The 127,632-nt window shown below is 38.8% G+C and overlaps 5 protein-coding genes, 2 long non-coding RNA genes and 2 other non-coding genes across 9 annotated transcripts; 5 read left to right on the top strand and 4 right to left on the bottom strand.

Moving 5' to 3' along the window:
- Positions 1-2,737: 2,737 nt before the first annotated feature.
- On the bottom strand, positions 2,738-2,843 carry LOC131961196 (U6 spliceosomal RNA). Its single transcript, XR_009389857.1, has one exon. It is a non-coding gene; the product is annotated as a U6 spliceosomal RNA (small nuclear RNA).
- Positions 2,844-5,255: 2,412 nt separating this feature from the next.
- Positions 5,256-5,361, top strand: LOC131961195 (U6 spliceosomal RNA). Its single transcript, XR_009389856.1, has one exon. It is a non-coding gene; the product is annotated as a U6 spliceosomal RNA (small nuclear RNA).
- Positions 5,362-17,953: 12,592 nt separating this feature from the next.
- On the bottom strand, positions 17,954-21,108 carry LOC131960910 (uncharacterized). The gene is made up of 4 exons (XM_059326175.1): positions 20,733-21,108; positions 19,688-19,937; positions 18,971-19,274; positions 17,954-18,317 (listed from the first exon to the last, which is right to left on the bottom strand). Exons 1-4 carry the CDS (start codon positions 20,751-20,753, stop codon positions 18,146-18,148), a joined length of 747 nt encoding a protein of 248 aa, XP_059182158.1. The 5' UTR covers positions 20,754-21,108; the 3' UTR covers positions 17,954-18,145.
- Positions 21,109-21,265: 157 nt separating this feature from the next.
- LOC131960962 (uncharacterized) lies at positions 21,266-24,115 on the top strand. The gene is made up of 3 exons (XR_009389806.1): positions 21,266-21,447; positions 23,593-23,687; positions 24,062-24,115. It is a non-coding gene; the product is annotated as an uncharacterized LOC131960962 (long non-coding RNA).
- Positions 24,116-39,465: 15,350 nt separating this feature from the next.
- LOC131960832 (tetraspanin-8-like) lies at positions 39,466-48,396 on the top strand. Its single transcript, XM_059326099.1, has 9 exons — positions 39,466-39,680; positions 40,540-40,605; positions 41,942-42,058; positions 42,149-42,223; positions 43,701-43,799; positions 43,924-44,016; positions 44,209-44,280; positions 44,815-44,898; positions 46,365-48,396. The coding sequence occupies exons 1-9, from the start codon at positions 39,621-39,623 to the stop codon at positions 46,500-46,502; spliced, it is 804 nt and encodes a 267-aa protein (XP_059182082.1). The 5' UTR covers positions 39,466-39,620; the 3' UTR covers positions 46,503-48,396.
- A 4,838-nt stretch (positions 48,397-53,234) lies between these two features.
- Positions 53,235-54,351, top strand: LOC131961009 (uncharacterized). Its single transcript, XR_009389814.1, has 3 exons — positions 53,235-53,773; positions 53,966-54,085; positions 54,215-54,351. It is a non-coding gene; the product is annotated as an uncharacterized LOC131961009 (long non-coding RNA).
- An 897-nt stretch (positions 54,352-55,248) lies between these two features.
- LOC131960650 (tetraspanin-8-like) lies at positions 55,249-62,457 on the bottom strand. The gene is made up of 9 exons (XM_059325913.1): positions 62,263-62,457; positions 60,567-60,632; positions 60,052-60,165; positions 59,892-59,966; positions 59,671-59,769; positions 58,320-58,406; positions 57,767-57,826; positions 57,497-57,580; positions 55,249-56,653 (listed from the first exon to the last, which is right to left on the bottom strand). Exons 1-9 carry the CDS (start codon positions 62,341-62,343, stop codon positions 56,549-56,551), a joined length of 771 nt encoding a protein of 256 aa, XP_059181896.1. The 5' UTR covers positions 62,344-62,457; the 3' UTR covers positions 55,249-56,548.
- A 2,609-nt stretch (positions 62,458-65,066) lies between these two features.
- Positions 65,067-70,052, top strand: LOC131960265 (ras-related protein Rab-19-like). The gene is made up of 4 exons (XM_059325436.1): positions 65,067-65,352; positions 68,479-68,662; positions 69,192-69,295; positions 69,864-70,052. Exons 1-4 carry the CDS (start codon positions 65,158-65,160, stop codon positions 70,050-70,052), a joined length of 672 nt encoding a protein of 223 aa, XP_059181419.1. The 5' UTR covers positions 65,067-65,157.
- A 2,892-nt stretch (positions 70,053-72,944) lies between these two features.
- On the bottom strand, positions 72,945-103,755 carry lrrc17 (leucine rich repeat containing 17). Its single transcript, XM_059325435.1, has 5 exons — positions 103,635-103,755; positions 91,929-92,296; positions 90,132-90,630; positions 79,057-79,212; positions 72,945-73,649 (listed from the first exon to the last, which is right to left on the bottom strand). Exons 2-5 carry the CDS (start codon positions 92,199-92,201, stop codon positions 73,207-73,209), a joined length of 1,371 nt encoding a protein of 456 aa, XP_059181418.1. The 5' UTR covers positions 92,202-92,296; positions 103,635-103,755; the 3' UTR covers positions 72,945-73,206.
- Positions 103,756-127,632: the final 23,877 nt, after the last annotated feature.

Below are 127,632 nucleotides of genomic sequence, written 5' to 3'. Positions count from 1 at the left end.
TTTCTGGAAGAATGAAAAAAACGAGAGATATTTTTAACCTTTGGCTTCAGAGAGACTTAACATTATACGGCAGGGTCCTTTTGTCGAAAGCTGAAGGTGTCTCTCATTTTGTTTATCCATCTCTTTCTCTGTTTGTGAATGATGCCACTGCTAATGAAATTAACAAGCTATTTCTGGACTTCATCTGGAGAAATAAAAGACACAAACTTAAAAATGCAGTTCTATCTAACAGCAGAGCAGAAGGTGGTCTTGAAGTGCTTAATTTCATTGATATTATAAATACATTTAAATTCAATTGGTTAAAAAGATGTTTGACACATCAAAATGCATTGTGGTTCTTCATCCCCAATCCTATCTTTGAAAAAAATTGGTGGTGTTGAGGAGGTCACACACTCGCACCATGAGCTGTGCATGCGGTCCCTAGACCAATAGGATTTCACCAATTAAGTATGGTAATCGAAGACACAGAGGCAGGCTCTCCTCAGTTCAGTTGCTGTCGTTCCAGGGGATACAACTATCAGACCTACACTTTCATTGCAGTTTCATAGCTCATCATCTGGATTCCACACCATTTCATGCTTGGACTATATTTTCTTTATTTTCTTTCATATCTGTGTGCGTCCTTAAGAGGTGAGTGCAGTGTTTCGGCAGTTTGTTTCTGTGTGTTTTGTCACCCTGTTTAAATTCATATACTTATTCCTATATCATGTGTATATTGTTCAGTTTATTTTCATGTTTATGATCAACATATGCATAGTTTATGTCGGACTTTTCCTCCTCGTTAAGTTGTACCGTGAGCGCGTAGTCAGTTAGGGACCGTCGCATAATTACCTGTTCTGTGTGTGTGTAATAGGCCTATGCAGTGGCATTTTTTCATTCAAATATGGAAAATATTGACGGTCCCTTATTCATTTCATGCTTCTCCGTAGAATCATTCATTGTAGTTCAATTCGGTCATCATATATGTCATTTCAAACTTGTTTATATTATATCATATTGTTTATTCATTACTGTTTCAGATGTTTAAACTTTTATATTTGTTTACATATTTATTTTTCTCTTTTCAGTTACCACACACACACACACACACACACACACACACACACACACATCAATATCTGTAGATGCATATGATATCTCGTTCTAAAATAAATAAATGGATCAGAAAAGAGTGATCAGAAAGAGGGTGAGAGTGTCATTGGGCCGGCCAGATTACCAGCCTCATATCACTGTTCTAACAGGACAAACTGTGGAGGTGTACAGCCACTAGTAATCATTCATATCCATCATTTCATTTGACAAGGGTTTCAAGTTTGGTGCTTAGTAACCAACACCTCTTTTATAGGTGGGCTTGCTTTCATTTTAACCTGCAACTACTCACCCAACAAGCTTCCTGTCATGCTGTCTAAATTTCATCAGCAATCACTTCTTTCCGGGAAATTGTGCTTCATTCACAACTTTTCTCCTCACAAAACTTTTTTTAATGGAATAACGAGTGTATAACTAATAAAAATAAGTCTCTTCTTTATTCCAAATGGTATGAGAGAAATATAATTAATATCTTGTCTGTTTTGGATGAACATGGTCTTGTCCTCTCCTATGAGAGTTTCATATCTCGTCATAATTTTCCTATACCTTTCAAAGAATACAACTGTGTGATAAAAGCAATCCCCTCTGGCTTACTTGGTTTAATGAAAAGTCACTTATCCTTCTGTAAAGGAATTAGGCCAGAGGGCACATCCGTTTTGCTTTTGAATGGTTTCAACATACAAGACAAGAAATGTAACAATAAACATATAAGGAAAAATTTTCACGATAAAAAGAGGTTTTCTTTTTAATTTTATTGGCGCTCTCATTTTGAGGACATAGTCTGGGAAAAAGCATGGCTTTTACCTCACAAATACTGTATTCATAACAAAGTAAAAGAAACTCGTTTCAAAATTCTTCACAAAATATATCCTGTTAACTCTTTCATTTCAAAATTCATGGATGTGGACAGCTCTTGTGTGTTTTGTGGGCGTGCTGATGAAACTTTGAACCATCTGTTTTTTGAATGTAATGTCACAATGCAATTTTGGTCTGACTTGTGTTCTCATGTCTTCACCCATGTTAACATGTCATACTGTTTTTCCCTAAAAGATGTTATATGTTATTATGAAAATAAGAAGAACAAGTGTCTTCAGTATTTAGTGATTTTTTTCATTTTACTGGGAAAATATTTTATTCATAAGCAAAAATTTTCAGCCTCCAAGCAAACCTTTCCTCATTTTTTGGTTGAATTTAATTCACTTTATAAATCCTTAGCCCTGGTTAAAAATGAAAAGAATACACAATTTTTAGATTACTATGAAAAGATATTTGATGTACTCTCTGGCATTTTATGATGTAATGATTTTGTATTAGCTATTAGTATTTAACTATTTATTTATGTATTTATTTATTATTATTTAGGTTCTATCTTATCTGAGACTTTGGGAATATATTCTGTAAATTAATTAATTTTATTTATTGACTTTTCGTTTTTGTATCTGTGAAAGAGCTCTTATGTATTGTGTTATGTGTTAATGTTTGACATAATTTGTAAATTGAATACTTAAATAAAGTTTATTTAAAAAAAAGTCCAGCTCCTAGTGGCTAGGCTAGGCTAGGCTAATGTCTTCACCGTGTTCACCGGGGCTTCCTACCAGTTGGACGAGCCGTGCTCCTTTGCTCTCTCCCTCTTTACACTGTAAAAAATAAAAATGAGGAACGCTTCACGAATTTGCGTGTCATCCTTGCGCAGGGGCCATGCTAATCTTCTCTGTATCGTTCCAATTTTAGTATATGTGCTAGCGAACTAACACGAAAGTACACTGTTCCCAGGTGCTATTTAAACCCCCCTGGTGCAGACGGACACTTCGGTCACGGTGCGGCATCGCGGACACACTGAGAGGGGTACAAACTCATTTTAAATCGCTCCAGAAAGGTCGGAAACATCAGCATTCAGAGGTATATGTTCTGTGCTGTGAACACTGCATGTAAAGAGGACTAGGACTCGATCTGACCCACTCTGATCAACTTTATGTCCGAGTTTTATGTCCACTGAGGAACTCGAGTGGGCTCATGGGAAATGTAGGCAATGTATTGTCTGTACTGTCCCTGTTCTGTCCCCCCCTCCCCCCCTAAAACCTTCTGTTTTCACGTGTCTTACTAGAATTTAAACTGCAACGCCTTCTCTGTTTAATAAAGAACTTTGTTGATAATGTGAATGAAGAAAGTCGCTGTCTGTGTTGATATAATGTAGTTATCGCTTCACTCACTTCCGTATTTCCCCTCAGTCTCAACAGCAGCGGAGCCAATCACACGAGCCAACATTTCGGCAGCCAATAGGAGCGCCGGATTTGTTCCAACCTGAGAGCATCGAGTTTCTCCATTATATTTTACATTTTATAAATATAAAAGAATAACACAGTTTGGAGGTTTGTTTATTTACTGCTATAACTGTAAACACATTCGGAAGCAGTTTGTTCTCTTGCTTTTTGAAACTGTAACATAGATAACTGAGTTTTTGTGTAAAATAAAATGTTATTTTATTTAATTATTGTTTCAGTTTCGCTAACTCACCACCAGGTGTCGGTCTATGACCATTAAACTGAGTGAGGGTGACTGCTGCTGTCCTGACTGCAACACATGCAGTAGAAACACACAAAATAATATAATATATGAACCCCAACAACATATTTACATTGCCATTACTTGTTGTGCATTGTTGTGATCATCATCTGTCTTTCACTCAGTCTGAGAAATGTCTGAATTTCTCCCACTTGGAGCCTTCCGTTCTATCCTGAGGAAGAGACAGCGTGAGACCATTGACCAGTGCTTGTGTTTTTAAATTGTAAAACACTTTTGCACCGTGAAAACTGTATGTTTTAACTTCTACTGTCCCCTCCCTGTAATTGTTGTTGTGATGTGTGCTGCTGACCTCTTGGCCAGGTCACCCATGTGAAAGAGATCCTGATCTCAATGGGTTTTTATCTGGTTAAATAAAGTTTATATATATTTTACTGCTTTATTATTTATAATTTATTTTTACACATATACTCATCCACTGAGTCATAGACTGATGCCTGGTGGTCACTATAGATTGTTTTTTGAAAGATCCCTCACCACCAGCAACCTCTTCAAAGTTACGACCTCATGGGTGTGATGACTGTATTCCAAATATTGATTAAACTCTTTTTTAAAAAAAATCCGCCTCATTGTTTGTCATGTTGAGAAGTCTTTGTGACAAAGCAAAACAAAGGTAAAGTGTGACTTTTCAACTATCCGTCACATTTTTTGTGGATCAGTTATTGTTAATGATCACAACAATGCACAACAAGTAATGGCAATGTAAATATGTTGTTGGGGTTCATATATTATATTATTTTGTGTGTTTCTACTGCATGTGTTGCAGTCAGGACAGCAGCAGTCACCCTCACTCAGTTTAATGGTCATAGACCGACACCTGGTGGTGAGTTAGCGAAACTGAAACAATAATTAAATAAAATAACATTTTATTTTACACAAAAACTCAGTTATCTATGTTACAGTTTCAAAAAGCAAGAGAACAAACTGCTTCCGAATGTGTTTACAGTTATAGCAGTAAATAAACAAACCTCCAAACTGTGTTATTCTTTTATATTTATAAAATGTAAAATATAATGGAGAAACTCGATGCTCTCAGGTTGGAACAAATCCGGCGCTCCTATTGGCTGCCGAAATGTTGGCTCGTGTGATTGGCTCCGCTGCTGTTGAGAGTGAGGGGAAATACGGAAGTGAGTGAAGCGATAACTACATTATATCAACACAGACAGCGACTTTCTTCATTCACATTATCAACAAAGTTCTTTATTAAACAGAGAAGGCGTTGCAGTTTATATTCTAGTAAAAAGACACGTGAAAACAGAAGGTTTTAGGGGGGGAGGGGGGAACAGAACAGGGACAGTACAGACAATACATTGCCTACATTTCCCATGAGCCCACTCGAGTTCCTCAGTGGACATAAAAGTCTGACATAAAGTTGATCAGAATGGGTCAGATCGAGTCCTAGTCCTCTTTACATGCAGTGTTCACAGCACAGAACATATACCTCTGAATGCTGATGTTTCCGACCTTTCTGGAGCGATTTAAAATGAGTTTGTACCCCTCTCAGTGTGTCCGCGATGCCGCACCGTGACCGAAGTGTCCGTCTGCACCAGGGGGGTTTAAATAGCACCTGGGAACAGTGTACTTTCGTGTTAGTTCGCTAGCACATATACTAAAATTGGAACGATACAGAGAAGATTAGCATGGCCCCTGCGCAAGGATGACACGCAAATTCGTGAAGCGTTCCTCATTTTTATTTTTTACAGTGTAAAGAGGGAGAGAGCAAAGGAGCACGGCTCGTCCAACTGGTAGGAAGCCCCGGTGAACACGGTGAAGACATTAGCCTAGCCTAGCCACTAGGAGCTGGACTTTTTTTTAAAATAAACTTTATGTAAGTATTCAATTTACAAATGATGTCAAACATCAACACATAACACAATACATAAGAGCTCTTTCACAGATACAAAAACGAAAAGTCAATAAATAAAATAAATTAATTTACAGAATATATTCCCAAAGTCTCAGATAAGATAGAACCTAAATAATAATAAATAAATACATAAATAAATAGTTAAATACTAATAGCTAATACAAAAGCATTACATCATAAAATGCCAGAGTACATCAAATATCTTTTCATAGTAATCTAAAAATTGTGTATTCTTTTCATTTTTAACCAGGGCTAAGGATTTATAAAGTGAATTAAATTCAACCAAAAAATGAGGAAAGGTTGGCTTGGAGGCTGTACATTTTTGCTTATGAATAAAATATTTTCCCAGTAAAATGAAAAAATTCACTAAATACTGAAGACACTTGTTCTTCTTATTTTCATAATAACATATAACATCTTTTAGGGAAAAACAGTATGACATGTTAACATGGGTGAAGACATGAGAACACAAGTCAGACCAAAATTGCATTGTGACATTACATTCAAAAAACAGATGGTTCAAAGTTTCATCAGCATGCCCACAAAACACACAAGAGCTGTCCACATCCATGAATTTTGAAATGAAAGAGTTAACAGGATATATTTTGTGAAGAATTTTGAAACGAGTTTCTTTTACTTTGTTATGATTACAGTATTTGTGAGGTAAAAGCCATGCTTTTTCCCAGACTATGTCCTCAAAATGAGAGCGCCAATAACATTTTCCTCGTGGAGAAAACCTCTTTTTATCGTGAAAAATTTTCCTTATATGTTTATTGTTACATTTCTTGTCTTGTATGTTGATACCATTCAAAAGCAAAACGGATGTGCCCTCTGGCCTAATTCCTTTACAGAAGGATAAGTGACTTTTCATTAAACCAAGTAAGCCAGAGGGGATTGCTTTTATCACAGAGTTGTATTCTTTGAAAGGTATAGGAAAATTATGACGAGATATGAAACTCTCATAGGAGAGGACAAGACCATGTTCATCCAAAACAGACAAGATATTAATTATATTTCTCTCATACCATTTGGAATAAAGAAGAGACTTATTTTTATTAGTTATACACTCGTTACTCCATTAAAAAAAGTTTTGTGAGGAGAAAAGTTGTGAATGAAGCACAATTTCCCGGAAAGAAGTGATTGCTGATGAAATTTAGACAGCATGACAGGAAGCTTGTTGGGTGAGTAGTTGCAGGTTAAAATGAAAGCAAGCCCACCTATAAAAGAGGTGTTGGTTACTAAGCACCAAACTTGAAACCCTTGTCAAATGAAATGATGGATATGAATGATTACTAGTGGCTGTACACCTCCACAGTTTGTCCTGTTAGAACAGTGATATGAGGCTGGTAATCTGGCCGGTCCAATGACACTCTCACCCTCTTTCTGATCACTCTTTTCTGATCCATTTATTTTAGAACGAGATATTATATGCATCTACAGATATTGATGTGTGTGTGTGTGTGTGTGTGTGTGTGTGTGGTAACTGAAAAGAGAAAAATAAATATCTAAACAAATATAAAAGTTTAAACATCTGAAACAGTAATGAATAAACAATATGATATAATATAAACAAGTTTGAAATGACATATATGATGACCGAATTGAACTACAATGAATGATTCTAAGGAGAAGCATGAAATGAATAAGGGACCGTCAATATTTTCCATATTTGAATGAAAAAATGCCACTGCATAGGCCTATTACACACACACAGAACAGGTAATTATGCGACGGTCCCTAACTGACTACGCGCTCACGGTACAACTTAACGAGGAGGAAAAGTCCGACATAAACTATGCATATGTTGATCATAAACATGAAAATAAACTGAACAATATACACATGATATAGGAATAAGTATATGAATTATAACAGGGTGACAAAACACACAGAAACAAACTGCCGAAACACTGCACTCACCTCTTAAGGACGCACACAGATATGAAAGAAAATAAAGAAAATATAGTCCAAGCATGAAATGGTGTGGAATCCAGATGATGAGCTATGAAACTGCAATGAAAGTGTAGATCTGATAGTTGTATCCCCTGGAACGACAGCAACTGAACTGAGGAGAGCCTGCCTCTGTGTCCTCGATTACCATACTTAATTGGTGAAATCCTATTGGTCTAGGGACCGCATGCACAGCTCATGGTGCGAGTGTGTGACCTCCTCAACACCACCAATTTTTTTCAAAGATAGGATTGGGGATGAAGAACCACAATGAATTTTGATGTGTCAAACATCTTTTTAACCAATTGATTTTAAATGTATTTATAATATCAATGAAATTAAGCACTTCGAGACCACCTTCTGCTCTGCTGTTAGATAGAACTGCATTTTTAAGTTTGTGTCTTTTATTTCTCCAGATGAAGTCCAGAAATAGCTTGTTAATTTCATTAGCAGTGGCATCATTCACAAACAGAGAAAGAGATGGATAAACAAAATGAGAGACACCTTCAGCTTTCGACAAAAGGACCCTGCCGTATAATGTTAAGTCTCTCTGAAGCCAAAGGTTAAAAATATCTCTTGTTTTTTTTATTCTTAAAAGTTCAGTTGCTGTCTTGCAATTACATTTTTTGTGATATGAATGCCAAAATACTCGACCGTGGTTTTTACTGGGATATTATCTATGAAAGTATCGTCACAATTGTGTATGGGCAATAATTCACATCTAGATACATTGAGTTTCAAGCCTGATGATGATGAAAACTGTTTAACTAGATCAATAGCTTTGACCAACTGTTCTTTGTCTTTCAGGAAAAGGGTTTGTTTCGTCCGCCAGTTGAGAAATTCTTATTTCTCTATTAAATATAGAGATGCCTTTGGAATCTGTATCGTGTACTATATTTAATGACAATAATTCAACAACTAAATAAATAGAAAAGGTGAGATCGGGCATCCTTGCCTAACACCACGGTTTATATCAAATCTAAGAGAGGTGCTGTGCTTGATAATCACTGAGCTATTAATTCCTTTATAAAACATTTCAATAGTATCTATAAATTGATTTCCAAAACCAAACAGTTTAAGACATTCTCTAAGAAACTTGTGTTCAATGGTGTCGAAAGCTTTGTAAAAGTCTAAAAAAAGAGTGAATGCTTTTGAGTGTGCTGAATCTGCATAGTCTAATAAATCCAGAATAAGTCTGGTATTATTACTTATGTGTCTATCCTTAATGAAGCCTGATTGTGTTTCTGCAACAATATGGGGTAGACACATTTTTAATCTAGTTGCATAAACTAATGCCAGAATCTTGTAATCAATAGTAAGGAGAGTTATAGCTCGCCAGTTTTCTATCAATAAGTTCTTTTTATCTGGTTTGGGAATTAGTGATATAATGCCTTGTTTCATAGTTGTAATCATCTCTCCCTGATCTACACATTCACTTTCATTGAGAAAAGAGCAGTCTTTATTTCCACTCTGGTCAGGTAGAGTCACAAGTTTTTTTCAAGTCCTCATCAATTGTGACTATGTGGTTTTTTTTATCTTACCAATAAACATTTCACAGGAAGGATTGTTGAATTCTGATTTGTACAAGTTGCTATAAAAGGAAAAAACAGAATCAGATATTCATTTTTGATCCGTACATTTACTACCATTAATATTAAGCATATTTAGTGACTTTCTTTGCCCATTTCTTTTCTTCAAAGCAAAAAAAATAGCTGGAGTTTGTTTCCCCCTCTTCTAGCCACTTGGCTCTAGATCTCACAAATGCACCCTTGGCTAACTCAATGTAAATCTGATCTATTTTTAACTGTATCTCCTTTACTTCTAACTCCTCTTCAGAAGATAAGTTGGGTTTAGATAAGAGGAAACCAATTCTGCTCAGTAATTCAGCTTCTGTTTTATTTTTGAGGGCTTTTGACTCTTTACCTCTCTTTACAGCAATACTTCTTGTCATGAACTTGAAGTACTCCCATTTTCGTGTATATTCATTGTCCACAATTTCATTAAAAATTACACTGGCTAGATTTTTTATACTGTCATTAAAGCAACTGTCTTTAAGAAGGGCATTATTACATTTCCAGTATCCTCGTAATCTAGTTGTATTCTGTGAGCCCCCTAATTTCAGAGTGATTTTCTTATGATCTGACATTAGAGCAAACGAATGGGAGACATCTTTCACATATTGAAGTGCAGAGGAAGAAACTAAACAAAGATCAATCCTGGATCTAGATGAAAGGTTACTCTTAGACCATGTAAAATCCTGTATATCTGGGTTAAAAAAACGCCATGTATCGGTCAGGGAGAGATCTGAGCAAAGTTTAGAAACAATATTGTTGTTCAGAAAAGATTGATACAGATTTGGGGGGAACCTATCTTTTGCATCATCAGGACACTCGTTAAAGTTGCCACCTAAAATTACATAAGAGTTAGGATATTTGTGTGATAGCTCATTTATTTTTGAGGTTATCTGACTAAAAAGTACCTTATTGGATGAGTGAGAATTATGCCCATAAATATTACATACTATAAAATTTGAATTATCATGCTTGAAAATTATGAGAATCCATCTACCATCATGTGAAGACACCACATCTAATATTTCCCCTTTAAATTTATGCAAAAAAATTGAGACTCCGGCAGAACGGTTAGTACCATGACTACAGTAAATCTTATTTCCCCACTGCCCTTTCCAGAACTTTACATCTGACTCACTTGAATGTGTTTCTGAGTGGGCTCCATATTTTTCAGGGTCATATTCACTGCTTTCAGGTGGGTGTTCGTGCTCACATCAACTCCAGCGATGGTGCCGTGGACCTGGGTGCCATTCTTCGGTTCGATAGTAACCGTCTCATGGCTGAGGTTCATCAAAAACCTGACGAGTTTCATGATGGTGATGGACTGTAGATAGACAGAAACAGAAGCAGTGCAGACTGTCATTTTTCTTGGAGTACATTAACCAGCTTCTTGTGATTTTTTTCGCCATTGACTAAGAATCAATCAGAATTGTCAAAGTAATCGTGCCGACACCTTCTCCCATCTTTGTGTTTCGGAAATACGAAGGTGACAACAAATTCTGTCCTTACCGCGTTAGTTAAAACAGATGGCCAGTCTGCAGGGTCTATTGGTGGAGCCTTTACACCTGTGTGCTGTGCTGGAGTGGAGGGCACAGGTTCACTTGTTTCTTCACTGTCAGGTAGTGCTGAGGTAGAGGGGATAGGTGAACATGGATTCATTTCTCCACTGGCAGGTTGTGCTAGAGAGAGAATGAGACAGAGAGAGAGAGAAAGAGAGAGAGAAGGAGGGAGGGAGATGCGATGTTAGTTTGTTAATCCAAAGTAAATTCAGACAGTCTGATGCACACATTAGAGCGGATAGAAGAATGTGGCATTAGTTCATCACTGGCAGGCTGCACTGAATCAGAGGAGATACGGGAATGTGTAATCTTAGCTGTTTCTCCACTGGCATGCTGCTCTGAGGTAGAGGGGAAACGTGGATTTATTTCTCCACTGGCAGGTTGTGTGTGGGAGGGAGATGCACTTGGGCCTGCATCACTTGGTGCAAATGAGGTTGCAGCAGTCACATTGGTATTTGCAGAGGATACAGAAAAATACTTCAGAAGTGCATTTAAAAGAGGAGATACGTATATTTGACAAACTGGGCTTTTACATCATATTAATCAAATCGCTGTTGATTGGGAACCCATCATGGCATAAGCATAACAGCAGCTAGCATTACAACCTGCCTTGATCCATATACTGACTTGATCTATATATATGATTATAAGCACAACAGCCAACAAATATAAAATATAAATGCAACTGTAACATTACAAAATGCATAAATCTGAAAACTGGAAAACATATACAATATATTGATATATTTTCTGCCCTCACTAGGACATATACTGTAGCTGATTTCTAGCTAACAGATTCCTAAATAAACATCCAGGAGTCATCTGGTAAATTCACAATGTTTAGTGAATGTTTTGTAAGTACTGTAAAACTGCAAGACAGAAATAAAAATAAACAAATGTTACATACTTGAAGCACTGAGCACTGTGAAACAACAACACAGAAATAAAACGTTACATGTTTGTAGTGTATTTTGATTTTCTCTTTTACGTAAATAAACACTGAATGATTGACTATTTTACACAACAGAAACACACATTAACAGATGCCGAAATTATCATAGATTAACCGTTACAAAGAACTAACAATTAGCGCAATGCTAACATAACATGGAAAACGCCATTGACCGGCTAACGCGTTAGCATCGCTCCCGTTTTTTAAGTTTTCCAAACAATTATCTAGATTTTCAGCAGACCATCACAAGTAAGTATAACAAGAAAACGTGAGGATTACTAACAGACATATGCTTGTCAAAGTTCAACAGAGAAAAAATGACGTTTCCTTGGCAACTGACAACTGACAAACTGACAAACTATGCTATGCTAAGTGCTGTAAGTAACTGAAACTGACGTTGCGTTTTGACCATTTTAAATTAACTATTTACCAAGAAAGGTGATCACAAACTTTTTTAATAAAATCTGTGCAAATTGGCCTAATTACAAAATTGAGTTGTTGTCAATGGAAAACAGGTGTCATAGCTCGAACACAATACGTGCCTTATTGAGTTATTTTTTATTTTATTCTTTATTTTTTATTCTCCTTTAGTGGACTTTTTGGCTCTCTGCACAAAAGAGCAGCTGCTAAAAATAGCACAACATTATGGCCTTGACTTTGGTGACAAACGTATGAAAGACAGAGTGAAACTTGTCTTGAAGGCCAGTTTATTTGAGAAAAAAAGAGGGGGGATTTGTCAGAAGTCCCTTCAGCTGTTTTCATAGTGTGTGTTATGTGTTGTCTCTGCCTGTTGCGGCAAAATAGGTTTAATGTTTAAACAGCAGAGAAAGTTGCTTTAGATGCACAGAGCTTCAGATGCATAGAGAGTATGTTTGAATTTAGTCCATTCATTATATTGGCCTGGATGTCAGCAAAATGCAGCTGCTTCAAATGCAGTCTATTTAACCCCAGTTATTTTATAATAGATTCTTGAAAAGGCTAAAAGCACTTTTTCAAATGGATATTTGACTCACAATCTACCTGAATTTATTTACTTGCCCAACATTTCTTGCAATTTATTCTCCAAGAGTAATTCAGTTATTTTCAGTGTACTGAGATATTTTGTGCTTTATTCGGTTTCATTTATCACAGTTGGGCCATGTGTCCTTTTACAGTATTCTTATTGCACTGGAAGCCTTTCTGTCTACACAGGTTCAGGAGACATGGCCGCTCCAGACAGAGAAATGAACTTGGACGTCCTCCTGCTCATCATTTCCCCATCAACGATCTGCGCAGAAAAATGGTGAGGATTTTCTGTTGGTGTCAGATTATACAGGTAAGCTGACTATAAACACAGTCCGGGTAATAACCAGTAGTAGTTCTGTGAGTAGAGCCGTAGTGTGTATGTGTCTTTTAACAAGTCTTTCGCGGACCTCCAGGATAAAAATGGCGATTGCCGTCCGAGAGAAGCTTGCTAGCTAAACGAGGGGACAGACTGCCCAATACTTTTCCACGTGAGCTGAGATATTTATGTTTGGAGATAAACCTTGTGTGATACGGTTACATGGAGGTATTTTTACAGCACTGTAGTGTCATGGTGCACCCGTAAAAGCAGGCTAATGTTGACCTGAAGTCAAAAGTGAAGCTAATCGTTGCTAACATGCTAATGTCGCAGTGTGTTTCTCTGCCATACCTGTAGAGTTACTGATGAAGAAAAAGGTGTTTTAAGACATGGTGTTTTTGGCACAAAAAAAAAACCGTTTTTCACAATTCAGCTACTGGTGCACAGTATAAATAAATAAATAAATACATTACTGATGACATGATGTGATATATTTTCATATTCTTACTAGATCATTGTTAGTATGGTGACATGATTTGATTATTGTCATAATATTATTACATTACTGTTAGTATGGTGACATGATTTGATTATTGTCATAATATTATTACATTACTGTTAGCATGGTGACATGATTTGATTATTGTCATAATATTATTACATTACTGTTAGCATGGTGACATGATTTGATTATTGTCACATTATTATTAGGTTACTGTGACATGATTTAAGATGTATTCTTTGATGAGTTGTTTGCTTCAAGCACATTTGTTGTTGTCATTATTAATCTTGTTTGTGAATGTCTTAATAGATTACATGGATTACCGACTACCCTTTGAGCAGCACCCTGAGTCAAGTGAGCAGTCGCAGGAGGCCCGTGTTGTGGCAGCCAAAGCCAAGTGTTAAAATAATTGATTATTTTCTATATTGGTAAATTATTTTATGCTTGATTTCTGCTTCTCTGTCTCTGTGTGTGATGCAGGTCACTATCAAAGGTCAAACCTTGAGTGTAATATCTCTCTCTATGCATTTATATTAAATTAGGCAATATGATTTTGATACAATGATTATGTTTGTGTGTTAATGTTATAACATATATTTCATTGTCTGTTTCATATTTTTTAGACTTTTAGAATCTATGTGAGACAGTGAAAATCCTTTGGCTCTGTTAGACATACTATCTTTGTGAGACATAACAAGGCAGGGGGTTTTTGTTGAATTATTACAATTTCAAGGTTTCCTCATGCAATTTTTCTAACAATACTGTTAGAAAAATAGCTTGAGGAAACCTTGAAAATGTAATAATCTGACTCCAACACCAAAATCCTCACCTACTTTCTCTGCGCAGATCGTTGATGAGGAATGATGAGCAGGAGACATCTAAGTTCTCAATTTAACATAATTTTATTACAATACGTCAAGAAATGTGCAATACAGAGATCTCCGGTTTCACTCTCCATGTCCCTGATACACACAGACGGGTTTCAGTTCGTGAAGTCTGAACCCCGTCCTTTCCCTCGAACCCATTATTTATCCTAACAATTGTTTACTAAACATGATGGTAGATTTCTTCCAGGAAGTTCCGCCTTCTTGATCCGTTGATCCGTTAATCAATACAGGGAAACATCATGTCACCGGGCAATAATCATTTCTGCCCTTCACAGTGTTCTGACCTGCTATCAAAACTTGTTAGGACAAACATTCTGCCTTGTTATGTCTTACAGAGATATAACAGGAGCCAAAGGTTTTTCACTGACTTACATGGATTCTAAAGTCTAAAAAATATGAAATACAATATATTCTTTGTGATTATAGAACCTTAATCAGTTCAAGCAAATGGAATATATGTAATCAAAGTAATCACAGTTTCTAAACCAACATTAACACACAAACATAATCATTGTATCAAAATCATATTGCCTGATTAATATATAAATGCATAGAGAGAGAGAACCTCTCCAAGGTTTAGTGAATTACGCATACATAGTGACCTTTGATAGTGACCTGCGTCACGCACAGAGACAGACAACAGGGACAGACAACAGGGACAGACAACAGAGACAGACAACAGGGACAGACACAAAAAGAAGCAGCAATCAAATCATTTTAATAGGTAGAATAATCAAAATAACAATACCAAACAAAGTGTGACTCGTACACATTCCTGTCGAACTGTTGATGTTTTAAATAATGTTTTAAATGAGCAGATCACCAAGAAGTTGGCCGGGAAGGCAGCTGGCTCGGCAGGCTGGTGCACCAATGTGGGGAACAAGCGTGGTGTCAGTGCTGACGGTGGAGGAAGGCAGGTGGCTGGAGAGGATGGCTGCTGGGTTGATGCAGCGGTACAGGGCAGCTGGAGTGGTCCCTCCAAAGGTGCTCTATGTGGACCGTGACTGCTGCTCAGCCCAGGGGAGAGCTGCAGTGAAATGCCTGTTCAGCCAGTGGAAGTACCTGAGCGTCCACCTGGACATATGGCATTTCAGTCTCCTCATCCTGCTGCAGGGACCAGTGCCTGTGCTGCATACTACGACCTGTACCTCCTTGAGGGGATGACTCGGTGGAACGAGGACAGGGGACGTGAGGCAGTTAGGACGGCAGCCAAGAATGTGCGCTGCTACAGCCTGTGTCAGCAGCAACGCCTTGACCAGCTGACTCAAAAGTACTATGGGGTCACGCTGGTCGAGAGCTTCTCCCAGCCCATGGAATACACTGGTAAGCTTTTCTTTACCACAGCGTACGATCTGAAACGCACCCTCTGTCTTTGCCTATATTTTAAAATTCACCCCCCTCCCCCCCATTTCAGGTGAGCTAATAGGTTTTCAGTATCTATTAGCTCAATCCGATTACAAAGTGGATCAGGTTGATCAGGATTTTGGGGGAGATCCTGACCAACCTGATGGGATCGAGCTGGAGGATGAGGATGAGGAGGAAGACGAGGAGAGCCTCCTTGTTGATGAGGGCTTTGGGGAGGAGCTCCTCTTCGACACCACGGCTCTCCACGCGGACATGGAGGCCAACCCGGCCCAGCAGGAGCCGGACCCGGCCCGGCAGGAGCCGGCCCAGCAGGACCCGGTCCAGGAGCCTGACATCAATCAGGTAAGCAGTTTTCCGCATTTTCTCCTTCTCTTTGTACTATTGTGTATATTTCCATACCCAAGTTCCATTTCTTACGTTTCTGCTAGGCCGAGGAGGGCTACAATCGCCTGCTCAGGCTTGCAAAAAGCCTGGTGGAGCTGCACCATCAGGCTTTTGTTCAGCGCAGCAAGGCGCAGGAGCTTGTGGCCCTGTGGCAGGAGATTTTGCCATCTGACAGGGCACCCGTAAACTTCCCCGCTCTGCACCGGGACGAGCAACCCACGGGGAAGTTCAAGCGGTCCTACACGAAATCTTCTGCCACTGTGGGAGTGGACAGCCTGAGGCGGTGAGCCACAAACACTGTCGATCTTATGTGGATCACAATATTTACCTGGCTGTTTTGGCAGTGTTAATGATCAAATGATTTGTCTCCTTTCAGGTCTGCATACAGCCACAACAGTGGCCCCGCCCAGTGGCCGAGCACCAGCCGGCTGGTGGAGGCTATATGCCTCAGGCTGTGCCAGGCTCACCTGGAGGGGAACAGGGGGAGCAACCGGTGGCGGGGCATTCTAAGTGATTACTCAGTCATCAGGCAGAATGTCCTCAGTGACAACTTCCTGATGGAAGCCACCGGGCTCCAACTGTTTTCCATAAATCAGCGGACCCTGACTCAGTGGTGAGGACTGATTTCCTCCTGGGGATCACTCTGAAGCCTGCCTGTTACAGGTCTCACATCCATGTCTGTCATCCACAGGTACCATCAGAGGGGGAAGCAGCTGGAGCTGACAGTGCTGCAACAGGTGACAGCTGCCACAATTGTGCCCATGGAGGCCCCTGATCAGCTGCTCCCACCCGGGCAGCTGCTGGAGGCTGCACTGAAGCCTCCTGTCAGACCGCTGGTGTACAAAGACCCTGAGGACACAGCAGGTCAGGGCATCAGGCCAAAGAGCCAGGGGGTCCGGCCGACCCTACCTCCAACTGCCTCAGCCACCACCAGCACCATCACCAGCACCAGCAGCTGTCCTCCTCCTCCTCCTCCCACTCGGCCGTTTTACATTGTTGCCCCTCCACCCCTACCTGTCCGACCCCTACGCTACATTCTCCCATCCATTCAATCCACCCCTGTTCCCACCCCTGTTTCTTTGCCGCCACCACCATCCCAGCCCGTCTATGTCCCACCCACCACGGCTCGGAGACGGCAAAGGAAGGAGAAAGAGAGGAGAGAAGCTGAGAGTCAGGGACGGCCAATCAACACCAGGCCGAACTTTAGTGTGAAGTGCAGCCACTGCGGCCTCCTGCGAAACTTCGCTTACCATCATGGCCGGCGAAAGGACAGAAGTTGGGTGTGTCCTGTCAGGGAGAGCGGCCTGACAGCTGAGCAGTGGCTGCAGAAGAGGAAGGCGGGTGGAGGAGGCCCACCTGAAACGCCTCCATAACTTTTCTAGTGGGGGCTTGTGTGGGGGGAGGGCTGAGGTGTGAAACTGGGCAGGTTAGGGGACAAAGGGAGACTTGTGATTGGCTCAGAGCGTGGCACTCTTCCACAATATAAAGTGAAAGGCCAAAGCTTTCAGTCAGTGCAAACTTTGAGACCGTCATGACGAGCCAGGAGAGAGAGCCCATGATGTCTACGGAAGAAGGAAAGACAACAGAAAAGGTAAAATATTATCAAATTTAAAGGTCATTCAACTTAATGTCTCTAGACAACATTCACCTCATTTTTATAATGTGTGCCTGTGCAGACTCCCAGTCCCACTCCCAGCCAGAGGGAACAGTGGGCTCAATGGACGGCTGAGGCCTTGGCTGCAGAAGAGGAGGAGTTGGGGTCTCTACAGAGAGAAAAGGTAATATTGCAGTATATAACTTTTATTCACCAAAGCAACTTTCATAACTTTTAAGTTCAGTAACTCATCAAACTTTGTGTGTGTGTGTGTGTGTGTGTGTGTGCTTGTGCAGACTCCCAGTCCCACTCCCAGCCAGAGGGAGCAGTGGGCTCAATGGACGGCTGAGGCCTTGGCTGCAGAAGAGGAGGAGTTGGGGTCTCTACTGAGAGAGAAGGTAATATTGCAGTATATAACTTTTATTCACCAAAGCAACTTTCATAACTTTTAAGTTCAGTAACTCATCAAACTTGTGTGTGACCAGGCTCCTTCCACTGCATCAGTGCCACCAGTGTCCGTTTCTCTAACGGCGAGTGGATGCAGAGCACAGACGGTTTCCGCAGCACAGTCTGTGCCGGGGCCTACTACATCTGGGCCCCACAGGTCCCGGAGCCCAAGGGAGAGGGGGGGTCGCACCGACCCAAGGAGAAGCCACAGACCAGCACAGAGCTTGGATGTGGAAGACTGGCTCCTGTCTATTTTAGAAGAGCCAATTTCAAAACCAAACAGTGAAATTGATGAGTGCTATCACTTTTCAATGAGCCTCATCCCACAACTCCACAGACTGGACCAAAACAAAAGAAGAAAGGCCAAAATAGGAATTTTAAACCTGCTGCACAACATTGAGAACAGCCCTTCATCAACACAGTAATCACCACATCCAAGCTACACTCAAACTCAAACCCCTACTACATCCCACACACACTTTGTACCTCTTCAGAGGTCAGATACCTTTGCAAATCCCCCGCCTTTTAGCCCAATAGGGCCCTTCACGCAAATGCTGGCCTCAGAGGATGACCTGCATTTGGGGGGGGGCAGCAGCGAATACGCAGATCTGTAGTTATGTTTGACAATTAGTAAGTAGTTGGTTTATTGTGATTTATATTTCTATTTTTTTTGCTGTAATTTTATATTTATATATATATACTTACTGTGATTTTATATTTATATATTTTTTGCTGTGATTTTATACTTTTATTTGTTTTTTACAATTCTTTATTTTCTCTACCTTTTTTATATTATGTCTATAAATGTATTCCTGTTTTCACTTTGTGTCTTTAATTTAGAAAAATAAAAGGTCAAACCTATTGTGATCAGTGATTCATTGTGTACATAATGTCAAGCTCACCTCAGTCCAACAGCCAGTCTCTGCTTTGCTTCGATGGCAGCTCTGTAGTTAGTGTTCTGTCTGGTGGGTTCTGGGCCTATAATGGAGAGAAGCAGATCCATTTGCTCTGCAACCATACGAAAGTACTGATGATGCCGTTGACTGTCCAGGCGCAGTTCAGCCACAAGATGATAAAAATCTCCTTGTTGAGGCCTGCGCTGATTTAATGGATGGACCCAGTGCCGGCTTGTTCTCCTTCTACCCCTCCTCTGCTGTCTTGCAAGCAGAAGCAACAAAGCAGCTGCTCTCCTCCTATGAAAAGACACTGAAATGCACAGAATAGTTTACTATGTTGTTACTATAGCTCAATATAATAAATGTTATTGTCACAAGTACAATGTTAACTACAGTTATTTTGTCTTAGCATATATATTTTTTCAATTTTCAACAACAACAAAAACAAGATGATGGAAACTATACTGATGATATGATGGTAATAATGTTATAGTGACTAGATAGTATATAATAAAATAATGGTACAGTATATATTTATATATAATAATAATAAGATCAAATAAAAATGAAATTATATAAGGACATGTATAGTATAATATACTATAGTATAATATATATTATTGACATTTACATGGTATTTACATGGCTTTTCCGACAAATAGTTTCAAAATAAATGTTTAGTTTATTATCAGTGTAGTATATTAATATAAAGATTGAACTTACCCATGGTTGAACCACAATTATCTCCACAAAAAGGTAGATCTACAGGACAGGACCGAGTTGATCTTCTACACCTCTGAGTGGGAGAAAATGATTTGTGGTTCACTTGATTAAGCGTGAATTTGCGAGATCTCGTGCGACCTCGGGACTCCGGGAGGGTGCTTGTGTAACCTATGTAGACTCTGCGTTGTGTTTGTAGAATGTAGAAGAATCCACACTGGCTGTCTTTTGGGTCAGATTTATTCTGGTAAAACTGGCAAAACAAAGGGGACATTCCCGGTCAGCCACAGACACGGTGTCGTGCCAAAAAGTGATTGCCTGCCAGAATCTGATTTCTGGCCGCGGGAGCGCGCACGGCAGCCCGTTGAGCGGTCAGATCTTTACATTATGAAGTTCATGAATGAGATCAAGTCATATTTAGGCAGAAATAACCTTTGAGTAACTGTATCTGGCCTTCAATCAATTTTTGGCAGGTGAAAATGCAAATTTTGTGTTGTAATGGTCCTTTAAAGGGATTCCAAGCTGTCCTGTGAGCTCTAGTGTTTACATTATGAAGCTCATGAATGAGATCAAGTCATATTTAGGCAGAAACTATACTATGCCTTCAATCAGTTTTTGCGAGGTGAAAACTGAAATAGACGTGTCTATCACGTAGTTGCCATGTCTGATTTCGCTACAAACTACACTTCTTTTGACCACAGTTGTAATAATTACGCAACAACAAACGTTAAACTTTCGGAGCCACATGCCTTTGCTATAATTACATTATAATACAGTTGTGTGTATCTGCATATTAAGACCGTTTAATCCAGAGAAAAGCAGACGTGTTTACGCTACCGCTCAACGGGCTGCCGTGCGCGCTCCCGCGGCCAGAAATCAGATTCTGGCAGGCAATCACTTTTTGGCACGACAACGGCACAGCGCACACATCCAGTCATCCACGGGCACGCTCCTCGTGCACTGACACAGCTCAGTCACGTACATACAGTTACAATCACAATTTTCAATAAAAATAGAACACATATGCAAACAAAAACACAAAATGTACCTGGCAAAACAAAGGGGACATTCCCGGTCAGCCACAGACACGGCACAGCGCACACATCCAGTCATCCTAATCACATATTGATAAAAGCAAATTAGCGACCTAGCATGCTAAGCTAATTAGCATGATCTAAGCACTTTCTGTACATTGGAGTGAATAAGCATTTGTGACAGTGTAAATAATGTCGCTACATTACACGGGGGCATATGCATTATCACATCAACATCGTATGAAAATGAAATAGAATTACAATAAACAATCACAATATGTGTATGACTGGGTGCGATTCAACCTACCACGGGCACGCTCCTCGTGCACTGACACAGCTCAGTCATGTACAATGGTATATATATATACAAAGGAGACGCTCACTGACCAATCAAAACACAAAACTTCAATATAACTTGGTGGTATTGGTTGATTAAATCATGGCAAGTGGAATCACCCAATAACTCTGTTACACTTGAGCACCTGCCCCTTTGCTCCTTGATGCCCAAAGTGCCCTTTTGTCAGTGTGGGTTTTTTTTTTGTATGTGTGTCCGTACAAGTCCGTCTATGTGGCCCAAAATAAGAAGAATTAAAACAAAATAGTAATAATTTAGACCTACCTTGTTCGGTCACATGATCCACAATGTGCCCTCACTGCCCTGACGCGCCCAGGCATGCCCTGCTGCTAATCGCAAGTTGCTGGAGACGGCCACTGCTAGTCTCCTGTCCGGTGAGTAAGTTTTGCAGCGGTATTAGTTTGTGCACGGTGTATTCTTGTAAGATGACTGACGAAGTGAAGTGAGCAATGAGCATCCTCTGTGTTGTACAAATCTGCACACACACCTCTCACAAGTTATAGCCGCTAGTTAACCACACACAGCGTGCTGTGGGGAAAAAGTACGTCAGGCTTTTTTGTTGTTGTTTCTGTATGTTTCTCTTGTCATGGGCAAAGTGCATTAGAGATCAGGGCTTGAAGACCTCCGGCACGGTGCCGGAAATCCGGCTCGGGATTTTTTTTGGTGTTTTTTTTTTTTTTTTTAATCATGTTTAAAAAAAAAAAAAAAACCTAGTTAGATCTGGGTATGACCGGGGAGGGCAGCATTACGGTGGATAGCGTACAGCCTGCCGGAGAAGAAGAAGGCGGCTCATCGCCGAGCGTGCTTGAGACCCACGTCATTACTATTTCTCAAGAAAGTGACTGGAGACTAATCCAGCGACTCCTTCTTACTCGCTTTTTAACGACCCACTAACGAGCCGGAGGCCGGCTCGTTAAGAAGAGCCGCCGTTAGCGGCAGTTAGCTCTGTAGCAGTACAGTGTGTATGTGCTGCTGCTGCAGGAGAAACAGCGATCTGTTTGTTTACAACAAGCACCGGACACTCTGTGCGCAGTTAGCGAGTACCGTTAATTCACGATCACTATGTTTATGATCAGCGGACACTGTGCATAATAATTAGCCATGCTGCTTTGTTTATGATCGACCGGCCCCCTTCATGCCTCCATGGTTGAAAAAGCGTGCTAAAGTGCCTCTAGAGTGGTGAAAACAAGAGGAAGTGCCTTATTGGCTGCCCTTCACACATGCAAAAAATTATTTGGTGCCCTCTAGATGTTTGCTCTCATTTAGCTCTCAAAGTGCACAAAATAGATGCATTTTACTTAAAAATGTACAAATTTTCTCCCGGGGGGCATGCCCCCGGACCCCCCCTAGATGGTTTGGTTCGATACTTTTAATTGTCAGTACCATATCATTAATTACTTTGATCTGGATCTCCTTTTAACTTAATGCTAATATTTCATCATACATGATGCATCAGAGCTTTTTGCGTGCTTGTGGGGCCCCATGTTGTGCAGAATGGGCCCTTTTTATTTTTTCGCCCCCCATGCATAAAAAAATTTCAGGCACACGATTTTTTTCTGCTTCAAGCCCTGAGAGATATATCGTGTTATTTTACTGTCAAGCTGTTTTTCCCTATGTTTCTAGAGGCAACGAGGCATAGACTATGTTATTTCACTAAAACTATGCAATCTGCATATTCACATAATTTTGGACTATTACAGTATAAACACAACAATAATAGAATATGAGTCTTGATTTTCTCAACCTCTCATTTAAACATATCAGTACTTGTTTATTTACAACACTTATACACAAATTAAATATAATATGCATACAAATTATATAACTTTTAGAACCTTGCTGTCTTGCGCAAAGTCGATAATCAAACTGAATAAAAGCACAAAAATATTTGAATATGTGAGTTCTATATCATTTAATTATTTTTTACTTTATTAGTAGCACTAGGAATAATAAAGGGCAGATTATGAATGGATAAAATGTGTGGCTATACAGTACATTTTTTGAAAAGGTATGAAATGTCACTCTGTGTTTAATACATACAGGATGAAACATTTCATGTTGAAGTCATGTTTGTGTAAAAACAATTGGTTGCATTTGGTTTTACTGAGGTTAGAAAACAAAAATAAAGCTGTGAAATTAAAATAAAGAGGTGTCAGAATTGATTAATTTGTGTCCTCCAGATTGATTAAAACTGAAAAGCAAGGACTCCAGGAAGAGTAGCCACAGTTCAGCAACAGGCCAGTGTGCAATGATGATCTAAGTTCAACCTAATACATTATCTTCATATGTCCTAAATTAATGCACAGCTTGAATTATGGCTTTGAATGAGCAACTTGTTCTGTTTAGTTCAAGCAGTCAGCCTTGGCTGCAGCCTCTCTCAGCAAGTAGTCTCCTCCAACTATCAGCAGTATGGCAGGTCAGTCACAGTGAGCCATTTTCAATGTTAGTTATCTTTGCATCTTTTCATGATCACATAACACTTGTTTAATCAGCTACTATCTCCCCCATGCTCTTTTTAGTGTCTACAACATCAGATCAATACAGCAATATCAGCAGCAGCAGCAGCAGCCTCCTCAGCAACCCCTCAACAGAAGCTCTTCAATGTACCCATGAGGTAAAACAGTGACTAATTTTGCTTTGCACTGACCGCTAACAAATATATGAGTATGTACAATGATATGGTATGTTGTGATTCCATGTTACATTCTTTATGAATATGGGTTGCTACAATTCAACCGGTTATACTGCAAGGTATGATTCTCTATTGTGTTTCAAATCCGTGCTCCATGTGCCCCCTTTTAACTTTGAGCACCTGCCCCTACAAAGGTCTCTGCACGGCCCTGCTGTGGAGATACGCAGCCGTTGCGGACGAACCCGTTTCAGAGTCGTAACCCATCCAGTGGAATCCCGGCGTCATTCTTTGCCTCATCTGATGCTCAGACAATCAGCTACTGTTCTGTTTACACTTGTACTTTTGTGTTCATGCAGACAGAGCGCAGCGTCCCAGCACCGTGAGGCGGGTGGTGGCCTACCCTCCTGTACCTCAGGGAGAAACTGTACCAAAGTCCACGGCGTACAGGAGGAAGAAGAGGGCTGAGGCAGTGGCTGAGAGCGAGAAAGGGTAAGAAGATTGAAAAAATGCGTAAACCACCCAAGTCTTACCCCTGCTCAAAGTGTGGCCAGCCCAAAAGAAGGGAATTTGGCCACACAACTTACAAGGGCCAAAGCTTTTGTGCCACTGCCTCAGGCCGCTCTGTGGAGGACCTTGGAGGCAAGGGCAGAAGGCCGAGGCGGAGGCAGAGGCAAGGAGGAAGGGCTGACCCTTCCATGAAAGGAAGGGCCAGCCCACTTTAGGCATCCCACAGTGTAGGAGTGGCCCCGCTGAGTAGAACGGTGTGTGTGTGTGTGTGTGTGTGTGTGTGTTTGTGTGTTTGTTGTTGTTATTTTGGCATCTTTGCTAATTACATAATGTTTTTTCTCCAAAGGTTGGAACATAAGCAGCAGCAGCTCAGAGGAGGAGGCCACCACCTCTCTTCCCCAGCCAGCCGCTTCTTGTCCCCTCTGTGGTGGTCACTTCACCTACAAAGGGAATCACTTCTGTGAGACGGCGGCTGCAGGAGTGATGTCTCTAAAGGACTGGATGAAGACCTGCTTCCCTAGGACCACCATCTGGAGGCTGGAGAAGAAGTGGAAGGCCATGCAGGAAGGTCCTCTGCCGCCACGTAAACAGAGGACCTGTCACCTGTGTGGCCAACACATGGTGAAAGCCACTGGCCACAGCATCTTCAGGATGACAAGGAAGACATTTTGTGCCTCGCACGACCCTGAGAAGAGGATTGTGGAGCAGTGGCTGACGGAGAAGAGAGGTGGCATCACCACAGAGGAATTTAATAAGACCTCCTGGGCACGCAGGTGTGCTTGTAAAAAACACAACAAAACCTAAAAGCACAGATTGTTGTTGTTTTTAATTGTTTGTTTTTCATTTTTTAGATTGTTAATTGTACATATTCTGTTTATTTTTCGTTTTTTATATTGTTAATTGTACAGATTCTGTTTATTTTTCATTTTTATATTGTTAATTGTACAGGTTATCATTGTTTGCCATGCTGTTGCTGTGTTTTTTTATAATAAATGTTTTTAAACTTTATCTATCTGGTTTTTCATTTTCCTCATTTATTATAGCAGATATCAAAATCAAATCAAAATTACTTTATTTATCACAGAATTCAGTTGTTCACTGTTGAAAGGAGTTGTTTCATCAGTTCACTGGTGGAATCTCAGATATGGTGTCAGACACAAAAAGATCAAAAAAAGAATAAAAAAGACACAAAAAGATCAAAAGAAAGACACAATAAAAGATTAAAAAAAGACAAAAACATCAAAAAAAAGAATCAAAAGAGACACAAAAACATCAAAAAAAGAATCAAAAAAGATACAAAAAGAGACACAAAAATCAGAAGAAAGACATAAAAAGACAAAAACATCAAAAAAAGAATAAAAAAAGACAAATAGAGACACAAAAAGATCAAAAGAAAGAAAAAGAGACACAAAAACATCAAGAAAGAATAAAAAAGACAAAAAGACACACAAAAAGATCAAAAAAAGAATCAAAAAAGACACAAAAAGATCAAAAAAATAATCAAAAAAGACACAAAAAGATCAAAAGAAAGACACAAAAAGACACAAAAACATCAAAAAAAGAATAAAAAAAGACAAATAGAGACACAAAAAGATCAAAAGAAAGACAAAAAGAGACACAAAAACATCAAAAAAGAATAAAAAAAGATCAAAAGAAAGACACAAAAAGATCAAAAAAAGAATCAAAAAAGACACAAAAAGATCAAAAGAGAATAAAAAAAGACAAAGAGACACAAAAAGATCAAAAGAAAGACACAAAAAGATCAAAAAAAGAATAAAAAAAACAAAAAGACACAAAAAGATCAAAAGAAAGACACAAAAAGACACACAAAAACATCAAAAAAAGAATAAAAAAGACAAATAGAGACACAAAAACATCAAAAGAAAGACACAAAAAGACACACAAAAACATAAAAAAAATCAAAAAAGACAAAAAGAGACAAAAAGATCAAAAGAAAGACACAAAAAAAGATAAAAGAAAGACACAAAAAGATCAAAAGAAAGACAGAAAAAGACACAAAAACAAAAAAAAAGAATCAAAAGAGACACAAAAAGATAAAAAAAGAATAAAAAAAGACACAAAAAGAGACACAAAGAGATCAAAAGAAAGACACAAAAAAGATCCAAAAAGACACAAAAAGATCAAAAGAAAGACACAAAAAGACCAAAAAAAGAAACAAAAAAGACACAAAAAGACCAAAAAAAGACACAAAAAGATCAAAAGAAAGACACACAAAAACATCAAAAAAGAATAAAAAAAGACACAAAAACATAAAAAAGAATAAAAAAGACACAAAAATAGACACAAAAACATCAAAAAAAGAATCAAAAAAGATTGTAAATTAAACTTAAATAAAAACTAAGTTTTAAAAAAAAAGAAAAGAAACAGCAATAATGTTCGTGGGTCAGTTTGACCTGGGGCATGTTTAATTATCCAAAAGTGTCAGAAACTAAAAAATCACTATTATTTTATTTAACTATTGTTTCAGTTTCGCTAACTTACCACCAGGTGTCGGTCTATGACCATTAAACTGAGTCAGGGTCACTGCTGTCCTGACTGCAAGACATGCAATAGAAACACAAAATAATATAATATATGAACCCCAACAACATATTTATGTTGTCATTACTTGGTGTGCATTGTTGTGATCATTAACAATAACTGCTCCACAAATAATGTGATGAATTGTAATCACTAAATTCGATTAATAAAATTTCACACTTAACAACCTATTTATCTTTGTTTTGTTTTGGTTTAAAGAGTTCTCAACACGACAAACAATACGGTGGACTGTTGGTTTAATATAGTATAAAAAATACTTATGTATTGGTGGGAAAATTACATTTTTATAAATAAACTTGGTTCCCAAAATGGCGTCAAGTCAAACATCGGCTCAGTTTGGAGCTTCATATTGACCAAGTGAGAAGTAACTTTTTATTTAACTTGGAGCATGGAGCTAAAATAGGTTTTAACATGAGAACTCAGGTTAACTAAACAAATTCAAGGAATGTATACACGACTACACTAATCCAGGTAAACGGGAAATCGCCAAACCAGATCCCGTTATTAAAATTACTATTTATGTTTGTTTCGCTTTTCCATAAACGTTTTAACCTCACCAAACATGAATTTGGATCCTTTTGAGTCTATACTAGAAAATTCGGCATACAACTAAAACACGTATTAGTTTGTTGTTTTTTTTTTGTTATTGTAACTTTTTAATAGCCAGCGGTAGCCTCAAGCTGTTATCCTACAACATATGAAATACACACAGGGAGTCGACAGTGAGCAATGATTTTTTTGAAGGAAAATTCAGGTGTCAAATAAAATACAGTACAATTAAGTAAAATCTTAAACAAAAATAACTGAATTGGATTTAAAATAAAAATATGAGACGGTGAATAATCATTATCTACAATAATAGGTACTGTACAGCCTGTGCTCCAAAACTGGAAAGTGAAGAAATGTGTTCAGCAGGTGCAATTTGGGATAATTTAGCCCGTAAATCAAATCTAAATCAAATCAAAATTACTTTATTTATCCCCGAGGTGAAATTCAGTTAGTCTGATAGAATTTCTGGAAGAATTAGACAGCCTGATGGCTGTAGGTATCTCACCGTCCTGCAACGAGAGAAAGGGGAGCCGTTCACTGCTGTTTTTTGATCCACAAAGGTTTTGTGTAGCGGATGATCCGGGTATTTCAGGATGGCCTCGAACATTTTTACAGTGCATCTCTCCACCACCTCCTCCAGTGTGTCCAACCTGGCTCCAGAGTGTATCAGTGTGCACTGACCAGTCCAGTTTATTGTGCAGGTGCAACCCCTGCTACTTGTACGACCCCACCACCTCCACATAGACCCCCTTGAAGGAGACTGGTGGCAGGGTGGGCTGGTCCTCCGGAAGTCCACCACCATCTCCTTAGCTTTTGGTTGCTCCACCAGGCTCCTGTATTCTCCTTCCTTTCCACCCCTCACACAGGCCACAATTGCAGTGTCGTCCGAAATCTTCTGAATGTGTCTCTGAATTGTACTTGAAGCGGAATGTGAAGAAGACGGGAGAGCACGGCCCCCTGTGGTGCTCCAGTGCTGCTGACCACAGTCTCAGAGGAGCAGTCCCTCAGCCTGATGAACTGAGGTCTCCCCGTGGAACCTGGTCTCACAGGAATCCGTGAAATAGCCACGGATTCGCTTAACTCAAAATCCATGGAATAGCCACGGAATCACTCAAATTTCCGTGAAACTGACACGGATTTCGCTACAATGCAAGTTAATGACAGTCATATCCCGTGGCTATTCCATGGATATTTTTTCCTATTGGTTTGTTCCAAGTCACGTGACTTTCAAGGTCCCGGCGGTCAGAACAAAAAACATGGCGGACAGTTCTCTCATTTTTAGTGAAAAAAATCAATATTTTGACTAAGTTTCTGCATAAAAATGGATTTTGATCACATTTCTAGCAAGAAATATATGTTTTATTTTCTAAATATTCACTCAGTGAATGTACATAATCACTTTGTATGTTGGAATAGCCACGGGATATGACTGTCATTAACTTGCATTGTAGCGAAATCCGTGTCAGTTTCACGGAAATTTGAGTGATTCCGTGGCTATTCCACAGATTTTGAGTTAAGCGAATCCGTAGCTATTTCACGGATTCCTGTGAGACCAGGTTGCCCCGTGAGGTAGTCCATCATCCAGAAGACTAGGCGTGAGTCCATCCTCATCTCTGTCAGCTCATCTCAAAAGATCATAACAAGCATTTATTGCCTCCCAAACCCATTGCTCCCATCAGGTCCCCCTGGCACACAGTTAAAGTAGTTCAGTAGATCCTCACAGTCCATACACTCTTATTTGCATGTTTTAAAAAGCATTCTGTGTGGTTTGTTTATCATTCTGGGTGAATTAAAGCTGCATCTTTAAGTTTAATTGGTATAAAGCAGTGATGGCTTTAAGAAGGGTCAAATGGACTCTTGATAGGAATTCAAAACATGCTGTTATTGTTCAGCATATGCACTTAAAATCAATCCAGAAAGTTAATGTTCATGTCTTAAATCAATGACCTCTTCCAGGCTAAGGGAAGTACCTGGAATATCTTATCTGCACCCCAAAAAGGATCAATTCCTTCTTGTTTTTCTACAATAGTCACATCATCGTCTTCACATATGACTACATGCCTTGGTTCTTCAGAAACTTTTCTGATTTTCAGTTGAAATAAGCAGCAATAACAAAGGCGTTTTCCCGTCATGCACTCAATATGAACTGAAAAACTATAAATTACTTAAGGATCTAAGTGCTTTAAGATTTAACTGCTTTTAGGATGTAAGTGATTTTCAGTAGTAAGTGCAGATGGTGCAATAATTGTGTATTGATTGTTATTAATGCAGTATGACTCACAGCAGTATTGTCAAAATGAGTGCCTGCTACTGGCAGGAGGAGATTATTGTGTCCTCATACCTAAATGTAATAATTGCTGTTTTAGAAACGTGGTTAATGTTGTCAAGGGGTCGCTTAGCTTTACGCTTTAGGCACAAAATGAGTTAGATGGATACGCTGTGGCTTAGCTGGTTAAAGCACCTGTCTTATGAACCAGTGGTTCTCAGATGGGGGTAGGCGTACCCCTGGGGGTACGTGAGATTTAAAAATATACATTTAAAAAGTAGCATCCATGCAAAAATCCTTTAAAAATAAATATTTTAGGAAAATCTAAGTATAAGTTCATAAAATTAATTTTATATTCAGTAGGCTATTCAGTTTAATGATCCTAAAAACCCAGAGTCTCTCCCATACCAGGATGGTTCGACCCAACCTGTCATATGCCACCTGGCATCACCTGTCAATCACATGAACACTCAAAGATGGAGTCGTGGTTAAAGCGTAGCAGTTATAGTTTTAAATGGTTATATGGTCACTGTTTTTACTAAATTAGTTTGAATCACTACATTTTAGTGATGACAACTATTTGCAATAAATGTATTCATGGATTATTAACATTTAAAATGTTTGAAATAGTTTTTTTTTTCAAATGTTTGAATTTTGTGTGTGTTTATCAGTTCCAAAGTTTAATAAATCAGACACTGATGGCACAGCGCTCTGTTTTTAAGTCTTTTTTTTTTCCAACTAAAAATTATTTGCTCTGGTTAGGGGGTACTTGGCTGAAAAAATATTTCATTGGGGGTACATCACTGAAAAAAGGTTGAGAACCACTGTTGTAAACGGTGCTTATGACTGCAGTCAACATCACTTGCACCTGCTAAAACAACCCATAATGACCCATATGAGGTTTTGGTTAAAACGACCCATATCGCAAATTGTGGAGAATTGTAAAAAATAATGCCTTGTGTTTAAAAAAAAAAAAGCTGCAGTTTCATTGAATTTAGGCTGCAAAACCACTGATCTAGGTTATGTCATGTAAATAAATGTATGTAAATGCTGGAAGTGAAGTAGTTACGAGGGAGACGTGACTACTGAAAGTGACATACCGTAGTTGCATAAAACAGTGAGGCACGGAAGTTCAGTGATGTTTAACCCATAAGAACCCAGTTATCTTTAAAGGAACATTATGCGGGATACACTAGACCAAGTGGACCACATAGAACACATTTATGATGTTTAAAAAAAAATAAAAAAAAAATACTACCCCTAAATGTCAAAGATCTGGGATGTGACATATACATTACATTGGGCATTTATGTAATTTATGTTTATGATATTTCTTATTTTTAAATGACTAAACTAGACACCTTTTCTGCTTACAGAAACACAAACTTGCCTTTTTCTTTGCATCTCCACAACATATATCAAAATTGTTACATTAATAGTGCTGTTAGACAACAAATTCCATTTCAGATTTGTTTTAAGTAACAATAATAAGTAATAAATCAATAATAAATAAGTATAAATAACACTGCCTCATTTGACGGCTTCTCAACAAGCTACTGTAGCTGTAAAACACTGAAAAACACACTTATGTACTTGAGAAAACATACATGAATATCACTAGTACATTAAAAATGTTTGTGACACCCGTGTCACCATGGGTTCTTATGCGTTAAGCCACATCGCTGGCTACTTTCCCCACTGGCTGGCTAATTCATGTCCAAGTGGGAAGCCCTGATGGTGTGTCACAAGATATTCGCTTGCACTTTGGTGTGCCTTGGGCACAAAAAGTTTTAAAACCACTGGTGTAGATGATCAGTAAAGAGCTGGGTCTTTAGTCTCTTGAATTTGAAGATTGAGAGGGACTCAGCAGAATGGATGGAGTTTGGAAGTTTGAAGACTTACGTTTTTTTTTTTTTTTGCAGAATAATAAGACAAAAAGATAAAGTAATAACAAAAGAAGGTGCAAGGTAGCAGCAAATAACAACATGCACACGCGCCTGTGTATGAGTGTGTATACAACTTAATGACCTGAGCAATCAGAGCAGCCACTAAACTGCTCTTGTATGTGTTAAGAGAGGAAAATTGGATGGAACTATTAAATTGATCATTCCAGAGTATTGTACCTCTGTATTTTAAAGAGAATTGACCAAGGGTAGTATGATGTGTCGGGTGTAATCTTGTCACTTGTCTAGTATTGTACTTATTTAATTGTGTATTGACATGGAAATATTTACTGAAAGCTTTAGGAATGGGATTTGGAATATACATATACTTAAAGATGAAAATGCATATTTGTTATATATTGATCTGAAAAATTGTCATTATCTTGAGTTTTTGGAAAAGGGGAGCAGAAGGATCTAGTCATTTTAAAAAATGTGGCAGTTCTAACAAATATTTTCTGAACTAGATAAATACTATGAAGGTTGGAGGCATATGTACTGGCCCAAACAATGTTGCTGATATAAGGTGTGGATAAATCAAGCCACATTATAAAGTAAGTAGACAGTTCTGATTAACCAGGTCACAAATTTTCCTGATGATACCAAGCGATCTGGTAACTTTACCACATACCAGGTTGATGCACTCTTTACAGCTTAATCTCTCATCAACCAGTATTCCTATTTTGGGGAAGTAACCTTGGAAATTTCTGTTCCATTGATTACAATTTTTGTTTAATCTTTGCAGTATTTCTTGTTTTTATGAGCAAATATAGTAAAATTACACTTTTTTATATTTAGAGATAATGTATTAGATTGAAACCATTTTGGAATTTGTTCAATGCCACGAAAATAAGAGAATTAAGATTTTTATTTGTTAAGATCACATTGGTATCATCAGTAAAAAGTATGGGAAGTAAGGTGGAAGATACATCAGGAAGGTCATTAATATATATGAGGAACAGCAAAAGTCCCAGAATAGAACCTTGAGGGACTCCACACATTATTTTAGTCCTACCTGATACTGAACTATTCGCAAATACATATTCTCTATCGTGTATATATAGCTGTACAACAATTTCAGTTTTTTGATTAAAATTTCATGATTGACTGTATCAAAGGCCTTGGACAACAAGTTGTAATAGGGCCATGTATGCTGAGTGTTTCTTTCTAAACCCATATTGGTGTTCATAGAGGATAATTTGTGCATAAATGTTCTAATATTTGCTTGTAGACCAGTTTCTTTAAAACCTTTGAAAAACACGGCAGAATTGATATCGGACAGTAGTTTGTGAAGCTACTAGGGTCCCCAGATTTAAATAATTTAGGGTTTAAGGGTAATAATTTTAGCGACTTTCGTACTTTTAGGAACAACTCCATTTTCCATAGACTTTCCATAGATTACAGTCATGGGGGAAAAAAATACCACCCTTGTTTTCTTCACTTTATTGTTCATATTAATACCTGGTACAACTAAAGGTACATTTGTTTGGGCAAATATAATGATAACAACAAAAATAGCTCATAAGAGTTTAATTTAACAGCTGATATCTAGCCATTTTCCATGGTTGATAATAACCAAAATCATTATCAAGAAAACAATGGAACCTCGCGGAGGTATTGCTCCAAAAAGAATCGCTAACACATCGCCTGTTCGCTCCATGGCTGCTGACAGTCCTGGGAGCTTGACGTACACAGCAGCAGTAACTAAGGGGGCGGAGCTTTTGCAAACTGTCAGTTGTGGGCATCATAAACTCATCCACATTGCTGGCATTTATTTTTTTTGGGTATTTCTTCACAGCAAGTGCTGGGTAAAATAATTTAAAGGGACTCTTCACTCTTAAAACAATCCTGTTTCCTCATATTTATGAGTTCATACTCATGTGACTCTTTAATATTTGTGTACTGTAGGTTAGACTTTGGTGATCACAGACTCCCCGAAACAGACTGATTTCTTGGGAGGTTGGAGCAACATATGAGGAATGTACTATAACTTTCTCCAAGAAAAACACACCAATAATCAGTGGATTAGCGTACGCCATTGTTCAGCTCCCAGGACTTCCTAAGAAAGCAATAGCTCAACTGCAACATGTACAAAAAGACTTGTGCCTGGAATGAAGTAGTGTGAAAGCACATTTTTCCCGGAGGATCCCTTTCATGACTGTTGTTGAAATCTTGGCTTCATTTCAAGGTTATAGATCCAGATTAGTTGCATAACTTCCTGCAAACTTTTAACCCATTGACTCCAAACTTCACGATGATCATATTTATAGTGATATGTTGCTAATACTGGTGCGGCTTTGGACCGAGGCCCTTAAAGAGTCTCCCCAAGTGTGGGGGGAAGGCAATCCATCTGTGGAAGATTTAAAGGAAAAGTTTAAAGCAGATGTTACCTGCTTCCCAAACATGTTTTTTTTTTTTTTGTTGGTGATGTAAGTGTTCATTGGACCGTTGAACTATTACACTGAATCTGAGTAAACACACAGCTGGGCCAGTGTGTGCCCCAAAGGAAAGAAAGTATTCAAAAACAATGGAAGTTGGTCTCCTCTATCCCAGATATACAACCCATGAAACTACTTAACAGTTTATCCTATTCATCTGTAGTTGTCTTGCAAAATGTTTTGGTCTGTAAAGGCTGTTTTATCCGAATTAGTTTTGAAAAGTGGCAAAACAACCACAGACAACAACATAACTACAAAGAGACATAAAAATAATAATCACGAGACATGAGGTGGTGACGTTTTATGCATGTCTGAGACCAAAGGCCCATTGTGTCATAATCTGCCCATGAGACTTCAGATAAAGTATCATTAGGTTCTCTCTGACCTTGTTATCAGGATGTCAACAGCCAGTCAGCATATCATGCCAAAGTAAATGCCAGATATTCCAGAAAGCCTGCGTGCATGTTGAAATCTGACAAGAAAATCAACAAAGCACAGCATACATGTTTATTCTTTCCCCTCAAAGGGCTCGTACTACGAAGATACTTTGACAGAGCCAGGGTTTCTTTGCATTGGCTCGAAAAATCCTGAAGCCCTGAACTTGTGCCCCGATGAGCCTTAACGTTAACGTTTGTGATACTGTGCATGGCTTCATTCAGTGGCTTTATTAAAGAACATTTTCAGCACGACATATCAGCATATATGACGTATTCCCCCAGATGAAAATCTACAGACCCTTTCGGCTTGCTGTTTCAAGCCACAATATTTAAGCCTCTGTGATGTTTCACCTTCAATCTGAACGTCCCATAGGTGTAAATGCTGCCAGGTCTGTACCGCCATTGGAGGTAGTAACAGTGGTGTATGTAAACCCCTCAGGTGCTCAACAATAAAACCCAGTATGTTGCTGTTAACCCTCTACCCCGGGGGTCCCCAAACTACGGCCTGCGGGCCACTTCCGGCCCGCCAAAGCAATTGGAGTGGCCCACTTAACTATGCCAAACAATCCCTCTAAACATGGCCTGTTTTTTTTAAATTGCATTTATTATATATTTATCTATAAAATATCCACATGTAATGATTAAGGTAGGCGTTCTTATTAAAATTGACCTTAGTTGTGAATTATTTACAGTAGTAGCTAATTTTCACCCCCTCACACAATGGTATATTCCGATCTACATGATGCCAAGCCGTAAGCGTCAAGTTTTCGCGGGCAAGGCAAGCTAACGGAAGAGAGTCGGTCAACAAAATGTGGAAACGGAAAATAGATTCTGAATGCAGAATCTATTTTCACCTGTACCTGTTACAAAATCACATCACCTCATTGTTAACTGGCATCAGCTTGTGTTTTTATTTTCTACAAAATAAAAGGAATATCTGTGGTGCTTCAAAAAAACATGAAGACTTTTTCTTACTTTTTTGCAAACCAACAGGTGGTGCCAAGGCCTACAAATGATCGTTATATTTACACAATAAAACTGGTGGTCACTTTGGCCCATATCATTTCCTGTTATAGACTGACCCCGGCCCCCCATCACAGAAAGAAAAGTTTGGGGACCCCTGCTCTACCCGCTTGGTGTGAGTCAATCACACCCTGTGTCATGGACAGTGAGCTCTTGTTCAGGGTTCGCACAAAACCTTTTGAGGTAATCGCCACAAATGTTAGTGTTCTTCAACGTAACCTGACACAGGTCAGGTTACAGCCAGGTCATCTTCAGATCACTGGTGAACCAACAGCAGAGGGTCACCGCCTGTCTCACCCGGAGCTGTAACCTTAGCTCCTCTCAGGCCTGCTGGGTTGATAAGACTGCAGTTTCTCCATCTCCCTAGAGACTCAGGGGCACAGGAGATGATATACAAACATCCACATGTGCAGACAAAGACACATAGACACACACAGAGAAGATAGTGTGCATGTAGAACGCACTCTGCCCCAGATGTTCACACATGGACTGACTGTTCGCACTTATAGATATTGTCATCTACAGCGTGATCCAGTTAGAAACAATAGCTCCCTCACAGGGTTAAAGAATGACCATATTTGGTAGCTTCTAATCATTGGCGGATTACAAGACGATGGGCAGAGACACGTGGATTTCATAGTTGCTTCACATTTTTCTATTGTGGTTTTGTGTCTATTTGCAGTCATTTTAAGCTCTTTGTGGTTGTTTTCCCACTTTTCATAGCGGTTGTGAGTCTCTTTGTGTGTCTCACAGCTGTTTTGCATCTCTTTGTAGTTGTTTTGGTTTCTTTGTAGTCTTTTTGTGTTTCTTTGTGGTAGTTTTGAGTCTCTTCCTCATGGATATGTGTGTCTTTTGAGTGACATTTCGTCAGGGGAGCCCCTCACACTTTGGCCCCGGGGCCTGATCCCAATAGGCCTGTTCAGTATCCCATCCATGCTTCAAATCTTGCACATCCCCCTCTGGTTAAATACTTCTTTAAAAAGCAGAACCCTAATATATGGGGTTGTCTTCCACAGTGATTACATCTTGCTCTTCACTTGTATTGTTTCATTTGAGCTTCATTAAAAGCTTCAGTTTTGTCTCCTGAAATGTCTCATGTTTGGACTCAACCAGCTCTCTAGATTTTTCTTTGCAAAGAGCTGGAAAATAAATGTGAAAATGCCACACAAGAACAAAGCACAGTTTTAAGCAGTCAGCTGTTCATGCAGTCAGGCCCATGACTTTTCCTCTCATCACTGTTCACATTTATAATGATTTGATGGCAAGAGACATTGTCGTCAGTGTGCCAGGAAACAGTGTTGAACATTAAACAATCGCAGATCATTGTCAAATTTCAAGAGAGGATGAAAAGAAATAGATTATGGATCATCTGCAGTTTTCTCATAATAGCCAACAGCCTTTTCTCATTCTTCACTGTCACATTCTCCTTAGTTTTCCCACATATTCTCAAAATATTGCTCTTTGCAACATTATCTCTGGAGAACAGAGCTGGTCCAAGCATCTCCAGTGAAATTAAGGCTCTTTGGCCCTCTGCGTCCTTCCACCCACCAACATCCTCTGCACAGCAGAATGTCTCAGTGCATTCATGTCCTACAGATGTGTGAGTGTGTGCCAACGTACACATGTGTTTGTGCCAGTGATTTTATGAATGTGTGTGAGTGAAGTTGACTGAGGCACCACGAAAGCTTTACATATGTGTGGACAAAGATTCGTGCAATACTGTGTGTGTTCACTATGCTCTCCAGATGTTTCTGAGCCCCATCAGGAAATGCTCCAGTCTGGATCTGCTTTAACAATTGACATTTTTCTGGAGGAACTCCAGGGACCAATAATATTGCAGCAGTGTGTATCTGGGTCTGTACGTGGGTGAGTGACTTGCAGATAGATGGATGAATGGGCAAATAGATGGATAGATAGATGGTGTGAGGGTGTGTTCAGATGTGTGTGTGGGTCTCTGAAGGGAAGTCATGTGATGCAGCCTCTCACTAGTTCCTTTGTTCGTGCAAGACAACAGCAGACAAAAAGTGCTTTATGAGGGACTGAGCTGAGAAAAAGTTTGACTTTCTCTCAGCTGCATTTGAGAGCTTTGTTTTCGAGTCAGTCTCAGGTCTTCCACTGTTTTACTTGCTAAATGTGACGTGAATACTGTACCTGCAGGTACATCGCCAATCTTTCTCTGTCTGCCCACCTCCATGCACACAGTGCACTCAGCATGATAAACTGAGAGTGCAAATGGATCTTTCACAATTTATTCAGGGAAACAAACACTTTTGTGTCTAAGGGAAATGGCCCGAGAAGCTGTTTACAACATCGATGATTGATTTTTACGATTGTGTTTCACTCCCTACTCAAGCTGATAATGAGTTGGATAGTTGTCAAACCCAGAGTGACGTGGTCATTGCTGACAATCTAGACCAAGATTAAAAATGTAATATTCCATCGTAAAATAGTTGAAGCCTTAAACTTACCCCTAGAATACCACTCCAGAGGACAGACTTTGCTTGTTGTGTCATTGAAACTGACATTGAGGTTAATTTTGAGTAAATAAGGCATGTTTTTTGAAAACAAATGACCATTTATGTTGATTTTGTTTTTGGCTATATGGCCATAAAAAACTTGAGTTATGCCTCAGAAAGGGAACCTTTTTAGATTGTTTTTGCCAAGCTTGGTAGAGAAAGCAAAACATTTTGTTCAAGACCTACCTGTAATGACATTTTTTACCCCAGCAGCTGTATTTTTATGTTGGAACTTTTGTGTTTAGATACGCACTGTAAAACTTAGTGTAAGTGTACAGTTACAATTAACTGGCAGCAGCTTGACCTGCAAAGTACAGTATTTGTTTTTCTTTTACAGTTCCTGACTGTATTTTAGAAATACAGTGTATTACTAGAAATACATTTTCAGTATATTGCTGTATTCTTATATATTTACAACACAATTTACAACACTATACTGATTTGTCACTAAGTTACTGAATATTTACAGTACACTGTAAAACTTCAGTGTAAATGTCCAGTAAATTCCCAAAAATAATGACAAACTTTTAAAATGCTGGACCATTTTTTGTCATTTTCACTATACCGCCCACAAATGGCGAGTTTTCGATTTTTTAACATACTAAATTGCTTTTTTGTTCTTTAACTAAATATATATCATCAGATTATCAATGGACTATGCTGTGGCACAATGACATTTTTTTACATTTTCGCTATATGGCAAGTTTTAAAATTTTTTAACATACACAATTTTTTTAACACTAAAATATCAAGTTTATTTTTAATAGACATACTATATTATCAGATTTGTCAATGGACTATTCTATGGCATTTTTTGGCATTTTTAGAGGACATGCATGATCACATTTTTCACCATAATCACATTTTATCTACCAGATTGCGTTGTAATATACAGTATATAGATACTGAATGACATCACTACAGTCGGATATTGTTCAGATTTCACTGTAATTGTACATCTAAGGTTTACACTGTAAATAAAGAAAAAACAACCAACCAATCATAATTTGACCAAAATGGTGGCTTTTCTGCACAGCTGCCTTATTATTTCACAACACAAGTTGCATTTATTTTTGTCCATGTCTCAGCATTTCACATTATGTAAAAAAAAACATTTTTTGGAGGGTCCTAATTTAGGATTCTCAACTAAGTTCTAAGCCTTGGCATTTAACCATTTAACTACGTTAAAATGGTGACATAACAGATAAATTCCTCATCTAAAATGAGATGTAATTAGGAAACATGTTTGTACCAAAAATCCTAAAACTGAAGCCCCTGAGATATGAACACACAGAGCAGCTGATTGTGTTCCACAGAAAGGAGACACAAATAAGAATGGAAAAACGTATTCAATCATTTCTAAGGAAATGGGTGAACAGTCTGTAATTTCCCAAATATGATTATTCTCCCAACCTCTGCAACTCCGCCCACACACACACACACACACACACACACACACACACACAGCCAGTCCCTGCAGATGGGGAGGGCCTCCCATTAGCACAACGTGGGGGCTCCCTCCCCCTCTCCGCCCATGCTCTAATACTCATGCACAACAAGTGAACTTTATCTTTATTAAAATCTGGCTCTGCTCTCTTTGTAGCATGTGGATTTGTGCTACGGTAAAACTATAAACCGAATTTCTTACATTAACCGCAAGTTCAAGCTGCAACAAAGATGGGGAAAGTGAACGTCTGTTTGAGACGGAGTTACATTTTCGTGACAAGTTTAATGGCGGTAAGTGTTTTTCCTTTGCCTTGAAATGACACACAAAGCAGCTGTTTTTATCACGTGCTTAAATCCGCTAGTCCATTATTTCAATTCAGTTGTTTGCAGTGGAAGTTTTGAAAAAAACGTGATGTCTCATTTAGCGCTGCAGCTTCATTTCTAACGAGACAGTTGTAATTTTTTTGAATGCAACCGTTTAATGAGGAAAATCAGAATTTTCTGGAATAAACAATTAAGGGAGAAATTATCTCCCAGTGGGTGAAAGGAAAATAGACATGGTGAAACAGGCCATGATAAATAAAAGTCACTTTTTTACTTTTTTTTTTTTTTTTTTTTACTAAAACAAAACAAAAAAAAAGAAACTAAGGCTGGAATATTTATTATATATCTTTTCTTACTCCAGAATTACTTAAAATACTAAGAGAGCTACAAAATAGTTGCTGATTGAGTAAATCATTTCGTGAAAAGGATTTTATTACCACTTATTTTGTAGCACTAATCTTAAAGGGTTTTCTTGGATTACATAATAAAAGTAAAAAGGGCACAAAACATGTCCTCTGACTGCGTAGAACTGCTGTCTGCAACATGTGGTTTTCCTTGTATTTGTGTCCTCAAGGTATTTTTTTTTTCTTTTTTATATATAACTGCCACACTGTTGTTCTGAGAGGCTATTGGTGCCTTCCTGCTGTTTAGTATTTATAGATTCACTACACATAATAAATGTGTTACATGGTCATCATGTACAGTACTATGATTTTATGCATTCCAACCTCTTAATCTGACTTTAAGTGATACATTTTCTTCTAACTTTGAGCCTATTTCTGTCCTTTGAATTAATAAATCATGACATGTGTTGGTGCTGTTGCAGATCGGCAGTGCCCTGCTGTTGGCAGGCACTCTGTTTAGCCATGGACACTTCCACGGTGATGAAGAGGTAACAGGCATTTTGTGGTTGTTACAGTGGATTGAATGTTTTAGCCTGCTTTATTGAGTTCTCCAGTAGGGCTGGGCAATTATTTGACAAGATAAGAAGAAGATAAGACTTCATTTATCCCGCAGTGGGGAAATTTAGTCTTCACAGCAGCTCAAGGAACAGACAGGGGAGTTTACAAGATATAAAAACAGACATATGCATACATAATATACATACATTATGAACATCTTATATACATAAAATACTGACATGGCTGCTATAAAGCATTTATTATCAATATTGCACATAGGTTTTTTATTTCCCTGAGAGTATTTTGTATTTCATAGATATTGCACGTTAGAGAAAACTAGATTGTAGCTTGTTAATTAGCTTGTAATACGAGCAATACATAAAAAAAAAAAAAAAAAATATATATATATATATATATATATATATATGTATATTTAAATACATGCAGAGGATATACAGAGTATAGTATAATATTATAGTATATATAAAATATAGAAAAATGTACAGAAGATGTTTATATATAAGGTATGATGTACAGCAAATATGTAAAAGTATAAAGGGCTATTTAGTATGATGATAAGTAAGTAGTAAGTAAGTATAATAATAGAAATATGATAATATTACAGTATAAGTATAATATAAAATTTATTTGGATGTAAACAGCCATTTATTGTGGCCTATGACAGTATCTAACAGTATCTGTGTTTATGCTTTCCAATATGCGCCAATATCAAATATTTTTTTTAAAACATAAAATGCAGAAAATGGTGTTTGGGCTGATTTAGAAATGCTGCAATTGATTTATACTCATCATACAATACTGATGTTCATTAAGCTATTCATTTTATATTTATTTATTCTTGATCTCTTCAGTTTTCACTTCTAGAAGAAATTGACAGTGTAATACATTATACATTTATAAAGCCTTCTGAGTGCCTTTTCATAGTCATATCAGTGCAAAATTGGTACACAATCCACATAGAAAATGTCTATTTTCATTCCCGCTCTCAAATGTATTGGCCATCATATCAGTCATCTGTGAATTTGTCTGCTATTTGTGCTCAGTTCCTACTGGCTTCATGTAAATACTGACCTGAGTACAGTAACAGTGCTGGAATAATACTGCTCTGTGTAGAGAGGCCTGACATTTATAACCTTTTACAAAGTTTCAATCTGTGCACAAACTGCCTGACTTCAGGAACTAAAGGCAACAATTTGCACACTTCAGCTGTGTGCATGTATTTTTGCCACAGGGCATTAAACCCAGGTTTTTTCCCCTTTCACCGAGCATGCTGACCTGGTTCTCTGTTTGTTTTATTCTCCACAGATAGAGTCGATGCTTGCAGGGATTCATATGCTGTATATTATTTCCATCATAACTCTACTCTTGGCCATCACTGGTGTGTATGGTGCCTGCAAAGAGAAAAAGTGGGCACTTATACTGGTGAGTGGTTGAAAGGAAGTACTACCAAATCATTTCAATCTTTTTCCCAGAATCTGATTGCTCATGCTTGTTAATGGATCTGTGTCTCAGTTTGCAGTTGGAACAATCCTGAGCAGTCTTGTTATGATTGCTGGTGAAATTAAAGGACTGGTTATGCGACCAAAGGTATTATAAAGTTGACTTATGATGTGATTTATTCTTGACAGATAAAGTGTATATCGTTATTAATCAATCTCTTCCAAACATATCACAATGGAAATTAAACCACAATGAACAAAGGATTGTGTCTGAAAAAAAAAATATTCAAACTTTTTGGGCAACCTAAATATTGAAACAGTTAAACAGCTCCAGGCAGATAATGACAAGTAGCCAAGAGGAAAATAATGAGAATATTGAGTGTATCTCTTAAAAGGATATATTGTTTTTTATTTGAATTAATGGAAAAAGCTCAGTAATAAAATTGTCAAATCAATCAAAGTTGGTAGGCCTACAAATGAATGTAACTCATTGTGCTAAATGGGCATATGATGTCATATTGATCACAGGCCCCTGAAATAAATCAAATCATGTGGTAGCAGACAAATATTGTAATATTGTCCAAAGAATCCATATAGTATTACATTGTTATGAGACTTGTGATTTACACACCTATAAGATAGCAAGCTGCATCAAAACTGCATACCAGGCACAAATAAATCATACAGAAACAGGAAAAGGCATAATTATTGCATTCATATTAAGTCTCTTAAAGTAATTTTGGGTGCTTCCAGACAGCAGCAAAAATCAGATGACAGTCACAATGCCACCTCACATAGCCAGCTTTCTATTCCCACATGGCACATATGTGGTTTACAAAAATAACGGGGAAAGATTGAACCCCTTAAAATGAATAATAAACAAAAGCAGGCCACTTGTTTCTAACTGACAGCGTGGATGTTGTCAGGACAGCTGCTGCAATCTGATTTGATCAGCTGTAGCTAGCTAGCATTAGCCAATGCTAACGCATCCAAACACGACTGGTACGACACATTTTTAGTTAGCCTGTGTTAAAGCTAACACTAGCCCGCTAATGCTAGCCCATTTTGATCACATTGCAGTTAAACAAATCAAATAAAATGAATGATACACAGTTTAGTTGGTCTTTTTCGTCACAATAATCCAACGTTTAGCTTCCAAACAGTTCGAGCTGCTCTGAAACTTTTCCTGGCCGAGAGCCAGTTCTTTGGCTGTAAAAACGTGAAGAACTGGTCCCAGATTAGAAAAGGGGGTAAATGTGACCTTTTAGAGGGTGTCATGTAGTTCTGTGCACTCAGATAAACCAACTTGAAGGTGAAAAAGGTGGATATGATTTACCAATCTATTATATAGGATATGGTTTTAGAAATCTAGAACTCAAAAAACCTGCCCTGCCTAGGTACGAATGCTAAGCTATGGACTATCACTGTTTAGGGGCAGTGATTAGCGAACACTGACAAAAGAAGCAGGATGAGGGTTTGCAAACTCAAAAATATAAAGTGTAGTACTTCTCAGACATAAACACACTGGTGCTTTTGTGAATCACAAGTTCCTTTAAAAGAAATTCTGTAACATTTTTTAAATTACAAGTTGTCTAACTTTTATATTGCTTTATTTTGTTGTGCAGCACGCTGAAGAATTCAACAGGCAATATCTAAGTATGTTGCAAATGCATAGAAATGGAACTGAGAGTATTTCAGACCACTTCGAGGAAATGCAGTTTCATGTAGGTCACCTTGTGTGAGATTGTGCATGCGTTCAAGTTCAAGCATGTTTTTGTCTCATCAAAAAAACAGTGAAGCCAGAGAAGTATTATAATTGTCTTTCCTTTCTTTCCTCTTTGTTCTCAGCTGCAGTGTTGTGGACTAGATCAGGGTTATATGGATTGGGGCTACAACATCCCTGAATCCTGCCTGTGTGCTGAGGATTCAACTCATCCATGCGTTAGTGTGAAAACTACTTTGCTGCACCAAATTTCAGCATCAAAACTAATTTAATATGTAGTATTTATTAGTTGAACTCAAACTCAAATGATTCTGTATGTCATTGTGGACCAATTAAAGTTTAACATAGCAAGAAAGTAATTAAGTAATCTAGGGTGACTATGATCTTTTATTCCTGACTGTGTATTCTAGGTGGAAGCTCCTAAAAACAGCAGTCTGTTTACGCACACGACAGATGGCCACCCCATCATGATTTATAAAGAGGTAATATAAACATTATCATTAAAATGCTAATTTCTACGTTTACAGGTTGACTGTAAACTGGAACTAAGTCATTAATACTTAATGAACTATACGGTATGTGTGAATTATATACAGCATATAGAAAATAAACAACAGGACAATTGTTGAATTTCAGTTATATAAAAAAACCTTGACTCATCATAAAAACTTGGAATTTTTAGCAACAACAAGAACTGAAAGTATAGAATTATTTTCCCTAGAATTTCTCCATGTACTTGTGGTTTTCCTTGTGACACCGACCCAAAAACCAATGTGGAACTGAAAGATAGTTTCACAGATTGCAACACTGGTTTCTCTGTGTAATTCACATTAGAAAGTGTGCTTTCAGGTCCTGTTCTGTTTTGCTGTGTGGAGCTGTATTTACAGCACAAATCTTCTTAATTTAAGGGGAGGGTAATACTTATAGGACCCTAACAAATTCTAAGAATTGTAACGTTTCCACAAAATATTCTTTCAGTGGTTTCCAGCATTGATTGATCTGCTTTCCTGTTTCAGCCATGTTTACCATACTTGATCGCATATGAGATGGAAGTAGTGGATACTGCATTGGGCATAATGCTGGGAATCACATTATTCTGGGTATGTACTGCCAGTCTATATGTGTCTATTATGATTCCACACACCGACCTACCTCCATATTTGTCAACTCTAACTTATTATATTACTTTGTCTTTAATGCCTTGACTTTAATGCCCTTATCAGCCATAATTCACAGATAACAACATCTCATCTGAAGTTGGTCTTCTGGACGTTTTGATTATATTGATTATATTGTTTGCTTTCACAGTTCTTATGACACTGTTGATGCTCAAAACTTTGATTAGGTTTCAAAAATGCATTTAAAATTTACTGACAAAACCATTTGGAAGCAGTTCCTGGAGTTCTGGAATATGTTATTGTAAAATTAATACCTGGTATTTCTGTTTCCTTTAAGGCAGTAGTTCTCAACCTTTTTGAGTCGCGACCCCCAATTTAACATGCATGTTGTCCGCGACCCCCGCTCACACGCACAGTTCAGATCACCCAAAAAGGAAAAAAGACCTATAAAAGGAAAGAAAATGACCAAAAAATGACACAAATTGACCACAAAATGACCAAAAAAGACACAAAATGACTAAAAAAAGACACAACATTACCAAAAAAGACACAAAATGACTAAAAAAGGAAACAAAATGACCAAAAAAGTCACAAATTGACCACAAAATGATAAAAAAAAAGACACAAAATGACCAAAAAACACACAAAATAACCCAAAAAAAGACATTAAGTGACCAAAAAGACTAAAACACATTAACACATGAACACTTTAACACAGTGGAGACAGAGCTGACTTCCAAAATGATTTGGCGACCCCCAGAAACCATCTCGCGACCCCAATTGGGGTCCCAACCCCAATGTTGAGAATAGCTGCTTTAAGGGACTGTGCACAAATTATTTGTTTGGGTAGTGCAATCTATATCCACATCTACACTAACAATGATAGCAACAAGGGCATAATTTTCCCTGGGGATGGGAAGGAAATGTCCCCCTCAATTTTTAATCCAACTTTAGTACCCCAAACTTTTATAGATTCAGGTTGACTTTGAAGAAACAAAACAATCTCTGAACATTTCTTACTCTCTTACTGTCAGCTCCCAAATCCAGATATGTGTACAGTAGAAATGTTGATACACTCATCTGAGTCAGAGCAATAAGCATAACAATGCAGCAGCAAGTACTAAAATATAAATCTGGGGGGAATCTGTTTATTTCAGCAAATAGATTGAACACACATCTATCTCCCCTCCAAATAATTTTCGTACAAATGAATCATCAAAAGGCCTTTTCACAGCAGTAAATTTTTGTTTGTAATAATAATTATAGCACAGATGTTTCCAATAACATTTATGACTCCTTTTGAAGCTTTTATTATTTCCACCTGTGAAACATCAACATGTCTTTGTCTCTTCTGCCCCCTTCAGTCTCTTTCTAAAATTGCAGCTCCATTCAAAAACTAAAAAAGATGAATAGCAAATCAAGAACTGACTCTGTTTCTCTGTCTTTAGATATTGTCAGTGGTGCTGTGTATTCTCATCTTGCGTCAGCTGAGTAAAAAGAAGGAAGACACGCCCATCGTGGTTTACAGTCCAGAGGCAAAAGCAGGCAACTACACTGTCCTCGCAGATGCTGCAGACTACTCCTGATTGGGATCCTACAAGGATACATAGTGTTTTTATGTTGTCTGAATGTGTCGAAAGTTGGCTTCAGTAAGTGAAGTTACATAAAAACTTGTACATTGTATTTGTTTGTTGTGCAACCTCTATGCATATCCCATATTTTCACAATGGGAAAAGTGTAGCAGCACATACTGTGAAGTCGTATTTTCTTTGTGATAGAAACTAAGACATAAACTGCATGTTAATTTGTGACCTACACCACTAAATAACATAGGTGGGATATACAGTAATTCTGCAGTGAGTGCTTTGAAAATTCTGAGTGGTATTTTCATCCACTTGAATTATTTGAATGGTAATTTAACACATTTGATCCAAGATGGAAGCACTTGCAAGCAGTAAATTTGAGCTACATTGTAAGATATGGAAATAGAGGAAATGTGCTTTAAATAACAGCACTGTTCATGATACATGCAGAAACATTTAGATTGTAGATTGGGGCTTTTGTAAGAATGTGTGTATTTTGTGGTTTTGTAGCTTCTATAAGCAGTATCCGTATCCTGCAAAACTTTACATAAACCTTTTTATGTTTTTTAAAGATTTAAATTCGCATTTTACTGGAGAATTGTTTTTTTCTAGAACAGTTTTACATAAAGGATGTTGTGGTACATATTGGGGAGGATGCAGGATGGAAAGATTTTTTTCAGCAGGTATCAATAACCAATGATAATTGGCATGTTGGCATGTCCAATACCTTAAAAATTAGTCCATAACCCATAATATTTACGTTTTAGACAATATCCCAACTTTTTTTGTATAGGTTTTGTATTGTGAATAGCTACGTATGATACTGCATAACCATATTCTGGGATAGATGCTTCAGTTCATTGCAGGAGGAGGCAGGAACGCAGATAACAGCGAAGATCCATCTAACAAACTGTAGTTTACTTGTTGTTTTGGCTGCCAAAGAAGCAAATCCTAAGTCCCATAAAACCAAAGCAAGTGTTTCAGGCTCCTGTCACTGCTTCATCCCCTGATTAAAAAAGGAGAATAAACAGAAAGTTCAAGCACTTATCCTCGTCCCTCCGTCTCCCAAAGTGACGTCAACTGTTCAGCCTTTCTGCTATCATGACAAGAAATGTAACAGCTGCAATACTTGTAATAGATAGGCCTACTTGTCTGTTTTCTGATAATGTATGTAATATTTGACGCACAAAAGTAAGCGTAATTTTTTAAGCATAATTGTGGCTAAATAAAAAGACATGTTGAGTGATACAGTGTCTTTGTTTTAAGAGTAAAGGATGTGATAAAAACATGTAATGCTAAAATCAGGTTGGTAGACAATTATGTACTGGCTAGTGAGCTACTTCTTTTATCAATTTCAGATCAAATTAAATCATACTCTATTGTTAGGGAAACCAACCCGCCACCTTTAGGTGACAATTTGTCATCCTTCTGTAGAGAGCCTTCACAGAACATAATTGTGGATGTTTTTAGCACAATAGCATAAAATTTGATGCGATCGAAGAAAAAACATTTTCACTGGTTACACGTTATTCAGCACAGGTGCAAAGTGCTGGAAAAGCTTGAAAATGCACCTTAAGAATGGTTGAAAAGTGCTTGAATTAGGTTTTTGGAAAAAGTTGTGGGAACCCTGAACACAGCATGAAATGAAAATACTCAAGTAGGCTACAAGCATAGACATATATACGTAGACTCCGCATTGAGTGCTGAAGCGTACGTCGACGTCGCCGCCATCTTGGATGTGGCAAAGATAAGATAAGTGTTAAAATAATTGATTATTTTCTATATTGGTAAATGGTTTTATGCTTTATTTATGCTTCTCTGTGGTCTGTCTCTGTTCTCTGTGAGTGACGCAGGTCACTATCAAAGGTCAAACCTTGACTGTAATAAATATCTCTATGCATTTATATTGAGTCAGACAATATGATTTGATACATTGATTGTGTTTGTGTGTTAATATTGATGTAGAAAACTATGATTACTTTAATTACATATATTCCATTTGCTTAAACTGATTAAGATTCTATAAATCACAAAGAATGACATCCAGATATATTAGTGCACAGTTTTTGCTGTGTGTGTATGTGCATTTGTGAGTGTGTGTGTGTGTATGTGTGTCTGGAGAGGGGAGACCACAGAAGGCCGAATGAAAATCCCGTGTGAGAATCTCTGTAAGTCATAACAAGGAAAAATGTTTGTGCTAACAAGTTTGTTAGCAGGCCACAAGGCTTTGTTATGGGAAGCAGTGATTGTATTGCCCAGGTGGCCTGATGTGTGACGGTATGAAAGAAGACTGGCGAATGAGCGGATCAAGAAGGCGGGACTTCCTGGAAGAAATCGACCAGCATGTTTTGTAAACAAATGTTAGTATTTTAATGGGTTCCAGGGAGGGAGTCGTGGTTCAGACTTCACGAACTGAAACACGTCTGTTTGTATTCAGGGACATGAGTTAATTTTGAACCCGGAGATCTCTGTAAAGTGCACATTTTTTGACGTATTGTAATAAAACTTTTGTTAAACTGAGAAACTTGGACGTCTCCAGCTCTTCATTTCCCCATCAAAGAATGCGCAGAAAAATGGTGAGGTTTTTTCTGTTGGTGACAGATTTTTTCTGTCGGTGACAGATTATCAATTTTCAAGGTTTCCTCATGCAATTTTTCTAACATAAGGTAAGATAAGGTCCATGGTTAACACAACCTGAAGAAATGTTTTGTTGTACGACATAAAATGTGTTACACCCATAAAATATATAAATTAAAATCTACACAAATACACCTTGTGAATACTTGTAGTTTTTTTTACGCCAGACAAGGACAGGAACTTTAACTAGTCCATCTCACAGCCTCTATTTGTGTTTGTCAGTGCTCTTGCAAACTCTTAAGATTAGGTTAATAAACAATTTATTAGCATACGGGTTCACTGGCTTGTTAGGACTGCTCATTAAGTGATTGTCTGAAGCATAAAGACTGACGTTAAAGTCATACGACTGCTGAGTAGTTTGTTAAAGCATTACGTCAGCTTTTTACTTCTGTCAGCTTCATTAACGCTTCAAACATCATTAAATGGGTGTTTATTTGTAAAGATTATGCTTCTGAACAAAACACATAAGCATCAGAAATGTTTGTTTGCCACAGAGCTTATTTTCTGCAATGATCCAAAATCCAATGCAACAATCCCATAGGCGAATTCTCAGTAGACCCCATAATGATGCTTAATTCTGGGTTGGCCAACAAAAATATGTCATTTCATCTGCTTTCTATTCCTTTAAGGCATTTCTTTGAAGGGTGCACCCTTAAAATGACCATTTGTATATCAGTTACTCAGAGACTCCTCCCCCAAAATCATCCTGTAGGTAGTTTGTAGCAGCTTAAAAATGACTCATACTAACCCAGAAGGCCGGTGTTCTTGTCTCTCTTGTGTGGAACCAAAAGTCAATGTTGTTATTTGAAGTTATGTAATTTCCAAGTGTAGCTATGTCATGTATATGACCTGGATTACACTTGGTTTTTAAATGCATCTTGGGTGATCGGATCACAAGTGGTCAGCGCAAGTGTAAACAGGGTCCAAATAGAGCACCAATAGTCATAAAAATGGAGAGGAGCACTGAGGTACTTGGTTGGGATGCAAGTGAAACCAGATGTCGTAAGATTTAGTGTAGCCCTCCCAACCAACTATATTTTATCACAGCATTTTCATGGTAAAACCCCTTATACCTAATGACACCTCAAGCATGGGAGCTGAATTGGAGGGAGTCCACAAAATTATTAAAGTTGTATATATGTATATATATATATATGTGTGTATATACTGTATATATATGGACACACCTTCTCATTTAATGTTTTTTTTTTTATTTTTTTTTATTTTCTACATTGTAGATTGATATTAAAGACATCAAAACTATGATGGAAATAATGGAATTATAGAAAACAAAAAATGTGTTAAACAAACCAGAATATGTTTTACATTTTAGATTCTTCAAAGTAGCTACCCTTTGCTGGTCTCAAACACATTAAGAAGGCAAGAAATTCCACAAGTTAACTTTTGACAAGGTGCACCTGAAAACCATTCCAGGTGAGCACCTCTTGAAGATGATTGAGAGAATAACAGAAGTGTGCAAAGCTGTATTTATTACATAATTCCATATGTGTTCTCTCATAGTTTTGATGTTTTCATTATTAATCTACAGTTTTGAAAATAATAATAGTGAAGAAAAAACATAGAATGAGAAGGTGTGTCCAAACTTTAGTGTATATACAGCATGCTTTATGAAATACATACATTAAAAATTAATTCATTAAAAAATGTAATAACAATCTCAGTAGATAATGTGGAGAAACGGACAAATGTATTTAGTCACCATCTCCCCAATTTACCTCAATGAATCACATCACTGTGCGTGTTTTTTTGTATTTGTATATTGACTGATTTATTTTGATGAGTATATTCAGGTTGCATAAGGTTTACAATGTCAGTAGCTTCGAATGTTACAATAATTATTAAATAATAATTTATAATAATTAAATTACAACTAATGGTCAAACAAATCACTGAAAAACAAATACAAGCACAAATAAAATAAGAATATATGACTAAGATGAGAAAAACACATATTCCGTCTCTTCCTGTCTTGTCCAATCACAAGCATCGATGATTGCCATGGAGACAGAACGTTGGTCGGTCCAGGTCAGGTATAAAAGGGCCGCAGCTCAGTCTCATCTCCCCTTTGCATCTAGACTTTGACGCAAGTTGACTTTTTGCAAAACAACCTTTGACAAACAAACTATCGCAGTTTAAACCCGCTCGAGATAATCTGATCCTGTTGTAAAGCTAAACTCCTGCATCAGTGAACCGTGACCATGGTCCTCAGCCGCCCCGCGAGCCCGCACCTGCCTGAAGGTAAGACAAACTTAAACTTTCATTTAATGATGGACAGGTCACACCAGGCATCAGGCCTTTTGGGAAATCACAAATTTAAGGGGTGCTAGACTTTCACTCGACGATTTCTCCGTGAATATTAATGTTTTTTGGCAAATAATGTCTCAAATTTCCCGGTAGGGATGTGGAATGCATATTTAATGAGTGACATGGTTTGAAAACACTGTTGTTTTTGGTATGAGGGCACCAAATCTACCAAATTTGATATTGAAAATATTGAAACAAAATTGCGACCAAACCAAGTTTAGATGAATTCCCTATATATGTTGATATATGAATATATGTTTCCCATGGAGACCATGGAATTATTATGAGGAGGACGTCAGAACGTCAACGGCCGCGTCAGAACGTGCAGCTGTACTGAAACGTGTGTTCTTCTGTCTGGAATCTGGATGAAACCCTGAGTTAATTTGTTTTAATGTTGAAGCTTTAACTTATTAATGTGGAAGCTTTTACTTTAAACTTTATTATATTAAATTCACTTGTTAAATATTCCTCAAAATACACCAACAGATTAATGTGAAGATTCAGCCCATTTCTTTCCGAGCTCCATGTCGGATAGTTCGTGTATCTCACTCCCTATTTTATCATTTTCCCGGTTGTCCCACTGCTTCCTTAATTTTTTTTTTTTTTAAATAAGAAGTGGAGGGAGCCGTCCGTAAAAGCGCCTCCAAAACTTATGAAGCATTTTTCAGCCGCAACTTATTAATGATGATGATGATTATTATTAGTAGTAGTCGTAGCAGTGGTGGAATGTAACTAAGTACATTTACTGAAGTTCTAAGTACAATTTTGAGGTACAGAGTACTTTACTTTTGATACTTTAAGTACATTTTGATGCTGATACTTTTTTACTTTTCCTGAAATAAGTTTTGAATGCAGAACTTTGAGTTGTAGTGGAGTAATTTCACAGTGCTGTATTAGTACTTTTACTTAAATAAATGATCTGAATAGTAGTAATAGTAGTTTATTATTATGGTTTTTATAGTTATCTGTTCATCAACTCTGAAGAAAACGTCAAAAACAGCTTTTATATTTACAATCATGTTTCATCTCCAAACACAATATTTTGAATAGCCACAATATGAGTAAAAGTCTTTCACCACATATCTGAATAAATGTGTGATATCAAGTCAAAATTATATATTTTTTAAGATGAACACATTATCAGTTAGGTTAAGAAGAATAAATGATGATCATCTTTGTTTCAGATTAATGCAGCATAAATTGATTCTCATGTTCTCATCTGCTCAAAATAAAAATATTTGATATTGTGACAAGTCGTAGTTATGCTGCAGTTGCTGTCGTTTTTTTTATCTTTAACCTTGTTTGTTGCTAATTTAATGCAAACTATTTCATGTCAAGAGAAATCATTATGATGTAAACTCACATTCTCAGTTCCTTTTTTTCCTGCAGGAGACGGCTTCAACGAGGTGTTGGACGGTGATGCAGGTAAGTATCTCCCAGACCTCAGCTCTGAGGAAGGTGAGTATGGTGGTTTTCCTCAGGGTCGTTTCGAGTCTGACGAAGAGGAGGACGGTGAGTATGGTGGTTTTCCTCAGGGTCGTTTCGAGTCAGACGAAGAGGAGGACGGTGAGTATGGGGGTTCTTTCCAGCCTCCGGAACTGCCTGCGCAGCCCTCTGCTCCCTCCACCCCAGGCCTCGGCTCCTCCACCAAGAGACGCAGGGAAGACAGCGATGGAGAGCAGGTAGGTACGAAGAGGCAGAGGATCCACCTCGAGGACCCGGCACCCACACCTCCTGCTCCCAGGAGCACAGAAGAGGACTACAGGAACTCTGCACCCTCCACCTCTACAGGCCTGGGCACCTCCACCACCGGGACATTCTGGCGTCCTTTCCATTACGAGTGGGATGACAGCGACTCCGATGAGGACAGCTGGTAATGTATACTGCAGGATTGGAAAGCCTTTGCGTCTTGCGGGGCAGAAGAATCCTCAGGAAGCCTTAGCGTCTTGTGGGGCTCACTCAGCCCTCGGTAGCGTCTTGCACCAGGGCCCACTTGTACATATCTGAATCTTGAGGGCTAAAAGGCCCAGGTGAACCCTCCACATCTGACATTGTTGTGGATGCATTAGGTAGCGTTTCACACCTAGTTATTTCTTTTTACAGGGTTTTTATCACAGGTTATATATTTGGACAATGTGGGGTTCAGTTTCTTGCACTTGTTCTTTGATTTTTCAGGCACGTATACCTGAGGTAAGTTGACAATTAATGACAGCATCAACACATTTTAATTTCACTTATTTAATACTTGAGGGATTATTCGTCTTACTCACTTTGTTGTTGTTTTGTTTTTCAGGTGGCCACACCAAACAAATGTAAGTCAATACTTAATGAGAACATTAACTCCTCAAAGTCTGAGGAGTTAATGTTCTCATTAAATAATCTCACTTCCCAGTGATTCAAAGACTGATGATTTTACTCACTCTTGCTCTGTTGTGTTGTAACTAACAGACGTGAAGTAACTGGTGGCTAACTATCTTGTTTGTCTTCTCTTTTTATTCAATGAGACCCAACATCCAGGACTTCTTGGCGTCAGAGACGATGCGTTTACCCCGGACCAGATGAGAAGGATGGACGACTACAGGACCAGAAGGAGAGCGGTGGTCGCCTTTCTTTCAGTCAGCTAAGTATGTAATCCCCTCACTGAGACTGTAAAAGTACCAGTAGTGACACTAAGTGGTGATGAGTCAATCTTATATAAGTGAATTGTGAATTTGTCCAACATTATTCATGAGTTATATTTCTGTCTTCCACAGGGCGGGACTCCTCTATGTTTGTGGTACTCTTTGAGCAGCTGAGAGTGGCTGTCAATCATCTCAGGCAGAACCAGGACCACAGCAGACCACTGAGCCACTCTCAGCCTCAACCCCCCCGCCTCTCCACCCTGACCCCGAGACTTGTGGATTCAATGAGCCAGTTTTTTTCATGTTAGATGATGTAAGTCATCAGTAGTAGCCAGTATGTCTATGCATATATATATATATATATATATATATATATATATATATATATATATATATATAGTATATGTCTATGGCTACAAGTACCACAGAATGGTACTTCAGGATCCAGTATGCAGGCTTTTGTGCCATCTAGTGGAGATCTTGCAGATTACAACCAACTGAATATCCCTCAGCTTGCCCTTTTGTTCAATTCATTCATTCATTAATTATCCTTAACCGCTTATCCACACTCGGGTCGCTGGGGGCTGGAGCCGATCCCAGCTGACATTGGGCGAGAGGCGGGGTACACCCTGGACAGGTCGCCAGACTATCGTAGGGCTCACACATATAGACAGACAATCACTCTCTCATTCACACCTACGGGCAATTTAGAGTACTAATTAAGCCTAAACTGCATGTTTTTGGACTGTGGGAGGAAGCCGGAGTACCAGAACTCCACACAGAAGAGCCGTGCCCTTTTGTTTCAAAGCAATAACATAAAATGCTAAAGTAGAAACTCTGTTGAAGAGGTAGAAGTCTGCAAGCCCATTGGGACCCGTCAGGCTGATGTTGCTGAGTCAATTCAGGCAGGGCTTGGAGCCAGGACTGGGATTTTTTGCCTGTGCAGGCTTCTCAGAAGAGGGCCCACTCCCAATGAAGATATTAAGGGCTCATTCTAAGTGGACGAAAACACAATAATTCTTAGTTTTAAGTATTCATACACTAAAGAAAACATAATTATGATTAAATTTCACTTCTATCAATAATTCCACCAAAACCCTGATCCATTGTGTACACTACTTGAGTAAATGTTGCCAAACAATTTCAAAATAAAAACATCAAAGGAACAAGAATCACATATTTTATTCCCTCTATTTACAAAATATTACAGAAGTTCATTCCATAAATTAAAAAAACAGTGTATGACAGAAATAAAAATACCATACTTTGCAAGAACATATTGTATATTAGGCATTAATGGTTAAAGTGCACAGGTAGACGTTGGATCTGCTGTTTCAGATGAAATTCGTGTCAAGGAGACATTTCAACCGCAGGCAGCTCATGCAGCGAGTCATATTAGGAGTGATGTGGCGTAAAGGCTTCTTCGGTGAGAGTGGCATCAGTCGGGACATCCAAGTCTCTGCAAGAATATTGGTGACACGTTTTCCTACACGAGCCTCTCACAGCCTGTCTGCAGTGGCCTCGCCAAAATTCCTCCAAACCTTGAAATCAAAATTTGTCTACTGAATGTGCAACCGAACAGAATCCTCTCTCCTTGTCGTGGGTGTCCTTCACCCACTTAATGTGCTTTAAGAACAACTGAATGGAGTGATGAAGTTTCAAATATACATTGTGCATAACAAGGCATCAAGACATTCTGTTGTCCCAATGAGAGCTCATTCCATTGCCCAACCTGATTATTTACCCAAGAAAATACATTGCTCGATAATAAATAAATGATTATATTTCAATCAAAGCACTTTGTAAACACTGTTTAAGAAAGGTGCTACATAAGGGTTATTAATATTATTATTTGCTCAAAGATTATTGGTTGCTCTAATGCTGGAGATTCAATGACTGAGCTTAAGACAAGTACGAATATTTAAATATGTGTGTTGGTCCAGTTGACAAGTGTTAAATTAAACCCATTCATTGATTATTTGATAACATTTTAAGTACAGTAAATGCATTTAGATTATTATCTTGTCTTTTTAAAGACTCAGTAATGTGTCGAAGTATGAAGGATATAAATAATATCGGAATATCATCCAGATAAGACAACACGTTAAGAAAATAACACAACGCCGGGATCGGCTCCAGCTACTCAAACTAAACAGATGGCTGGTTAATGCTGAGTAAGATATTAATTTCAAATATAATTTCAGTGAGATGACAAAAGCATTTGAAAATGTGCTGATTATTAAATATTAATTTCATTAAACTGCAATGTTTTTTTACAGCAGTAAGGCAAAGGAAATGGATCTATGCATGTAGATTACTTTTCAATATCAGTTACATGCATAAACGGAACATTATAATGTTGCCATTGCACAAAATAGCCAGGTTATGGTATACAGCATAATGTGCAAATACAAATAAGGTATGCTTGATAATAATTTGAGGTGTGTATCAAAACATACGAGGTGACTAGAAGGCACCAGGAACATATCTGTTTGATTGGAGAAGAGCCATGAACTCCTGCTTCCTTCTTATCTGGCCCATCAGCTTGATGCTCATAACGAGGAGAACCCCCTGGGAAGGCAAGCACAGGAGATAAAAGCATGACATGATGTTCAGAAATAGCGACCACATGACCTTATGCCGACCTTGGATCAAATCTAACCACCACATCCTTTGTGTAATATGTACAGACTGCTTAAAACAAGTGCACGTAGCCATTGTGAAGGTTTTTTGTTGTTGTTGTTGGTTGTTTTGAAGCCTCCACTTGGACATTTTGGCTGTTGCCATCTTTTTATGGAGCCAGAAGTGACCACATTTGGAGAAGAGAGTGGTGCTAAGTTATCAGCTAGCACCAGCGCTTGCTAGCTAGCTAGCTTGGTGACTGCTAATCATGACATTTTTGGCTGACCAAATTGTTGACATTTACCTTTCATGAACTTCAAACAAACTATGAAATGACCAATGCTAAAGCATACCCTGGTTTATCATCTATTTTACTCTTAATGGTAGCATAATTGACAAAATGAACATAATGCTGTATTGAAAAAACTTGAAACTAGGGATTGAGACCACAAACTTATTATGAACATTTTTACTGAGGTAATAAATTAAGTGAGAAATAGGGTCATTTTCGTATAAATTTCAACATGATATGGCTTATTTTGCAGCCAGTGGAGTCGCCCCCTGCTGGCCATTAGAAAGAATGAAGGTTTAAGGCAATTACGTATTGGCTTCACTTTGCCAACCCAGACGTTGTCGTTAGGTAAAATGTTAAATCATCACAAGAAGTGTTTATTCGGATTTGTATAATTCACAGATTAAACCAAGGCAATAATTTAACATACTTGGTGAATTAACAGCTGTGTAGTGTCCTACCAAACATATCACGTGGAAAGGAAAATAAATAATACATACCCAAAACACTCCACTTCCAAATTGTACAGCCATCGCCAATGAGAATGCGAGCTTTAGTTCAGAAACATAAATTGGTAGGCAAGGCTGTGGGGGAAAAAGTGCAGGTTTATTTTAAAGACAGTAGTAAAAGTAGTAGAAACAACAGACACTGCTTCAGGTCAGAGGTCAACAGCCAAAAGTGTTGGGAATCCCTGTTGCAATTACAAATTAACTTAGAGAGATAATTAAGTTAACTGAACAACTTTTCAAAAGAATCTTAAGATCTTTTACCTGCTGATAAACATACTGGTTCTTTGGAGCCCCGAGTGTGGCGCTGCCCCGTAGTCGAATCTGGTGAAGAGTACAAAATACAGTAACATAATCTGACAAAAACGAGGCTCCCGCAATACTGATTAAAGCTGGGTGCAACAATAATATATGGACAAATTAAAATGTAAATAAAAAGTGTCGCCTTATACATCCTTACATAGTTATGGCCATCACTTAAATCAGTGAAAGCAACATTTTACTTCCCAAACAAAGTTAAACGGGTGAATTTTGAAAAACCTGTTTGCTTGTTGTTTCTTAGTTTGGATACACTACCTGCATTATGATAAGCATGACCGACTGATATGACTCAGCAGATTACATCCAGTCTGTTTACAAGGGGAAGGCCATATTTTTTGTAGGTGTATTGGATTATTTTCACTTATATTTCTGTGTTCTGCAAAAAACTACAAAAGAGCCAGGTAATTGAAAATAATACATTTCCCTTAAGTTTCCAGATATCATCATGAATCATTGTCACTGCTTATATTCTGCTTGTATAAAGAGAGATACTCACACATTTCCCTGGATAATGACAGTTACAGGAGGCAGGGATGTTAGAGCCCCAGTCTTTATAGCCCTCAATGAGACCACAGCACTCAAACTGGAGGTGACAAACACAAAGGCCGAGTAAGAAGTAAATCCAAAGCAGATAAACCAGAACAAAATGCATTACACAAAATTACACACAGCAAGCACATAATCCCGTCATCCCGATCATCCCTCGCATCATGACCTTTTAATATCCTGGCTGGATTTGCAGGGAGAATGATTCCTCTGCAGCAGGATAGGTGTGTACCTCTTTAAGATAAGACACACCCACTTGTTCAGGCCACGCCCCAAAGACTATATATGCTGCAGGTGTAGCTTTGTTGTGGTTTGATTGCCGTGTGTGTGATCTGTATGTCTGTGTGAAAGGGTTGGGGTTTATAGAAAAATAATCTGTGCTTGTGTTCTCTGGGAACACATTTTTTTTTTTTTTTTTGAAGCTGGTGAATTTCTGCCTCCCATAGCCAAGAAAATGCCCCCGAAATACCCCTAAGCTAGCAGTGAGCTCAGCCAAGTTGGCTAACAGCAGATGTTAGTAGCTTAGCTGATAAACTACAAAGCTTTTAGCTCCTTGTAGGCTATTAGCGAACTAGCTAAGCAAGGGAGTAAATAAGAAAGGGGAAGCTTTCAAGTGAGGCGAGCCAGCAGGGACAGTCTTGTGTGGTTTTGATACCATTCAGGGTGTTTGTTGTCTTTGACCAGAGATTTTCAAGCAGCAAGCCACATTTCTCTCAGGAGAGCATTCTCTGAGTCATATACTGAGTCAAAGCTGGACACACACACGTGAAAAGCATATTTTTACATTCAGTGTGACTCACACTTTCTGATGATGTCATTTTCTCAGATGTCAATCAGAAATACATGTCTATAAATCATCTAAGAAATCATGGAAAAGCTACAGTCCTGAACTTGCCTAAGAATTATCACATACTGTGCATACTTTTTATGGTGCCAACTTGGGAATAAATTCAGAAGTTGACGAAAAAAACACATTGGGATTCACATAGTTGGCCACAGCTAACTAACACACTTCCCTTTACATGCTTCAAAGCATTATATTAACATTATTTCAACTGAAGAAAGACAAAGAATACTATTAGTGGAAATAATAAAAGATGTAGAGAAGCAGTGCGGACATATCACTTGAAATATATAGACACACACCAATTGTGTGGTGAATGAAAATAGCCTTGAAAGTAGTTTTGTCTATTTATTTTTCCATCTTCTCTACACTTTAAAGGGGTATGAATGTATTATCTGGGTTGAATATTACAAAATGAACATCAGGTGAAAAAAATAAAATAAAAATAGCCCCTTACCTGTTGTTGAATACTATACAGCAGGGTCCTGTTGGCTTTGCTGGTCCCAGTTAGTGGCATCATGGACAGCAGCTTGGCCTCCTCACGGACCACACGTTTCTGAAGCACGAGAAATCAAACTGAACACTTCTCTTTGCATATCAAGACATATAGTGGCTTTTTAATACCATAGGATTCCAATAAATGTTGTAAAAAAAACAAACTAATTTTAAGCCCTTTACCTCATAAACGTCTTGGTAACTTAGTGCTGTTCTGACAATTATTGTTTGACTCGCTGCTGCCATCCCAGTTGCATACTGCACACACAAATAAAGCAACAATAGTAAGGAGAAAAAGAAACATAATTTGCAGAAAATGAAAGTAAAAAAAGAAAATCTTTACCAGAATCAAACACCATCTCTTTCCTTTACACGCTCCGATCACACCGAGCACTGAGAGCAGCAGGCAGCCGATCTCCACCACGTACATGATCACGACAGAGACAGTGGACACCAGCTGGGGAGAGAAATAACACTCTATTAAAGGGATACAGTGACTGGCCCTCACAAACAAGTATTATTTTATGTATAACATAGCTGCAGGAGAGGTCAAAGGTCAGGGTCAGCTCCAGCACCTGAAGATAATTCACTCCCTGGCAGACGCTTGCCAACATTAGGGCAGGTCTTCCACAGTGAAGACAATATAAAAAGTGCTGCCGTGGTGTGTTCGGGGCAGTATTGATGGAAGACGAAGTAAACCCATGCATTAATAATAATCCCACCAAATGTCCTTGGATGTCCAAGCAGCACCTTTAAAAGCCTGACAAGTCAGGAGTTATTTCTGCCTCTGATAAATAATATTATCAGCTAAGGAAATTATTTTCATCCGCTCAGAAGAACATCAGAAGTCAGACTTACTTTGCCGGTTTGTATGAGATCTCTATGCCAAGCTACTGTCATGGTCAACATGAAGAAGCACAGCGCCTTTGGAGAGAGGAACATAACAATGTGTTCAGTGTTGCAACTGAATGAGACATGAAAAGTAAAGAAGGAGATACAGAAACTGAAAGGAACCTTTTTTTTTTTACAATGGCAGTGTCTGTAAATGTTATTCTATCAGCTAGTGGAAAGGTAGCACCTGAATTGTGTTTAAAATGTGTTTAAATATGTTTTTATAGTTGATTTAAGTGCTAATTGAAGGCAGTACCACAGGATTAGCCTCAGGAGAAGTCAGCTTATTTGGGACACTTTTGGTGTCACGTTAAATCCTGAATACAACCTTTTAGCAGCTGTTATTGATCAGTGATATATTTGTATTGGAGCTCTGCAGCTGCAGTAAATCGATTTTATACATGAATTGAATTTATAATTTAGGACAATGTTTACAAATTAAAATATATTTTTCACTCATCATATATGGTTTGTTCACAAAAAGTGATTTTTCTTCAGAAATCCAATATATTTTTGAAGAGGCATCTTTTATTTTATTTCTCTTAAGTTAAGTTTGGTGTTAGGTTTGCACTTATCTCAATGGGAAAAGTGTTGATTTCATTGTCAAAATGAAACCAAGAACTTTAAATGGTGAAATTAATTGAATAGCTCAGTTATTAATTCATTTAATCATAAATGAAACCTAACCTAATGTGTGACATGCACAGATGTAACAACAATAGCTATTTCTGGGCTATTGTGGCTGACATGGACTCACTGCATCATCTTTAATATCTTCCGTGAAAAAATTACTAAAAATGTCTGTAATGTTACAGGGTGTCAAACAATTGCACAATAACTCATGATTGTATCACCAGGTGTGCTAGAAACATGTGTTCAAGTATTCTCATTAAAAACTAAATGTATTGTGAAAATATTTTGTTCATAAGTCAAACATTAATAAAAAGCAACAAACTACAACCATTTTTTTCAGAAATTCAACATGTCACATAATCTTTATCTCAGACCAATCAAAATGCCTGTAAAGGACATTCGTAGCAACATGCAATAACGTGTTTGGTGATTGGCTGTACATATTTAAAGAGCCATGAACATGTAAATCCTTATTTGTCCCATTTTATGTGCTGTCCCACATTACCTGACTTCACCCTAAACCTATACCTTTACAGGACAGTGATATCCAGACCTGTACTGCACATGACTGAAAACTCTGAGCTGCTACTGAGAAAAACAAACACATTCTGTACTGCACATGACTGAAAACTCTGAGCTGCAGCTGGGGAAAAAAAAGTAGCATAATAAGGACATTACAGATATTCTAAATGAGGAGTGGTCTGTTTGCTTTGATAAATGCAAATTAAAACCACTACTATGGCTTGTTTTATATATCGTTGCCTTTAATTTTGCTCCTCATAATTTTCTTTGTGTATAACCCATAACCTTAAACATGTCTGCATAAATGTACTGCAGGAGGGTATTAGCTGCAGCATGTACAGTATGTGGGGCACACATAAATCAGTAGCAGTCTTATTTTGTTTAACTATAAGCTGATTTTAAAGCAAATAACAGTAAGCAAATCCAACATTTACTCCGAGAAATAGCCTTCAAATAGGCCTCTTGGCTTAAATTGCATTGAAAAGCGGTAATATATAATGTTACCTACCATATGTACAGCGTTTGCGAAAATAAACGGCCTTTTCAGGCTCGTTTTATCCGCCACCACGACCACTGCACTCCGCTGCATGCTGCTGCTTCTCTCCCCGACTTTAAAACGCCTTTTTACATACAGAAAATATTAAGGCTGTGGAGCTATGATTCTGACTGTAAGGGCATCTATCTGTCTATCCGCACAGGACGTCACTGTGATGCACTGGGTGAGGGGTCTGTGCTGCATTCAGGTGCAGTCCGGAAATATTGGAATGAATAGGATTAGCGCACATGAGTGAATGGTGTTTAGCCACAATTAAAGGAATTCATTCATGAGAAATGTAGCTGCTATTAGATTATTAATACAATATATAGCAGGTGAATTATGAGGTATTACTGTAATAGATTAAGCTACCCAGTAGAAGCAAAACAAACAAACATGTTTTTCCAGCTGTAACATTAAAGCGATTCACGTTAATGCACCAATAATTATAATCCAATAAATATATATATAAAGATGATTCAGAAATGGGTCACTTTGTGTGTTGATGCTTATACTTTCATAGCAAGAAGTACTCAGGTCTTTTTCAACTAAGTGCTTTTATTTCAGGACTGTACTTAAGTACAATATTGAAGTAGGACTTTAATTTTCTGCTATTTTATACTGTGTACAGCACTACAATTATATGGCAAATAGTGTACTTTCTACTGCTTGACATTTGTTTGATTGTTTCTATTATTTTGCAGATTGAGAAAAAATAATGCAAAGAATAATCGTCAACTTATGTACATGGTTGCTGATAAAGTTGGAATAAAATATATATATATTTTTTTTACCTCTTTCCATGAAATGATTGTGACAATGTGATTTATTATTGACAGATAAAGTGTATATCTTCTCAAAACTGTATTATTCAATCTCTTCCAAACTCATCACAATGAAAATGAAAACACAAACAACAGAGGATTGTGTGTGAAAACAAAATTATGCCAAAGTTATAGGCGACTGTGAAATATTATCGGTTAAGATAAAATAAGAATTTATTCTTAAGCCACTCAGCAGTATATGAAATTATTAAAATTAGCTGCGCTTTAACCAGCTGCAACATTTAAGTCACGTGCAATTAAAATAATCCCTCAATATGATCCATTAAATAATAAATAATTCCTTAACTTTTTGTACTTTAAGTATATTTTGATGCTGATACTTTTGCACTTTGACTTAAATACAATTTTGAATGTAGGACTTTTACTTGTAACAGAGTATGTATACACTGGTATTACACGATCTTACACTGGTTGTAAAAAATAGTAAAATTCAAACATGTTGAGTCTAAAAATAAGTGGTGAAATGTAACTAAATACATTTACTCGAGTAATGTACTTTCTAAATTATGTACCTTTATACTCTTTAGTAAGGCAAATATTGTACTTTTTTCTAAATTATGTACCTTTATACTCATTTTTCAGGCAAATATTGTACTTTTTTTACTCCACTACATTTAGCTGCCAGCTTTAGTTACTTTTCAGCTTGAGATTTAACATGAACAAATATGATCAATATAAAACAATAAGCATATTCATATATCAATCCAAATAACAGTATAATAAGTAATTAAAATGAGCTCTATCTGGACAATAGTAAAATGCTGCTTACATAAAAGCACCAATAATAATCATCCAATAATATATTTGGAACATATATACCAATATTCTCCATAATGAGAACTTTTACTTTTGTTCATGTTTACAAAACTCACACATTTTTTAATAATAATACAGAGAACATGACCTCAGTGACCTCATACAGCCCTGAATATGATTGTACTGTTTGTGCAATCTTTCTCATTTTATTCAGCTCTTAATAAATTGGGAGGCTCATTGCTTTCATCCACTTTTAGTATGACTGATTTTAGTGGCTCAACGACTGCATTTCCCAGGATGCCTCAGGCTAAATGGGGTTGGGCTACTTCCCCAGAGCAGGTAGGGCGGGTTTCTATTGTTTCCACAGGTGCTATGCAGAGAGTGAGAGACGCAGAGAGAGCGTATAAGTCAGTAAGAACAGGAAAAACTGATGACAGAAGCAGATAGAGATAAAAGGAGGCAGAGGAGCAGGTGGAAGAAAAAAAATTCCTGACACGTGTGAAAGAAGAGCAGGTGGATTGGAAAGGAATGTGGATTACAGACAAGGATCTTTTTAAATTCTAGTGTACTTAAAAGGAAGTTTCTTTTTTTTTGCTTTGACAGACGGTTAACCTGTGCAGGAGGACAAATATAATGGGATCATGCTTTTTTTGTTGTTGCTGTGGGCCACAAAGTGGGTCAACACCTGAGAAGGAGCTAAAAGGAGCAGCAAGGACTGAGGCAGTTTTGTCCTACTGAGAGAGTGGAGAGACAGACTGAAGTGCCTGGAGACAGAGAGAATACAGAATTATTTAGAAAACAAGCACATCGCTGCTTCTATGGCTTCTACTTCCCAATGTGTGGACTTTTAAATGTATTTAAACTTTTATTTTGAAAATATCAGTGAGGTTAATGGGTTGTCAGACACTTTCTAATCCTTGAGCAGCACCATTTTGCATCTTGACAAACAATCTTTCTCAACCGTAAACTGGTTTTGCAGGCTGCATGTTGACCAATGTAACTACTCTGCTGCTGGAACTCTCCCTTGGTGACCAACTGTAACTTTCACTGGAAGGAGGAACAGTGGAGTAAGATTTTTACGACATAAATACATCTTGGGATCCCTTTTCTCTCCTATGACTCAGCTTTTATTCAAGTGTAAAGATCACCCAGCATCTCTTGGCCTCAAAGTCCAAACATTCCAAGTGATCTACAGTATACGGAGAAGCATTTCCTCCATTCTCACGCATTCACATTGACAGTAAAAGTCTCAACGGCACCTGCAGCCATGCAGACCCCGGGACCAGAGCATGACGACTCTTTTGATTTCCTGTTTAAGATCATCCTGATTGGAGACTCTAACGTAGGGAAGACCTGCGTGGTTCAGAATTTCAAGTCAGGGATTTTCTCAGAGAGACAGCAGAACACCATCGGAGTGGATTTCACTGTGCGGACGGTGGACATCGAGGGGAAGAGAGTAAAGGTTGGCACCATGTGTGTGTGTGTGTGTGTGTGTGTGTGTGTCTTTGAGTGTGTTGAGGGACATCTATGCACGTGGAGTCCTTTGGGGCATGCTTGTGTTGAGCTGGTTTCTGTGCAACCAGCCATAGATTCAGTATTATTTCAAAATAAAGTAAACGTTGTAGTCAATGAAGCCATTAACCACTGTCAGAATTGGGCCTAGCAGCATGTGACTATATAATAAAGTTAAGGTTTGGCATTAGAAACGAGAACGACCTTAGTATGTGAGTAGTGCAAATTATCAGACTTATCTTCCTGTTTTCCTAAAGTCTTAAAGGGACAGTTGAACCTTAAATCCAAAATACATATTTACTCTTACCTCTAGTGCTATTTATGCATCCATCTAGATTGCTCTGGTGTGAGAATATTCTCTCAAATATAATGGAATGAAAATATCAACAGCAATGTCTCTTTCCAGAAATGATGGCCCAGTTTTTCATAATCCACCGACCTTGTAATGAGAAGTTTCACCCATAGTAGGAACTTTTTTTTTTCTAGTATAGTTCCTATATGTTCCTAATATGTATTTCTAGATTTTGGGGTGAAGTGTCCCTTTAAATTAGTTTCTTAAAATGCCTTTATAATTAGGCATTAAAAGAGCTTGAATGATAAAGGCAGTAGTAGTTATAGAAACACTTACATGAAATAGCTATGAATTCATTTACAAAATAAAAGCCTTTTTAAAAATGAATAAACGAACACTATTTTGATCGATTTTTAGTTATTTGCATGATAAAAATACATGATTTAGCTAAATTTAAAAAAGTTTGTGATGTCCTATCGAAGGAACCCAACAGCATCATATTCCCTGCAAAAGAAAAGAAAAAAAACTGATATGAATAAAACTGAATAAATCAAAAACCAATGATTTAGATCCTGCTGTTCATATATATCATTAGGGATTATTGTTGTAGTTTTATGGGAAGTATGAAAGTAATGTAATACAGTAATAAATAACCATAGGCCATACCATTTTTCATCATACTTTCATACTTTGACCCTATTATACTCTGAAACAGGTATAAGAACAGAAGAGAACAGAAACAGATTCTGCTGCAACAATACCTAATAATAATACCTCCTAAATGCCACAATCCTTATCGTGGGTGTTGTAGAGTCCGCTTGCACTGACAATGACAGGCTGCACAGCATTGGTGCAGAGCTTTTTAGTATTCAATGAAAAGTATGACTCCTAAAATGCAACTCCAGTTCATGAATTGGACTTTTTCTAGGTTTGGGGATAAATGACACCACAGTGAGAGGTGCCCTTTGGCTACAGTGTCAGTTAGACTCCAAAACCAGTCGGATCAGCTGCTCACATGAAAGACCTGTCCTTCAGGTTCCCCTGCTCACGCTGCAGACAAAAATAAACCTGAAACAACTTCTCTGTGCTGTCATTAAGCTGGAGAAAGGAACAAAAACATTTAGATGGACAGTAATTTGGTTCCGCATGCGTGTTAGTTCATCATTCATGTGCAAACTCATTGTCTGTTTCGATCAGTGGGTATAAAATATACAGACACTGCAGTTTCTGCTTCTGCAGGTAAGGATGCCCAGAATGATCAAATAAAGTCATTGATGTTTCAAATTTACTATATTTCTATATATATAGATACTATATGTTTTGTCACAAGGTTTATAGCCATAGGGAAGGAACAGTGTGTCACTCAACACACACTCATAAACACACCTACACTGACTGTATTGTTCTGCTGCCAATCCAGTTAGATGACTCTGTGATAAAAAAAAGAAGAAAAGAAAGAAAGTCATGGCTTTATGTCTTATCTCAACAAAGATGCCCTCCTCTGAACTTTTATTCAGGAGGAATTTTAAAAAAATCCTGAAGTATCCAGTCTGCTACACTTCAGGCCGGATGTCAGTATTTTATAGCTGCATTTTTATTTGTGTCTTTTATGACTCTGGAATCATAAAGAGTTCAGGGTTCAAATGAGTCCAAACAATGGCCGCTCCTGTTTGTGTGTTTACTTCTCCCCAACTAACTTATGTCAAATTCTGTATGCATAGTGAACAGTGGTGGAATGTAATTAAGTACATTTGCTCAAGTACTGTACTTAAGAACAATGTTGAGGTACTTGTACTTTCTACATATGTAACTTTATACTTATACTCTGTTACATTTTAGAGGTAAATATTGTACTTTACTTCACTACATTTAGCTGCCAGCTTTAGTTACTTTTCAGGTCGAAATTTAACATAAAATCATGATCAATTCAAAATGACTAAACTTTTTTTATTTAATTAAACCTCATTACAGGATATTAAGAAGTAAAAATGAGCCCTACCCCTATAAAATTAAAATCTGCTTACATAAATACATCAATAATAATATTAATAATAATCCAAATATATATTTGGAATATACAGTACTGAGCAAAAGTCTTAGGCAGGTGTGAAAAATGCTGGAAAATAAGAATGCTTTCAAAAATACAAATGTTAATAATTTATTGTTAATTAATTGACAGAATACAAAGTGAGAGAACAGGAGAACCAATATTTGGTGTGACCACACCCACTAAATTTGCATTTTATCAATCTATTAGCTATGAAATTAGTCTTTATTTCATTAAATATGTGTTTTTTAAAAGGCATTTTATTCAGTAGGCCAGTAATGCAAGCTCTTTAATAAAATATATATTTAAAAATGTGTTATGATCTGGTTTTTAAGCTTGTCCAGATGTACAAACGGTAGCTGGTTCAAACCATCAACACTGGCGTTAAAAACAATGGTTGAGCTGATGAGTTTAGATTGGTCGCTATGACGGCTGTTGCCACGTTAACGTGGTCTGTCAGATGCCCGGGGAGTAATCTGCAGAGGGACACAAGGAATCTGACACACTTTTACCCCTGTGTGTGTGTGTGTGTGTGTGTGTGTGTGTGAGTATTAGTGTACAGTCATACTCCACTGTCATTGTCATTTTGCATATCAGCCAAACATACAGTCATGTGCTGAAGCTGAAGCTGATTCCTTGTTTCTGTTTGTCTGTCTGTCTGTCTGTCTGTCTGTCTGTCTGTCTGTCTGTGTGTGTGTGTGTGTGTGTGTGTGTGTGTGTGTGTGTGTGTGTACCAGATGCAGGTGTGGGACACGGCAGGTCAGGAGAGGTTTCGTACGATCACCCAGAGCTACTACCGCAGCGCTCACGGCGCCATCATCGCTTATGACATCACACGACGTCCAACCTTTGACTCGGTGACTCACTGGATCAAAGAGGTGGAGCTCTATGGAGCAACCAATGTAGTGCTGGTTCTCATAGGTCAGTGTGGACATTATGGATGCATCAATAGGCCTACACTGTGTGTATTTCAAGAGGTACAACCCTGGTTCCTAAAAGGTTGTGTGTTTTTATGATGAGCAGAGGTCCGATGGCTAAAATCCTTAATTTGGTTACAATATATTGTTAAAAATGACTAAGATCTAATAAATGTATGATATAAATGTTGCTTTAAATTGCATAAAGTCTATCCATGTCAGCTTCTGGCAGATAACGACAACGCTGAAAGGTGAAATTACTCCTAATGAATGGTAATGGACAGTTTCCTTGATTAAAATTAAATTGTTGGAATTATTTTGCATAATGTTCAGTATAAAACTTAAAATGTATTTTTTCTTTTTTAGCCATTTTAATGTGGGAAAGTTGCATCATATACCTTTTAAGGGAGCTGAAAGGTTAGCCTAAGATGTCATTTTAGGTCCATTGCTAATAATTTTAAAAGGACTTTGATGATACAGACTCTTGTTGGGTGTTTTAGGTAAACTTGAGTTTGCATCTTGTCTCCATGTAGGTAACAAATGTGACCTGGAGCAGGAACGCCAGGTTACATTTGAGGAAGCCTGCAATCTGGCAAAGGAAAAAGAAGTTCTAGCTGCTTTGGAAACATCTGCAAAGGTAATGAGTGTTTTCATGCATGTCAAGCACAATGGAGTTGGCTAACGTTGTTAGTGGCGGTTCTACACAGGGGCCTCCAGGGGCCACTGCCCTTGTGAAGAAGCCCTTGGCCCCTGCTGTGGCCCCTGTGTCAAATTAATAATAAAATGATCAATTTATAACAATGAACGACGGAACAATTCTTACCTATTTTTTGTTCAAACAATTTCTCATTGAAGGAAACCATAATGTGTACATTGAATAATAGTTTAATTGTGCAATAAAAGCTAAATATATAATTTTCACTGTACTGCACTTTCAAAATAAAAAAAAGTAATTGTGCACAAAAGTGAGAAATGTCATTGTTGTACAAAAACAACTGTTAATGTTGGTGAGTCTCATTGCTTCAATCAATGTAGTTCTTCCAAATATGAGAATTTTAGCTAAAATTTTGAATGCTTAAATATCATTTTTGACGATTTTTAATGTGCCCCTCTGATTAAACACTGGCCCCTTTTTGGCCCCCACAGTAAAATTGGTCTAGAACGGCCACTGATCTTAACATCTCTGTCTTCTTCTCTGTGTCCAGGAGAGTCAGAATGTGGAAGAAGCCTTCATCATGATGGCCAAAGAGCTGCTGTCTCGTAACGGCCTCAATGTCCAGCCGGGGGACTTAGAGAGCACCAACACACCAAGACTTCTCCTCCGGTCCAACTCTCGGCCGGTTAATGGCACAGTGGGTGCCTACACTCCGCCAGAGAAGAAGACATGCTGCTGATTTAAGTGTGGACACGACAGAGAAGAGGAAGGACACTTTTCATCATGAGTGTTGGAGAGGAGGGGTGGAAGAACGTGAAGTGACACTGGCAAGGCCTCGGGAGTCTTTGCATTGACAAAGTGAGGAAGGCAATTTTTGCTTGAAGAATCAGTCCAGTGTACTGTAAAGAATTGTTCAGCTGGTGCTACAAGGACCGAGAATGTTGAGGAACTTGGAGGCAAGAGACAGTGGTGGCGGGTGTAATTTGCATTGGGTAAAGTTACAGGAAACAAATCTCATTTATATGAGCTCTACCTGGAGTGTTTGACTGTTACTACGCCTTTTTTTAAATTTTAATTTGCACTACCAAAAGTAACCAAAATCTGAATATAAAACCTAAAACATGAATATGTTGGTGAGGAACCACAAAATATAAGCATTCCAGCATGGGTGGATCATGAAACAATGGGCCCCTGTGCACAGAGGCACAAAAGGCCCCACAGTCTCAAGCAAGACACACTAGCCAGGTTTCCATTAAAGTCGAAGCGAAATTTTGAAATTTTACACTAAATAAAATGCGACAGAGACATTTCCATTAAGTGGTTTACAGTGAATAAGCAAAGCTGCATGAACGTACTTTTATCTGAAGTATCTGAATGTAATGTATTGGTGTAAGCTAATCCGTCAGTATGAAAAAACAACAAAAAAGAGGTTGCTAATCAGACAACTTTGGCCACCAACAAGAGAAATTTGAGAGAAGTCTTTAGGAATTGGATTAAATTGGGCAACTTACAATTTCATGTTAGAACAGCTTCTTCTTCTTCTTCTTCTTCTTTTGAGTTTTCTGGCAGCTAATCAGTCATGTGAGTTAAATGTTACCGTTTAGAGCATTAATATTTTCTTTGGAAAAAGAAAAAAAAATTAAACACCTGCATTGAAATTCATTGATAGAAACACAACTACAGACTTTATAATTGGTTAGCTCCTTTTTGTTGTTGTTTTGTGTCTCTTTGTAGTGGCCTTTTGTCTTTCTGTGGTTTTTATTTTTCTTTGTGGTCATTTTAAATGTCCTCCTGATTAGAACATGTCTCCTTGAGTGACATTTTGCAAGTCAAAGTCAGGGGGGGATGGGCCCTGACGACTGGGGCCCCTGTGCTGGTGCCCTTGAGGCCTGTTTAGTAATCCATCCATGGTCCCACACATCCTCACCACCTGCTGGCTTAACCACATTAACACAGCAACAATATTTGTGTTGCATATTGTCAAAATGCTGTCTTCATGCTTCACTCTGCTGATAAAACTTTAAATAATGTGGGAAAGACTATTATTATAAAAATGACTCTGAGAATTTCACCCAAGTGACGTCTTGTGGTGCCGCTATGACGAGCTGTGATCCTCTGCTGCTGCACTCTGGATGAAAACGTCCTGGAGAACCTGCTGCAAGCCAAAAGACTGTGAATTATGACGATATGTTTGACTACATAATGATGTCTTGTCATAAGTGTATGTAATAGGCTGTGAATGTCCTCATGTGGACCACTTCACTGTGACCACTAGATGGCAGTGTGCTGTTACACATCTCTGCAGGTCGGTTGCTCATTGCTTAAGACAATAAATACCAAGGTGATTTAAAACATCTGTGATTACACTAAGAAACAATTAACTACGTGTACATGCAACCCGGTAAACAGGAAGCCACTTTTCAAATCACCTTTAAAGCTAAGCTTTGCCAAATTCACTTCCTGCCAACACAAGCTGAAGTGAGCTGACGAGGCTTACATCTAGGATATAATCCGTCTTTGTATCTGATGCCAATTTGGCAAGCCTTATTTAAACACCAATCTGGAAGTCATGTAGCTGAACTTGCACTGATTGTTATTTTCTTACACTGATACAGTTAATCTACCTTAATGTGTATTGAATTAGCAAGTGGAACAATCGTGGGAACAATCTAAATGTAGTATTGTCCTTTTATCCAAAATCTAACGAACAATAAATGATCAATCTGTGTCTTTATGATCATGTCAAGTAATCTTCAGTTACTTGTGTTATTAGTGTGTGTGAGTGACAAAAAAAAATCTATATTTTGTCCTTCAAGAAAAAAAATATTATACCGGTTTTAAATAATCTTGGTGCCCAAAACATGACATAACCAAAACTAGGAATGAGAATCTGCATGATACGAGTTCAAGTTTAAAAAATAAGGAAGCTGGCTGTTGTGTATTGGTCCTCAGCACACTGGGTGGCGCTAGTTGACCAGTGAAGACCTGTCATTGGCTTGCAAATTACCTAATGAGTTAAACCTTTTAAAATGTTACCTGTGGGCAGTATAAGGGCTAAGTTACTGGATTTGGATGCCAAATGCAGAAAGTCAAACTTTCCATCATTTTCGCAATTAACGTCTTACATCAGGCTGTTTTAATAATTTGTCCGGCTGATTGATAATTATCAGTCATGATGCACTTGGCAGATCCCCAGTGAAGTGAAACTTACATGACATCATCAGAGTTCCTGTATGAAGCGGTACATCTGTTTCTCCTCATGTTAGGTGGTCCTGTGGGTCAACAAGTTCAGTATTTCGACCTACATTTTTGCCCCCCATTGTGTTGTTCCAAACAAATTTTCAGAAAAAATAAACCCAATTTTATTTCCAGAAAACAGGTAGACAATGTCGTACATTAATTAATACAAAAAACTACTTTTTAGAGAAAAAGAAAATATCAAACTGACTTTAGCAGATAAAAAAAGAGCACCTGTAGTTTATTGTGTGGGAAATTCAAAGGGACTTTGAGTCTTTGTTGGGGTTATTAGATCTGATACAGACTGGGTTGGGAATGTTCTGTAAAAAGATAAAATAAAAGGTCAAATGGCTTTTCCTAAACCTTTGATTAAAGGTAAACTTAGCAACATTACTTTACAACTAATATTCTTTTAAGAAAATGGTAATTTCCCCAAAATAAGTTCTGTTATCCATGCAAGATGGAATGCTGACTACTGAAAAGACGATGGATTTTGTCCCAAAATCACATACTTTTACATGTCATACTTTTTTATTTAAACATCAAATCACTGAGTCTACCTTTAACAATGCATTCTTCAGCCCGTCCAAAGACCTCCATTTCAATCCAACACACCTCCATACTAAACCACACCAGTCCGCTCATCCACCAGCATTCTAATTCAGCCGGATTATCTCAAACTTGTTGAGCTTCTTCTTTTTCAGGGGCCGAGGCAGACGCTCACCCTGCCCGTCGCCTGTCTCCCCCACTACCTCTTGTGCGTCATTGTCCGTCCCCCCTTGTCCTCCCTGTCCCGTATCCATCCTTTCTGTTTGTCTATCCTTCGGACATTCCCCGTTGTAGGTCTTGACGTAGTCCTCGACACGCCAGCCCCTGAACTCCGGCGGCTCGGAGCAGATCAGGCCGGTGAAAACGACGCCGGGATGGTGCTTGAGCCAGTAGATCAAGTAGTGGATGTTGTAGTCGCACATCCAGGGGTTGTTCTCCAGCGAGAGCTTCCGTAGGAAGTAGAGGTCCTCCAGTACACCGTACGGGAAGTAAGTGAGGCTGTTGTTGGACAGGTCGAGCTCACGGAGGTACAGCAGGCCTGAGAATGCAGCTGGGAGGGGAGGAAAAGTTCAACAAAATAAGTTGGCATCTCATACTGCTGTATTAATGAATGCTGAAAAGTTCATCCTGTCTCCCTGGGCACTTCCTGTTTTTTGCAAACTGTTGCTTATTTACACATCTTGCAGACACAGAGCAACATTAGTATTCACTTGAAAAGTCTTCCTGGCTGCTTGGCCAATGTAATCCCAATATTCACTTTGTTTTTCACTCCTTATATGGTCTCTACCAACTCATGAGGGAAATATCTGTGCCTAGTTACATAAACAACTTAATGTTTCAAACTTAAGTTTGTCCCTTATGGTAAATATTTCCTTAAAGTAAGGGGTATACTTGGGGGCATTACATGAATCCCTTTAACTTGTGAGTTACTATGGTTACTCTTCACTTGACAGTCTTAGGCTATTCGTGTTTGCTAGCTTTCCCAAAACGAACAAAAGGTCGAAACTGGACAGAAGATGAGAATGTTGTTGTCCTCGAAGAACATGAAAGGAGCAAGAACATCAATCAACATAATTTTAATCCATTCATGACAAATACATACAAGTGCAGGATGTAGCAAGAAGTAACTGAGAAAGTCAATGTTAGAACTCTTGCTGTGAAACGAACCATGGATGAAGTAATGAAGAAATATTAAATATTACTTTAACAAAAGTGTTGTGGGCAAACCCAAACAATGACCTGGAAAAAGTCCAAATATTTCATATAGCTGAAGGGACCTGCAGCAGTAATTTTCTTTCTTTCTTTCAATTTATTCAATTACAGTTGAAGCAACATTTTAACATAACATGTCACTTTGATTATGCTCAAATGGGTAGGCTCAAAATGTAAACTTTTCAGAAATAAGAAGAAAGTCTTGGTACAGTCCATGACTTGATTGGCTTTGTAAAATATCATAATTAAAAAAAGAGTTTCAAAAGTGTGTAATCTTTCAAATAAATGAGAGCATGATAAAAGCCAAAATTGCACTTTCATGGTCCGGACAGCAGCAGAGCTCCATGTGTTTGCACTAAAATTAAGCAAAGCTTTTGTTGTCTAAACTATGTTGAGAATGACTGGGCATAACTATGGGTTAAAAAGGTGCCTGTTGACATCCTTAAAAGGTTCCAGATAATGTTGTCAGTGTGTGTAATGTGACAGTGGAGGCTGTTTCACGCTGTCCGCTAGCCTTGGGCTCAGCTTTGATCTTAACAAAGCGGAAGAGAGGAGGGGAGGGAAATGGGGGGGAGGCGGGGGAGGAAGAAAGGACAGAGAGTATGTGGATAAAAAGGTAGAAAAATATAGCGACGATAAAGACATCACTGAGACAGAGACATGAAAGAAAAAGGAAAACGGACACTGGGGACTATAATCCTTCTGAAATCAATTTTCAATCATTGTAAACAGAAAAGTTACTGTTACAATCTCATCGTCAACCGTAAAGATGACACAGATAGAGGGAACTTTAGGAGAGGAAGGAAGAGAATGAATAGATGAGGGAGGCTCCTGTTATCTCTCTTCTCAGGAGACTCAAGACTCGCCCAAATGGGCTACTGTTCATTAGCTTTTTTGAGCCACAATGACCACAGAAAACTTAGCGTGGACTACTTTCATGGTACTTTCCCAGGCACTGAAATTACCTAAAGCAATTTTTTCTTGGTAAAGTAAATCCAGTTTGCAGGTGTTATCACAATATGCACTGACTTTGAATGTTATCACTCGATTGAATTGGCTTTATCAGTGATTATCAGCCTCATAGACATGCAGTACAGTGGGTATTGGGTTATATAAAAAAAAACATTTCAGGGATCTCAGTTTAAGTATTTTTGTTCAAAATGTCTTTGATGGCATTGTATATATTTAAATGTATTGAACTTTTTAATTTCCATGTAACAATAATAACATAGTTGAGAATGGCGTACTCATGAAGAAGGAAGGAGATTGGTCAAACAAACACAGAACTTCCGTTGACTTATTTTACCTGGCAAAAGTAAGTTAAGTACACAGCTCATCCCAAAAAACATGATCTTTTTGCAAACCTAACGACATGGTTTTGACTCGTAAAACGAACAAAAGTAAAAAAAAAAAAAAAAAGAACCCTAACGAAACTGCGACCATTTCATAATATTGGATAAACACCTTTTGGCCTATTGTTTGGTGCAGTTTTCCACATATGAGGCACTACACCAGTACTGAAATTAACTTGTCCATTTGAGGGACTGCTAACATTAGAAAGGGTTGGAATATTTAAAAGAAGCTTATTTTACTCAATCAGCATGAAATAGCTGCTCTTGGCAATTTTTGGTATTTTCCCTCCATGTAGAAACACACTACTACTAATGGTAATGGCTTTAAATCCACTGACCATGAGAAGCATTATTCCTTGAATGACCACACTTCACTTTGCTAGTTCGTGTCAGTTCCACCATGATTTTTCTTGCCATCTGTTCTTTGTTTCACAACATCCTTATCTCCCCGTCCAGACTACTGTCAAGTTTGTGTCATGAAAAAATGCAAACAAAGATTTCTAAATAACACCCTAATCTTCATGTATTGTAATCAGTAATCCCACCAGGATTACAGATACATACACCATAACACCCACTGAGGCTGACATAAATATATGCAGCTTTAAGGCACATTCATTAATGTACGTTGAGCTTGCAAAGAAACAGGCTGAATGGCGAGAAAACACAACCCTTTTCCAACTTCCAGAGGTGATAAATTTGGGATTTGGACCCCAGGCTTGCCCCGCTCTGAGCTGATCTTGGCAGCAAGTCTCCATAACAAATAAACACGATTTCAAAGTCTCTGGTCACCATAACGACAGATATCACTGTTGCATAAGTCATACTATTACATATATGTCTGGCGCTTTGTGTTTGTTTCAATTACAGCAAAACAGAGTTTGAGATGGGTGGGGCCCCCACATTGTGACAATTTCTAAAATGTCAAGTTATTAGTCATAGCAAAGTGCACTAAATTGACCTTTAAATACTGTACTCTCCTGTGGCTGTCTAAATTATGGTTTTGTCTATTTTGGGGATTGTCCTGCAAAGGAGAAACCACAGCAATCTGGCACAAACAGAGTCCAAAACCAACACTGAAAGATGAATGCAAATAATTGTGCAGCCATTAATCCCATACTGCCAGCATTTTTTGTTTATGGTTTTCATGTGGAGGGTGACCAGAATGAGAAAGAAAACATGAATGAAAAAGCAACAAAAAAACAATCTCTTGAAAATGATCGTAAACATTTTTTAATTTTACTCCAATGTGAATATGATTAGAAGGCAGCAAGCATGATTGAGACCATATGCCACTGGCGATCACAAACTCAGAATTTCTTTCACTTTTCTGTATTCTTGGACACAGTGTGGAGAGCTTCAGTAGATTGTTTACATGTGTTGCAGGGTAATGATGAAAACTACAAGGTTTTGTAAAGGATTTCCCTCCTGGGCAGGGAGACGTGGGCCCAGACATCATTAGCCTGGAGAGAGTAATGAGTCTGCACTTTTTTTTAATGGTGCTGATGTTAAGGCGGAATTACTATTCAGAGCAGCTATACAGCTTCAGTAGAACTGATCTTCTGAACACTAAATGATCTTGTGTTTCTTTGATGAATTTCACTTTATCTCTATTCAGTAGTGAGTTGTATATTCGGTTGTTTGTGTCGTTAAATGGAACATTTTGTTTTCTGTGCCAATATTTTCATCATTTTATTATTTATCCTCCGTGTATGAAGTTTATTTAAGTTTAACTCAGTCGTTCCCAACCTCTTTGGCTACTGACAAAGACGAAGCTGTTTGCAACCCCTCATCACCAGTAGCACATGTCAAAATGCTGTGAGCATTTTAATGCGTTTGGTCACCTCACATGTCAGACCCTTTTAAAATGCGTCTTGGGTGATCGGATCACAAGTGGACAGATGTATTACGCGTCTCCCATGGTGTCCAGCTGACCACTTGTGTTTGGATTTTGTTACTACCTACGCCACTTCCACGAGAAGGTGAAATTGTCCCGCGCACATTTATTACATTGGATGAAAACAACAACTGGAGTCGCTGGTTGCTAAGTTGCTAACGTTTGCAAAACCCTCGTAAACGGCCCGATTATGATATGAGTACTCTTTCCTTTTACTACTGTTCTGCCATCAAAACCACCACCACACGGCCTGCATTGATGATGTATTTTCCTGTTACATCCAAATTTTTATAAAATTAACATTATACTATATTGAAGAACAGTACATCAACTATAGGCGTGTTTCCATTGAGTACTTTCTGAGTACTTTTTGAGAGTGTTTTGGCTACGCACACTAGTTAATTCCCCTCTGTCTCTGTTCCCATACAGGTATTTTTGTAGCGGCTAACCACTGGAGTTCAGATTTACTTCAGACCGACGAGGCAAGCAGTGTAACTTAGCGACTTTGTCGATATATTTAGCGACTATTCAGACCCCTCTAGTGACTCTATTTCAAAAAGCAACTAGCGACAAATCTAGTGTTTTTTCTGGTGTTATTGGAGACTTTTGGAGACTCGTTCCTACTCTTCTTAACAAGTAGCAGGCGCCGTCCCAAAGCACTCACAAGCAGCCCAGTCCTCTCGCAGCAGTCTATCCCAGCTGCAGATAGAGCAGTAGATGGTAACCCCTCAGCGTCCAGTTTGAACCAGTCTGCAAATGAATCACGAATGCGTGAAATCGCCGCTCAGAAGCCGAGGCTTGTACTTTCTGAGCCACTACCTGAGCTGCTAACCGGTGAAGTTGGGCAGATCTTGGACGGATCCTCTCTCCCAAGTCACACCCATAGTGGCTCACTAGAGGGAAAAGTACCTAATGGAAACGCGCTTAATTACATAGAGGGGGATTCTATAGTATATAAAGCTTGTAGCGCCTAAAACCTCATTACAAGGATGAATCCTTTTTTTAGACTTCAGTGGTGCAAAAATGATTGGCACTGATCTATAGAGATGTGGAAAACAGTGAAATGATCAGTGGATGTGTGCGTGTGTGGCGTAAACCAAGAGGACGGAACATGCCTAAATGCTTGCCCCTTAGAGTGAGGGGATCTGGTGGCACTGTTATCCTGTGAGGGGGAATTTCGCTGGTTTGGGCCCAATCGTCCCATTGGGAAAAAAGTCACTGCAAATCAATACAAAGTTCTGAGTGATCACCTTTATCCTTCTGAAACATTTTAAGCAACACTTTCCACCTTCATCATCATAACAACATTTGAGGGAATTTCTTTAGGAAGAATGACCTTCATCCCTCCTGTAGAGTTCCAGAGACTTGGAGAATTAATGCCAAGGTGCATTGAAGCTGTTCTGGCATCTTACTAAGACACTTAATGTTAGTTTTTCCTTTAACCTGTATGCACTCAGGTGTGTGTTAGGTATTGGAAGGTTGGGCAGTTGTGTTACCTGTTTCTATCCGTTGCAGGCTGTTGCTGCTAAGGTTGAGCAGCTTGAGGTCTTTGGACAGCAGGAACTGTTTGGGCCTGAGATTTTTGATGGTGTTTCTGGACAGATCCATCTTCACTATGTCAGATGGCAAGTCAGACGGGATGCTATTCAAATCTGCAATGAGAGAAAGACAAAGAAATGTAAGTTCTTCAACAGTGAGGTTTTTATGTACCGCAAGTATGAACATTAAAATTCAAACACAACAAGTAAAGATGCATTCCTGTATTCCTGCTGATAGGTTTACAGGATTGAGGCAGATGTGCACCAAAAATGAAATCACAAAGTGTAAAACTCCAGGAGGGCTGGAAATCCAATCTGTCTACATCTTTATACATTTTCAAGATGTTGTGTGGGTTGTGTGCAACATTTAAACTTTTCAAGATGGAGTCAAGTGTGACAGCATGTATAACAATATTTCACTTCTGTGCCAGGGGTGTGTGTTTCCACTCTCCTCCAGTGTTTCCAGCTCTACACACATGTCCCCCCTGTCCTTGAAGACACTAATGTACTAAACAGTAATTCCCACATATTCCCGCTTCGATAACAGATCCTCTCTGGAGTTTTAAATCAAAATCCCACACTGGAGCGCATTTCGTAAATGCTTTATCATGCCTCCGATGTTGGGACGGTTAGAATCGAGATATGTCACTGTCAACACGTTTTGTCCCGAAGCTAGATTCAACAGAGCTGAAGCTTAAATCTGGATTCTTTGGAGCTTCTTCACGGACAATAAACAGATCCAGATTCATGTTAAGACCCTTATTGCACAAGTTCTTCTTTTGGCAAAAGGCCTTTTAATGGATTTTAAATTTCTTAAACTTGTTTCACCTGTCAGTGTCTGTAAAAAATATGCATTCGTCTACATTTGAGTTCTGCCTGAATCACTTCTGTTTGAATCTGTGTAGGTGGCCCATCAACCTGTATCATCAAAATCAACCAGGGTGATTGTTTCTGAAGGAGTTTGCAAAGAGGTTGCAGATGAGTATATTTAGGCAGCAAATACTCCCTGAGATATAATCAGACTGTGTTTATTTTAACATAAAATCACAACTTTATTTTGGAGACTTCTTCTAAAGAAAAAGCGTTCGTGCATTAATGCATTTGGACTCGTTTCCTGCATGTATTTATTTCCACAGACTGCATAATTTGCTAAGAAGAATGCTTATGGACACTTTTATAGAGCAGATGTTGCAGTCTTTAAGCTCACGCTTTACTGCCACAGATGTTGTAGTTTGTTATCACGGCGGCATGGTGCCATAAATCATCACTGACTGGAAAAAAATATATAATCACAGGACACACGTATACAGCATGAACACAGATGTAGCCAATGTACTGAGGAAATGTAATTATTATTGTTTATTGATGTGATGCAGAGGCAGGAACTGGAGGCTCTTCTACAAGTTATCAGTCGAGAACTTGAAGTCTAATGGGAATCCCGCCCTGCCTGAGGTGTACATGTGTCTGTAACTTAGTCCAAGATTAGGAAAAAGTTGGGAGAATGCTGGCATGCTTGCATCAAATTCCCACACTCCCCTGTGAGAAATCTGACTTTAGAGCCAAAAACAGATCTTCTATTTCCAAGAGAGATACTTCTGTTTTAAAGCGACTGCAGATAATCTCCTATACTGTGTATTCAGTAGTGACAACAGGCTAAAACAGGTGGTGTCAATGACCAGTAGGGCCTATTTTCTTGCAACTGAGCCAAAGATCAAAAGATTATCTCGCCTATTAGCTTCATTTGCTATGTTGCGTATCACCATATCGCTTCCTGGAGCTAAATGTGTGTTCAGGAAGTCAGACATTTTATCAGGAGCCTTTAGGGTATCTTGAGATTTTTTTAATGGAGCAAATCTTTAAGATAAAGTGTAAGGCTCTTTCCTTTCACATCTGTGCCTCCTCAGAGCGGGCTGCTGAATGAATAAACACACAGAGAGGAGGAGAACATGTCAGGAAAAGGGAAAGTCGTTCATTCATAACTGGGTTTGGACTGGGAGTTTTACTAAATCTGCAGAAGTCATTATTTCGGTGCACATGTGAACATCTGTGCCCCCCTGGATTACGTGCTCGGTGCTTTGCTACTACCTGAGAAACTTGTCTGATAACACCTCTGCTATAAATTTAGTTTGGTTATTATATTTCTGAGAAATTTCATCATTCAGCCTATGGAGTCTCCGCTAGAGCACCTGGTCTATGTCAAAGTGCCAGGTTAGAATTACCTTCTGCAGCAATTTAGCCGGCCATTTGCCAAAACATCCCATATGGAGGTTCCATTATTATTTATGAAGGCCGTGCATGAGCATAACACAAGGATTACACATTGTAGTAAATGTACAGCAATATTTACATAGTTTAAATACATAGAGCTTAACTATTTCCATGATTTAGTAGAAGTGTTGAACATTAACTGAGACATATCCTTCTCTAGAGGGTATGTTAGCATTACTGATGAATTATATGCAACGTGTTAAGAAGAGTTCTGCAGTAAGTCTTTTCTTCATCATATATTCTGTAAAATGAGATAAAAGTGTTGCAGAAGGTCAAATATACAGCTACGTATGCAGGACATATTTCCTTTGTGCATTACTGCTGATTCCAGAATGTGATGAAATATGTTTCTACTGTTTAGACAGGAGAAAGGAAGCAGTTAATTTTTTACAGTGCTGACATGATTACTCTGGGGTCAACTAGTGTGGTGAACTTTTGTGGTTTTTGGACACATGCCTCAGGCTTGACAGGGGGAATGATTTCTTGATGTGTTTTCTTAACAATTTGAGGCACTAGATATGCTGCATAGTAGCATTACGTAGCAGTGATTTTACATCACGTTTTAACATTTTATTGTTTTTCATGTGAGGTCATCCGAACCTCCACTGCTAAACTGCATACATTACAGTATATGACCCAATACTGGAAGTATAAAGGTAGCAGAGGAAATAAGAAGTGAGAATATTCTATTTATTATTAAGATACGCTACTAATTCAATCTGAAGCAACAATGTCCGATCATTTCTGCCTGCTGGGCTCTGGATTGTGCATGCTGTTCTGTTTGGAGTTTTATGTAATACACGTAACTTTCTGTCACCATTCATACAAAATATATCAAGGCAGAGGTGAAGCCTTTTCTAAACATGCTGACAACTCTGTTTATAGGACACGTTACTGTTACAACAAGCAGATTAGTGCAAGCAGGCATGTCATCCCTTACAATGATGGTATGAGAGTTGAAGTCATGAAACTTTTTTTGTTTTTGTTTTATTGCCTTAATGCTTTCACTCACAGCGACAACAGTATAGAACAAAATAGGTTGGTATATTAGACTGACTTCCTCTCCAATTGATTGTGCATTAAAGCTGCTTTTAGTTCTCACCAGCATTATATGTCTAAACCTGCCTCCTTCACTACCCACAATGCAACAAAACCACTAACCATTGGCTGCTGTCATAGTCACATAGAGTGAGATTAGTTAGACAAGTTATTTATTAGCATGAACCCTAGTCAGACAAAGCACTGTTTTTAGTGCTTTTAAGGAATATATAAATTTGGGACAAAATCATGAATATAAAGTTTCTTCATTGGCACGCAAATACAGGAAACGGCTATCAATGTGCATTGAACTGCAGTAAAATACAACAATACAAATGTTTGTAGAGCCTATGTTGTTTCCATACTACAAGTGAAAGCATGCAAACACACCAAAACATTCCAATTCAAGATATATGACCATCTGAATGCACTGAGAGACTCAAGTGTGTTAGGCTCGTAGTAAAATCAGTCAACTCTGCATCGCTCTTATTTTATTTGCTTTGATGGATGAGTCTGGTCATTGTCCTATACAGTTCCAGACTAATATGCATTTGATAAATTCTAGGCTAGTACTCCCAAAGACCTGTAAGCAAACTTTAATGTGTACGAGAAGTAACATCTTTGTTGATGACAAGTAAAAACTGTAAATCCTTTTTTCTCCAAATGCGGATAAATACACAGTCAACCATTAAGACAGATAAAGTGTATATCTTTTAAAAACTTTATTAATCAATCCCTTTGTATCACAATGAGAATGAAACCACAATTGTGTCTGAAAACAAAATTATTCAAACTTTATGGGAGTCTGTCTTGTCCAGAACTGAGCATTTGCCTCTATTGCCCATGCCACCATGGCAACAATGTTTTAGGAATAAGAAAATAGAGAAAATAATACAAATATAATTGACCTATTGTCATCCAAGTTACTGTATATCCATCCAAATGTTGAACATTACACAATAGAGGTAACCGCCAACTTGCAGACATTGACATAATAATAATAGGTTTCAGTGGAATTTTCTCCTTGTCTGTTTTCACAATGTTTCAGTGACCTTTCCACCTTCGTGTGAAACATTTCTTTGGGAAACTCTGAACCTCAAAGTCGAACATCAGTTCAGTTTCATAACAGCTGTTTGGTTCTCAGTGTCGACACAACCTTCAGACGCCTGGCAGTCTGCAGCTACATCGTGATGTTGGAGTGATGTTTGATATGTCTACGTCTGCCTCTCGCTCAAATGACATTATGGAAGATTCTTTTTTTCTGCTGACTAACTGCACGCTTTCTGTGATCCTCGAGGTCCAGAGAGAGCCTGACATAATATCATGCGTGTGGGCGTTTGTGTGACTGGGAAGCAGCCAAGTCACCATATACATGACTCACTTTACTGCTGCCTACTCAAATGGCCTGAAGTTTATATGGAGGATTTATGTTACTTCTGAAACCAATGATTTCTCAGCCTCATGAGCACAGTCTTGAGTCTAAAACTAGGCCAAAACGGTCAACACCACCCTGTCTTTGGGTTTCTGAGCAACATTTTACCATGTTTAGGAAAAAGCAACCTGAAATTACTCAAGCTTACAGGAAGAGCAATGCGAAAAGGTGGTTTACTTATGTAACTTATCTTGCATATATAGTCTTCTGCCTGACTAATACAGAAAAAGGGAGGTTAATCAGTCATTCCATACATGATATTGTTACCCTTTTGAAGCTCATTCTCTCTAGCTAACCAACATAGTCTAGCATAGGTCTGAGAAGTGAAGCCGATGTGAAAGTGCTTTAAACCTGCATTCTTTCTAATGACCAGCAGGGGGCGACTCCACTGGTTGCAAAAAGGAGTCCGATATATAGACGTCCATGAGCAAAAAGCATAAAACAAAAATACCACCTATAAATTAATATCTACTCAGTGAATTTATTGGTTTACAGCAAGTTGCTGTATTTTTATTTTCTGAACACTGTGAACTGTGTCATTCCAATGTTCACCAGATTTATATGGCACATTACTGACCATGAAAATGATGTTCCCCAGCTCTGTATTGGCTTAATATGACATGGTTAGAGGGTACTGAATCCATGAAGAGTGAAGAAATCATAGTTGAACAAATCTTTGTCTAGATATAGCTGCTCTTTCTGTTAGGAGAAACATTTTATTGCAAAAAACTACTAACAAAATGAGACACTGTGGGAAAAGATCAAAGGTCAGGTTAAGGTGAGGTGTCCAAAACAACTGAGGTTAAGGTTTAGGTGTTAGGGTTAACTGGATTACTATAAAATATTTTACCTTGAAACAGGTCAAATTTGATGCATGTGTTCACAGAATATTGAACTGTGGACCCTGATGGTTCCCTTGTAGAAATACTACTTAGTTAATCAAAACTGCATTTCAAAATATCTGAGGTATAAAGTGTAGTCTTTGTACAATGTGTCCACTGTATAAAAGAGGCTAAAATAGAAGTAGCCTATAATATGAAGGCACATACTGATATTACCACAGAGTACAGCTCCCTTATTAACTTCAACCACTCTGTGGAGCATCGATCTCCAGTGAGAACGATGTGGAGCCTGAAATCTGCTGTGGTGTACCTCAGAGTAAAAGGCCTTCAAGCCAGAGGGAGGAAGGCATGGAGACAAGGGAGAGATATACACAAGGGGAAAATATTGGGTTTGGAGAAATTAGAATAATATTTCCACTTTTTTTCTTGTCCTTGCTTCCTAGTCTGATGAGAAAGAAACCTCTATTTGTTCCACCTCCACACACTCGTAGTCCCTCTTGGTATCTTGTTTTCACTTGAGTTTAACTTCTTTGTATATTTTACCATTGTCATTCTCATGATATTTATCACATTCTTTGTGTGGGTTATAATCTAACTGCAGCTAGTTAACTTTTAAAGCTGCCAGTCCTGCAATTACATTAAAAGCTGTGTAAGACTGGACAAAACTGGCCAGCAAAATCTCGTTCCTACGAGCTTTATGATGTTTTGTTTGTGCACACATAATGTATATTCCTAATATTATAGCTGTATTTCATCAAATTGCCAAAAATGTAACACGAGATAAAGATGCCCTGTGGATTTTTGCCTTCTACTTGCTATAGGGAATGTTGTTTTCAGAAGTGGTTTGTCTTGTGCATGCACATAAGATCATCCATCTAAAGCAGGGGTGGGCAATTAATTTTCCCAAAGGGCCACATGACCAATAACACGAAGGTTGCTGAGGCCGGACCAAAATTCTGAACTAAATTCTGCTCAATATTAATTTAATCACTTTATAAAATACAGTAAATTATCTGGTTTTGAGCTGCTACTGATAGGAATACATGTTATGATGAGACTGTTAATGTGGAGTAAATCAAATATAGCAGTAAAAAGTAGTAAATACTTCAATCACTATATCACTTTTCCATTTATTTTAAACACAACTGTAAATTACCTGTAGCAAGGTTCCTATTGGTATTTTTGTTTCATATAGCTTGTTTTTCATGTTTGTAAAACACCTACAAAATATACAATGTTGTTATGCTTTTATTTTGAAAAGGTGCCGTCCAGTGTGAAACGGGTGTTTTAATTTTGAAAGGTTGTGACAGGAAATAACAGGTGGAACGGTTAAATGAAAAACGAACTGTAAATAATAACGAGTGCGTCGCAACTCATATAAAGTTGATATGAAGTATGAAAAATGTTTCTATAGTGGCTGGCTGACAGGACACAAGGTTTGTTAAAGTTTATTTTCTTCTGTCACATATATTATTGTCTTTATTTGTTGTCTTAACTGTAGTAAAAGTACTTGTTTGCTCAAGTGCTAATGCTAATGTTTGTTAGCTCTTACGGTGGATTCACAAGGTACCTCGGTAACTCGGGTAACTCAGATATACGTAAATCGCCTTCAAAATAAAAGCACTGCGGTTGTATTAATTTCTAATTTCTGGGTAAGCTCACGCGGGCCGGACAAGGACAGCCAACGGGCCGGATGTGGCCCGCAGGCCGCCCAATGCCCAGGTCTGATCTAAAGGGATTGGCACATGACAACAGACAATTCCAGTCATTGAAGGTTGGTGGCAGTAATGCACATAGAAGTGGAGCAATGCAACGACAAAGGCAAACAAGAAGAAGACGAACGCAAGCTAATAAACAATGTGCTAAAGTATTTTTTTAAAATCTGATTTACAGATGTTTTATGAGGAAGGTAATGCCTGCAGCAGGTTTGTTAAACCTCAATGATGAACACAATCTCTTTGGTAGGATGCACTACATGTAAACAGAACTTTTGTTTGCTTACAAGAAAATTCCAGTGTGCACCTTTAAGTATCATTCCAGTGGTTGTACTTGATTTAATGGTAACTTGATAGCATAAAATGCATAAATAAGTCATGCAACTCCTTTTAATCTGACAGAAACAGGCTAGGGTCTTGAGAAAATATTCAATAATTAAAGTTAACTGAAATAATGCATTCCAACATGCATTTGGATATCATTAGTTAACCCAAAGTTTTAAAGACTATATACCACAGCATACCAAAGTCTGCCAGCATCTGCAAGTATTCAGATTGTTAAACAGACAAAAAAGGGATGAAAAAACATTATGTACAATAATATAATCTACCTGTGATTAGATTTCACACTGACAGCTAATACAACCAATGGAACTAATGAAAACGATCGTGCTGGAATGCAATGCAGAGAAAACAACGAAATGAAAAGAGTCTAAACCTCAACTGGCATCGTCTTACAACTATATCCTATATCCTAACTATAGCGTCCCTGCAAATCAAAAGCACAGAAACCATAATGAATGTCATGCACAACAGCTGTAGCATATTAAGCAACATTCACACATCACATATCGCTTTCATGGTGGGGCATGGTTTAGGAGGCAGGATGTAGAGTTATTATCATAAAAGCCTTCAAAAAAAAGAAGATGGATGGGGGAATCAGCATGTGAGAAAAACAGAGAAACCCTGTAGTGTTTCAGATAAAGAATCATTTCAGTTTTACTGTACAAAAAAAAACAAAAAAAAAGGAAAATATGTTAAAAGCTTCCTCGAAGCATTTTCACAACACAGACGCTGCATTGTGTGGTTTTGGCTTGTCGGTGCTCAGTGAAAGATTTCTTTCTGCGAAAGGCATAAGCTGTCCATTTATGGTGCATTCATTTGCTCATTTAAATCTGGGCGCACTTGGTCGGAACCATGGACACAGACAATCTTTCAGTTCTTTGTGTTGACAGGGGATGCCTTTTGGGCGTCGGAGGAAGAAGACAGAGAGAAAAGAGATGAAAGGGAGAAGATGAGAGAGCAATTACGAATAGAGAACCCACATAAAAGTAACAAAAAGTGATCCGTCTGCACAAATTTGTGTCATCCCTGCCTCCAGTCTGTCTTTGAAAAGCAACACTGCCACAAAGTTTTTATGGAGCAGTGGAGAAGTTACAACCTCTATGATAGCTGCCTCATAGTGGCACTTTTACACACACAGAGAGAACCAGATGTGAAAACTGGAAGAGCTGAAAGAAGCCTTCTCTGTCCCCATGCTCCCTCTCCTCCTCCTTTTATTTTGACTGATGGCTGTTTCCACATTTGCTGCTGCTTTCTACCCGTGCTGACTCAATGTTAAAGCTGAAAACACAAACAGGTTGAGCTGCTGGTGGTAATTAGTGCCTTCAGAAATGTTTGAAGAACATGAATCTGCAGAAAATTAATGAGTGCATGATTCAAATTAGAGTAAAATACAATAACGATGCAGCTGTATTTGCAAAACTGTGAGAAAACAGACCGACCACACAGCAACACTCCACAATGCAACTCATCAAAAGGCCAAAAAATCACAGCAGGCTGCCTGATGTCAAGCACAAAAAGATTAAAATGCAAAATTATGCTGCATGCATGAAATTCCAGCTTTTACTTTGAAAGAACAGATCAGCAAAGGGCCTGCTTCCTGCCTTCCAATGAAGTTTAAAAGTCCCAAGTGGCAAACTTAATAAAACAAACACAACTCTGCTCGCTCAACCTTATTGTTAGTAAAATATCAGACAGCAAACTTGTTCTCTTGCCCAATTTTTTCACTGGAAAAGCAAGCACGACTTCACACTGGAGAGTGCTGAGCTGAGCAAACAAATGTACCTTTTATACAAGCTCCTCCTCTGCCAGGGAAGTCTATTTGTTATACAGTATTTGCCAGGAAAAATAATTTTTCATCACGCTTGATAACCATTGAATAAGTAGAGAAGCTTCAGCGAACCACACAGTGACATTGGTTGATTTCACATGAATTTGGCTCCAAATGAACAGTTTCTAGTAAAGAAAAATAGAGTCGTTGGAGTTTAATCCACCTCTCATATTCAGTTTGTTTCAAGTTCACCCGTGACATGTTTTCTCTATTATAATCAACAAACATAATGATAACATTCATTTTAAACTTGAAATAAAGTTAAAGGTAGTATATGTCAATGGAGAAGAAAAATATTTAAGTATAAATATATTTAAATATAAATACAATACAAGTATACACTTTTTAAAAAAGCGTTGAATAGATTTCATTAAGTTCAACTTCAAGGTGCTCAAGTTAAATATACTAATACGATACTAAATATGCATATTTTCAAGTCTTTTGCAATAAACTACTGTAATGAAATGCTTAATTGAAGTTTATTTTAATTTAAGTATACTTACGAAAAGTGCAAACCTTTTACAAAGTTTATTAAATTGCAAAAATATATTTTTTAGTATACTTATGGAAAATAAGTTTATTTTCAAGTCCTTTGTGATGCTTTATTAAAGCTTATTTCAATTACACTAAATTAGAAGTGTATTTAAGTATACTTGTAAACTTTTTCAGAGAACTTCCATAAAGTATATTCAATTCCAAATATTTGTCGTCCGTTGTATAGTATTCTCTATGTAAAGGTATTTTTTTTTTTATTTCACATCATTAGAAGTGTACTTTAACATAAGATTATTTTAAGATGTATTTCAGTGAACATTTATGAAGTATACTACATCGCAGAGGTGCGCTTTGAATGCCTTCAATATCAGTCATGTCAAAAGACAGTAAAGTTGCACACTGCAAAAAAAGAAAAGTTGGGTGAACTCAAAATTTCAAGGCAACAAACTTCGATAAAATTTTAAGTTGGACAATTAAACTAAATATTTTAAGTTTTGTTTTTGAGTCTGCTCAACTCTGAATTCAGATTTTTGTCAACTCAACTGTAAGTTGTACTAACTTACAATTTTACATTGTAATAACTTTTAATCCTTACTTCTGCTAAGTTCTGCAATGTGCTGAGTTGGCACGATTGTAACGCCGCTATGAAATGTCAGCTAATGTTGCGACCACAATTTTGAGTTAGCATTGACACGCTAATGGCTACTCTTGTAGCTGTAACAAGCAGCGCCGCTAGCATCAGTTAGCCGCTAGCGTTAGTTAGCCGCTAGCATCAGTTAGCCGCTAGCTTTCGCTAATGACCGAATTTCACAACAAAGAAATAAGAGTTAGCAGAACTATTGTCCCTTGTTGTGAACCCCAACTTAAAGATATAATTAACAACAACTCACAAACTTGTTTTTGAGCAGACAACTGGCTTCCTTTGTTGTGCTAACTTACATTATTGCCCTAAATGTCAATCATTTATATTTCCAAGTTTTACCAACTTAAATCACTGTTTTAGGTCAAGAAATACAAGTTGGCTTTTTTGCAGTGCAGAGATATAGAACATAGAGAACATAGAGTCCCACCTTTGTTGCTGCAGTCCAGCAGAGGTTTGGGGAACATGTAGGTGTGGCACATGGCCGTGGCTTCTGTCTTTGGTTTGCCTGATGGAGGCTTTGGCCGCCCCCCATCTCCGGCCCCCGGCCTCCTGTCCACCTGGTTGTCGTCAGCACACAACGATTCCACACTCAGCTTCCTCAACTTCTGGTTCCAAAGCGCCAAGGGCTCCGCACACTTGGCGTAGTTTCCCAGGTTGCGGTTGCTCGGCACCTGCAGGGTCCTGACCAGGCTGTCCAGTGCGCAGTGGCAGCTCCAGGGGTTGTCATATAGACGGAGGTAGGCGAGGCGGGGCAGAGGGAGCAGGACCTCCTCGGTGGCTGTTTTCAGCCTGTTGTGCTGGAGGAGCAGAATGGTGAGCTGGGAGAGGCCGCTGAATGCTCCGTCCTCCACCATTGAGATGTCGTTCTGCTGGAGGTCCAGGCTCTTCAGCTGGGTGAATTGGGAGAACATGTTGTCCCGCAAAACCTAAAGGGGGAGATGGAAACTGTTGGTGCTGGTGTATGACGTAGCTCACTTAAAGGTACCGTGACTTCACAACCAAATTCAGTCTGAGCTGGGATTGCTTCGTCAAGGCTGTCTCTGATTGATATTAAGAGTCTGGCTGGGACTGGCAGCACATGGTTGTCACCTCTGAAATTATAAGCAAACAAAGTAGTTGCTGAGCTGAAATCAGGGCTGTATGAAGTGAAGTGGATGCAGTGTTGGAGATGGGGCTCTGCTTATTCCGTAAGAAAGCCAGAAAAATTTGACTTCATGCATTGTGTCCATAGAGCGGCTACTTCCGATTTAGCGCTCCGTTAACTTCAATGTAAATAAAACAGTTTAATCGTATGGCTCTTCTAGACTTTCCAAATGTTATCAGACCTAATGGATCAAAATCTGAAAGTGAAACGAGTCATTTTGGGGGTGTTGTGAAGTTTGAAAAAATAATCTTCGGATTTACAGATGTTTCTTTTCCAATGCAAGTCTACAGGAAAAGTCTTTCTGGGCCCAATGGCATCATGTGACGGACCCGGAAATTGTAATTCCACCGTTTCACCGTTATGTCAAATTGGCATCGAAGCCCGACACTCTTCCTAGGGCCATGGCCAAAATAGTGACTGCTAGTAGTGCTAACGTCGCTTACAGCAATGTTGTAGCTTTATGTACGAATTGTAGGATTTGGCTTTAATAATGACATTGTAGTTTTAAAGGATATGTATGTATGTATGTATGTCTATGCAAAAGATCCAGCTAAAGATCCAGCTAAATTAAAAATAAAAATCCACTTTGTGCATTCTTTTCTTTGCCTCACTACTAATACATTCAACAGCCCAACTCTTTGAACTTGCAAGTGCAGTTTAATTATACTCATTTTTCACTGATTCCATCAGTGTTTGTGTTAGTCATCTGTCTGTATTTATTACCGCCTTTTGTTTTGTTCCTCTCAACACCTGTGACATACACATCCTGTATGCATGTGTAGAAATACACACACACACACACACACACACACACACACACACACACACACGTAGCAGGAAAATGAGTCTTTGAACTCGGCTCCAAAGAAATGGTGCACAGATGCTCGTGGTATCAACAAGCTGGCTGGGTTTAGGGTCAGGGTAAGAGACACTAATGCACAGGAGATTGATGCAAAAACTTTACGTTGTTTTCAATCAATCTGCTAATTATTGTTGTGTTTAATAACTGGACTGCAGCAGGTGGTCTATGTCTTGCATTTTTTTATTTGCAGAGCGCAAGTGTAAATTTCCTTCATGTACCTGTATCTTATTTCTTGCCAACAGCAGATGTTGAATATCTTTGGGCCAGTCCTGCATCACGGTGGTCAGCTGCCTGTCCTGGCAGTCCAGGTACTTCTCTCCCCCCTCAATGTATTCCTTACACTCCTGAGTTTGACGTCTCATCACTCCGGCCCTGCCTCTGCCCCGTACACGGCCTCTGGCGCCCCTCTCCCCAGCCCCTGACCGAGGGCCTCTCCCGGGCTCAGCTGACCGGAGGAGCAGTAAGAGGAGGAGGGTGGTGAGGAGACGCATGATGGGAGAGGGGAAGGGAAGCCTCTCGCTAATCAGGTCAACCTTGGAAGACTGTCTGAAGATTAGTGTGACGGGACACGGGAGGCCAGTCACAGCTGTGGGTGGGGAGAGAAAAAAAGAGGAAGAGAGAGGTGAATTTTCAAAGGTTTTCAGTGGCTAGCTCACATAAACTGATTCACAGTTTAACCATTTTTGTAGTTTAGCCTATCACGGTATGAAACCCTGTTTGACTGATTCCACTGCAAGGATGTGCCACAAATTGTGTTTTAAAAGTTCATTATTTTAATCACATGTGATGCTTTGAATGGTGATTAGACGGAAATAAAGGGTACTTCATGGTGCATTCACTGCATTGTTTCTGATGGCCAACATATTTGTCCTGCCACCCAAAGTTAATGTACTAATTTTACTGAATTTCACATTCTAAATACAGCATGATACATAGTAAAGCAAATCTCACTTTTATTACTTTTTTATGGGATGCAGGTGAATCTTTACTCAAAGTACAGGCAATGCCGGACAGATCAGTGACACAAAAGCAAATGGAGGTGTCGGAAGTTTTTGAAATTTGTCTGGAAGCTCTGAAATGATTTGTCAAAACAAACAAGTGAAAGGCAATGCAGTGTTTAGCCAGGATGTTCGCTCTTTAAAGTGTAAATACATGTCTTTAATTGAAGGTCTGGAATCCTACTTTTGAGTGGCCCTTGACTCCAAGATGACATATGCAAACAAAAATAAAGTTCTAAAAAAAGAGATATTTGCTCATTTACGCAATGTTTGCATATGGGCAAGCTACTAGCTTGCCCATATGCAAACAGTTGATACAGGCAGAGTTGTGCAACTAATACTATCAGCTACTACAGTGTCAGTCAGTAGCACAAGGGTTAGAGCAAAAGTGCACTGTAGGGTTTTCAACATTTTTAACCGGTGTAATCAGAATGTAAAGGACAAACTAAAAGTGACTTGGTGGCTGGTATTTTAAAAAGTCCAAAGGTTTAGAAAAGTTTAATTATTTTATTCCCAAATACAATCAAATGCACAGGGATTTGTCTCAGTGTTATGTCGAGACATGCTGACAACTAAAATGGTAACACAGCACATGTTGAAAGCATTAGTGGAGAGGTGGAGCGACAGGAAACAGGAAAAGGGGTTTGAAGGGAAAGAAAGAGACATTTGTTACGTGTTAACATGTTATGGGTTAAAATGTGGTCGTAGTAAAGTCTTGTTTTCTTTCAGGGATATCCCATGAATGTTTTCTGCCTTCTGCTTAACCGACTCTCTCTCTCCTACTTCTTGTCCTACCTCTGATTCCATATCTCGCTGTTTTTATTTGAATGTCTTCATATTGATGACTCCCATTCACTTGCGTAGTATTGCATTTAACATATAAAAGATGCCAGATCCATATGTGCTTTTATCTGAATGGCTTTGCCCATAGAGCATGACAGTTCTTAGTGCTATCTGATCTGCCATCACTAATGTAATAAAGTTTAGGCAACTTAATAGTTTGATACATTGCTGGTCTTATTGAGGGCTTTCAGTTGACGGGAAATGAGCCAGGCTAGCTGATACCCCTGTTTCCGGTCTTTGTGCAAAGGCAAACCCATTTTGGGTTCAAAGTTCTTCCATTTATGCTACTGAGGGAACAGTGATTATTCACATGATCACAAAAGGTTGTCTGTCAAGGTTTAAACTTATTGTTTAAATTGATACTTTGAATCTGGGAAAATACAATAATTTGCATTCTGAATGATTGTATTGTAAATAATACAAGGGCCCTTGGAAAGCACAGATCTCTGCTGAGACTCTGACTTATCTTCTATCTCCTTGTGATTCAGATCTGCTCTGAAATCTAATGAGTTCTTCCTTTAGCTCATGCTAAACCCTTCCAAGTTTCAAGAAAATTGAGCCTGTAGTTTTTTCCCCAAATCCTGCTGAGAAACAAACCGATCCAAAAACATAACCTCCTTGGCGAAGGTAATAAAGCCGCAGTCAACAGCCAGTTAATTAGCTTAGCAAAAAGACTGTAAACAGAGTTTAACAACTAGTCTGGAAAGAGTAACTTCCTGGAGTCTCTGCTTGTTGATTGGCAGCTAATCCCAGCCAAGAAGTAGTTTGGCACACATAGTCCCCGGATTAAATGAATTGGATGTGTTAATTGGAGATGTTGGTCAGCAGATTTTGTTGTTACCGTTACATACAGCCAGGCCAGCTGTTTCCTACATTCCTCTTTATTGTAACGTAGCTTTATTTAGCTAAGTTAACCAGCTACTGGATGTGGCTTCATATCTAACAGTCAGATTCTGTCCGCCAGAAAGCAAATAAGTGCATTTACCAAAATGCCAAATTATTCCTTTAAAACAACAAACTGGCTTCTGTGTGACTAACTGGCTTTCTGTCTCTTTGTTGCAGCAGTCTGTACTGCCAAACTGTGAAATTATCATCAGCCACATAATTGTGAACTCCAAGATATGAGTTATTAATATTGATGGTGCAATAATTATCCTGATTGTCTTTTTTGTTGTTGCCATAAAACCACTTGTTCTGGTCTGTTGACTATGTAAATAATGTGTAGGTGTGTGTTGGTGTGTGTGCACATTATATGGTAAAAACAAAAAAAAAAGTGATTCATGGGTCCCTTGTGTGATCAGAGGCAAGACCAAGAGGTCTGCCAAGACACAGTTCACACACACACAAACACGGACTCATGTACGCTGACTCAGTCCAACTGTACCAAACCGCAGCCCCCTTACAGTCTTCCAGTCTCTCACACAGTGGAACAAGCCCGTCAATGCAGATGGTGCCGTTCCATTGTGAATAACAGACTGGGCATGTTAGCGAGCTACAGACAGAAACAGCTGAGAATGTACCGGGGGAGGCACTTTCCAGTCCATTGAACGCTCCTCGACTGTCCAACTATCAATCGTCTCAAATGAAGCAAAAATGAAAGTTCGATTTCCTTCACCGCGGACGTCACATGCAAGAATAGTCTTCTAGTGAGATGTGGCTCCAAACCCAACAGGAAATTAATAAATTAGTTCTTCTCAGTTGCCAGCTGTCTGTCTTTCTTTTTCTTCTCTCTTTGCCCTCATCTATTTGTTTGTTCATGTACACTGTACATCAACTACCAGCACATTTTCTTGTGTCTGTGTTGCATGATTGTGCAGCCAATGACAGACATGTTTCAACACAAGGCAAGACTTGTGCCAGTCCAAACACCAGACTAGACTGAGGTGGAAAGCATGGAGAGGGGTCTTGAGTCGAGCCAGACACACTCTTTCTCTGGATGACTGCTTTCAGGTTAAGTCATTTGGTCTGGTATGGGTTGTTTATGTACAGTACTGTGATGCAAGTGGCCCTTTGCAGCTCTGTGGCACTAACATTGCGAGAATTATAAGTTCGGCTCAGGGCAAACACCTTCCAGTACAGCGCAGTGTCCACAGGTGTTGCAAAATATGAAAAAAATGTTTACACGTGAAAAAAGCTGATGAAACTAATAACTTTTATTGCGAAGAAAACTCACTATAACATTTTCTCTCTACTTCCCCAATGAACTGTCTACAAAAAATCTCGACCAGTAGCTGGTGCTGCTCAGATCTTTTCCACATAACAGCTGTTCAGCAGGAAACGTCCAGCCCTTCTTAGAAAACTATAACCATGGTCAGCCTGTAATGTCCAAGACACATTCCAGCTTGGACCGTAACAAGCCCACTCAGGCCAAAACCCATCCCTGTGGTTCACCTCAGGCCCATACCAGCTCGAATTAGCTCTTCAAGTCTAGTATTACTTCCCACCCCAGCTCCTTCTGGTCAGTCTGCACCAACCCAAAGAAAAGTTGTCTCCCTGTATCTGTAAACATTGAGCAGAAAGCCCACAGGGTTTCAGTTGCGTCCTCGTGGGTATTGCCTTTAAATACTGTGCAGACTGTTGCTGCCCCTGTCATCTGTACTGAACCAGAAAAAGGTTTGGTCTGGACATGAAATGTGGTACCAACATGTCCCTCATTTTAGACGATGGAAAAATAAGCCTGTGGGAAGAATCTGTGGCCTATTTGAAGAAAAGATGGCCGGTGCTTTGTTTGCCCTGTGTGTCTATATGTGGCGCTACCACTGCAGTAAGAACAGCGTCACAGAGCTGCTAGCATGACTACTTTTGCTCTTTTCAGTGCATTAATCTACATTACAATCATAGATGGATTACTGAACAGGCCTAAAAGGCACAGGCCTAGGGGCCCAGAGTGTAAGGGCCCCTCCTGGCCCTCACCTGCAAAATGTCAATCGAAGAGAGTGGCCACAAAGAAGCATAAAACCACTACAAAGAGCCACAAAACAACTACCAAGAGGCATTATGGTCACAAAGAGACACAAAACAACCACAAAACAGGGGCAAAGTAAGCACAAAGAGACTCTAAATTACCACAAAGGGACACAAAGAGGCAGAAAATCAACTAAAAAGAGACACAAAACAACCACAAAGTCACAGAAAGACTACAAAGAGACACAAAAAACTACTTAAATGGTCAAAACAACCACAAAGAGACACTAAATTAACACAAAGAGACACAAAACAACAACAAAAAGAGGCAAAACAACTACAGACACCAAATTACCACAGAGACAAAGGGCCACAGGCTCACAATGAGACAGAAAACAACTGCAAAGAGACACACCGCCACTAAAAAGAGACACAAACAAGCACAGAGCCACAGAAAGACTACAAAGAGACACAAAATAACTACAAAATGTCAACAAAAACAACAACAACAAAATAAGAGTCAAAAGCATCACAAGGTCAGTGTGTCTTGCCTGACATTTTAACATGGTCACTAACCTAGTTTCACTATTTAAAAGTCTTGAGCCAACGCTTGGTATTTCTGGCATATTTCTGGAGTGCATTTGACAAATGTTGTTTTCACTGTCTGAAATCCAAATGAAACAGACCCCCAGACTTAAAAGGTGCGATACCTCTGTAAGTCAAATAGATTATCTCATCAATCATATTCTCGCCCTCAGCACTTTATGTAGTGGCGTATTTGGCTGACAGTTTTATCAGTCTGCTCACAGTGTAGTGAAGGTCCTGCATGCTAAGAGTGTGGCTTAAAGGCCTCTGGGTCAGTCTGTTAACAGCATGTTGTCTGCTTTTTATATTGGGTGCTAGTTATTAGACATTTTATGCTTTGTTAACATTTCTGGCTCAATGCTCAATATTTTCACATTCCAATCACATTATGCGGATTGCTCAGGGAGACCACAATGAGAAAGCACTGCCAGGAAACCCATCAGACAAATCTACTTGTATCAATAACAGCATGATTATGTAATCAGTTCTGATATAGATTCAGTTACTGTATCATTGTGTCTGAAAATGCTGAGCAAATGGAATAATCATTATTTGGGAATTTGTGTTAAATCTTTCTAATGTCTTTCAAACCAAAACAGTTTACGAGTCAGTCTTTTAGACAAGTTAAGGGACAGCAAGTACTCAGCACAAGTGTGCTCTCAATCAAAACAAACCACTGAATAAATGCTTAAGTCTGCGGTGTTACTCCGTGTGGAATTTGTTTTGGGGAACAGGGAGTGTAGACTTATAACTCATCCAGCTGAATGTCACGTGGTTCCCTGCTGTACCAGCTTTAGGGCGCCTCGATCTGGAACTCATTCTTTTGATTCTCACTCTTAGAGCGTCTGCTCTAACTGCTTCAAGTTTAAGATATAAATATTAGTGAGTAAGTTACAGCAGCTCACCTATAGATTGTATAGAAGAAGTGAATATAGCCTCCAGGTATGAAAAGTGAAACTAATGTGGAAGTGCCTAAAACCTGTATTCTTTCTAATGGCCTGCAGGGGGTGACTCTACTGGTTGTAAAAAGGAATGGTAAGGTAAACAATTCACATTCAGTCATAAACCAATTGTACTGCTTTCGGTAGGAATTTGGAGTTCAGTATCTTACCCTTCAACATGTAAACTGCCATGGCCAGGTATTGAACCACCTCCCCAAAAGAAGTCAGATTGTATAGAAATCTATGAGGAAAAAAACTCCTACTTCTCTCTTGATTAATTACCTCATTGCACTTAAGGACTTGGACTTTTTAAAACATTGTTACTTAGATATACATTTTATTTATACAGTGTTGATAATGTTGTGTTTTGTTGTGTTTTGTTTTAAGTATTTTTCTATATTAATATTATATATTGATATATATTGTACAATGACAATAAAGTTCTATTCTATTCTATTCTATTCTACATTTTCCCAATGAGTTTATCGTCTTAATTGTACATTTCAAGTTTGCTTCAATCCAGTGTGGTGTTCATTTTGTAAACTATGGTCCCATTTAGAGTAAAATGGGCAATAAAGAAGGGTATGCTTAATGTTGAGGTAACCTTGTGATTGGCAAGTTACTACAATGGCAAGCTGTCAATCAGGATTGAGGTGTAGTGATGTATGTCAATGGTACTTGGTACATTTAAATAGCTGGTTTCTGGTTAAACTCAAATTATGGAAGCTAAAGTTGTTAACAGCAACTTCATATGGAGGAGTCAGGAGCCAGGGGCAGTCAGGCTGGTGGATAAGGTGACCATGAATAGTGTTCTTGGGTCCACAGTCAGAACCACCCTCTCCTCTAAATATGGTCACTTCTGGATACAAAAAACCAAGATGGCCACAACCAGATTGCCAAGTACAAGGATTCAAAACTGTAGTCCACAAACCAATGGGTGACATCACAGCGGTTACAACCATCCTTTTGTACAGTCTATAAGCACCCCACATATATTGCATACATATAATGCAGGGTAATGTGGCATAATGAGGCGGAAAGTATTATTTAACCAGGTGGTTTGGCAGGACTTCAGTGGTTACATTAGCCAGGGCAAGAGGAAGTTATACTGCTGTGCCAAAGAAGCAAAGGTCAAACTGTAAATGAGTCAAGTGGGGGAAACCTCCATATGGTACACACAGATGAGAAAGCATATAAAACTGTATATTGTAGCAATATATTTATGCAGATATACACAAAAAGAAGACATGTCAGCACCGGACTGTCTGTAGGCTCAAATGGGTCATTTGGCCTCAGCAGACCGGAGGAAACACAGACAGGTTGGCCTCCAGCACCATTACAATCCGCCTACATCAGGAAAGGGCGTTAGGGAAGAGACACTGCGTGACATTAAGAGAAATACAGATGGAGGAACCACAATGTTTCAGAATCAAAGAATGCCTGGAGGGAGACAGTGATGGACAGAAGGAAAGTCCTCGAGACGGGATTGATGTCAGCAGCTGAACTTGCGTGGGTAATAAATATCATGATGTCAGCTGAAGGGAAATTCCCCCCGGCGAAGGGAGAGGGATTTGTTTGGTTTAAGGTGACACCTCTGCGCTTCCGTTAAGCCGAGAACACACAAGAAGGTTTTTTTAATTTCAACCAACAGAAGGAAGAGCCAACAGCACACATTAACAATGTGGTAGAGCTAAGATTACATTTGTGGGTGAATATACAGGACCCCTTTCAGCTATCCAGTTTCCAGTATTTATTTTTCTTTTTTCTTTTTCAAATAGTTGTCCTGTCTAGTCTTTATCTGTTTTTGTCCAGCTTTATTATCCTTGTTCTCCACTGTAATGTCATTTTCTGCGTAAGTAGACAAGTGTTCACATACTTGGCTAATAAAGCAGATTCTGATGAACGCTTTGATCCCAACTGGTCCAGGGGCGAAACATGAATCCAAAACTGCTGGTGACCTCCCCTGTTTTTTCCCCAAAACTGCAGAGACATTACACAGTTACGCTGCAGCACATGTGTCCCTGGCTTCTTTTTTATGTCTATGTGAAAGCTGTTACTCATAGTGAATGAACCAACAGTTTCCCTCGGTTTTAGGGAGCATCATTCAGCTCACTGTTTTGGTTTTCCGGCCAACTTTACAACTTTATTGTAGTTCACTCCCACCGCTGTCATCACCATCTTTTTCAGCTCTTTTTCAATGAAAAACAAATGATAAACGATCAATACGCTACATCACAAAACAGCAAATAGATACAGTTAGCGATTAGCAGGTGGTCTCTGAATTTGGTGGGGACCAAAAACATACATTCACCTAAGTGGTCAGGAAACCCAATGCTAAACAGATGATGGATGCGTAAATAACAACTGGTTGCTAACACATTAGCCATATCAACTTTAAAGGCCAAATCACAGTAACATCTACAATGGTGTCCAGGTTGACAACTGGTGATGTTTTCAATTGTAAAGATATGTATCTGACTAGCTGATAGTTTGGCTAAACTCAGGAGTCTCAGGAGTAGACTATTGTCCAACACTCAATTTGCAACTCAGACCAAACATCAGTTCAAGAGGTTTCATACTCAAAAGTTCACTAGACAAACATTGTGAGTGGATTCTATGTTGTATATGGTGATATGTCAAACTTGTTTGTTTTTGGCCACAAGTGGCCAGAAATGTTGCTCCTCATTGATGCATTTGTAAATACCAGTTTGCAAACTCAACCAGGCTGGGGATTAGGCAGCTCATAAAACTCCAAAACCTTGCTGCACTTTTGAAACCACAGTGTCACAACCTCTCACCCACAAAGCCCTGAGGCTGCACAGTCACTACCTGCACTGGCTGCCTGCAGAGGTTCTCCATGCTCCAATAACACAGGACTGGCCACTGGGGATGGAAAGAGTTCAGACCTCCAGAGGAAACAGTTCCGAAACACAAGGGGCCACTGTGTTAAAGAGAGAAAGCGAGAACAAGCAGGGGAGGCTGCAAAAACAAGACTGAGCCTTTTCTTCTTAGCTACTTATAGAAAAATGTAAAAAATTCTATAGCAGGCAGAAAGTCAGTCAGTTGGACAGTCAGTCAGTCAATTACAGAATAGACAGAGAGTTGGAGGGCAACAAGGAGCTTAAAGGCGATTTTTTAAATTTATTTAGCCAACCTCCCAGCAAGCTGACTTTACTTTTGTTTCCTTTGGGCTGCATTCCCTTTAAGTGTGGACTACATGTGTGCCCAAAGGTCTGTGGCTTGTAACCATTTAACAGATCCAGAACTAATGAAGAGGCAGAGAGCAACACAAGGAAAGAATGACAGTACAGACGATGAGAATGTAAAGAGAAGAGGAGGAAAAAAGTCTGAACCACAAACCCTGAATCCTAAACCAGAGGATGAGACATTGACACACACAGACATATACAGTGTATGTAGGGAAAGCAAGCAACAGAGAGAACCCTCACACATCCCTGAGAGCCTAATTGAAACCAGACATTTCTGCAGAAAAGGAGGACAGGCGAGAAGGGGAAAAAGTTTAGAGTGAAAATTACACTTTGGTTTTTCAGAGAGGGTCAGAGGTGGTGAACTCGAATCAAAGGAGAAACTTTTTGTCATGGAATTAAGCCAGTTTTTCTGCCTTTGTGTGTGTTCCCCTGGAGAAATCAGTCCAGTTGTCTTATCCTCTTGGGTCCAAACAACAAGAATAGCAGCTCCAACTTTCAAGAAAGGTCACCAGCTCGAGCACACACATCTCTGAGTTCATGCAGCTCCCATGTGTGTGTGTTTGGGACAACCGGCCAGCTTTCAGCTGACGTTAGGCAGGCTTCAGAGTGGTCTCCCCCTTTTTCTTGGCTGCATCTAATCATGTTCTGAAGCTGCTAACTACAAAACACTCATCTCCATCATAAAAACGGGATTACCTTAGAGCCCAAATGTGTCAGGTTTATAAATTCTGGGCCAGATTTATTACATTTCTGTTATGTAACATAATACTGAACTTTCAGTTTTCTTGAGTGTTGAGTGTCCTTGCAAACTGCTTCATCAGAATGAGGGAGTAAAAAAACTGTAGTGAGATCTCACACACACACACACACACACACACACACACACACTATGTCTCTGTCACCAAACCAACTTTGTTCATTGCTTTGTTTTGGTGCCAGACACATCTGCACCTCAAACACACATGCAGCAGCACACAACACACACTCCAAGCATAACTCTCCCACTCACACTCTCTCTCCTCTTACTACAAAGTTTTCCACTTACACTTAACTGCGGCAAGCTGAAACAGCAGATATTTAAGTAAAAGGTTCTCCTGCACTTTGTAATCAGAGTAAAGCTCTTTCTCTTCCCCCCCCCCCCCCCCTTTCTTTTGGGTGCAGGAATCCAGAGGGAGGGAAACCACACGTTGCTCCGCTGTGCGCTGGAATTTTACTGAAACTTACACAGGAGCATGTAACTCAGTGTGCACATGTACATTTAGCCGCAATCACACGCATGGAGATGTTTGTAAAAACCCGCACGCAAACTGCACCTCCTCTTTTTTGTAATCTTACCCTCAAATCTCTCCTATAATTTTCCTGAATCAAAACAAAGTCTCTCAAGTCATTAGACTCTCAACAGTCTAAAGAGTTGGCTATGTATTCATTGAACATGAGTCATTCGAGAGGCATGGCAATCCAAACTTCCGTACAGTACAAAGACGGTCCAAGTGGGTAAATTGACCCCTCACTCTGCTAGAAGTGGTGCTTATAGCTCTGTGTGTTAATCTACACAGTGCCTAATCATTGCAGTGTGAGTGCCTTTAAGTTATGGAGCATGGGGCCACCAGCCAGTTATATAACAAAAGCAGCCAGGAAGCATCTAAAATTAGCAATTGATTGTTTTCTCTGCTGCAAAATGTATCTGCAATTTATCAACGTCAGAGTGCAACGACCCTCTATAAACTTGGCATAACTTCAGCAACCCCAAAGTAAGTTGCAGAAAAATAGAACTGACTTCAACAGTTTCTCAAGCTGGCACAAGATGCAAATTGAATATAATGAATACAATAATTCCTTGCCTCTCTGGAGTCTTTTGGAGTTCTATTTATATCATTGCATGGTTGTAATTTCATCATTTGTGCAAGAGACATCCAAGCTGCAGATAATTTAATCATTATCCAACACTGAACATGTACTAAAGTTGTGGTCCTGCATTTGCTGCAACTTGTTACTAAGTACTTCATTAGGAGTGATTGAAAGACATCTCAACATGATCCAGTTGTATTAATTCTTGCTCTATATCAGTGCATGCCTGTAATGCCTGAGGAACAAAGGAATAACAAAAGGGGGAAGTCACACTTCTTGTAAAACACTCTAAAAAATATTAAAAAGAGGCAGAAATAATCTTTTGGTGGATTCTGTTACATACTCTGTAACCTTATAACATTTCACATCAAGATTAGAATAATATGATCCAGTCTTTTCCAAGCCTGCAGAGAATCAGATTTTGTCACTATGAACTAAAGTGTGGTGCCAAACATTACTTGCCAAAAAAAAAATCCTTCGAATTGAAAATGGTATCAGGAAGGATTGGGAAGCTGGATAATCTTTTTTTTTTTTTTTTTTTTTTGAGATAAGCAGATCTGATGCACTTTGTTACATTATGAAGGTTTCAGTCCTACCTGTGCAGGAAGAGAATCTGGCCCAGGCTCGTCCACTAGGACCTGCAGATCTCCGGTTGGTCCCGCGTCCCCGGCTCCTAATCCTGTCATGAGCGCTGCGTCTAAGCCAAGAAAATCTGCCTGGCTGCCTATAAACTTAGAGCTTGGAGTGAGGGACGAGCGACTGGCTCCTTCTCCAATCTCTTGCTCTCTCTCTCTCTCTCTCTCTCTCTCTCTCTCTCTCTCTCTCTGGCTGCCTGTGCTGAGTGATTGACTACTACCTTATACGAGCTGCCTCCCTCTCTCTCTCTCTCTCTCTCTCTCTCTTCTTGCTTTTCACCCACTCAGCTGGATCACAGTGAGAATGTGAGGAGAGAGGGAGAGAGCGAGACTGTGAGCAGAGTAAAGTTGATTCTCAAAGGAGCCACAAGGCTGTGTCTGGTTTAGCATTACACACACAAACACACACGTGTAGGAGGGCTGCAACCCCTTCACTGGTCCCCCCCTGTTAAACCAATGGACTTCCTCCAGGATATGCTGCTAACTGGCCTTATGGACTGAGAGGGAGAGAGGTTGGGCATCTGGGTGGCAAAACACTCTCCCACCTGGGTGTGTGCGGTGTCATGCTCCCAGCCTTAAATCTTAGCAGCTTTGTTCCATAGCCTCGGTCCATTTCCAACATCTGCCTTTGATCGCTGCTTCAGTGGAAGATCTCTTCTTTGTTATTAGGCCTTAAACGATGTTACCATGCATGTTGCAGGCAACACTTGTGGTTTCACAAGGTTTTCTAAACAGTTTGCTACCCATCATTTAGACTGCACTACTTTACAGTTGTACAAAAGGTGGAACCAAGCACTTATACATTGATGTATTCTGTTCTGACACTGTTTAGTCATGCTAGCAACAAGATCTACCAATTTGCTCCACACTGAATCATCTCACGAACTATCAGATTGATTGCCATAGAATTTTGTATTGAAATTCATGGTTCCCAGAGGGTATGTCTTAAGGGGCTTTCACAACTTAAAATTTAGTCAGTTTCCATCAAACTCTGGTGCGGTTAAATCCTTGTTATGGTTCATTTGGTTGCCTGTGAACACTCCAATCGTACAACAACAACCGGTCCAAGACCACCTGCGAGAAAAGGTCTAGGTCCAATTCCAAACAAAACTTGCACTTGCGGTGTGATTGCACTATGAACATAATCCAACCCAATTACAGGAAATTAACCAAAACACTCGATTGACATCTGGGCCAGAGAACACATACAGGAGATGGTCCACAAAACCGATGATGTTGATAAAATCATTCAGATCAACCAAAGGAGAAAAGATTCTTTGGCACGACAGATCAACATCAACTTTCCAACCAATAAGAAATAATATTGCAACTATATTTCCAACCCTATGCCTTCGTACACGCCCCTCTGCAAATCTTTTTTTTTTTTTTTTTTTTTATCTTACATTTATGCAAACTAAAGGTATCAATTTCACTCTGATTCAGACCAACCAAACAAACTTGGGCTCTAAAAGTGCCCTATGAGACTTTGGAGACTCTAGTTGCCATTTTTAAAATGTTCTAAGACACATCTTTAGCTTATTACCGAATACTTGTTCTGTTTGATTTCTTTGACATTTCTTGTCATGTTTTAGGCTTGTACTACGAAGCAGGATGTGGGGTTTATTAAGGTAACTTTAGGTTTAACTTAGGGTTTTCAGGGTTATAATGTTGGTTCACTTCTTACCAAACCAGCTACATCATCATTGTAACTTATGGTGCTACAGAAGATCAAGATAACAAATCAACATGTTTAAAAGCATCGCTCCTGCCCAGTTAGTTCTCTCTATATCTCCATATATCTCAGCCTGAGGGATAGAGTGAGTTGCTCAGACATCTGGAAGGAGCTGCGAGGGTGTTGAAAGAAGCCAGTTGAGATGGTTCGGCATCTGGCAAGGATGCCTCCTTGGCTCCTCCTTTTATAGGTGCTCCAGGTATGTCCAACTGGTAAGGGGCCTGGGGGTCGGCCCAGAACACGCTGGAGGGATTGTATATCTCATCTTGATCTCAGCTGGGAACACCTAAAAAAAATTTCAGGAACACATTCCAGAGAACTGTTTACCTGTAAAATGAGAACTTTTGGTGCCATGTTGAAAACAGCACTGCCCACCAACCACAGCAAACCAAGCTGTCCTGGATTCTGGCACAACTTTCAATTTATTTGTCTGATTTGGTGGCTAAAAATGTCATAAGAATGCATCTCAGCAAAACATTTATCTCATGGAATAAACACATTTGATTATAGTTAGATTTACTTGTGTCTCATGGCTAGATTGGATAACCCTGCGTTGACTTACTGAGCTGATTGCTACCGTTGTAGGACTGTGATTGCAGTTGTTATGCTTAGTGAAGCTGGATAACGAAAAGATACCCTGGTACTTGCTTCATAGTACAGGCCTCTGGTGTCTCGTTGGAGATAAATTCTGTGTAATTGTTTTGCACTGCAGTACATCTGTATATTTACTTATGAAGCACAGAAGATTCCCACAGTGGCTGCACAATTTCTTCCACTTGTTGCTAACATGAACCAGTTGGCCGCTTTGACACAAAACAGCTCCCACACGAATAGTTTCATCTGCTAGTAAGGGGCATTCTGTATAATTTTATGGAGCCAGAGGACAGTAATCCCTGCTAATCAACATACTGCTGCTTGCTCTTGTCTTCTCTTCTCTGCTCGTCTCTTCTCTGGATCAACACTGAGTGAAACAGCTCCATATTAGGGCCACCATTCTGCGCTGGCTTAAATGGATTGTTTACTGCCAAACACTTCTAACGGCTTGAGGGCACTTAAACAAGAACAACTGTTTTAAGTAAGTAGGAGGAGCTGGGTTGGAGACCTGGGGTGCTATCTGCCAAGGCTATAAAACAGTCAATTGTCTGTTTAGCGGCGATCTTTAATCTCCCCCTCACACATATCTGCAAAAGCATGCATGCATTTCAGGAAACCCAACAAAACAGAAATAAAATACAAAATAACATTCAAGTAAGCTGCAAAATGCCTTTTCTCTCTCAGACCTAACCTCACGCTTGTGTCTGAGTGTGTGTTGTGTGTACGTCCATGCCCGGGGATGAGTGTAAAGGCTGGTCGTGTGCCAGGCCAGCTGTGGTGCCAGGGGGGAGATGAAGGATGAGTACCTTGTTAAAAATGCTTCAAACACATTCTTCAAAGAGCCAGGTCGACTTCTGAACCCATTGCATCTATTTAAGACATTTTATAGCCTCTGTGTACTGCATAAATGTCTAAATAAATCTTTGATGAAAGCACAATGTGTGAACATGACCATGATTTTGTCAGGAAGGGGACTTTCAATGCTTCTTTTGTTAAACCTTTAAAAACCCACTATCTGTGCTTGATAACATCAACAAACAAAGCACAAACCAAAGCAAGTCTGCACAAGTTACTATTTTGAAATGAATGGAAACACAACGGTTCCCTGGGAGGTAGAAAATCCATCTAAACGCCATTATAATTTATTTTAATTGTATGCTTTGGAGAGTGGTTGGCAGTTACGTAATGTAAACATGAGAAACTGCCCTCTAATTAAAGCTGCATTTCCTGCAATTCCGGCCTTCGCCACAGGGAAAACATACTGTCAGCGCTGGCTACAGTGCATTTCTTTACTGCACACTTGGTCCAGACCAAGTGTCTAAATTGATGTCAGAAGTGACATTGCTTCCAGATGTAACAGACAGCTCATCACACAAAAGCTATAAAAACCTTCTCAACGATAAACTGTCGAGCACGGGGCGCACTTAGATGCTCAAGACGCAGACATTTCCCCTCAGGAGTTGATGGAGACCGAGCCAAAGCTTCAAAAAGAGTGAATACAGAATACAAAGATTGAGCAAGTGGCCAGAAGTATGACTGAATGAATGCCATTGCTGCTTTATGTCTGTTAGAAGTGTGAATAGGCACAAACTGAGTTTATAATATCAACTTGAAAGGTGATAATATGTAAAAGTTGTTTACAACTTGATTTTCTTTCCCCCAAGTGGCCAAAAAAATCTAAATGTTTAATGTTTATGTCCCCTAAAATGTCTGATGTTAAATTTTCTCACAAGAGAGGTGTTTTCCCTTTCCTATACTGAAGGGGGAGATGTCTGTGGACTTTTCTAAAAAATCTGAGATTTAAATTTACACAATACATCACTACTTTGTCAGGCAATTGTTGTCTAATATGCAAAGGTCCAGAAGAAATATGAAAATAAATATGAAACCTGGTGCGGAGAGTGGAGTTGTCCGTTCAGAGAGTGAAAACACATTGTGAAACATACAATAATATCTGCTACGATGCTTCCATCAGTGACGTTGGCTATTAAGCTAACACACAGCATAAAGATGCTAACTGCACTTACCATTCTGATGTATCTGCTAGTAGGTGTACAATAAACTCCTCATCTGCATCTGGAGGCTCAGATATGTTCTATATAACTCCAATGTTTCTTTTAAAGGACAAAAGGGACCAAATGCAAAAAAAAAATTTGCAGTCTGCAGATTGTGGTCCGGCCACGGAGCTCCAGTCTGCTCTACTCTTTCACTGGTCAACCTAGCACAAACAGTGATGGACAACCACAAAATATTAGAAATAGCTGATTATTTACTTAAAACATAACCTGGAGATAGACTTTAAAGTAATACTCTTGAAGATTTTCATTTAAATGAATGAATATTGTTGTATGAGGCAACACAATGGTGATTGAGCCCATGGCCCACACTGAAGAAAGTCTTTGCATTTACAGGCCAATCAGGAATCAGGTATCTGTAGCGACAATCCCAGGAAAAAGAAGTGGTGCACACCCAGCAGTGATCAGTTTATTAGGCTACATACAAAGAAAACTATGCACATTCATTAATACAGTCACAGTATCAAAAAAGTACCAATAAAATTAAAATAAAAAAGCCTGAGACCGGGCAGATTACCAATCATCGTTTCGGACAATGGGGTGGCACCTGGAGTGACCAATCAGATTTCAGGAGCCTCCTTAAACACGCCCCTGCTGCCAAAGAGGACACACACAGAAGACTCGTTCTTCAATTTGTGTGTGAATCGTCGTCCTGCTGCATCAATATGGACTTGTTTTGTCTTTTATGAGTATTATAGGAGTGCAATGTGAGATCGATGGAGTAATCTTTTCTTTCCTGGGTGCAGATGAGAGGTTCTCATTTTTTGTATCAGCTATGGGACACTATTTATTCGATCCAGCCCATACATGTTTTACCAATTAACTTCCCTCTGTCTTCTTTGTCTCTCTTTGTTGGAGAGAGACCGATTCGCAGACAGACAAGAAGAACGCTTCCCAGACTGTGTCCCATGCTCCTCTACCTGGCCACAATCCACAACAGGCTGGAAACGCATTGGAACAACACATGTACACACATACGCAGCCGCACGGATGCAACTATTTAGACAAACCAGATGACCTTGTATCTCCATCTGCTCTGGCTATAAACTTAAATCCCGTTTAATCAAAGCCCCGTACTCTGAGTCCCTCCTATTAAAGTCTGCAGCAGTGATTGAGCCCATGCTCTGCAGGTAATTGCTCACTTCAAAGACAACAAGCATTAATCACTCTTGAGATGAGGAAAGCATGTCATCCTCTTTCCCTTCTTTATTTTCTCTGTCTTTTTCTTCTCACTGTCATTTTCTTACTGTTTATATATATCTCCTTCTTCTAACTGTGTATGTGTGTGTGTCATTTCCCCCCCTCTTTCCTCTCCTGGTGGTGATTTATTTGTTCTGCATAATTTCTTTCTCTAACACTCTCCCCCTTCTTCTCTTTCTTATTTTCTTCTCCGCTTCACTGCGCCAGAAGAATGAATAGACGCAATGAAAGAGGACTGGAATAAAAGTTAATGGTACACTTAATATTCACACTCTTACTCATACAAGTTATCTTACAATTATGCATTACTGAGTGCAGTTTACATCTGGACAAATAAAGGATTCACAAGAGAAAGATAAGAAGGAAAAAAGAAAGAAAACATGAAGAGAAAGACAAAAGCAAGTAAAATCGTCCTCATATCTACAGGATGTATCACATAATAAACCTGGGTGACTGTTACAATCTGTGTCTGGGTGTCATGTTGGATTAAATGATCATAACATCTGGCTACAGTGGACTGCAGAGACAAATGGAGGCTGGGTGTAGAAAGGATAAATAAAAGGAGACATTAAATACATCTAAATAGGTGTCAAAGAAGAGAATAACATGTCTGGCTGTAGTTTATTGTTCTGTAATGACAAAAAAAATGACTTAACTGTAACTGTGTGTTTAGAGTAATGAGTGCCATTAATCCAGACCAACAGGAGGGTGAAAGGAGATGGTGTGGATACATTTTTATCATCTGTTGCTGTCACAATTTGTGAGCCACAGATGATAAATGTATCCCATCATACTGTAAGTTATCTTGCTGTTGTGTAATAAAGTGGAATCTCTTATATGCCAGATAATAGTGTGGAAAAATGTTAAGCATGTTTCAGGTCATTATTTTGGATTTTAGAGACCACCACTCACAATAACGGTTTTGGTTCATGCTCGTTGCGCTCATTTTTTTGTGAAAAAACTTAAATAAAAGTTTCATACTGGACACTGATCTCCTGGGTCACTGTAAGCATCCAATATTACCCCAAGTGTTGACAATACAATCAACCAAAAGTCTGGTGCCACAGGTGCATCTCAATAAATTAGAATATCATAGAAAAGTTTATTTATGTCAGTAATTCAATTCAAAAAGTGGAAATAACACATTATATAGATCCATTACACACAGAATGAAACATTTCATGTCTTAATTTATTTAATTTCTTCAAATTTAATGATCATGGCTTACATTTAATGAAGACCTAAAATTCAGTGTCTCAAAAAAATGTAATATTACAAAAGACCAATTTTAAAAAGTAAGTTTAATATGGAAATGTTGGCCTCTGAAAAGTATGTCCATCTATATGACTCTGGTTGGGGCCATGATATTCTAATTTATTGAGATGCACCTGTATATGCATAGGATACCTTGTGCATCGGGGATGAGGGCCAAGACAAAGTGTTGGTATCTGATGAGTTGGGAGTCAGACCAGGCTGAAAGGCCATAGCTAGTAACTAGCTGATGAACATCAGCTAGAAAGCCAGATATTTACCCTATCGAGTCTACCCCACATGATTTTAACCCTGATTTTCTACCTGCTGAGTTTTTGGAGATCGCCAACCTAAAGCCGATGAGAATGCAAAATATGGGGCGTGGAAATTAGGAGCGAAACCACCACCAGTGAAAGAACATCAGCAAGCATAATATTATAGGACAGAGATGTCATCATTCCACTGTTAAATATTTTATTTTTCCTTCATGTTCCATGTCTTGTGTTCACTGTTTTATTTTGTGATCACTCACCCCCATCTCTGTTTCAGGTTGCTGTCTGCCCCGTTTCCCTACTCGTCTGTGTGCACTTGATCCCTGATTGTGTCTCCCACACCTGTTTCTCATCACTCCCTATTAGCCCTGTGTATAACCCCCTTTGTGTGTTGTCTCGTTGTCGGTTCGTTGTCGTTCATTTTGGATACCTTTGCTTGTGCGACTGCCTGTGTATCGACCTAGTTTCAGAATAAACGCCTTTTGATTATTGGGATCTGATCTTTGCCATGTGTTGGAGTACTCCTTCTGTGCTACGTCCTTGATTAGAGACTAGGTACCATTGGGAGTCCATGAGACCAAAGCAGGGCTAAAAGAAGAGTGACTATTGATTATATATTGACTATATATTATCAGATGGTCACATGACACATGACTCCAACTAAAACCTTATGTTTCTCCATACCTGCTGTTCATATAATGTTGACTACATGGACTTCTGACTTGATATTATGCCATTGTTGGGATTACAGCATCTTCTCAAGTAGAGAAAACAAAAAAACAAAAAAAGTACTGCTTTAAAGGACGTTTAACATTAATATTAAAGCATTTCACAATGATGTGCCTTACTGTTACATTTAAGAATATGTCTTTTTCCTGTACTATAGCTACTGTATATCCAGTGACTGTATCAGGAGTTCAAACAAACATCAGTGAGAAAAAACCCTCACTCCCCTGTATGAGGTTGACACAATTTACAGTAATAAGCCCTGGACAGAAAATACTATCTGTTTTAATGGCTATAAACTGTCAAGTCAACAATTTCATCATCATGCTCTCTGTAGCCAGTAATGACTATATCCCATTTCAGAGTTATCACCATTACTGCAGAGCTGTTCTCCCTAAAGTGATAAGATAACCAGACAGAGAGAGAATATGTTTGTCTTTTTCCCTGTGGAGAGAGATTCTCCTCTCAGTGGACTCAAAGTGATACAATTATGCAAAAGCAAGCTCATATTAATGGCTACAACTTGCGTTTCCAAATTGATCTCCAGACTTAAATAAACAGCCTATAGGTCAAAATCTGGCCTGCGTAACTCATAGCAGACGAGACAAAAGCCTAAATTAAAGTCGCATTAGCCCCGAGGCTACATAGCTGTAGCTCCCTGAGGGGAGTGCAGAGCGAGGTCAGCAAGACAAGTTATCCAGTACCGGAAACTTCCCCTGCCAAGCAAACATTAGTCCAAGGAAGCACCGTGTTTTCAGTGGCTGGAAGAAAATAAAGATTTATGCATGTTAAACTCATTTGAATTTGGTTTGGCTGCTTCTTGGACTTTAACTTATGAAGACTTTTGTAATTTTAAAGAGGATTTCAAGGATTATGTGAAAAAAAATCAAATTTGTTATTTAAATGTTGTGATTTTTATGATTTTTTGTTTTCTTTCATTGACAAACAAGTCATTCGATAGTAAACACTATATTCATTGTTCCTTTTTCTATGTTTTTTAGTTGTGGGCCTAAAAAAAAATGTTTTTTGTCCTTGAGCATTAGGGCCAATTTCTTTCTTTCTATGCATGATCTGCCAAAAATAACACAAAAAACCCCCAAAAAACACATTTTGTTTGATAAAGAAGTCTAGGGGCTGGAACAATTCAAGTGAACATAAAAGCTGAAAATGGAAAAAAAGATTCAGGCATTTTCCAGAAATGATTTTGAGAACACAGAAATAAGAAAGTTGAATCCAACAAAAACACACATCCTGATCTGTGCTGCCACTTCTGTCCTTCTGTCCCTTCACTCCCTTACATGTATCTTGCCAAAATAATAAAAAGAATTCTCTGGATTTAATTACGCAAACAAAACTGAGTAATCCATCCAGAAAGAAAAACACTTTGAGCGTATCTGTATTCCCCCTTAACAAAAACATATTGTGAGCAATGATAACATGCACATTGCAAGTGATAACAGAACTGTCATTCACAAATTGCAAAAACATTAGTCAGTCTAGCAGGGCTCTTGCATGTTCATGCATGAATTACAAGTATGATGTTTGAATGTTTTGATTATTTAACCGTTCCAAAGGTAATATGGAGGATACTGATCGCAAGTTGCAAATGGCAGTTATTGTAGGTTTTCTGGATAGTGTTATAAAGCTCTTTATCTCTTTGAATCAGTTTACTCCCTATAATGTTAAATAGTTGCCAGTTGTGCTGATCCCACTGAGAATCAACATCCAAGTCTTTAATGTGCAGTATCAGCCCCATGTGAAATGAGAAGGAACTGAAGTTAACATGGTGAAGAAAGTGGAAGTATCGTGTTAGTGTGCTTTAAAGGGGGCGTATTATGCTCATTTTCATATCTGTAATTTGTAGATAGAACATGCTTTAATGTAAAATAAAACACTTTATTTTTCTGACTTCCCCCTCTTTAGTGCCTGTCTCTTTGAGCTCCATCTCCTGAGAAGCCAAGTCTGCTCTGATTGGTCAGTATTTCCGTGTCTTCTGCATCTGGGCTCTCAGCGTCTTTGCACCATCATTGCAGCAGTGGAAATTAATGTAAAAATATGTTTCAGTGCTTTTTGCGGTCAGCGAGGGCTGATATTGCGCAATGGCAGTCTGGGTGACTGGGTAGGAGGGTCTGCAGAGGGTCTAAACATTGATCTGTGCAGCTACAGGACTCAGAAGTGCATATATACCAGTTGAAAAATGACTAAAAACGACTCAGTAACACTACAGAGAATAGAATAGTTACGTTCTTGGAGCTGCTTTGACCCCAATCAGTATGACCAACAAAAGTTTACGGGGACCGTGCGCACCAACCTCACCAACCGCGCTGACCATAAGAAGCATGAAACAACCATAGTTGTTCCAAACTTATGGAAGTCCTCATTTAAAGGCACAGTTTCTGGAAAGGGACTGTGTGCATTTCACTGTGGATTTAGTGATTTGATACACAGCATTTAAACAGCACCGAGACCTGCTTCATGATCAAAAAGGCATGAAAATCCCACTTTTTTACACCATAGACCCTCCCAACAGAGCACATATCTGACTGTATCTCTGCCCTAACCCTTTCAACATCAGAATCTGGGAGGTTGCATTAACTTCTGTAACTTTCCGATCCCGACAATCTGTCAATAACACTCACTCCACAACAGCAATTGGCCAGGCATGTTTGAGAAAGTATGCTTTGCTTCTCTGAACTAGCTCATTTCAAGCATACTCCAATCTTGTGCTTGCCAGTTTAGTGATTTGCATAGCTGTCAGAGTTCTACCTGGCTCTGGTTATTTTTGCAACTCTGCTCAAAGACTGTGTGAACTCTATAGGAATATCCTATCACCCCATATTACTTTATAACACTGCTGCACAAAGAGAAAGCCCACATGACAGCATCCTGGAAAGAGTGAAAATAACATCTTGGCAGTTTCTTTCAGGCATAATTGCTTTGACTTAGGAATCTTTGCCCCCTCTGCTCTGCTGCAGAAGGATGATGTGTTCTTTATTGGAGTCTGTATGGAGAATATCAGGGGAGGATTGGTTTAAATTAGATCTGAAAAAACTTTCCAATACCTCAAGTTTTCATCCCGCAACCCATGCTGAGTCAATTTAGTGTTCTCCTAAATGTACCCAAAACTAGTTTTATTCCTGTAAATGTATGTACTTGTCACCCACTGGCTGAATGAGTGTGTTGCTGAGGCATTCAATGTCCTGGGAATTAAGTAGGATTTGGCTATCTCTTACTGTCGCAATGAGCTGCAGGCTACAGAGTATCCATACAGATGTGTTCTCTGGCTCTGAATTGTCTTACGTTTTAGTTGAAATTGTTTCAATCACCTTAAGGATCCTAAACTTCAGCTAAAGACCCATAATAAATACTCCAATGTGCTAAATATCTGGTTCCACTGTTTCCACCCTTTGCTGATGTAATGGAATCAGCCATGAGATGGAAGTCCTCGTGGTAGCCCCTCCAAAGAGTAAATTTAATTTAGCTAATGACAACATATCAGTTATGTTGCAACCTTGTGACCCATTCAAAGAGACACAAACCTAATACAGTTGCCTGAGCCTGTGTGGCGCAAGAGATGTAAAGTGATGTCACTTTTCTTTTTCAAGTTGAAAGTGGCTGAAGGCTGTGGTATTAACAAATGACCTATTCTGTCGTTTAGGTTGGAGATTTTGTTGGAGGCAAAACCCTCTCAAAGCTTGTTAAGAAGCCCCTCAATCCCCAACACAATCAAATATTAATCACAGTATTAATGGGTGGGAAGCCAGTGAGGGATGATGTGTTTCCAAGTCTTTCCTGACAGTTTACAACATTGACCAGTCTATGACACATGTTTCAGTAGCTTGTAACTGACAAAAATAACAAATTTGAAATTAAAGGCAGTTCTCTGCAATGGGTGGAAGGCAGATTGACATTTTACCAGACTGGTAGTGAAGAGGGAGCTGTGCCTGAGGACAAAGCTTGTGATTTTGATCTATGATCAAACACTCATCAATGGTCATGTGCTCTGGGTTATGATGGAAAAATCTGTTCAAATACAAGCAGCTGAAATTTGTTTCCTTTGCAGAGTTTCCTGTTTCAAGGACAGGGTGAGGAAGTCAGAACAGAGTCACTGCAACTTCAGGACACATGGGGTTCTTTGCACTCTTAAAGATATAGTATGTTATGTCACTTGCTTCTTTGTAACAGTCGTCTCATTTTGCTCCTCTGTAACCATGACTAAATGGTCACTTCAGTCTAAAAGTGTAATTCATCCTTCAGCCAAAGCTTATTTACAGGACTGGGACCTCCTGCTCTTCCTCCTGTTACCAAGCAGACAGTAAAATGAAGACCAGCACTGTCCAAAACTGTTCTTCTGCCAGTGCATACCACAGCTGCTCATCTGTCTTTTCACATCACAAGACTTTGTAACTACTCGAATGAGGCTGGCTCCAAAAGCGAATCAGTCCTCATAGAACCCGATATTAAATGTAAAGCTTTACAGCATACTGTACAGGGGTTCATTTTTAATTAACTCCCCTGTTTAATTTAGATGAAGGCTCTAAGTAAAGCATAATTAAGTGCATGGCCCATTTGAGACACAGGAGTTTGCCATCATGTTTCACTTCGAAGTAATGCAATAGGAGCTTTGCTACCATTATCAGTACTTTTCCATTATACTTTCACTCCATACAATCTATTTTGTTTTCCCCCCATTTTCCAACCCCAACCTCTTCTTGAAGCCATACTGCTTGCTCAGGCTCTCTGTTGCCTCAACAAGTTGGTTATGATTCATCTGAACTGACTTCTGCTGGGCTGAAATTAAAGAACACATAAAATCAGAACAACCAGGTGTCACCATAATCACAGATGAAGTACAAACACAACGCAACCACTGCCCTGTTAATAACAGAGGAAACTCACATCTCTGTCTTTCGTTATTTGGCTGATATTTTGTGGTATGTCACTGCCCTGAGGAGCCAAAATGATTTGTTGTTGAAATGATCTCACAAGTCATGCTATATATTTTCCAGAGATCCGTAACTCTATTCTGTGTGTACCACAAACACACACACACACACACACACACACACACACACACACAAACTAAGCTTCTGGAAATATGCAATCATAATCATTTCCAAATGTCACAAGCTTCTGTGTGATATCACAAACATAACAAACTATAATTTTTAGAGTAAAAGCAACATTCGATATTTTGCAAATTAGTAATGCCTGTTTATTGAAAATTGAGCATGACTAAACTTGGAAAATGTTTCTTGGGAATCTAGTGCTGGATACATGAAGGGTAATGAGAGAAAGCAAAACAATGTTGAATAAAATCTGTAGGAGGAGTTCGTATGCAGGGTGGAAATGGGGAAAATGCCATATTCGATCCAAGATGGCCGACTTCCTGTACGTTTTAGAGAATAGCTTCCCCAGACTTTTTGGTGCGTCCTCCCATGATACACGTATGTATCAAATTTTGTGTGTCTACGACAAACCAGTGTGAAATAATGACATTTAGGGGGCGCTAGTGAGTCATTTTGCCACGCCCATTCCCGCGAACACTAGAATACGTAAATTTCACGTGAGATTGACGTTTATTCCAAATATGGTGAGTTTTTGAATATGATAAAGCTTCCAAATTAGCGATTCATTTTTGGGAAGGACAGACCAATAACAATAGGGGCCTCGCACTGGTAATGCTCGGTCCCTAATAAAAATAAGACAGGTCATTTGCACAAGCATTTTATTGTGACCCATATTAACATCTATTGTGGCCAGACTAATTACGACAGAAGGGAACAAAAAAGTCACATATGTAGTACAAAGAGCAACAAAGTCAGCATAGGAAAGAGGTTGGGGTGGAATTTGTTGGTGAAAATGCAGTCTTGGAAGTATATTGTCTCATGACAAATATGTTTTATATTAGCTCTTTTTTGCTACAATTCTACAATGTCATTTTAGCCGACACTTTTATCCAGAGCTACATACATGTGACAGTTCATACAACACAAGCAAAGATCAAGTCAGAAGACAACGCAATTTTATCTACATTCATAAGTAAATACCTTCTGATTGGCCTGAATATGTTTTATCTGTTATCTGGATATCTGCTTGCTTTTCCTGGAACCCCAGAGATATTGGCCATTGTCTTTGGCTAGATCGTCACCTGATAGTGGATGGGTTACAAGATTAACATTTTAGCATTGTCCACAGCCATTCTAAGTGCAACAACCATGGGACATTATTCAGTGTTTGAAATGATTAAATTCTAAATTGAGCACCGTTTTCTCAAGGCATCAAGCTTGTTTATACAGCTGTGTCAGATGTGAGAGGTGGTGGATGAGTAGATGCAAAATTAAAATTTATGCAGCTGTAACCTCAATGTTATTACAAGTAGACACTTAATTTTACTTAGTCACTTAGTTTTCACTTGCAGGAGGTTGTATGAGGATTTTTTAATTCATTGGGGGCTGAAACAAACTTGTGGTGAAGATACATGTTTTTATACAAGGAGGTCAAAGGTCAGGGTCAGATCAGGGTTCAGTGTCTTGTTTAGAATACTTCAAAAAAAAGGACATAATACATGTGATACAAAATCTCTTTTTGACTTGTTATATGCTTTGGGTCACGTGTACATCCGGATCAAGAATAAACCTGTTCCATCAGACTCAGACATGAGATGGACAACTGAAAAACATGGCTGAAACATTTTCTGTGTAGACACAAAGAACACTTAAACAGATGTTAGAGAAACATCTGTTTAACTGCATGTTTCTTTAATTGGATCTTTTATAGTGATTCTAACTTTCTCTCTAAAGCTGCAATCTGTGATTTAATAGGACGGCGGCACCATAAACCTCAGCTGCTAAATAGGGGCTGCGGTGTGTCACGGTGCTTTGATGCCGTGCCACCCTGTGGGCCATTTATTAATGTCGCCAGCTGTTTATAGCAGCTGTCACATAGTAGTGCATAAACACACACACTCAAAAACTTAAATAACGTCTAAGAGGACAGACGTTCTCTTTTGGTTTCAGTTACCTTATCATACCTTAAATACACTTTAATAACATGCATGGATGGAGTCATTCATTGAAAACCATTGGCAGTTATTACTGAAAATATTTTCCATTGGATGTAATCATCCAGTATCAGTGTTCCATTTGGCAAGTGGGTACATTACACTCTACAAATCCTTCATCACTGCAGTAAATACAAACGTGAAGCATCTTTATTTCTAATGTAAAACTATACATGCAACAACTAAATAATAACCACCTGTCAAATTGTGACAGCGTGAGTTAGTAGATTGATAACATTTTGTGTGAGCCAAACTGGATGCATCAGCTCATTCCATGGAGGGGATAAAATATGACTGTACAAGATCCTCCTCTGCTCTGTAGCCCTCCTTTCCTAATCTAAATTTTCCATTTGCAGAGCCCATAATACACATATTCTACTCAGATCCCCTCTTCTTCATCCTTTTTGTCAGGTTCATCCTTTTTGTGAGCTTCTGTGTTGTAACTTCTTGTCCTCCTCCTTTTCCTTTGCTCTTCACCTCCCATTTACCATCTCACTGTTCACATTTCATCCTCCATTGTTTCTCCTTTCTTACTGCTCCTTAGACACTGACCTGAAGCACAGAGAGTCACGCCGAACTCCAGGAGTGTCAAAACCCACTACGTACCTGTTAAAGGAGTTACATAACTTCAACTGTGGTTATAATTGTACTCATGACTAATGACTAATTTTAATCCAGACCATCATCTTTCCCTAAAATAAAAATAAACCTGTTATCACATCGTAAAACTGTTTTACTTCTCAGCCCCAATTTGTAACAGTTTTGGAAGGCACTGACCAATGATGTCATCCTGCTGATGTGGACGCCCAATCAGAAAAACATGCAAGGACAAATTATGTAGTACTGTTTAAATTTAATTGATTGGGGGAAAAATACTCAAAATTGGACTTTAAATAAACATTGGGTTATAAAACTTGTGAACTTATTTAAAAACATCACGTGTAATGTAGGATAAAAGTCCAAAACAGATAAATATATGGAAACCAGTAGCTGACAGAAGGTTGTATCGGACCAAAAATGTAAAACTGGAGAGTATGCATTTGACAACACGGTGCTTTAAATCTTATCTCCTAACCTGAAATACCAGATGGTTGCCACTCTGTGGGCCATTTATTAATTTTGTCAGCTGTTTATAGCAGCTGTCACATAGTAGTGCATTAACACACACACACTCACAAACTTCCTCTTTTGATAACAACCACGAGGAAGGAATCCCGTGTTGGTTTTAGTTACCTAACGTTAACTTAAATACACTTTAGCGACACCAACTCTTAACTCGAACTTCGAACCAACCAATACGACCAGACAAAACGTGTATCATTCATTTGATTTAAGTTGTTTGACTGCAATGTGATGGATACAGGCTAGCGTTAGCAGGCTAGCTTTAGTGGGCTACGTTAGCTTACAACAAAGGCTAACATCAACATCTTACGTTCAGTGTTAACAAGAACATCATCGCCGTCCATAGCATTCAAGACCAGCAGCACGAATGTGTTGCAGTCATGTTTAGATGCCAATGTAGGCTCGCAAAGCCATGAGCAACATTTGTAAAGAGACGATGTAGTCCGCCATTGATGTTATTATGCTTGCGGAGAGCGGAGATGTATGCAGATGCGTACAGTGTAGTAATGACGTGGCTATCAAGCCTTTGGAAAAGAAAAATAGTTCTGAGAAGGTTTGCAAGATGAACATGCTGCGAACCAGAACCAGCACCAGCCCAACGCTAGAACTAAGTTTGCGTTGGTCAGAAAGTGGTATTTGAGTATAAGAACCGAGAGGAGTCAAACTACAGCTCAAACTTGTCTGGAGAGTCTCACTGGCCTTATGCTCATTCTGCAGCTCCTCTTTCAGCAGCTCCAACAGGTTTTTAGCCTCCTTTAGCACGTCTCTGGCACTCTTTCACTTACGTCACTGACGAAGCATTTAGCTTCACTGACTTCTTCACATTTTAGACACCACTGCTCTTTTTCCAGGTCCTGCTGAGACACCTCCAATGGTACTTCCCAGTTCAGTTAAGGCAATGTAGACTAGACTTATTCTGTCCTTCTAACCTGGTTCATTTAGTGTCCAGATATTGGGGAATTTGCAGAAGTATGTGTTTGTTTTTTTCACCTTCACCTTCACCTTCACTGCACGTTTCACCTGAGAAGCTGCAGAATGGAACACAAACATCTGTCCTGACGGCTGCAGGCTAAGCTCACTACTGTCAAAGGCAAGGCAAGAAATAAATTAGCCATAAAAACAAAAAGTTATAAATGCAGCATATTACTTTTCACTGCAGTTGCATTACATTTAATGTTTTCCTATTATTGTGCTACAATATTGCATTTTTTATACCACTTCCACAGAAATGTTGGGATTAAATGTCAGAGATCAGAGATCTAACAGTAAAAAAATGACAGGAAAACAGGGAACAAAGTCCTTTATTCTGCAGCTTGTTCCCCAAAGAGTCACTCCTCTCCTCTCCTCTCCTCTCCTCTCCTCTCCTCTCCTCTCCTCTCCTCTCCTCTCCTCTCCTCTCCTCTCTTCTCCTCTCCTCTCCTCTCCTCTCCTCTCCTCTCCTCTCCTCTCCTCTCACTATCTATCATTGTGGGAGGATCCATCATGCCTAATCTTAGCTAAAACAAACTTTATCTCTGGATTGTCTTTGAACACACCTGATGAGTATTTCTGCTTTTCCGATTTTCTCCAAGTTCCTCTCTCTAAATCTTCTTCCAGACATATATATTAAGGAGTTAAGTAAATATAGACAGGTCTGGACACATGCCTGCACACCCATCCATAAATACACACATTCATCTCTGACAGAAAGTCCCCTGGCAGATGTTGATCCTTAAATTATTCCATAGTGATGCAAACAAATCTTCCTGTTTCATGTTGACTAAAGAGCATCCTATTTGTGCTGTTTTCAAATCTCAGTCCAAGCCTCTGTGATTTATGTCAAACTTTACCATGCACGTGTGTGTGTGTGTGTGTGTGTGTGTGTGTGTGTGTGTGTGTGTGTGTGTGTGTGTCTGAATGAAATATGTTGATTGTGCGTCTTAAAGTTGATTTACAGTGAAGGGCAAGTTCTCATTGGAACATCTGCTTTCCAGCACAGACGAGCAGTATGATAATGATATGTATGTCTGTGTATGTGAACATTTATTTGTGTCAACCCTGAAGAGGCGCCAGCTTCAGAGCTTTGCCTGCCTGTTTTGTCTTTCCAGTTTTTGTTTACAACCTCTGTGACCGCAGTTTCCTGTCCTGGCATACTCTATGTTACGGCTCACACACCCTCTAGGCCCCTTAAGGTCAGTGGATATTCATTCAATCTATTCACATGTTCAGCATTGTTTATTTACACATGGTCATCCAAATAGTGTTAATTTTTTTCATGTGTATTATAAAAGATTTACAACTGGTTAACTTATAATATTCTGGCATTTTGTTTCCAATTCCTCCCTTTTTCTCAAGCAGACCGAAGTTCCACTAGGCTTACTTTACTGGAACTTCTCCCCCGTGTTCAGCTTGTGGTGAAAAGTAAAAACAGCAGATAAGCGGGAAAGAAATCTTTTGGGGTCAGAGAAAATTCACAATCCTCCGTATTTGTGGTCCATAAAAGACACAACAAGATATCACAAGTTTCCATGCTTATTGATGAAAAGCGGTACAAAGAGAAACAGGGTGGTGTGTTTCCATCAACCTGTTTTAATGCACATTTTTCAACTAGTGTATTAAAACAACTGAGTGGCAATGCCAAAAATGACCATAAAATCCAGAAGTATCGTTAAAAAAAATGTCCCTGTCCTTCCTCTATTTACAACACCATGTGTCATTTCTACAGCACTTTATTGCTGAGTGTGAAAGCAAGGAAAGGAGTGGAGTGTAAAGGACTAAAAGGTGGGTCATGTCCCACCGGTCACTTCCGGTATATGCTATATAACTACCTCACTCTCAGCAGTTAAGTGCATTTTTTTTTACTTCTTAAACTGTCTGTCATCCTGCCTAATTATGTCCAAACATTAGAAAGTTGGTTTGTTGCTTAAACCAAAACTGTGGCTGTTTCACAAGATTAACTTATCTTATCTTATCCAAACCACATTAACAACACAATTTAAATGCCAACCATTACATTTAATATGGTAAATGGACTGCACTTATATAGCGCTTTTTTATCCAAAGCAATTTTACAGACTGCGCTCATTCACCCGTTCACACACACATTTATACTGCTGGCTGAGGCTACCAGGGCACACTGGTGCCCCTGCCACCATTGGGAATTAATTCATACACCGATGAACGCAGCATCGGGAGCCATTTAAGGTTCAGTTTCTTGCTTAAGGATACTTCGACATGTAGGCTGCCATGGTCAGGGATCGAACCTCTGACCTTCCAATCTGTGGGTGACCGCTCTATCAACTGAGCCACATCCGAGAGCAGGTTAATTTCAGGTAAAGCAGCTATTTTTGGAAGCGCACTTATGGATCCCATTTGAGAGTAGAAACAACCAACATATAATGTTGGTTTTGAGGACTTCAAAGCCAAATGAAAAAGTCTCAGCAGATTAAAAATAATCTGATTTAACAAAACTAGGTTAAGATTTGCAATACAGATCAGAAACAAAAGTTAAAAAAAGGGCAAAGGGTGATTTTGCTTAATAATTGTTGTGGAGCAGTATCTGAACAAACCTCATAAAAACAAAGGTATGTCATGTATAGATCTATCATCTATAGAGGCAATATAGACACCACCACTGTATTCAGTTTTATAAGGTTGCAACCCAAAACGTCTGTGAGCTAACCCGATTCTATAAAGTCCATTATTTGAAAATAATACAGGCCCCAAAATGAAAAGAAACCTCAATAAAAGTGCCTATGAATGAAAAGTTGGACCCTGTCTTTTTACAGAGGATCTGCACTTAAAGAAAACCAGTTTTACACAGATCCCATGGTCTCAGGAGTTACAGACCGAGGCATCGTTTTAATCAAAACTCAAGTCTCGCTATGTTTGATTGAGTTTGTGAACACACAGAAACACACACACACATGTGCACACAGTAAAATTTTATAACCTCTGGAAGTCTGGCTACAAAGGACAATATAAACTACAGCTACAGTAAAGCAGTTTACAAAAGGGGATATTATTCATGCATGCAAACTGCAATTTTATAACTTTGAGACTCAAATTACAGTCATAAAATTTGCATTTTTTGGTTAGATTCAGAGAGAAACAGTGTAAAAGTACAAACTAGAATACAGGACAGTAAGAGAGTGAGTTAAGGTGTTTCACCAATGAGGAAGTAGCTGACTCATCCCTTTCTGATCTGATAGATCAGACTGACATTTCCCCAAATCATAACAATCCCAGAAACCTGCAACAGCAACATGCAATAGAAAACATCTCACAAGCATACAGAGCTTCCTGTCTGTATTGAATAACCTAAAGATAAAATGCCACCCACAAAGAGTGCAATCAGACAAACATGGCTGAATGAATCTTTATGTTTGATAAGATAATTTCCTAATTTAAGTGCTACACGTTACCAGTCCCAGCTGTGGAGACATTCGTAAAGTTGTCTTTCTGCAGGAAACTGATTTATATATTTTCTAACAGTGGTTTAACAAAAAGCAGCCCACATTTCATTTACCACCGCAAAACTATTTTTCCCTGCAGAGTGTAATGCAATTGGGCCCAATATAGCAGCACTGTAAGCAAAAGCAAAGGATGTGAGGAATTTTGTTAAATCAGAACACATATTTAAAGGGAGACACTAGGTGACTAGGGTCATTTTTTAACTTATAGGTATCACCATGAAACTTTCCCAGTTTGTTATTTACATTAAAACAATATTTTTTTGCATTACAAATTTTCAGAAAATTTTACGTTTAGATATGCAAATGAGGTGTGAAATCATTTCATATGCACTAATTTGCATATATTTCCATTACATAAATCTGAATATTGGATAAAGTTATTATTTTATTTTGTTGATGTATTAGATTCAAAGTTTTTTTTTTTACAGGAGGACATTAGTATATCTTATTTGATCATTTCGTAAATCAGAAAATACTGTCAAAAGCCATAAAAAAAAATGTCGTCATGTTTTTAGGTGCAAAATGTCATATAAATCAGGGTATGAATGACATGTAGACAAATCCGTCTGTAAAAACCTTCAGAATATAGTTAGAAAAATAAAAATGGTGGGGAGTCCCAGTGGCACACCTGCTTGAGCGCATACTATAGAGGCTTTGTCCTCGGGAGCGGGCGGCCTGGGTTCGAATTCGACTCAGAGCACTTTCACGCATGTTCCCCCTTTCACCCTGTATTCTCTGTCACAATAAAGCCTTAAAAATGGCCAAAAATGGGGCGTCCTGGGGGCTCACACTGGTAGAGCACGTACCATCAAGGCTGAGTCTTGCTGCAGACCTGGGTTTGAATCCGGCCTCAGGTCCCTTTGCCGCATGTCCTCCCTTTGTCTCCCCCTTTCTATCTGTCACTTTCAATAAAGCAGGAAAAATGCCCAAATGCCCAATGATCTTTAAAAAAAATACAAAAATAAAATAAAAATGGTAAGTTTGGTGTAGGAAAGAGTAGCTGAAGCTGAGATTTAATGGCTCAGAGTATGAGACAAAACTCATTTTTAGAAAACAGCCTTTTAATATTACATACATTCTTAATGGAAATGACTATTTGAAGACAACATATTGCACCTAATTCATATCAACAACAATATAGAACATGTAAAACACATAATATTGTGCAAGAGAGTGGGAGCTTTCTAACAATGCCTGTGATGATGAGGTTTAGACTATGTTTGAGGTACTAAGTGCTGTAATAGAACTCTAACTTTTAGTGAATTTCGGAGAAATATAGCAATATATACACCTAATACCTATATAAACCTCGCCTTAACAGCCATTCATTATTTTTAAAAAGTTGTGTATTGGGAATTGTATAATAAAAAGCAGTGCCACATAGGCAAAATTACAGTAGATACATTGGCTGCCACTCTGATGTCACATTGTGTACTAATTCAAAGGCAATCTACATGATGCTTTACAGCAAATGGTCATGAGTCCAGACATGCTCTCATTGTGCATGTGTGTGTGTGTGTACATGCCTTTTAAACTGCATAGCCACATGCTCAAACATTGGCCAACATCCCACACAGCTGAATGGGGGTTCAAAGGTCACAGAGAGAGCCTGTAGCTGACCCCAGAACTGCATATCTTCACCATGATCTCCTCATCAACTGAGCACATGTGTTAACTTGTTCACTTGCAGCTTTTAAAGAACTTTTTTTGAACGTTAGTTTCCATTTTCACTGTCTGATCCGTCACTAGTTTGAGTCATCTGGGCCAGTGGCGGGCCTGAGTCCCTGTTGTGTTTTTCATCACTTCATTTCACTATGGAGAGCCACTAAACTGGCCATTAATAGTGCAGTCTGGAGGATTCGAGAATGCGTGTAACTACGTGAGGACTGGCTTGCTGTGGGGGGTCGGTTTCGAGGTCTAAACTGTAATGGTTTTACTGAGAACGAGCAGACAGAGCGACAGAGTGAGTCATGACCTCTTAAGGCAAACCCGGTCACTGTGATCTTGCTTAAGTAGTCTCTGAACAGAAATATATAGGCACAAACACATTTTCTCTGTTTGTTGTCTCTTTTTGTTTTACTTACGTAAACAGCGACTAATTCCAAGAGAGTCAGATCAATTTTTTTATGATTTTAAGATGTTTAAGGGATCCTAATTGTCCTTTTGAAGGTCCAATGTTTTCATCATTGTCGTTGCACACACCCTCCCTCCCCTTCAGACTGAGCTCTCTACTCTGTAATTTTGGTTTTGGGGTGTAGCCTTCTTCCTGAGGACTAAACAGAAAACCCTCCGAACTACATTGAAATGGTTTAAGCCTGTTTCTGACCACAGAGAGGGAAAAAACACACACAAAACAGTTGTGGATATGGCATATCTTGCCATAAAAAACGAACCATGCCTTTTTCAAGATGGCACCAGCATCCCAGGAAAATTATAGTCTGTCTCTGTGGTTTGTACATTTAGTAAAATAGAAAACGAAACAAAGGAAAGTAGTAGTTTGGGGATTTTTTGGGGATATAAAATAATTGGAGTGAGCCTGAATGCTTGAGTTGCTGGTTAAAATCTAGTTGGGAAAGTGGAAGAGCTTGTGCAGAAATGTTTATTGCACATTGCATTGAAAGATGTGAGTGTTTATGATGTGGTCACCTTGCTTGTTTAAGATGTTGATAATGTGTAATTTTAATTTCTGTAACTTGACACAATAGCAGAGGGAGAAGAGGAAAATGAGCTCATATACTTCATTGTAATGTGTAGGCTTGTGATGCTTTAAAGCTGCTATAAGCGATATTTTAATACAAAAGATTGATCACACAACTACTACAGACAGAGAATTATCACCAAACTCTGCCGTCTCCTTCACTTTACATCACTTTATAGCCTCTTTTAGCCATTGTTTTGATTTTGCCACCCTCAAATTTACTGTTTTGGTTCAGACTCACAGGCCTCATCTGCGTCACTTTTGGTCGCAGTAGGCAATTGCAAAAAAACGTTTCAAGAAAAAAATATTTAAAAAACACTGTTCACTATAGCACAACACATGGAAGACCTTCTCCTAAGGATCTAGTGAAGACCCAATCCAGACGAAATTCTAAAGCAAACTTTTGAAATGTTGCACAAAATAATTGCAAATCAAGCCACGTTCCACTGACTAGTTTGAAGCGAACAAAGTAGGTTATATCACAGTTTCATAACAATATGGCTCTATGGCTAATCTGCCTGGAAAGATAGTAGAAGAAGTAGAAGTAGAAACTGGTCAAACAAGTCATCGAGGCCATTAAACCCACCTACAGGAGAAAAATGAACTTCAAGAATTTGGTCAAATTAGTTAAGTTTTAAGTCTTTTTAAAACCATTTTTTTTATTCAAGAAAGGAAGCAGAGTACAGAATGCATTTAAATACAATGTCTTGACTAGTTTTTTCCTTATTTTTGTAAATCAAATCCCACCCACACACAACTGCCACATAAAATA

This window comes from Centropristis striata, chromosome 22 (assembly GCF_030273125.1).
Source record: "Centropristis striata isolate RG_2023a ecotype Rhode Island chromosome 22, C.striata_1.0, whole genome shotgun sequence".
NCBI lineage: Eukaryota > Metazoa > Chordata > Actinopteri > Perciformes > Serranidae > Centropristis > Centropristis striata.
Note: the sequence above shows the minus strand (reverse complement) of the source record. Positions and strands in the feature narration are given on the sequence as shown.

Bases quoted from the DNA above. Each gene is read 5' to 3' on its own strand.
- LOC131960832 (XM_059326099.1), top strand. From the start codon at position 39,621: ATGGGGAAAGTGAACGTCTGTTTGAGACGGAGTTACATTTTCGTGACA. The intron at 42,059-42,148 runs GTGAGTGGTTGA...TCTGTGTCTCAG, and splicing joins AAAAGTGGGCACTTATACTG to TTTGCAGTTGGAACAATCCT. The intron at 44,017-44,208 runs GTTAGTGTGAAA...TGTGTATTCTAG, and splicing joins AGGATTCAACTCATCCATGC to GTGGAAGCTCCTAAAAACAG.
- lrrc17 (XM_059325435.1), bottom strand. From the start codon at position 92,201: ATGCGTCTCCTCACCACCCTCCTCCTCTTACTGCTCCTCCGGTCAGCT. The intron at 90,631-91,928 runs GTACATGAAGGA...CTCCCCCTTTAG, and splicing joins TGGCAAGAAATAAGATACAG to GTTTTGCGGGACAACATGTT. The intron at 73,650-79,056 runs GTAACACAACTG...CTCCCCTCCCAG, and splicing joins CCTGCAACGGATAGAAACAG to CTGCATTCTCAGGCCTGCTG.
- LOC131960910 (XM_059326175.1), bottom strand. From the start codon at position 20,753: ATGTCCCCTTTGTTTTGCCAG. The intron at 19,938-20,732 runs GTACATTTTGTG...TTGTTTTGCCAG, and splicing joins TGTCCCCTTTGTTTTGCCAG to TTTTACCAGAATAAATCTGA. The intron at 19,275-19,687 runs GTAAGTTCAATC...TGTGCATTTCAG, and splicing joins TAATTGTGGTTCAACCATGG to TGTCTTTTCATAGGAGGAGA.
- LOC131960265 (XM_059325436.1), top strand. From the start codon at position 65,158: ATGCAGACCCCGGGACCAGAGCATGACGACTCTTTTGATTTCCTGTTT. The intron at 65,353-68,478 runs GTTGGCACCATG...TGTGTGTACCAG, and splicing joins TCGAGGGGAAGAGAGTAAAG to ATGCAGGTGTGGGACACGGC. The intron at 69,296-69,863 runs GTAATGAGTGTT...CTCTGTGTCCAG, and splicing joins CTTTGGAAACATCTGCAAAG to GAGAGTCAGAATGTGGAAGA.
- LOC131960650 (XM_059325913.1), bottom strand. From the start codon at position 62,343: ATGCAGCGGAGTGCAGTGGTCGTGGTGGCGGATAAAACGAGCCTGAAA. The intron at 59,967-60,051 runs GTAAAGATTTTC...TTGTGTGTGCAG, and splicing joins AGAGATGGTGTTTGATTCTG to TATGCAACTGGGATGGCAGC. The intron at 59,770-59,891 runs GTAAAGGGCTTA...CTCGTGCTTCAG, and splicing joins GTTACCAAGACGTTTATGAG to AAACGTGTGGTCCGTGAGGA.